The sequence below is a fragment of the Thamnophis sirtalis genome, unplaced genomic scaffold (genome assembly GCF_051295495.1).
Source record: "Thamnophis sirtalis isolate CommonGarterSnake01/CBP01778 unplaced genomic scaffold, rThaSir2_p1.2 scaffold_3, whole genome shotgun sequence".
NCBI classification, from domain to species: Eukaryota; Metazoa; Chordata; class Lepidosauria; order Squamata; family Natricidae; genus Thamnophis; species Thamnophis sirtalis.
Window position 1 is genome coordinate 45,795,289 of NW_028261383.1, and position 144,179 is coordinate 45,939,467.

At 39.1% G+C, this 144,179-nt stretch overlaps 1 protein-coding gene and 1 long non-coding RNA gene across 2 annotated transcripts; one reads left to right on the top strand and one right to left on the bottom strand.

Annotated features, from left to right (window-relative positions):
- Nucleotides 1-36,734: 36,734 nt before the first annotated feature.
- On the top strand, nucleotides 36,735-70,063 carry LOC106538872 (monocarboxylate transporter 2-like). The gene is made up of 5 exons (XM_014053502.2): nucleotides 36,735-36,793; nucleotides 43,228-43,487; nucleotides 63,030-63,173; nucleotides 65,312-66,148; nucleotides 69,047-70,063. Exons 2-5 carry the CDS (start codon nucleotides 43,271-43,273, stop codon nucleotides 69,340-69,342), a joined length of 1,494 nt encoding a protein of 497 aa, XP_013908977.2. The 5' UTR covers nucleotides 36,735-36,793; nucleotides 43,228-43,270; the 3' UTR covers nucleotides 69,343-70,063.
- Nucleotides 70,064-70,333: 270 nt separating this feature from the next.
- Nucleotides 70,334-70,885, bottom strand: LOC148047964 (uncharacterized). Its single transcript, XR_015695876.1, has 2 exons — nucleotides 70,747-70,885; nucleotides 70,334-70,513 (listed from the first exon to the last, which is right to left on the bottom strand). It is a non-coding gene; the product is annotated as an uncharacterized LOC148047964 (long non-coding RNA).
- Between the last annotated feature and the right edge of the window lie 73,294 nt (nucleotides 70,886-144,179).

Here is a 144,179-nt window from a genome sequence, read left to right on the forward strand (position 1 = left end):
ACGTGATCTTGATTCTATCCCTCTGTTTATGTAGCCTAGAACTGTGTTGGCTTTTTTGGCAGCTGCTGCACACTTTTGGCTCATATTTAAATGGCTGTCCACTAGGACTCCAAGATCTCACAGTTACTACTATCGAGGAAGGTGCCACCTATACTGTACCTGTGCATTTCGATTTTCTTGCCTAAATGTAGAACTTTACCCTTTTCACCATTGAATTTCATTTTATTAGATAGTGCCCAATGTTCAAGTTTGTCAAGATCCTTCTGTATTCTAAGCCTGTCTTCTGGAGTGTTGGCTATTCCTGCCAGATTGGTGTCTTCTGTAAATTTGATGAGTTCCCCATTAACTCCCTCATCCAAATCATTGATGAAGATGTTGAAGAGTACTGGGCCTAAAACAGAGCCTTGGGGTACTCCACTGCATACTTCCCTCAATGTAGATCAGTGGTTCTCAACCTGTGGATCACGACCCCTTTAGGGGTGGAACGACCCTTTCACAGGGGTCGCCTAAGACCATCGGAAAACACATATATTTTTTTAAAAAAAACAGAAAACATAAAATAATTTTATGGTTGGGGGTCACCACAACATGAGGAACTGTATTAAAGGGTCGTGGCATTAGGAAGGTTGAGACCCACTGATGTAGATGCAGTTCCATTGAGGACTACACGTAAAGTGCGGTTGGTCAGCCAATTACGAATCCATCTGGTGATGATGCTGTCCAACCCACATTCTTCTACTTTATCTAGTAGTAGGTTATGGTCTACCTTATCAAATGCCTTACTGAAGTCCAAGTAAACTATATCAACGGCATTCCTCTGGTCCACTAATTTTGTCACTTTGTCAAAGAATGCAATAAGATTACTCTGACATGATCTGTTTTTGACAAATCCATGTTGGCTTTTGGCTATTCCTTTGTTTACTTCTAGGTGTTCACTAATTCGTTGCTTGAATATCTTTTCCAGAATCTTTCCTGGTATTGAAGTCAGGCTGATAGGTCTATAGTTTCCTGGATCTATTTTTTTTCCTTTTTTGAAGATTGGAACCACATCAGCTCTTTTCCAGTCCTCTGGCAGTTTCCTGGTGCTCCAGGATCTCTGAAAGATATAGTTCAGTGGTTCTGAGATCTCATCTGCCAGTTCCTTCAGAACCCTGGGGTGTAATCCGTCCGGTCCTGATGATTTGAACTTGTCTAGGGTAGACAGGTGCTCATTTACCATTTTCTTCCCTCTTTCTATTTGTGTTCCTAACCTGATTTTTGTGATGCTGTTTTTGATAGGTTGGACTGTTTTATCCCTTTGTGTAAAGACAGATGCAAAAAATGAGTTAAATCATTCTGCTTTCTCCCTGTTGCTTGTCACCTTCTTGCCACTTTCTCCCAGCAATGGACCAATTGTTTCTTTAACCTTTTTCTTGTTGTTGGAAGAAGCTTTTTTGGTTATTTTTTACTTTTGTGTCAAGCCTTTCTTCATTGTGAGCCTTAGCTTTCCTTACTTCATCTTTACAGGCTCGGGCTATTTGATGATATTCTGCCTTAGTTATGTCCTCCTCTTTCCACTTCTTATACTTAACTTTTTTGTCTTTCAATTTGTCAGAGAGTTCTCTATGGTTTCTTTTGGGAGCTGTTATTTTTCTTCTTCATTGGTATTGTGCTAGACTAAGCTTTTGTAATCTCATTTTTCAAAATTTCCCAAGCTTCTTGAGTTGTTTTCCCCTTGAGGATTCTCATCCATGGAATTCTTCCCAAGCTCTCTCTAAGTTTATTGAAATTAGCTCTCTTAAAATCCAAGACTCTAGTTTGACTTTGTTCTACTACTTGTGTTTGCATAATGTTGAATTCCAATATTGCATGGTCACTTGCCCCTGGGTTCCTATGGCTTCAACACCTTCTATCATTTCCTCTCTGTTAGTGAGAATTAAGTCTAATATGGCCAATCCCCTTGTTCTCTTCTCTACTTTTTGGGAAACAAAGTTGTCTGCTAGGTTCATAGGAACCTGTTGGATCTTCCACTTGGTGCAGAGTTTGTTTCCCAGTTGATGTCAGGGTAGTTAAAATCCCCCATTATTATTGTGGTGTGCTTTCTACATACCTTAGTTAGCTAACTAGCAAAAAATTTATCTACTTCCTCTGCTTGGTTGGGTGGCTTGTAGTATAGACCTATGGCAATGTCATTTCCCCCCCAAACTTTAATATTGACCCAAATGCATTCAAGATAGTTCTCATCATTGTTGTGCTCTATTTCTGTTGAGATGTAGTTATTTCTTATATATAGTGCAACTCCACCTCCTCTTTTATTTGGTCTATTTCTTTTAAATAATTTAAATCCTTCTAGTTGTAGGTTCCATTTATGGGTTTCATCCCACCAAGTTTTTGTAATAGCAACAATATCATATCTGCCTTCATTTACTTGAATTTCTAATTCACCCTGTTATTCCTCATACTCTCTGCATTGGTGTATAAACATTTGACCCTGTGTTTACTGTCTACATAACCTGTGTTATGCCTGACTGCCCCTATTTTCTTGCTACTTTTATGATTCATGCACATGGTATGGCACTAACTATTAAATGCTTGGTTTTGCTTGACAGCAGGAGTGATAATCTTACCCGCACAAACATCTATGTTACATGCACTGATAACCCTATGAGTTTTAGATTGCTGGGGACAGAAATGTTCTGTATCAATTAATTCTCTGTCCTCGCTGTTCAGTTTAAATGTTTACCCAGAAAATCTGTGAATTTAATGCCAAGTAACTCAGTCCCTTTCTTGGATGGGTGCAAACCATCTCTTTTGTATAGTTTTTCATTGGAAATGGAGTTAAAGGGCCCCTACCATTGTCTCTCTGACTCCCCCCTTGTAGCTAGCAGCTCCAATCACCATCCTCAGGAAAGATCAAATGAAATGGAGTTAAAGGGCCCCTACCTTTGTCTCTCTGACTCCCCCCTTGTAGAAAACAGCTCCAATCACCAGTCTCAGGGAAGTTCAAATGAAATGGAGTTAACATATTCTAAATAGGTATCCATTTATATTATAATGATTCATTATATCATCTTCAATATAACCAATAATAAAGAATTTTTTATATGCTATTCTAAGTCATTCTATTATTTTAGCATTGATCATATTCTCTTAATAATTTTCAATTCCATGTTTTTTCCATTATTAGTATCATCAATCTAATATACATGTATACAAATTGTTATAATTGTTAAACATCCATTAAACATAGCTATTATTACATCTGTTTTATATGAAACATACTAAATTTGAAGTAAATTTATATTATGGCGTTTCATTACATCATCCTGAAATCATCCAATGATATTACATCTTTATATTCTATTCTAGAATTATTTATCTTTTATAGAAAAGGCTTTTCAACGTCATCTCTATCATCCTCACTTACAGTTTGTATAAAATTTCATATTATCAATCTAGTATAAATATATAAATGCTTTATTATCATTATTGATCATTTATTTGACTATAGCTATTATTACTTATCTTATACATAGTACTCAATGTTTAACTACATTTAACTACATTTTATTGTGACATTTCATTTCATCATCCTGTATCCTTCCAGAAATAGTGCAGTCCAATATCTCTTGCCATTTGTAGAATCTGTACTCTAAGTGTTTTTTTGATAAGTCTTATGTGGACTTCTCTTGATGACTTGTTGTTCATTACATATCTTATAAGGATTCGCAACCCTCTATCTGTTCCTTTCATCAGCTTCACTTTTGTTATCACTGGTGCTTCTGCCGAAATTACTGTCATTGATTCTGCCAAATTTTCTCCCCTTTCTTCATCTATGTTTTGACATCTGAGATAGAGTTCGTTCATTGATCTCTCCTTTCCGTATTTTGCACTTATTATTTCCCTCCACTTTCGATTTGCTGTCAGTGTCAACAATTTTCTTATCACTTTCATATGTCTCTGTGGTTTTTTGAACTCTGTCCTCAAATTTCATCATTGTTTTATAAGTATTCTCAACTCTTCCATCTGTACTTTCTTATTTTGATCTATAATTTCAAATCTCTTTTCAATTCTCTCTGTGATTATTAAGACTTTTTGAATTTCTAGCATAATTTTTTGCAATGTTAATTCCTTTTCTTCTTCATATTGCGCCATTTTTCCACGTTATAAACACTGCCACTACAAAGCCAATAGCTTTGTAATATCAGATGTTGCCAAGCCTCTAGCCTCCAGATGGCAGTGTTACATCTTTTCCCTCTGTTTTTGGCTCTTTTTCTAAGCTCCAAACTCCGTAAGAGAAGGAAAAAAAATGTTTAAAGATTATGATCCAGACGAGTCTTGCGAGGAAAGAAACTTTTAATCCACGAATACAAAAAATGGAAAAAGTATAGAGGAAGAAGGGGGCGGGGAGACCAGTTCAGTTTAAAAGTAAGAGGCATTTGTACAAAGTCCATCCATAGAAAACAAACAAAATTAAAGTAGAAAAGATAACACAATAGTTTTAAACCAGGGTTAATTCGCCACTTGCTTTCTTCTGTCTTCAATTTTATTTTAACTCTAAGTCTTTTGGTTTTTTTTCTTCTCTGATAATAAAGATTTTTCTCACCATTTTGACACACTGTCTCTCCTATTCTGCTTCCGTTTCAGGGGACTGTCCCAACCTTTTGCAGCTATGGCTGCTTCTCTTGTAGCCAACAAAAAGAGCTTTTTCCTAGATCGATCAGAGGCTTTCCGACGCCCCTGAGATCAGCAGGACATGCCTTTATCACCGTTCCTTCAGAACAGTTTAGATCCAAAATGGATCGTCCCGCAACGGAGATATCAACAGATACTGACAATCTCAGAAGTCATTCCGGAGCATTTTCAGTCCAATTGTTTCCTCTTTCTTCCCCAAGAGAGCTTTTTCAGCCTCAGAAGTAAAACGTTTCCCTTAAAAGAAGTACCCTTTTCACTTGATTGTGTAAAGACTTTTTCTTCTGACTTCCACTAGGCAAAGGAAATGAATATGCACTTTAGATGAAGCCCTAAGGACACCCCAGAAGAATTGGGCCAAAAGGTGTAATTATCAAACTGTTCAGTTTTATTTTCTTAGCTTCTGCTGGCTGGTTTGTTGGACAGCTTCTTCTTAATCTCTCCGTCCCTCCACAACAGGAAGGTGGAAATTTAACCCATGCTAAAATATCCAGGTCAAATAAATCCTGTGCCAATGGTTATTTCATTCACTTTATTATTCTTTGTAGGCAAATATATCATTTCCAACATTATTCATTTCTTTGCAAGCACATGCAGACAAAGCAAAAACTCTCCAAAATGAAAACAAGAACAAAATGTGCTATTTTTTGAAATATTTAATCACTTCAGTTCCAGGAATGAAAGAAAAAATGTAGATGTTTTTGTTTTGGCATGATTGGCTCAAGGCACCAACAATGCTCTGGACATTTCACAATTTATTCGAAAGTGGAATGGAAAGTAATTATGAAACACCAATCCATTTTTTTCTTCTTCTTATGAAAATGAATTTCTTGTGAGAACATGGAATACAAATTTAGCTCGTTGTTTTCAAAAACAGAGCAACAAATGTTGGATTCAAGCCTAATCCTGCATGAAACAAAACCACTAAAATCAAACTTAATAAAGATGGGTTGAGATTCCATTGATTAAGACTGGATCTTACTTGAAATAACAGGTCTTGACTTTACAGATCTAGAGTACATTGATCGCTTGTGGGTTTATGTTTCATTAATCACAAAACCTTTAGCACCACTATTCTGAATATTTTTTGCCAATTCATTTGCCAAACTCTTGAAAACAGGCACCTACTGGATTATATTAACTGGTTTATATTACTCGAAGGACTATTTCTTTCGCAAAGTTTCCATCTATCAGGTGAGGTTATGTACAGTGGGCATACTACAAGTTTCATGGTCTATGGAGATTCAGGTCATGGTTGCCCCAAAGGTTTTTTTTTTTTCAAAAGCCAACAGGACTTTCTTGTTTCTCCTTGAAGATATTTTGATTCTCATCAAGGGCGAGAAGTGAAATGTCTTCAAGGAAAAACAAAGAAAGCCCAGTTGCCTTTTGAAAAAAAAAACACCTTTGGTACAGGTTTCATTATTAAACAATGACCACACACAGGATCCAGGAAAAAACAATCCCACCACTGTGAAAAGACATGCTACCAGAGATCCATATTGCTTCTATCTTAGTGATCTTCTAAAGACTATTAAAAATCTGGTTGTTTACCCAGGCTTTGGGATAAGGTAGTTGTGAAAAGGAAAGTAATAAAAATTCTTCTGCCATAGGAAAAAGCAGAAGATTATGATGAACAGAAGATTATGATCATATATATGTCCAATAAATCCAGCGTTTTGCATTGTATCCAAATTCCTGGGTTTAACATTTGACTCTACACACCTGCACACATTTTTATAAGGAATGCCATAATTACCTATGAACTCTTACCTGTAATGATGTACCGTATCCTGACTCAGTCATGCATACACCCATATTCATCATACTATTTTCTTTTAGAATAAGCAATACTATGTAAAGTTCAGAAAGAGAATTAGACAAAATTTTGACAGGTGCTGATGAAAAAGTAATTTAAAATTACAATTTACCCCTAACGAGAATAGCAAGAATGTCAAAGAACAAGTCGGAAAAGTGTTGGAAATGTTATCAGGCACTGGGTTCATATTATCATATGTGGTGGACTTGCATAGAAGCTAAAAGATACTGGACTAAAATCCACACGTGGTTGGAGAAAATGATACGAAAACACATAGACCTTAAACCAGAGATTTTTTTTATTGCGAATTATACCAGAAACATATAACAAAGATTTGAAATATTTGATTGTAAATGTTTTAACAGCAGCTAGAATTGTATTTGCAAAAAACTGGAAAAATGAGAAAATACCAAAGCAGGAGGAAGTTATTCGAAAAATAATGGAATGTGCTGAAATGAGTAAATTGACATTTGAAATCAGAGAACAAAAAGATGTACAATTTTATAAGGTATGGGATTTGTTTTATCAATGGCTAGATAAGAAAAATGAAAAACTTTGGAGAAGTTTTACATATTGTAAGAATAAAAAAATAAAATAGGTGATACTATAAAGATATATTACTATTAAATAGACTAACAATGATGTAATGGAATATTAGCATATATATGAACTGAATATCTAGAACATTTGTTTAAAATGAATGAATATCAATTATAGTGAATATATGTATAATGATAAGAATGTATCTATGTATTCTTGATGGTTAATTTGCGAGTTTATATACAATTGAAAATGGTGATTTATAAGTATTCTTTCAAATTGTAAGAACAATAGAATGAGATAGGTGATACTATAAAGACATATTATTACTAAATAGACTAATAAAGATGCAATGGAATGTTGGTATATGCATGAATCTAATCTTTATAATATTGGTTTAAAATGAAGGCATAACAATTATAATTGAATATATGATTTACAATGACAACAATGTACCTATGTATACCTGATGGGCAATCTGTGACTTTATATAGAATTGAAAGCAGTGATGCACAAACAATTTGTAACCAAACGACATGCTATATGTATACTTAATTGATGGTGATTTTATGTTTTATGTATTGTTTGTCCTTGTCTGTTTTTAAAAAATAAATATATATATATAAAAAAGAAAGAGAATAAGCAATAGCAATAGCACTTAGGCTTATATATCACTTTGTAGTGCTTTCTCTAAGATGTTTACAGAGTCAGCATATTGCACACAACAATCTGGGTCCTCATTTTACCGACCTCAGAAGGATAGAAGGCTGAGTCAACCTTGAACTGGTCAGGATTGAACTGCTGGCAGTCGGCAGAATTAACCTGCAATACTGCATTCTAACACTGTGCCACCAATAAGAAGCAAAAAGCAAAAGAAAAGAAAGGGATAAGAGAAAAGATAAATAAATTATCCAAGTCTACTTTACACCATATCCAGGATATCTCTCCATATTTGTTCATCCTTGCAAACCATTTTTTTCCACAAAACCATTCACAACTCCATATACTGCCTTTTGTTCTTTAATGTGTTGTTATATACCCCAACCTTTCTCATATATATCTCTCAATAACCTTTGAAAGGAAAAAAATCTGGTCTGCACGCCCCTTTCTAGAATTAAATAAAAACTACACATTTCACTTTTCCTCTCATTGTCTCTTCTTCGAATAGAATAGAATACTTTATTGGATAAGTGTGACTAGAAAAACAAGGAATTTGTCTTTGGTTCATATGCTCTCAGTGTACATAAAAGTATATATATATATATATATATATATATATATATATATATATATATATATATATATATATATATATATATATATATATATATATATATATATATATATTCATCAAGAATCATAAGATACAACTCTTGGTGATAGTCATAGGTTACTAAATAAGCAATCAAATGCTAGGAAACAAATAAAACCATATAAATTGTAGAGATACAAGCAGCTTGGTTATAGTCATAAGTGGGAGGAGATAGGTAATAGGAAGGATGAGAAGAATAATAGTAATACAGTCTTAATAAATAGTTTAACAATGTTGTGGGAATTAGTTGTTTAGCAGAGTGATGGCATTTGGGGAAAAGCTGATGGCATTTGGGGGAAAACCTTGGGTTTAGTTGTTCTGGTGTGCAGTGCTCTATAGCATCGTTTTGAGGGTAGAAGTTGAAACAATTTATGTCCAGGATGTGAGGGATCTGTAGATATACTTCTTGTACCTTTTCAATCAGAATTCTTTTAAACACTCCCCAAGGCACACTTAACAAACTAATAATTGTCCTGTTGTTTTCACACTCACTCTTGCTGCCTTTTCTTTTGTTCAGCTTGGCAATCTATAAAGGGACAAATGGCATAGCCGATGTGCACACTCCTGACAATATTTTGCACTAGAAATAGAAACACTAAAGAATCTGCACATTCCCCAAAAAGGTGAAGAAGAAATGTTTTGGCCCTTATGAAATAGTAGTCCCTCTTTGCTGTTCCTCAAAGCAATACAGGTAGTCCTCGACTTACGACCACAATTGAGCCCAAAACGTGTGTCGGTAAGGGAGACATTTCTTAAATGAATTTTGCTCCATTAACACCTTTCTTGCCATAGTTGCTAAGTGAGTCACTGCAGTTGTTAAATTAGCAATACAGTTGTTAAGTGAATCTCGTTTTCCCATTGACTTTCCTTGTCAAAAGGTAATCACATGATTCCAGGAACACCACAATGATCATACATGTGAGTCAGTTCCCATGTGTTGGTCACGTGACCATGAGGATGCTGTAGAGGTCATAAGTGTGGAAAATGGTGTTAAGAGACTTTTTCAGTGCCACTGTAACTTTGAACGGTCACTAAATGAACTATAATAGTGGTTGCTATTTCAAGGCCTCAATTTGTGAAAGTTACTGAAACTCTTAAAGCAGCTGTATTTTTTCTTTCTTTTCAGGATTGCATGGTGGCCTAAATAAAGTCACAGTGCTTTAATGACTAGGGTCAGGCCTGGGAGCCATCTTTGGCATTGGGGCCTCAGGCCTGCCACATGTGGGAGAATGGGAGGGGGGATTGCATGGAGTATGGGAGATATATAGTCTAAATAACATTCCTTTCTCAGAGAGTCAAGGACGACTTGCCCTGCACCTGGAGTGGTGTGACTGGGAAGCATCTCCAGTTGGGTCAGGGGCTGATTGGAGCATGTGATGGACATGTGAGTGCTGGGAAGGGACTTGGACTTTGGTTTGGGTGGGGAAAATCTGGAACCTTTCAGATTCGGGTTTTCCAAGATGTGCCGATATGACATCTCTAATAAAATGGAATTGAGGAAACTCAAGCCTTGAAATCTTTCCTTATGGGTGTTACTTGGAACCCTGACAATTAGCACAGAGGTTGTTTGCTTACGGTTGCTATGCGTCCAAAGCACATTTTATGAGTTCTTTTCAACACCAATTCTGATTTCTACAGAGAAGGTAAAAAATACTTGCTTGGGAACAAAACATCTTACGGATGGTCCTTGACTTTCAACCATTCAGTTAGTGCTGTTCAAATTTAGAACGGCCCTGAATAAGGTGACTTATAACCAATCCTCACATTTACATTGGTTGCAGCATCTCCAGAGTCACATGATCAAAATTTTGACATTTGGTAACCAGCGTGCAAACCTCAAAAGATGTGGTTCCAAAGTTCTTATGGCCACTCACCCTTCCTGATCATGTAACCGAATTTTGGGCGCTCAGCAATCACCCTGCATGTTTGCAGCTTGTCCAGTCTTGGGACTGCAATTTGCAACATTTTTGCCAAAAATGCCCGATAGCTAACAATGGGTTTGCTTAACAACCATGGCATTTATTTAACGACCATGGTGCTCACTTAATGATCATGGCATTCACTTAACAACCACCGCAAACGAAGGCAATAAGATCAGGTTGGTCAAAGGCCACTCGGTAATTGATTTAACTCACATAGGTTGTTTTTTTTTAATATATTGACTCGAGCCCTACTTAACTCTTACAACAGAAATTGAGTTCAATTGTGGTCATAAGACGAGGACTACCTGTATTTGAGCCTTGGTGGCGTAGTGGTTAGAGTGCAGTACTGCATGCTACTTCTGCTGACTGCCGGCTGCCTGCAATTTGGCAGTTCAAATCCCACCAGGCTCAGGGCTGATTCAGCTTCCATCCTTCTGAGGTCAGTAAAAGGAGGACCTAGATTGTTGGGGGCAATATGCTGACTCTAAACCACTTAGAGAGGGCTCTAAAGCACTGTGAAGCAGTATATAAGTCTAATTGCTATTGCTATTTGCGACCTCATGCTTCTCCAGCCGATAGCAGTTAGTTTTGTTAGGGAATGTGGATTTATGTATGAAGCATTAGGGCTGGGGAATGTCTTCCTGTTTTAAGAATTGCTATGGACTTCCTTCGTTGCTTTATAGCACTGTAGATTGGAATCATTAAAAATAATGCAAGCTTTAGGATAAAGGTTGGCTGTACTTGTCTAACTCCACCAGTTGACCAAGTTGGTAATAGCTTGATCTCTTTTATGTATTCACACTTCATATGAAGTGAACCTGGCTTGTTATCTTGGCTTTGATTAAATTAACTTGCGGGGTTGCCTTGTTTTGAGAAAATTCTCTACATTGGCAGACTTTTAGCTACCAAGCAGTCAACCGAGTCCTAGCAATTTCTCCATTTTACAATAAAAGCATTGATTCACAAGGGCAGACTTTTGTTCCCATCAGTTTCAAATTATCACTTAATGGGACTGGCTTAAAGATAACAGTGAATGTTTTCCAAATTGGATGCAACTTTTTGAAAAATAAAGTGTACCATTTCCAGGCTCCATATCGTGTCTGTTTGATCTTGGAAAAACTAGCTGTTATCGTTCATCTATTTATTGCCTCTTTCTATAGACTCATTGCTGCTTATTATAGAGATAGCACACTTATTATTTTTACTGCTGCAAAATACAGGAGGAATTAGCCTGCCTGAATGAAGAGGGGAAAATACAAATAACCAGAGCACAAAGAAAAGCAATAAAGTTAAGAAGAAGCCAAAGAAGCATTTCAGGAAGAGATCAGAACAGCAGACAAATTTCAGATGCTTTTAATACCCTTCAAAATAGAAGAACTATCTCATCAAAAGCCAACAGGTGAGTTTCCTCACTTTTCTGTCATCTGATATAGGCTGAGATAGATGGGGATAATGAAAAGTTACCACGGTTAGAGGGGGCTTGTAAGTAGAGAGTAGACAATTATTTGCACAGAAACATTTATAATGAGCTCTGTCAATTAAAAGGAAGGCAATATTACTCCATTTGGATTCTGATTTGGATTTAATAGGTTAAAATTGTTTGCTAACAGCCTAAACACCAGTCTCAGTTTATGCTCAGTTAGTGACCGCTAATAATAAAATGGGTCAAATTAATATTCTTTTTGAGAAAGATACAATTTAGGTTGCAAGAAGAAAATGAATGAATATCAGAGAAAGATAGAACAAGGGTCCAAATTGGGAGGTGGGGAAGGCATTAAAGCTGATTTGGAAGAAAGAAGAAACAGAAGTTAAAGAGAATTATTTCTCTTCAGTCCAATCCTTCTTTGAAGCCAGTACTCGAAATTTGTAAACAAATATCTGTGTCTTAACAATGTATAACTATTGTTGCAAATAAAATTAATGACAGAGGCTTAAAGAGCAAGCAATAATTACTCCCTTAATGTTTCTGTTGCCCATCGTAACAAATGCAAGAAATTATAAGCTTTAAATAAGCTGCTTTGATAAGGATAATATTAGGATGAAAAAGTTCTTAGTGCCATTTTGAATCACCTTTTTTGAGTTTTTAAATATGGGTATATTTACCTGTTCCTGAATCTTGAAAAACTTTGACTGTGGGAGTGAATTGTAGAAGAGGTATTTATAACTCTATTAATCCATCAGAGATAACATGTTGTCAACAGACATTTTCAAGGCTAAAAGATACCAAAAACGAATTGTGCAGAGCAGGGAGAGGTGGAAGGAATGGGTGGGGGAGGGAGAAGATACAGAAGAAAAAATATTTTTATTTTTGTAAACTCTTCCACCAATAAAGCAAAAACAAGGCCCTACTGGTGAAATAAAAAGCAACCGCAACACAACTATTTCAAGTGATTGTACCAAACAAAAGATAAGCAAGTGACGGCAGATCTTGTAATTAATAAACATTGAACAGCTCAGTGCATTGGCAGATTAAAAAAAATAGGGAAAGGGAAAAGAGGAGATTGGATATGGAATAGCTTGATATGGATCAGGAAGCACAGCAGAATTTATGGACAACCTAGTGTTATCTAGGTGAGGAGCAATGTTTATAGGATTTATTGATTGATCAGTACAAGTAAGTGAAGGTTATAAATAACCAGAAATTAACAAAACTAATTGACTGCTAGCACAAATAGACTGAACATTTCCACCAAGGGGGGGGGGGACACCCTTATTCTGGAAATCAGCCATTTCAGATTATACTGAACAATTGGTGAAGCAGACATAAAATGATAGAACATTGGAGAAATATGGTGTGAACTTGCATAGGATTTGAAGGCTTTAACAGAAGAACATAAGCAAGAAGCTGCTGAAGTTGCCAACATTTTAGACCAGTGTTTTTTCAAACATGGAAACTTTATGATGTGCGGACTTCAACTCCCAGAAATCCCCATCCAGCATCCTCTATCCTGATTTGCAGGGAGTCTTCCTAGCTGCCTATCATAAATATAATAAATCATCTATGATGAAGCAGGTCCCTATAACTCTACTGATTCCAGAGAAACAGCAAACATAACATTATAAAATGAAAGCTCTCCCAATTTCACTCTCCCCATTTATACAATCATCTGAAATCTTTGAGGATACAAAACATCATACAGGCATGCTAATTTTATCAGTTATCCAAGCGGGATATGGTGTTTGGGCAGAAGACCAGAATATGGGAGAATATTAAGTTAGATGAGATCATTCGACCTCCTTAACAGCATCTGGGACTCACTGGGGAACCTAGTGAAGAGCTAGAAATGTGTTTAAGTTTTAAATAAATTTTAAACTTAATGTATCAAATTGTGCCCCTAGAAGAGTTTATCTTATCAGTATTAGTTAAATGTAACTTGCAACTTCCTACTAGTTAATGTCTATTATCTCCCCACTAATAGCATAACAAAATATTTGGAGGAACTGATAATAACTAAAAGCAATAGCACTTAGACTTAAATACTGCTTCACAGTGCTTTACAGGCCTCTCTAAGCGGTTTACAGAGTCAGCGTATTGCCCCCGACAATCTGGATCCTCATTTTACCGACCTCAGAAGGATGGAAAGCTGAGTCAACCTTGAGCCTGGTGAGATTCAAACTTGCAAATTGCAGGCAGCCTCCAGTACTGCATTCTAACCACCATGCCACCACGGCTCTCCAATCACATACTGTATATGATAGCAGGTAGTGAAATGGATCCAAATGACACAATCCTGTATTCTAGAGTCCATTGGGATTCTCCTAATTCCCACTCTTCACCATCTTGCTAAAAAAATGGACATCTTTTCTTGTTGGTTTGAAATGTTTCCCTGCTTATCCAAATAGCTTCTTCAGACTTAATCCACAGCGATCTTCGCTGTCAATTTTAAGGCTAGTTGTGCATCGGTTGTTATCAGTTTTAGCCTTCTTCATATTTAATCGCAGTCTTATTTTTCCTCTGTGCTTCTTGACTTGTATTATTAGAGCATGCAGATCATATATATTTGTGGCTATCAAGAGTAGAAATAAAGCTAAAAGTAGCAATTTCAAAAAATCTATAGTTGCAGTTCTAACTATAATTGGAAAGAAACAGTGTTATCTTAAAACATACACATGTCACAGCGTGGGAGTAAAGGGGGAATTACAGTAAAAGATTTCCACCACTTCCGAACCCTCTTGGTTTATATTGTCCAGATGTGTTCATAGGTGTGTCTGTGTTCATGTGTTTGCATCTGTCCATTTCCTTCCCCTGGTTATCTTTTCTCTCCAAGCCATCCAGTGCAAACATCCTGATTTTGCAGCCCAATAGATAGAAGAACTTAGATCTAGTAGATTAGGGGTGGGTTGCTCCCTGCATTACTACTGGTTCGGCACTGACTTTACTCGCACATGCATGCACATTTGCTCATAAATAGGTCTGTGCATGCGCAAAACGTTAAAAAATGGGGAAAAAACTAAATTTGTGCAATGAAAGTTGTTCTGTGCATGCGCAGAACCAAAAATCAAAATGACGCCACTGTGGAACAACCGGTTCGGGGGCATGGCAGGCCTGGGTTGCTGTCAGTTCCAGCGATCCAGGCCACTAAACCACTACCTGTTCGGCCGAACTGGTCCAAACCGGTAGGAGCCCACTACTGCACTAGATCCATCATGGTTCTCAACAGTTGATCTGCACTACTGGAAATCTCTGAAAAACATATTCTGCACCTCCACAATGGAATTCCTCCTGTATCATTATATACACAGCTAAACAGTGGGCCCAAGTCTAGGATTGCTCTCTAATCTGTTTATTGTGTTTAAATGCTACAGGTTAATTTTTGTTGCACTTAAACTGTGCATGATGAAAAAGACAGACAAATGTATTTTAAGTGTTTGTTTATTATAACCTCCAGCCTAATTAAAATTTTCCTCCCTCTTTATGACCCTGTAATCCCTTAATTTGGGGTAGAGTCAGGACAACTGGATGAAGCTGAGCATTTACTGGCCAGATGCCCTTCCTGACACCATGTGGAATTCGCAAGAGATATTTTTTCTTTGCACCCTAGGAGAGAAACATCTGCCGCTACCTAGGATTGAACTCTTCACCTTCCAAGTGGGAGGAGAGCGTCTTCACCACTAGGCCACCAGGCTGCTCGGCCTCCATTCCAATCAAAGAAAATTAATCATATACTGAGTGGAAAAATATGTGTTTGGTGAATAAAAAATAGAAGGCAATGCTTTTGACATGTCAAAGTTGGGCTCAATGCACTACATGCTTGTTTGAATGGTAGTAGTTATTAATCTGATTAATCAAATAGATTCATAAAGGAAAGAAACAAAGGGTGTTTATAAGTGCTACTTCCCAGAGTAAAGGGGCACAAAGTAACTCCCAACTTCTTACTGATGTTTGGAAAACACAGGAGCAGCAGGTTAGACTTTGCCCTTCAAGTAAGCAAACACTCAAAGTTCTCAGATATTCTTTACAACCTTCTCACTCATAAATAGCTAGTCAGATTGTTAGATTTGGGATTTTTGGTATATATTGTTGGGATTTCTCAACTGGGGATATGAAAGAATTTTCCTCCTAATTGGAAGGAGAATAGTTCTGAAAATACAGCAAAATATCTTCTGGACTAGATATTTATAAATGAAAAAGAATGAAGGGTCTGGACAATGAGCCAAATCTTCAAGGTCTTGTACCATTCAATTTTTCACAAAGTTTGTTCTCTTGTGGATCAAATGATTTGTCATCATTTCAGGCTGCATTTTACTCCACAAATACTACAGACTCATATTTTGTAAATTGAAGGTTGCTATAGTGGGCTCTTATTTGCTTTTCTATTTTATTCTTCCCTGTGCTTTTGTTGCTGTTGTTGTTATCTTGGTTATCTCGGTCTGTGTAGTCCCTATGATACTCAGATGCTGTTTCTTCTTTATGCCTTCAGTTGCTATTGTTCCTAATCTAATCATTCTTTGTATATCTCCATAAGCTGAAGCTCCTTCTTTATTTTTCTCTGCTGGGATCTTTCAAAAGCATGCTGATTTCTATGATTCTTTGTAAAGAGTATTTCTGAATGACCTTATAAAATCCATGGCTTTCAATACCATCTATAATCCAAAATCCATGCTGGGACATTATCTCTATTAAGCCAATTGTACTTTAAAAGCAGTTATCTTTTGCAGTTCCAGGAACTCCTCATGAGGCAAAATCATTAAAATCTGGGCAATGAAATGTGGAGATGAAAAATTATTACCAATGTTTAAGTCTTGTCTCAAGTACAAGGATAAGCAATATAATACCTGCCCACAGAGTTTCCTTTAATTGTGTGAGAGTTTATGTCTTTTTAAAAAATCCCTCTCTCTCTCTTCTATTTTATTTGTATTCATTCATTCATTCATTCATTCATTCATTCATTCTCTCTCTCTCTCTCTCTCTCTCACACACACACACACACACACACAAACACACACACACACAAACACACACACACACCTACCTACATTCCTTCCTTCCAGGGCTGAGTTGCTGCCAGCTGGTTTGGTGCACACAAAAATGCTCCATACATGTGCAAAATGTTAAAACATGAAAAAAACATTGTGCAATGAAAATTGTTCTGCGCATATGCAGAACCAAAACTCAAGATGGTAGCACCATGGGAGAACCGGTTTGAGGGTATGGCAGGCCTGTGTCGCTGTCGGTCTGAACTGGTAGGAGCCCACCACTGCTTCCTTTTCTCTCTCCCCTATGTTTTTACTTACCTAGTAGCTACCTACTGCTTAACCTATCTATCATCTATGTATTTATCATCTATCATATCTATATTTATCTACCTTCCTTCTTTCTCTCTCATCTAGTAACTTACCTACCTACCTCTTACTCTATCTATCTCTCTAACATCTATTTATCATCTCTCTATCATATCTATCATCTACATATCCTTCCTTCCTTCCTTCCTTCCTTTCTCTTTCTTTTTTCTACTTCTTACATACCTACCTACCTATCTCTTACCCCATCCATCCACCCATCTTGAACATGAAAGCACAAAACTGTGGCATTATATTATTAATAGAAATGTCTTTAAGCTTCACAAAAGCATCTGCAAAATTAGTTTACTTTCAAGAATATAGTGGCATTGTCATTCTTCTATGCACAACCTGAACGTCAATAGATGTCTACAGTATAACTAAAATATAATGTCAGTGGAGAAATCCTCATTCCTCTTTATTATGCATTGGTCAGGCTAATGAATATAAGGATACTGCATTTTAGGAAAGGCATTACGAAACTGGGATATGTTCAGAGGAAAGAAGTCAAGATGATAAAGAGACTTGGAAGTGAAAAAGTACAAGGGAAATTTGGAGGAAGTGAATAACATTCAGCCTTGAAAAATGATTATGGAAAAACAGCTATCATAGGAAGGGCTGTCATATAGAAAACAAGAGTTGTCAGAAATATGCCATACAAATTAAAAGGAAATATATTTTGGTTAGGCACCAGGAAAAAAAATCTGGAAAGTAATAGCTGCCCAAGAATAGAACAAACTGCCTTAGGAGGTGGTGGATATGATATGCATAAAATATCCTTTTCTGAACCAGGAAAGTTTGCTGTGAAAAATTTCCATAAACTTGTTGGAGCTCATTTTTGTAAATATAAAATGTAACATCCCTTTCTGCAAGTCAAATCAGGATAGAAACCCCCCCCCCCCAACATCTAAATGTAATTTTAGAACACTTGTCAGGAATCTCGAACAAAACTCTAGGATATTCTGCTCATTACAAATAAGTATATCTTTATATTAAATAGATTATGTCAAAATTCCAGAATATAACCGTCAAGGGTCTGTATTCTTGTTTAGACTGAATCATAGATCTTATCTGATGCAACTGTTTGGGGATGATAAACCCCCATAGGCCTGTAACTCAGAGTAATGGAAAACATCCCATTATTTTTCTGCTTTATATCAGCAGCCTGGGGGATGCAGCAAACAAGTGAAGCATTTTATTTTCTTTATTTTGAGAAAAAAAATCCACTTGTTTTCTGTTAGGGTTTTTTCTTAATATGGCACATAACAAGACACAAAGACTGTAATTGTTTTTCTCAAACTGGGTTTTGTTTTGTTTTTGTACAAAATTAAACTTTCTTGACATATCAACACACATGAGTGCTTTTGGTTCCCTTTTTATAAAAGGCTCTCCAATTTTAGAGAGGGTGGGGCTGTTTTAAGCCTTCTACCCAGGTAATATCAAAACTCTGCTCCCAGGCGAGGGGAAAAAATGCCTGTTCAATCCACTTACTTCTTTTAAGTAACAAGATCTTTTCTTGGTATTTTCGTCACACAACTTCCGTTAGCTATTTCTTTATTTGTTTGTGTTCTTTTTCTTGATGTGACACAAGATTTGCAAGGATATTCCCCCCCCCCAATTGTGTGCTGGATAATGAACTTGTAGGGTTGCAATGATAGATACCACTGTGTAATTCATGGATTATAGTCTTTCATCTGTTATATCCATATCAAGGGTTGGCAATCTGTTAGAACTGTAAATGTGGGATCCTTGGTGCCCTCTGAGCTTGGCTTCTTGCAGATGTTTCATTATCCAACTAGATAACATCAACTGTGTTTGGTGATACCATCAGGGCTAACCCTAGCCCTGATGATGTGACCTACTTGGGTAATGAAATGTCTTCAAGAAAACCACCAAGCTCAGAGAGCACCAAGGATCCCTCAGTTGAATCTTGAGCTATAAATATTAGTTTCTATGGGTACAACTGTACATTCTGGCTTGATAAATATACTCCCCACAGCAAAGAGAATCAGAGATGGTCAAATTGATTCTTTTATCCAAAGAATATATTTAACCTTGCTTCTATTTTGAAATTGCTTCCGGATTTTGTGCGTGCAATGAAAAAAAAATTTAAACTTTTTTTTTTGCTAATTAGATTTTTTGTTATAGAAATGGCTTGTACATGCTGTTGTGTAAAAGTGAAAAGTTGCAGTTTTAATGTTTTTATCTTCTACTGTGCTAAAGAGAGTCAGAAGTCAGTGCCTTTTCTTTCTGTTTCCCTCCTTAAACCATATTTTTTCTTCCCTCCCCCTTCCTAGTTTTTCTTTTACTTTTTTGAATTTCTCTTTGTATTTCATATTTTGATGAATCAATAGAGAAGTTTAAAACAAAAACTCATAGCAGGGGTATCAAACTCGATTTCATTGAGGGCCGCCTCAGGGTTGTGTTTGACCTTGGAGGGCCAGGGGGTGGTGGCCGGGGGTGAGAGGGTGGCTGAGGGTAGGTGTGGTCATGGTGGGCATTTGACACAGGCTCAAGATGCACTTTTTCCCTTCTTTCTTTTCACAGTTCCTGGAGAGGCCCTTGTATGGCCTGTTTTTGGCCTCACCAGCCTCCAGAAGCAATGATGGAAGCAGTGGAGGCAAAAAAATGGACCACGTGGGGACCGCACGTGGGGGCCCTGTGGCCCGTTTTGGCTGGCAGAAGTACCACAGCCCAGTCCTTTGATATTTCCAGGCCGGTCCCACAGGCCAGATTTAAGAACACTGTACACCAGATTCGGCCTGTGGGCCATGAGTTTGACACCCCTGCCCTATAGCGACTTTTTGAGTTCTCCTTATCTACTTCTTTAACCATCATATAGACTGCCTTTACCAACAAGGGCATGCTAATGTCCAGCTTTAAATCTAAATCTAGGAGACAAATCCCATTACTCCCATTTTCTCTTGCTGAAATGATCCTTTCCTTTCCTTTCCTTTCCTTTCCTTTCCTTTCCTTTCCTTTCCTTTCCTTTCCTTTCCTTTCCTTTCCTTTCCTTTCCTTTCCTTTCCTTTCCTTTCCTAGAGGTTCTCATAAAACAGCTAAGCTGGAACTTTTCAGAGACATCTTGGGCACTTATGTCTCACAATCCCTAGTTAAGTACCCAGGTTTACCGCATTTATAAAGTCCCTTTTTATCACCCTAACTTTGAACTTCAATATGGGTAGAGTAAGGTCACCAGATGTCCCACTTTGGCATGACAGTCCTGATTTTTAACAATTTGTCCCGCATCCCATGGCGTTTTTAAAAAGTCCAGATTTTTGGAAAGAATGCACGACAAGTAGTATCTCAGTTTCACTCCAAAGATTTTGAGAAATCCACCAGTGACTTCTCACTATGCTAACTGAGAGTTTCCATTAGAGGCTGCCTTAGCTGCTCCGTCCCATTGGCTGGTTGCTTGGGGACACGCCTCTCCTCCTTTGCATTGCTATTGGCCGGCAGGCCTGGCCGGCTCTTTTCCCCCTCACCCCCGCCCCTGCCCCCACGAAGCGTCCCCACCATTCACTTAATTGCTGCCGTATGGTCCTGGAAGGGGTAGTGAATTCTCCTATATTGAATCAGGTTCCCACGCTTCCAAATGGAATTCATTCTCACTGTTCCCTCTTCAGAGAGTTAATAGCAATAGCAATATAGCAATAGCAGTAGACTTATATACCGCTTCATAGGCCTTTCAGGCCTCTCTAAGCGGCTTACAGAGAGTCAGCATATTGCCCCCAACAATCTGGGTCCTCATTTTACCCACCTCGGAAGGATGGAAGGCTGAGTCAACCCTGAGCCAGTGAGATTTGAACCGCTGACCTGCTGATCTAGCAGTAGCCTGCAGTGCTGCATTTAACCACTGCGCCACCTTGGCTCTTAACAAAGGGCGAGAGCCCCCTGGATGGGTGGACGGGAGAATTTCTAAGCGCTTGCTGTGGGTGAATGGGCGAAAGGGCGTCGGTGGTGCTGCCAGGACCCACTGTGTGAGGGCGAGGGAAGAGTGGGGTGGGGCCTGAGGGAAGCTGGAGAGAGGGGGCTCAGAGGGAGGGAGGAGCCAAGATGGCGGTGGCTGAGGAGGAGGAGGTCTTGCGGCTGCCGCTGCCACCGACGCCACCAAGGAATTGCAGGATGAGGTGGGGCCCGGTGAGGCTCCTTCCCAGGAGGGGCACTTCTGGGTGCTCAGGGGTGGGGGAGAGAAGGAAAAAGGGGGGGTGGAAGAGGCAGGGGCAAGGCCGGCTTTTGGGGGGGCAATCTGACAGGTCAAGGGGGGCGAAGTGGAACCTCTGCTCAAACCTTGCCGAGGCGCTGGACTATACCACCCATTGTCCACCACAGCAGCCCCCCTTTGTATTAGTTTCCACTACCCCTCCCCATATCTGTATGCTTTTGACACCCAACCCTATATTCCTTGTATTTCTTTCCCCAGCCTTGTATTTTGTTCCTGGGATTACAATTCCCACCGTCCCCAACCTCACACTCCCCCCCCCTGTCAATGGTGTCCCGCTTTACCAATGTTAAAATCTGGTCACCTTAGAGTAGAGCCACAGGATTTCTCTAATTCTGATTCCATTTGTTGTTGTTGTTTGTTGTTTGTTAGTTTTGTATGCTGCCCACTCTTGAAGGACTCCGGGCAGCTGTTAGGGGTCCCCCCCCACTAATATGTACAGAATTCAGACACAAAATCTCTTTGCTTCCCTCCCACCCCCAAAACTGTTTTATTATACAAAATTAAACTTCTATCTTATTCTACTTTCCATTACAGTGTACACTCTGGTTGATGAGTTCATTCACATTTTCCATACTATAAAATTGTTTAATTGCTATTCTACAAACAATAGTGCAATAAATAGACTGGCAAAGTTGTGAGACAAAACATTGATCTTTAAACTTTTTACCCTCTAAAACATATATCGTATTTACTAAAGGTGATTCATTGTTGAATCTTTATGAAATAAAACACTTTTTTTTTCAATGTAGAACTTCCGAGAAAAATGCATGCCTTTATTCGTTTTGTTTTTTTGTACTTTATAGTTGAAGCAAAAGTGGCCATCCCTTTCAGTTTATCATCCGCACCACATGGGAGGAGAAACCTGTACTTGCTCCTAAGAATTTCCATTTTAAAACTTCAACAACATAATAAAAAATATTATTTTTGTAACAGCATCTACGGCTTCTGAATCTAACTCAAAATCTTGGGACCAGGATATGAAGAACGTCTCTCAAACTTTGCAAGAACTGCAGGATTACTTTCTCTGAAACTTTTTAGGAACTTTGTGCTGTTGTTTCTGGAGATTGTTCGATACTCTCCCCAGTGGCCTGTAATTTTAAGTGCTCCGTCCTAAAATCTGAACGTTGTAGGGCTGATCACCTGCTGCTTATGCAATGGGCTTATCCTTTTAAGCCAGGATCATACAGACCCAGAAGACATTTTTACTGCTGTCTGAAAACTCTACAGAGTTTTTCGCTCTTAAGAAGAAGTTCACATTAGAGGTGAAGACGGAAGAAGAGGGATCAGTGGAAGAGCATTTTAAGGTAGGAGACATGGTGATGGTCCCATTAGGGAAGTGAGTGAAGCAGAAGCCTCTTGCCCTAATTATCTTTGCTTCAAATCTTAATTTTTACAGTTCTAAACACGTGAAAGCATAAGTATCAGTGGGAGATTGGGAATGAGAAACTAAGTGGAAATTTCTACTTTTTGGGGTTGATGCGGGTGGTGGAATTAGGAGAAAGGTGAAGAGAATCCTTATCCAGGAGTTACATAGATAAATCTGTGTGATTCTTTCTCGTACATTTATAGTTCTGGTTTCTATGGTTTGGATACATTTGGTATCCTATAAACTAAAGCAGTCATTTTCATGAAGAAGGAACAAAATTATTTACTTCTGCAAATTAATATATTGAGGTGAGTTGAAGAGAGAGGTACGCCTTGTAGCTCAAGGATTATATATGATCTCTGAAAGTTTTGATGCAAATCCAGAATATTTTCATAAATTGCCCATTTTTTCATTCGCCATGACTGTCACGTTATGAAGTTAAGATAAATCCTCTGCATTCTAATTTAGTGCTTTTTTCAATATATGTAAATAATAATGTGTTGGCTAAAATATAACAAAAGAGAGAAAAATATTGATCTGAAATATTATTTTTTCCTGGTTGTAATTGATCAGCCGTGGAATCTCCTAGGACCTGTTAAAATAGCAAAAATAGAAATAAACTCTTGAGCATGTTGTCCACTTTGGTTTTTATTTGTAGAGAAAGTGATCCGTAAAATATCCTTTTTATGTAGTTTGTTGAAATGTTTTATAAAAAGTTTTATAAAAAGTGCTCACAACAGAATACCTTATGCCACCAGACTTGAAATTTTGGGCTTAGAAAACTGACCTAAGCGTAGTACATAAAATTATCTGCTACAATGTTCTACCTGTCAATGATTATTTCAGCTTCAACCACAATAATACACAAGCGCACAATAGATAGAAACTTAAAAGTAAACCACTCCAAACACGATTGCAGAAAATACAACTTCAGAAACAGTGTGGTCAATGCCTGGAATGCACTACCTGACTCTGTGGTTTCTTCCCCAAACCCCCAAAACTTTAACCTTAGACTGTCTACTGTTGACTTCATCCCGTTCCTAAGAGGTCTGTAAGGGGGGGCGTGCATAAGCGCACCAACCTGCCTACCATCCCTGTCCTAATATTTCTTTTTATTCATATCCATTTCATGTATTCAAATCATGTTTATACTTATATGTTGTCTAATACATGCTTGATGAAATAAATAAAATAAATTAATAAAATAAAAATAAAGTGAGATGAAGTTAGGAGAAAACCATTCATTTTGTTCACTTCTCTTCCTAGTTGCCTTCAGCTGTCAACTATAACCTGGCTATGTCTTCTCCAGTTAACAAAGACTTGAGTTATACCCCTCCTGATGGTGGATATGGATGGGTGGTCATCTTTGGAGCCTTCCTTTCAGTTGGATTTGCTTACTCTTTCCCTAAAGCTTTGACAATCTACTACAAAGAACTCCAGGCTGTTTTTAATATATCCTATAGTCAAATTGCATGGGTATCTTCCATTATGTGCTCCACAACTTACGGAGGAGGTGAGTGAGATGTAACCATTTTCTTCTTTCTCTGTTTTTCCAAAGTAAAAGAGTGAATCTCATTTTGCAAAATAAAATTTAAAAACAGCTATTTCTCAGTTCAATCCAATTAAGCAGACTGGGGGGGGTGGGGAATCTTGCCTTTCTTAGTTTTAAAATTGTACGCAAGAAATACATTAGATTCTTTGAATTCTGTGCTATTTATAAAGTGTTGACTGGAGATTATTAGTACTTTAAAGTTTAAGCAATTCAAATATTTAATGATAAAAGTAATATCAGTATTAGTTATAATTTCTAAAACATTAATTTTGTTAAACACGAAGTTGTTTAAATTTTACATCTAATGTGAAATGCAGAAATATACTTTAAATCGTTTGTTATGTAGTAAAGGTTTCTGTCTGAAGGCTAATACAGTCTCCACTGTACTGTTATTTGTTATTGCTTATGCATATTAAAAGAAGAAAAAAAGAAACAAAAATATTGTATATATGGGGGACCATTCTTGCTTGAGTGTGCTTAAATTTCACTTGGGAAATATCCTCTTAATTTTGCCATTCATGCTTTCCAAGTTTAAGTTCTCAATACCATCACAATTGAATTTTTCTTCTAGCATTGATCAAAATTTGCTCACACTGCTCTGAGCATATATCTCAGTAAATGTAGGGGAAGAACAGGCAGAGCTGGGGGATGGAGTTAGGCACATCATCAGCTTAGATTCATTACTTTACCACAACCATCTAAGTCTTGAATTCCACTGACCCTTATCTGATGCCAATTTAGTACTGAATTTTAGAGGATTAGATTCTTGTGTATCTGTGTGAGTCATAAAGCCTTTTTAAATGGCAACTGAATGTATGGACATGATCCTTTGCACCTGACAGTAAATTATGATATTTACTTTGTTATATTCTAGTATTATGCCCAGTTTTAAAAAATTGTGATTCGGTTTCAAATTTAACTTCCAAAATTTTCTGCGTTGTACTATGTATATTTTTTCAGTACTTTTGAAGATTTTTGCATGTCCAGCACATGAGGTAAAAAAAAAAAAAAACCTCTCTGTTTCATGGCATTTCTAACATTTATTACTACATGACTTAATATACTGTAGGTTATTGTTGTGTGCCCTCTGTAAAACATTTTGTACCCATTTTCTTTTAGACTGTAGTTTGGAGTAAATTTTATAGATCTGGTCCATAGTTTTTCTCCTGTTGTATTCTGACTGTTTCTTCAAAAAATTTGCATCCATTTTATCATACAGTTTTTAATTAGTTCTCTCTTTCGGTCATATCTAAATAAGAATTTAAATACTGTATTTTTGGAGTATAAGACGCACTCCCCCGTCCAAAAAAAGTGGGTGGAAATGTCTGTGCCTCTTATACAGTGAATATTGTGTTGGGGGGGGGGAGGTTGGTGCGGCACCAATCAGCTGTTCTAGAATGGACCATGGCGGTGGTGGCAAACAGGCCACTGCAGTTGCAGCAAACAGGCCTCAATGATGAATAGGCTGCGGTGAATGGGCTGTGGTAGCAGTGATGAACAGGCGGTGGTGAATGGGTGGTGGCGAACAGGCCCTAGCGGTGGTGAGCGGGCCATGGCAAACAGGCCAGATGAATACTGGATGGATGCTGGGAGGCAGAGGCAGATATTTTTTTCTTTGCTTTCCTCTCCAAAAGCTAGGTGTGTCTTATAGTCTGAAAAATATAGTAAGTGTCCTAAGAGATAGTATTCATTTTGGGTATGTGTTTTAAATTCTGTCATTTTTCTTAATATCCCTGCCTTATTCTTAAGATTAGATTTTGCCCTTCCAGCAATAAGTAAACGTATCAAACACATCCTTCCATGACTTGTTCCAGCCTTCACTGAATTATTTTTGCTTTGTTTCTAATCAATTCATTATATTTGAGTAGGCCATGTCTGCATATATAATTATATTTTTATTACTGAAATTATCTCTAACAAGGCTGATTGTGAAACTGAGCTATTTTCTTTATAGATTCCATGCTCTTATCAACTTTTGTCTGATAATATATTCTTTTAATTTTTTCCCCTCCTCTTGTATCTCTGTAACATAAATTTCTGTGACGTCCATTAGCTGGGCCAGGTCCTTTCAATACTGACGTTATACTATTTTGGAATATCATCCACTCTATTACCCATTACAAAAAAAAATGTTTTATACTAAAGTTTAAAATTTGAATGAGTAAGACCATCTCTGTCTTTTGAATCAGGTAATTTTTTTAATTTAATTTTTGTCCTTTTACCATTTCACATAAAGCTGCTGATAATTTCTTGCCATTCTTATAAAGCTCTTTTGGAGACTGTTAACTAGTATTACCTAGAATCAGAGGTGGGTTGCTGCCGGTTCAGCCCAGTTCGGCTAAACCAATAGTGGAATTCAGGCTGGGCGCAGAACCGGCAGCGACCCAGGCCTGACATGATCCTCTAACCAGTTCCTTCAACTATGCTGATGTCGCTTTCTTGTCAGATTTTAGTGACTGCCCGTGTGCAGTTCACTGTAAATTATTCTGTGCATGTGTGCAGAACAATTTCCATTGAACAGCGCATGTACGCATAGCACATGTCTGGCATGCACACTGGTTGTGAACTGCTAGTAAAACAGGCAGCAACTCACCCCTACCTAGAACAAATAATTTATCTTTGGTAATACATTCATTTTACTGACTGCAGTTAAATTAGAGGCAAAAAAAAGAGAGAATACACAATTAAAAAAAATTAAGCCAAAATAAAAGTCTGCCAAACAGAAGAATTTTGAACATGCAAATTAACCAGGAAATGCTTTAATTAAGCAATTTAGGAAAAAGGAACAAACACAGATAAAATCAACAATAAAGATCCAGATTGTTACATTCGAGTTCAGAAAGTACTTGTAGTTTTTTTTAAAGAATTATATTCTAAAATTATCATTGACGAAGCCACAATGAAAAAGTATTTTGAAAGCAAAGATGGGTTTCTGCCGGTTCTCCCCGGATCAGGCAAACCGGTAGTGGCGGCGGCTGGAGGATCTGCCCACCTGCCCGGATGCTTCTGCGCATGCACATGCACAAGGCAACTGATAGTAAAATAAATTGAAAGCCACCACTGATTGAAAGGTCAGCTATCAGATAATTCAGTGAACAACACATGCAAATATGTACTTAACTGTCCAAGAAACAAAGATTCCACTAAGACAAATCAAATTAGGAAAAGTACAAGGTTCAAATGGGTCAACAATTCAATATTATAAAGAACTTGAGGAGGATCTGCTAGAACTATTAACAAATATGATGGATGACCTTAAAGAAACAAAGACAATGCCACCAACAAGGGAAGAGGCATACACAACTCTGATTACGAAGAAGGAAATTATCCAAAGAAGCCAAGGTCATATAGAGAAGCTTTGCTGCTGAATATAGATTACAAAACTTTTTCAATCAATTGTAGAAATGTGTTTCAGATATAATACATATTGATCAAAAGGCTATATTTGAAAGAGAAATATAAAGGACAATAGCAGATTCATAATCAATATAACAGAACACATAAATAAAGAAAGGAAGAGTTTCATTAATCTTTTTAGATGTGGAAAAAGCCTTTATCAATTTGCAAAGGCAATTTCTGTTGACTCTACTGAATAAAATCAATGCCAGAGAATAGTTTCAAGGCTGGGTCAAATGCATGTGTCCAGAAAATCCTGGTCAAATGGCATCTTTTCTGTAGATTTTCAAATCAGTAAAGCTGCAAAGCAAGGATGTTCATTTCTTCCTTTGCTAGATTCATCATTGCTCTAAAAATATTGACAGAAATGATTTGAGAATAGAATAGAATAGGGTGGGATGGGATAGAATGGAATGGAATGGAATGGAGTAGAGTAGAGTAGAGTAGAGTAGAGTAGAGTAGAGTAGAGTAGAGTAGAGTAGAGTAGAGTAGAGTAGAGTAGAGTAGAGTAGAGTAGAGTAGAATTGAATAGAATTGAATTCTATTCTATAGGTATCTAGGATCCCATCTCCAAGGCAATGGTGACTCAATGGTGTGTTGCGAACAAGGATGAATGCAGCCTGGATACATTGGCAAGAACTCAGTGGTGTGTTATGTGACATAAGAATGCCAACCCATCTTAGATCTAAGATTTACAAGACAACCATCCACCCTGTTGCACTCTGTGGCACTCAATGCTGGGTGACAACAACAGGGACCGAAAACTATCTCCATGCCCTGGAAATGTGAATGCTCCATTTGATATTGGGCATCTCCCTTCTTGACCACATCACAAATGACACCATTCGACAACATTTTGGTGTGGCACCAGGGGTGAAATCTACTTACCTTGGCTACCTTCTCAAATGTGAGTGCGCTCCTCGCAGGGCCTCTGTGCAGCTCGTTTTTGGCCGGTAGACTGCTGCAGAAAATGGATTGTGTGGAGCCTCTGCTTGACCATTTTGGGCTGGCAGAGGCATCGTGGGCTGGTCCTTTCATATTTCCAGCCCAGCCCCATGGGCTAGATTTAACCATCCCGCAGGCCAGATCCAGCTCACAGGCCTTAAGTTTGACACCCCTGTCAATGAGAATATTATATTCTGTGAAGTAACCACATGTGAATAAATGAATATGTGCTTATATTGATGTTCGTACTATTGAAAAGTTTTCAAGAAGGATGTACAGATTTCTTGAAATCAGATAAATCAAAAAAGAAAACTATTTATCTTTCTGGTTACTCCAAATTGAACTCTATTGTAAGATTAATTTGCAACATTTTCAGTTTTTAGGTCAGTTTAACACTTGGAGAATATTACCTATATTTCACATGTAATATTCTTGCAACATAAATGCATACAAAGATGTGGGTATGATAATGTGAGGCTAGATAGCCTTGCAGTTTTTAACAATTCTATTGACTATTGTTTTTTTCAGATTGCCAGGCAGGATTTTTTTCCCACTCTAGAGGAAAGTAATCAAGATATTGAGATTTTTATAATCATATGCCAAATATAAGATTTAGTAAAGTGATACTAAGCTAGAAACATTAGCTTGGACACAGTATTCCAAAGCAGCAGCTGAATCAACACACACTTGTCCCAAAGGGGTTGAAAGCAATATCAAACTCCGTATTTTTCCAGAATAATTTATCAGTATGAAATAAACAGTTCCTTCTGAAAGTGCAACCAATGTGATCTCTATAGATATTGTTATTTTGGAATTACGGATGATTTGTGTCATACCTTTACTGTGCTTGGAAAACAAACATTTGGTTCCTGAAAATTTTTGGGTGTATCCTATAAATCTTTGGCTGCTAATCACAAAAATAACCTGTAATGTAACTTACCATATACCATTTTATAGAAATCTGTTTTTGCAATGTATATCCTTTAGTACCTGTTGGCTATGCTACACACATAAAACAAACATATGAAAACATGGGACTGCTGTTGAAGCACAATTAGAATATCTGTAGTGAGTCACAAGTAATGGCTTTGCTGCTTGGAATACAGCTAGGATATGCCAAGTATTGTTATTACATATGCAAATAGGACAGCTGTGCAAGAAAGTCCCTTTGCATTAAAAAGAAGTGATAAATTCCAAAAGAAGTTGATTCCAGAACAACCTCGACTGATGGAAAATTTTGTGAAAGTGTTTATCAAGGAAGGTGAAGTTTTGTTATGTGAGGCAGAATAACTGATGCCAAGATTAAGGAAGACATTTTTGTTGGTCCATAGATCAGATATGTCATCAGTGACAAAGAGTTTGAAGATTTGCTAGTGGGGCAGAGAAAATGGCCTGGAAAACATTCAAGGAGGTCATTGAGAATTTTATTGGCAATTATACAGCATCAAACTACATTCAGTTGGTTGACAAACTTCTTACAACATATAAGACTATAAGTGGAGGATGTCACTGAAGATTCATTTTCTACACTTGGACTTCTTTAATCTATGTGCAGTCAGTGATGAACACTGTGAAAGGGTTTCATCAGGACATTGCTACAACAGGAAAATGATATCAGGTCAATTGGAATCCATCAGTGCTGGCTAACTGCAATGAGGTGTACTGGACACTGAATACAAATGACAATCAGAAGCAAAGAGCTGCTGAACTCATGTAGCATGCTGGAAACATTGTATGATTAAATGCACTAGATTCATCAAAAGTTAATTTCATAGTTCTCTAACTGCCTGTTCATACGGTCATTATGAATGTATATTTGTGTTCAGTTTGAGGATCTCTTATAATAATCAAAAGTTTTTCAGGAAGCAAAACTTTTGAAAAGAAAAATGTTATCCAGTGTTCTTGTTCCACAGTAAGAACCTGGACATCCTGGTGGGTAATATAAATTGCATAAACTGATGGGTAATATAAATTGCACTCCCAAGTTAGTATTCGATACAACGAAGTCTCTATGGGTTTTGATACTGATTTGACTGTGAGCTTAAATGTACAACTATGTGCATAGCTGAAGAAATAGGTAAAGGTAAAGGAATCCCTGAGGATTTTACTCATCTCCATTTCAAGGCCATTGAGCCAGCACTGTCCGAAGACATTTCATCAGTCATGTGGCCAGTATAATGTCACAGAGCGCTGTTACCTTCCCACCATAGTGGTACCTATTTATCTACTTGCATTTGCATGCTTTCGAACTTCTAGGTTGGCAAGAGCTGGGGTGGGAGCTCACCCTGTCATGTTGCATTCAGGTCTCGAACCTGGGCTTCCGGCTTTCTAACCGATAGGCCCAGCATCTTAACCATTGAGCCATTGCAGTGCTCACATACCTGAAGATTCCAGGTTTTTTTTTTAAAAAAAATCCTCTTGCTTTTCTTTAAAAACTAGACATCCATACTGCATCATGAAGTAGTTTTGAGTTTTGCTGGAACTTTTGTTAAAATTAAGCATTTGGTCCTACTACCAGGACATCTCTTTTTATTTTTTTCTTAGCAACAATACCGAGTTATTGTCATTGTTGTTTTCTGGAGTATTTTTTCAGCTTCTCAGAATATAGGCCTGGGATTTCTTATTGATCTCCCAACCGAATACTAAGGCTAACATTGCTTACCATTTTTTCACAATCAGTCATGGATAGTTAGTTGTTTTCATCTGAACTGGGCTAGGGACAAATAGTCCTTACAAGAACTGGTAACTTGCACAGAAGTTTTGAAATTCATTGCAGACATGTGTGGAATGCTCATTATAAACTTTAGTATGTGTTTATGGAATTTATATGCCATCAAATGTTCTGAGAACACTTATAAACATAGAAAATAAGTAATAAAAATGTAAAGCTCCAATCACAGTATACCATCCCTCAACAAATATATACACACCAAATTAAATAACGAATACCACCCAAACTAACAGTCCCCAGAAACTCTCTGAAAAACTTAGTTTCCACTGGTTTTCTAAAGGCATTGCAGTGGTTTAATTGCTACTGATTACACTACAGTAAACTGATTGGAACAGTTTATTTTGAAGATATCTTTGTGCCAACCTGGTTTCATAAGCCAACAGCAGCAATCTGCATTGTGCCCAGGAACTGATTATTGGCCAGTTCAGAGACTCCAAATAATGTGCTTATACCTGAGAGAAACAGAGCGTTCTAGCCTAAGGAGATTTAAAATCTAAAACATACATAAAATGCCTGTCTGCACATATCACCAACAGAAATAATGTACTCCAAATGGAAAAGTTGTTTGATTTTCCTGAGAATATTTGTAAAAGAAGACAAATTTTTTTTGTCTTATCTCCTCGAGGAGTGAGGTGGCATTGAATTCAAAATTATTTCTGAATATAATAAATATCTGTGTTTAATGGGGAAATGATTGTAGACTCCAATCTACATGGGAAACTCTGATGCTAAAGAACCTGTAAGGGAATTGCTTTCAATGTTGCTGAAACACTTTTAAGGAGCATTTAAATTTTGGCAGTTTTGCTTGGCAAGATTGTATATGATTAAAATCAGTCCATTGCTATCTACTTGGTGGCTTTGGATGGGCAGGCTTCACCACCCTCTAGTACTTAGACAGATGTTTTTCCAAGTTCCACAATGTTGCTTACCTTCAGCTAATCCTTCAGACTGTAGCAAGGAAATGCTTTAATCCTACACAGGTAGCATCAAAACTCTGGAAGGAAAAATAGTAAGTTCACTTTTCCGCAAGTAGATAAGGTGCCAAACCATGAATTGGCCAAGCCAAGGCCAAATTTTCCCTACTGCAAAGAAGCCAATTCCCACACAAGGCAGGACATTGCAACCTGTTTACTCTGCACAGTGAGATCAGGTATACCTTCAGGACCATATCACAAATCAAGAGCCCCCAATACAGATAGTCCTCAAATTATGACCACAATTGAAACCAAAATTTCTGTTACTAAAAAAGACATTTGTTAAGGAAATTCTGCCCCATTTAGGACCTTTACGGCCACAGCTGTTAATCACTTCATTTGTTAAGTGAATCCAGCTTCCCTATTTTCTTTGCTTGTCAGAAGATCACAAAAGGTGATCTCCTGATCCAGCACATTGCAACTAAATAAATAGATGCCAGTTGCCAAGTGTCTGAATTTGCCGTGGGGATGCTGCATTGGTCATAAGTATGAAAATGGTCATTAAGCAAAAGGGTTGTAATTCAAAGGCTATCTGGATACAAATTGGCATAATTTTAATTCACTTTTGGAAAACAAAGGCACACGATCATTAGCAAGCAACAGGCAACAAGCAACAAAGTATTCTCAGCCCTGCAGAGAATGGTCCTCCCAGGTTGATACTTTACTATATTGCCCTTTCATTTCCTACTTAATAAGGCTGATAATTAAGTAGGCAAAAACGTTTTAGCTCATTTATCTGCAACAGGAAAGGGAAAGTTAACTTATGCGCCTAAAAGCAAATTAAGATATATTTTTAAACATAATGGATTTATGCTGGCTAAAACTAGATATACCAGTTCTACAAATGTCCAAAGCAAGAAGTGCTTTGAGCTATTGACTTGGCTAAGTAAATTTCATGCCAACCAATTGAATTATTCCTGGATGGACCAGAATGTTATTTTTTCTTGGCTTGTTAACAATAATTGCAAGAAATAAAAGGCAAAGGTTTCCCTGTCTACAGTAGTTGTATCTGACTATAGGGCAAGATGCTCATCTCCATTTCTTGGCCGAGGGAACCAGTGTTGTCTGAAGACAATTTCTGTGGTCATGTGGCCAGCATGGCTATATGCCAAAGATGCATGGAAAGTTATTAGCTTCCCACCAAAAGTGGTTCCTATTAATCTATTTGCATGTCAGTGTGGGTTGCAGGTGGTACTGGAGCCTGCCCAGAGCATTGGGTACTGTTCTGGTATGGTGCTCCGGAGGGCCCACCTGCCCGCCCGAGCTTCTTACCCTGTTTTAAAACTGTCGGCGCTTCCGTGCATGCACATGGCACGTACAGCGCATGGCACGTACAACACCTACGTGATGCTTCGCTGAGCAGCTGGAGCATCGTGGAGACTTGTGGGAGCATCATTTGAAGCTACAAAGCATGCGCGGGCCACGCACATGCATGTGGGTGACACTGGGGCCGTTCTAACCGTAACAGTCGGAACGGAATCCAGAACCCACCACTGTTGCATTTGTATGCTTTGGAACTGCTAGGTGGGTAGGAGCTGAGTCAAGTAACAGGCACTCACCCATCACACTGTGTTCGGGTCTCTAACTTGGGCTGTCAGCTTTCCAACCGACAAGTTCAGTGTCTTTAACCACTGAGCCAGTACACCCTCCCAACTGCAAGGAATAAAGGACAACATCATTTTGGGATGTGAAGGATTATGATTGCAGATATGTTGCGCTACCCTAGGAAGATTTCATTATAATGGAAGGCCAAAGGCTGCTACTGACGAGCTTTAGAGAACTGTGATCCATAATGGGATCTCTCCTCTATTATCCCAATTGCCGAATCTGATTCTGTCAAAAGCTTTTTGGAAAACTGAATAAATAATTTCTACCATACCAATGCTATCTACGTAATTGTTTGCATGCTTAATGAGTGAGACAGGGTTTATCTTTATGAGTGACGCTTCTTTATAAAGCCTTTTAAATGCTTAATCATTTTATATGTAAAAAAAACTTTTGCTAAAAAAACTATTGACCCTTCATCTAACTACTAAGAAAGGTAAACCTCACTCAACTCAATGATAAACCAAAGCTTCAGCTTTCTCAATAGTCTTTGTTTATTCTTACAATACACGGGTTAGAACTGGAGCAAAAGTGGGGGGAAAACGGAAACCCAGAAGCAGATAATTCAGACAGAGGCATTTTCACAAATTGAACATTTATAATAGCCATATCTGCTTCAAAGAAACACAACAATAGCATTTTGTATCAATTTTCTTGGAATAAATATTGTGCTAAGTGATGTGTAATTTACTAGATCTTCCTGCCATCCAATCATTGTTTAAAAATTATCATTATAAAGCAGGTTTTCAGTCATCTTGGATTTGAGGCTTACAATTACACGGGGGTGGGTAGGAACAATTTGCACATGATAAATCCTTTAAGAGTTTGACAGCTATCAGCTGAACACAGTGATTTCTTTTCTGTTTGCCAGTAAAATCAAAGAGTCAAAGGACTGGAAAGTAAATGGAAAAAGAAAATCTTCTAATCCAATCTCTTGCCTAATGCAGAGTGGCTTCATTTGTTGATACAACAGTATTTATCTAAGTGCATCACCATACCATTTGTACGTAGAATGAGGCAAGCAAGGTCCACCTGATGAAAGCAGTGTTGCAATGCAAGGCCCATCTCTCTTTTTTTGTGCATTGTGACATTACAGGCATTACCCCAAAGATCAAGCTTGCCTTGTGATGCAGTGAGATCCTAAAGATACCGTTAACTAAGTTCTTCAGAATTCCTTCCTGAAATAATTTTGTAATGTTTGCCTTAATGACTTAAAGTCCTGTTTGCTGTCCTGTCCTTCAGAAAATCAATTTGCCCCTGAATCCATCGCCTGGTTCAGCATTTCAATACAATAGCAGAGTTGGAAGGGACCTTGGAGGTCTTCTAGTCCAACCCCCTGCCTAGGTTCATACACCTTAAAAAAGAAAACCAGAATTGGCCATAACTCCCTGCTTAATGTGAAGAAGGTAACATGGTTACCTTTTGTTTCTCAAAAAAAACCAAACAAAAAAAACAATAACTATCCCACAATTAAGACGTTGTGAACTCTTAGCAACCACTGCAGATTACTTAGAAGTGATGGCTAACCTTTTTATCGTTGCGTGGCAAAAGCACATGCGCACGGGTGCGACAGCACACACGTGCCCACACCCATAAGGCAATGTGTGTGCCCCCTTCCGTGCCCCATTTTGGGCCTAGAAGGCCTCCTGCACCAACCTGGAAGCCGAAATGGGCATGTGGGGGCCCCATGTGAGCTCCCAAAATGCAATGCGAGCACCCCCCAATGCATATGCCCTGTCCCCACACATGCATGGCAGAGACCTGAAGACCAGGTGACTGGTGGGAGACGCACGATCATGTAAGGTGGAGCTGGCTGGGGCAACAGCTGGCGTGCCCACAGGGAGGGCTCTGCTGGCCACCTGTGGCATCCATGCCATAGGTTTGCCATCACAGACTTAGAAGATATTTAATCCTTGATTCAAAGTGTGATATAGAACCAGCTAAATGTTTGTCGTCTACATTTTATTCCAAAATTTGGATGTTTTTGTCCTTATTGGTCTTGCTCCCGGTTTTACTATTTTTCTTCTCTTGTGATAGCTCTCCATCCAAGGAACCAAGCAGGAAATGAGGACTATCACTAAGTTTGGGCCTTGTGAAAGCATTTCTCATTCTCAAAGGGAACTTGTTCTTACAGCATTTCTTAATCCGGAGGCAAGGTGTCAAATTGGTGTAGTGTTTAAATTCCAATAGCCAGAATTCCCAAGCCAGCAATCTGGCTGGGAAATTCTGGGAGTTGGAAGTCCACAAATCCTCAACTTGCATCAGTGTTTCAAATTGAAACATTGGTATAATACTACAGCAGGTAGCAAGACTTCACTGAAGCCGAAGGCAAAGCACCAGCAGGAAACTCCCAGAAATTAAAGCCAAGAGATTTCCAATCATCCAAGCCATGATCTCAAAGGTGTTTTTCCTCCCAAAAGGCAATTGGACTTTTCTGCTTTTCTTCTTTGAAAAAGTCTCGCTGCTCATCCAAGAAGTTCTGAACTGAAGAAGCTTCTTGGATAAGAAGTGAAACGCTGACAAACAAACAACCCCCACCCCAGAAAGTCCAGTTGCCTTTTGGAAAGAAGAACCTATAGGACCACCATGACCTGGATGATTGAAATTCTCCATAGAGAGACTCTTCGCCTTAATTTCTGGCGGTCCCTGCTAGTGCTTTGCCTTTGCCTTCAGTGAAATTCCCGAAAGGACAGCCAGACTTTGCCTGGGGCAGCGTGAGGCAGAGCGCACCCATTTAACGGATGCAGGGCGCGCGCGCGCGCTGACCCGGGCAAGGTTTCTCCCCAAAGAGGGCGAAAGCCTCGTCCTTCTTGCGTCAGATGTAGGGCCGAGGGGAGGGGGGGAGATTCCCTGCCCTCCCCGCCTAAACTCCGCCTATCTGAGTCTCCGCCCCCTCCCCCGAGCGCCTCGTGTCCCCAGTGCGCTCAGGCAGACTTTTTGTCTGGCCTGAAGCAAAAGGTAAGAGCTCCTGCCGCGCGCGCCCGACGGCTCCGCGAGCAGAAGCTGCGGGAGGTGGGGAGGGAAAAGCGCGCCAAAGTCACTCAACTTTCCCCGCAGTTTCAAAGTCAGCGAAAGAGGAGGAAAGCCTTTCCGCAGGCGCTTTTTGACACGCGCGTGGAGCTCGGAGGGGCCGGGTCTCGTGGGCGCGCGTCATCTGCCAGCGTGTCCTGTGGGGGTGCAAGAGTGCGTGTTTGCAAATGTGTACTCGGTGGTGTCCCCAGAAACTAGGGAAATGTTTCGTTGTCAGCGTGGTCTGTTACCATGAGTACCATGGCACTCCAGAGGCTACTATTCAGCCTCTGACGGCGCCATCTGCTACAGAGTTGCATGTGCCCATCACGCTGAGGGATGTTTGGTCTGATAGAGGTTAAGGCATCAGGCTATAAACTAGGGGACAGCGAGTTCTAATCCTGCTTTAGGCATGAAAGAAAAGAAGAAAGAACAGGGAGCCAAACTATTCTCCAAAACATCTGAGGGCAGGGAAAGAAGGATGGATGGAAATTAATCAAGGAGAGAAGCAACCTAGAACTAAGGAGAAATTTCCTGCCTGTTAGAAAAATCAGTGGAACAACTTGCCTCCAGGAGTTGTCAATACTCCCAACACTGGAAGTTTTAAAGAAGATACTGGATAACCGTTTGTCTGAAATGGTATAGGGCTTCCTGCCTAGGCAGGGGGTTGGACTAGAAGATCTCCAAAGTCCCTTCCAACTCTGTTATGCTATAATTGTAAAGATGGCTGGGTGTCTGTGAGCCAATCGTTTTTTCTCAGCCCAGCTCACTTCACAGGATTGTTGTGAGGGGAAAAATAAGAAGAGGAAGGAGTATTATATATGCTTGCTGCCCCCGGTTGCTTATAAAAATAATAAAGCCAGGATAAAAAATAAAAATAAACAATAGTTAATGCCTTTCAGCGAATGCTGGTGTGGTGTTTATTTTTCTTGCCACTTGGGCAAGGAGTGTTTCAGTCTGGGAAAAAGAGAACGGATGTGTTGCTTTTGGGCTGCATGATAGAAGCAGCATCGCTGAGAGGCATAAGTTGATGCCTTGTTTTACCTGCTTAAATCTACGTGTGTCTACTAGTTTCCAAATAAAGGCAACAGATGATACGCCTCTATACAGCAATATAGCATTTGTAAACTGAAACTGCAACCTGTTTTGGTATGAAAGCACATCATCTGTAAAGAAAGGCAGCAGGTGACTATGTGCATGTTTGTGTAGAGTGCCAGCTCTGTACAAAAAATCTTGTTATTTGAGGATTATTATATTGATTTCAATTTTAGAAAGTAAAGCTAGAATCTGGAGAATAGCCTAATATTTGTAACTGTCTATGGATGCAGTCAGCTATTGCCTTCCTCTAGGACAGTGGTTCTCAACCTGTGGGTCGGGACCCCTTTGGGGGTCGAACGACCCTTTCACAGGGGTTGCCTAAGACCATTGGAAAACACATATTTTCAATGGTCTTAGGAATCGAGACACCAATTTTATGGTTGGGGGTCACCACAACATGAGGAACTGTATTAAAGGGTCACGGCATTGGGAAGGTTGAGAACCACTGCTCTAGGATGCTTTTTTTCAACTTCCCATTCTGCTCCACAAGGCTTTTCCTGGTGGTCTCCCATCCAAGAAGTATGCAGGCCCTACTTTGATTAATTTTGTGTTGTGATCAGTCACTAGCTGTTGTGTCTTACTATCCAGTTACTTATATTTAAATAACAAATAACATGCGGTAACTGCATGAAAATCAGGTCTTTGCCAAACACTTCTTTAAACATGAATATTTACAATGATATTCAGCTCACATGTCATTTTCCTTGGTTGAAATTTGCACCAATGTTTAGATACCAGTATGAAGAAAGAAGCAATAGAAGCAGCCCTTGGGAAAAACACCAATTGATTGCATCAGGTTTCGGCTTGAATTGCATCTTTGGCCAGTTCCCTTTGTTCGGGAGCAGTTGCCTAGAGGCTCAGAACTAGTTTTAACACAGCCTTTGGGTGTTAAGTAATAACCGATTCTGAAGTTAATTAATAGCATTTTGTTGTAATCGTTGGTAGTTGACATAAGCTATTTTGATGCCAGTAGAAATGTGGAATTACTTTCTATAGACTCCCTGAAAGCATCATGACCACAGTACACTCAGTACCCTAAAACTTGACAAATGTTTTACCATTGAGATAATAGACCTTCTATTTACCTAAAATGTATGTTCTTCTAGCCACGTCCTTTGAAATGAATTGTTGCATTAAAAAAGCCCCAAACATCCAACTAAAAGTGACCTCAAAATATAGTGAGAGTTCAGCATCCAAACTGAGAGCAGGAGGACAATTTGTGGAAGTGTATCATGTTATTGTGGAGCAAAGCTTGTAATTTTTGAGTTTGTCTCTGGTGTCATCATTTTTTCATCAAGGTAATTAGAAGTGGATGCCTATGCTCTTAACCAGGTTTTAAAAAGCAGGAAAACTTAGTTTGTACAATATTTTTGTAAGGCAATCATCATTTTTAATCTAATACTTCAAGAAAATCAAACAAGTACCAAAAGGGGGTGGGGGTAGGTAAGACCTATAAAGAATCTCCTTATGTTGGGATGGGCAGCAAATAAATTTAACAGATAAATAAAAATTCTATATCCTTTCCCATAACTTTACAGCTGTCTTCTTTAACCATCAACGGTCATCGCTGAAGAAGGTGGTATGGGTTTCCAAATTACTAGAATAGCAATAGCACTTAGACTTATATACCACTTTGCAGAGCTTTAGAGCTCTTTCTAAGCAGTTTACAGAGTCCGGGTCCTCATTTTACTGATTTTGGAAGGATGGATGGCTGAGTCAACCTTGAGCCAGTGAGAATCGAATCCTGGCAGTCGATAGAATTAGCCTGCAATACTGCATTCTAACCATTGGACCATAACAGCCCTAGAAGACGTACGTGCATGCGTGCGTGCGTGTGTGTGTGTGTGTAGAAACTAAACCAGGAGAAGATGCGCTTTGGTTTTGGCTCCTGATTTATGGAACAGCATCCTTATAAATATTAGACTTGTGCCCCTGTGATTCCCTTCTAGAAAAGACTAAATTATTCTGAAGAGCTTTGAAGCTTGAATATTGCAATTGATGAGTTGTTCTCTTGTGTAATGGAGTTAAAATTGTTTAATTACTGAGTCTAATTATTTGTACAGTTCTTTGTTATATTGATTAGTTCTTTGTAGACATTATTTTAGTCTTCATGCTTACCATGATGTTTTATTGCTTTGAATAATGACATCATCAGAGCATGTTCTGATTTTTGCAAGATTTCATGAATCCCAAACAGAGTTGGCAATTCTGTATCCAATAAATAAATAAGGACAAGTAGATCGAAGTAGAGTATAAAAGAGGTACGTCCTCCAATTTCCACCCAATGAGGAATCCCAAAGGAGTTTTTCAAAAGGCAATTGGACTTTCTTTGTTTTTTTTCCTTGAAGACATTTCACTTCTCATCCAAGAAGCTTCTTCAGATTTTAGATCAGGAGCAAATCATCTTCAAAAAACAAAGAAGGTACAGTTGCCTTTTGAAAAATACATTTGGGACAGCCATGACCTGCATGATTGAGAATCTCCATAGAAATCTAGAGAGAGGGACTTTTCTTTTTCAGGACAGTCTTTAGTACTTGAGCAAAATCATGTGTGAATGAATAATTCCTTGCATCTCTTGGGTTCAAATAAGTTATAAATGAGAAAGAATCAAAGCATTAATCCTAGAGTCACTCAGCCCAATTTTCAAACCTAGACCATGCAAAATAATATCAATGATTTTTTTCACTAAACTTAACAATTCAAAGATTTTTTTTTATCGTCCCATTGTTTTGTTTATCTGCTTCTTTATATATTTGGGCTATTTTTTCCTGCACTTATTTAAGCAGTCCTTTTGTTTATTACAAATGAGATAAAAAAATAGAATAGATCCTATTTCAATAGTCAAAGAAGTGAGAAATGTTTGAAGCTGAAGCCTGGATAACCCAATTAAATAGGATGGTTAGATATAACAAGATACAGTGTATGAGCGAGAAAACATGTAGAGCAAACTGGGGTTGTTCAATAGAAAAAAAATTCTTATAATAATAAATCAATTTGTGTGGGCTGGATAGCATGATCATTAAGTGGATGCATAACTGGATTGAAAATTCTAATTAAAAAATACTTGCCAAATCCTAGAGAATTATCAAGTGGCAATTGGCCTTTCTTTGTTTTTTCCTTGAAGACATTTCGCTTCTCATCCAAGAAGCTTCTTCAGTTTTTAATACTTCAAGTGGAGTATTACAAGGTTTAGCCCCATACTCTTTACCATTTTGTTAATACTTGAGTTAAGTAGAACAAATGTTTATTAAATTTTCAGATTGCACAAACCTGTGGGAGATAGCTAATATCCTAAGAGGTAAGGTACACTGAAAGAAACTTGGGGAAGATTGGAAAGGAGAATTAGAGGTTTAGAAACTAAGGCCCATGAAGAAAAATTGAAGAAATCGAGATGACAAGAATATGTCACTCTCCAAATACCTAAAAGGTATCAGAGGTCAGATGATGTTTTCCATTATTCCAGAGGGCAAGATGTAAAATTATGGACTTATCGGAGAAACACCTAGCAAGTTTAATTACTGCAGTTAAATGGATAGAATAAATATCTTTTTATCTGCATAAATATGCAGTCCAATACAAAAAGAGGGCCAGGGATGGGTTTTTCCCCCCATCAATAAGAAAATGTCCCCATCAATAAGAAATCTACGTAGCTTTCCAGTGACAAATGAATGTTGAATGTTTTTAATTAGATACCAACACAAAGAAACAAAGTGGAAAATCATCCAGTAAACCCACGTATAAATCTATGTGACAGAGCTAAAAAAAACCCGCAAGGGATTTATCCCAAAGTATTTCATTTCCCATGCTGCCGCAAACTGAGATTTCAGGCCACGGTGACAACCATGACAATGTCTTACCTTATTATAAGCCTGTCATCAGCTGGATATATTCTTCAGGACACAGTATAGAAGTAATATTTGAGACTGTGTGAGATGGTATTGAATTGGGAGGAGAGGGATCTTATTAAATTGGTTCTTGTTTTCAGACTACTCCCTCATGAAGATTGAATTGTCAGCGACAATTCTTTTTTTTTTTTTTTGGCAGAGGTGAAAAATTTGTAGTCCACCTCTGGAAATTAAACTGAATTATCTGGAGCACCTTAGAGAGTTTAGAGTAGGACACACAGCCAAAGAGGTTTTTGCTTCTTTCTATTCTGATGGCCTCCTTCTTGATATGGATGGCGTTTTTGTTACATCAATAGATTTTCTGTGGAAGGGTTAATTGGAAAAAGTCATAATTATGCCCAGGTTTTCAGAATTGTACAGTTTAACCAAGTACATGGTTAATATCAGAGCATTAATGGTTAGAAAGTGGCACGACAATTTATTATTTACTTATTTCTTAATACAAATACTTTTCAAATGTTGCCATCCTATGGGAGTTATTATCACAGCTAATGACCTGCCTTCTTCCTTTTTGTCCAAGCATTTCAATTTATTTTAAAAGCTAATTATTAACTTGTTTGCTGATGAATAATTTCTGTGCCACTTACTTATTATTGTATTGTTGTTATACAGGCACCTGATGTTAAGAATGGTCTCACAGGTTAATTTTTCATACAGTTCTGATTATGTTTTAAATCCCTGGCACTTACTCATAGGACAAGTTTCAGTCTTTAAGCAGGATTCATGTGCTCTAAAAATCAGAGTGAGTAAGGCATCAGGCTAGAAACCAGAAGACTGGGAGTTCTAGTTCAACTTTAGGCACAAAACCATCTGCATGATCTGGGGCCAATCACACTTAGCTTTAAGGAGAAAGAAATGGCAAGTCAAGTTTTCTGAAAAACCATACCAAGAAAACTTAATGAACTTGTCGAGAGAGTCACCTGGGATCAGTGCTGACTTAAAGGCACCAAGAGAGAAAGAAAAGCAACAACAGTGATTTGTGTCAAAATAAGGGATTCTAACTAATCTGTGATAAAGTTAGTCATTTGGGATATTATATGGGATGTAAGTAGAAATACAATATTGCATTGAAAGCATGAGATAAAGTCCACAGATAAATCACTTAATGTTCTTGGAAATTATTTTTTATGATTTTGAGAATCCCCAAAGTTACATGAAGTTGGCTGAAGGGCAGAAACAATCCATCAATACTTCTAGTCAGATGCAAGCTGCAGAGTAAATGTTTTCTTGAAAATAAGATTTCTCGGCATCTCTAGCAATTGTTTTGTGTATTAGAGGAGTTCAGAAATAACAGTGCATAGAGAAAGAAGAAAACATTATGCCAAAGTAATTATGAGAATGTGTCATTAGCTTATTATGGGTATGCACTTTGTTTTTCAGGGTTTCCAGAAAAGTGCTTACGGGAACTTAATTTAGTCTTGCCATGCCACCTCCAGCAGACACGGGTTTGACCTATACCCCTCCAGATGGCCAATGGGGATGGGCAGTGGTGTTTGGAGCGTTCATTTCCATTGGATTTTCATATGCTTTCCCAAAAGGAATAGCAATCTTCTTCAAAGAAATCCAGGATTTCTTTGGTACATCATACAGTGAGATTGCATGGGTTTCTTCAATTATGTTGGCTGCTATGTATGGTGGAGGTAAGTAGAAGAGAGTATTCTGTTGATTTGGATTTGATTTGTAGAAGTTAAATGTCCCCAAATTAAACTGTGGATGCAAGGAAATTGGCAGGTACATTATGCTTAGTTATAATAGTCCATGGTTTATACCAGAATAAAATAGTTGTTCAACCAGATATTTGAATTCCTCAGATCTGATGTTAGGTAATCTGGTTAGGTGTAAGATGTTTCACGTTTGCTTTGCTGCAGTAAGTATGCTGGGAGATGTTTACATTTTTATTTTATTTCATTTAAAAAAATAATAAAAAAAGATTAAAATGAATCTCATTTCATACAAAGTAAGAAAAAAAATGAAAAAAAGCTAAATGTGCAAGAATGGGGGAAAAAAAAGAAAATCAGAAAAAGAAAAAAGACAGAATGCAATAACTTTCAATACATCTTACAGCAGTTATGAGTACAATTATAGCTTTATCAGAGGTGGGTTGCTCCCGGTTTGGCCGAAACGGTAGTGGCGGTGGCGGGAGCCTCCGCCTACCTGCCTGGATGCTTCTGCACATGCACAGAAGTGTTGCACGTGTGTATGAGCACAAGCGAAACAGTAGTAAACCAGTTAGCAACCCACCCCTGAGCTTTATCTCTGTGGTTGTCAAAACATAACTCCCTTCTTTCTATAATTTACCCTGTCTAATTATCCAAACCATAAATCATAAGTGAATTATTTATGTTAATCATCATTAACATAAATATTGCCTTTTCTCTGATCAAATAATTCAATTAGAAAGTACCATCGTCTTCAAGAAATATTCCTCCATTGTGGGTAGTGTTGAATCTTTCCATCTTTGTGCATACAATAACCTCACTGCAGTTATTATGTAAGAGAATAAAGTTCCATAACTTTTTCCAACTGTTTATGCATCGATCCCAAAAGAATAACTTCTGCTCTCAATTGTATATTAATCTTTGAATCTGTGAATGCATTTGAATCCAGAATTTTCAAGCTTTTTTGTACATCTTACAAACATGATGAAATGTTTCTTGTTCACATTACGCTATAAATTTGGAGTGCCTTTATACATTCTAAACAATTTATAACCTGAGTTATAAAGCAATATAAACCGATGATACACTGCTGTGCAGCAATATAAAATAGGCAACTCAGTGTGATTGCAAGAGAAGGATGCTGTCTCCCACATACTGCTGGAAGCATCTCCCTTTGTAAACACAGGTCAAGTCCTATCTGGTTGCAGACATATTTGAAGGGTCCTTAAAATTTTAGAGTATTGAACTCGTTTTCTAAAGGATCACTTTGTGTTTTTGCATTGATTTTTCAGTTGTGCAGGCAGAATTCTCAATTTCTAACGAATGAATCATGACATTCACTAAAGCTATTGTATCCTCATGAAAATGAATAATACTTTACATTAGACTAGCTTGTGTCCATTTTCTTTCTTCATCTGCACATGGGGTAGTGCTCAATCAGTTTACGGCACCATTATGAATAAGGGTAATAGAAATAAAAATTTGCAGAATAGTATCTCACAGAAACATATGACTTTACAGTAATGCCATCTTGCTACAGGTAACCGTTTTATAACCACTGATAAAGTAAAATATATTTCAATTAAATAATTACAAATAGGGATCATTTAATGGTCCTTTTCTAAAACTTGTATCTTTTAATGTTGCCCTAGAGGTTTAATTTTCTCATGCTTTTTACTTTTATATATTTAACATTCTGTATTTCTGCTAATCATTGAACATTGAAAAAGATTACCCGGTATCATGAAGCCGCAAGATATAGGTAGATATATATTATAATTCTGTGAACCGGAAGAATACCATTTATTTTAGACTGATTAGATACTAATTCAGATGGGATTGCACCAATTCAGACTGAATTGCAGGGTTAATGTTTGATGATACATATTGTCATGTCAGTGCTCTTCAGAAATTTATGCTGAATACAGCAAATTGGATCAATATAGTTTCATGTATAATAGGCTGTTGCGTGTATAAAGCATGTAAAAGAATAAAGGATGATATGTATTTTATTCCTCCCCCCCCCCTTTCCAGGAACTTTTACTCTGAGCCAATGACAAGTAGATGTCCTTGAAAGTAGATTTCGCTTTGCAATATTTGTGTTGTAACAAAAGGTCAAAGAACAACTAATTCAGATCTTCATACTCTTTCCAAGTATGCTCCTGTTATATACATGAGAACTCTACTCCTTCGTCTAAGCTTGCCCTTCCTTACAGAGAACAGGAAAAAGTAGAAAGTGGAAATTTACATCAATTGTATTCTTAGATATGAAGTTTGAGTATTGGCAGTGCCTGTGGGCTGGAAGGACACCATGTTTGCACAGCATAGTGAGGGCCACATTTGAAAAACAGGCAGAGCCTGGACCCAAAACAAATGCAAATTTCTGGGAGAGGCCTTTGGTTTTTAAGAGGTTAAATGTGTGCCAAATACTGATTTAGCCTCTTAAAATCCCTCTAAAACTTATGAGAAATGTCATATTTTCGACCCTTGCCTACTTTGATGGCATGAAGAGGCTTGTGTAGCTAATTGTCAGCACTTTTTGCACGCATGATTTAGAACTGATTGTGTGTCATCTTTTAACAATCAGATCAATAGACCTTCTCCAGAATGATCTGTCCCTGACCTGCCCCTCCAGTTCCTGTACCTGGGAAGAGGCAGTCTCTCACCTGGCCCCAAGATATGTAGGGCTCTAAAGGTGAAAATCAGCAGCTTGAATTGTACACAGAAACAAATTGACTTGATGTACAAATTTTGACTTGTTTAAAACTATGCAGACCACTGTGTTTTGAGCCAATTGGGTCTTCCAGATACTCTTCAAGGACAGCCCCAGGTAACGTGCATTACAATAATACAAACAGAGATGACCAGGGCATGGATCACTGTGAAAAGGGCCCATTGCAGAGGTGGTATTCTGCTGGTTCACCCCAGTTTGGGCAAACCATTAGCAATGACGGTGGGAGGCTTCGCCCATATGTCATCACGGACCCTCTGCGCATATGCAGAAGTGCCATGTGCAAGCGAAGTGACTACACACACACACACACACACACTCCTGGTTCTGAACCGGTAGCGAAAGTAAGAGAAAACCATTACTGACCCATTGGTACAGGAATGGGCATATCTGGTGCACAATATGAAGTCAGGAGTTGTGAATTTGGGAGTCATGAATCCAAGAGAATCCTCAGATTACACACCAATTCTGTCTAGGGCAATTCAACCCCATTGAAAACCAAAGATGATAATGGACTTGTCCTCCTTACTGTTTTCAACTTTGTTGTGCCACGCTGCATTCACCAGCAGCACATCATTCTGGGAATTTCATATTGCACTTGACTAGAAAATTAAGCGTTTTTACAGTGCTTGTGATGTAGACTTAGATAACTTAAGTTGTCTGCAAAGCCCCACTGATAGTGTTTGTTCATTGACTGCATTGTATCTATTATACTGTCTTTGCTGTATCTCCCCTGCCTTTGAAAGCAATGGCACACTTTCTTTGTGTGTCCTGAGTTTAATCTTTTGACAGAAACTGCCCAATTCTAGTCCGCTTAAATTCATTGATACCTAATATGTAGAAGAATGAGTTCATTTTTCACTATATTGAGTTTTCTCGTGTTCATGCTTCTTACATTCTATATTTCCATTATGTTTCTATCTTTGCAGCTTCAGATTTATTTTCCTCTATGGCAATATCAGCACCTAGAAATCCCAAAGGTTTTAATCTAGCTGCATCATACTGTTGGCATTTTGAAAGATCTCAGTCCCACCCCCCAGTATCTTATTGAATGCCGTCTGACCTGAGGGGTCCATCATCCAATACTGTATTGGCAGTCACTTTATATAGCAATAGCACTCAGATTTATATACTGGCCGAGGGTATTCTGTAGCACTCTTTGAGAAGTTTACAATGTCAGTATATTGACCCAACAATCTGGGTCCAACCTCAGAAGGATGGAAAGCTGAGTCAACCTTGAGCCCATTAGGATCGAACTCAAGGCTGGGGGCAGAGTTTAATCTGCATTCTAACCACTGCATCACCGGGGCTCCTATATAGTGTTGTCTATACCTATACTGTAGGGCAGTGATGGCAAACCTTTTAGACACCCAGTGCCCAAACTGCGTGCACTCATGCCCAAACTGAAAGATGTGCGCACATGAATGTGGGCATGTGCAGGTATGTGTGCATGTGCAGCAGAGACCCGTAGACCATGTGGCCGGCGGGAGGTTGGGCATCCCAAATACCAGCAGCATGGTAAGAGGTAAGATCTTTTTCTTTCGTGAGCTTCTGTTTCATCGTTTGCAGGGAAACAGAAACTCATGAAGGAAACACCACGGAGATCTCACCGGGGGGCGACATCAGAGTGCCAGCAGAGAGGGCTCTGTGTGCCACCTCTGGCGCACGTGCCACAGGTTCACCGTCACGGCTGTAGGGTTTCTCGATTAAAGGAGAGCCTTTTCTTATACAATATGAAATGACCTTGCTATTGTCACTAAAAGGGACTACCTAGCTCTGGTGTCTTCCTATATTGCTACCATCCAATAGGGCTGCCTGTTTCTTTAGCTAATAGCAGAACTTAGGGGGCTGGTTTATATTACTGTGATTGATTTGCTGCATTTTTAGTTGCAGTCCTAGACTTTCTGAGATATGTTAGGCATTCAGGTCCCATAGCATTCTTGACCATTGCCTGTGTGGCTGTATTGCTGCCAGGCTATATTAGCATTAAACCAGAAATGCTGGTAGGAGTGTCAACAGGAAAAAAGGAAAATCCAGAGAGACAGAATCGAGTGCAACCTTACTAATATGCCTCCTGTTATTAGCTATTTGGATCCAGCTGACGTGCTTCGAGTACTTGGACGATCAATAAAACATAGTTTATGTAAATAGCAAATATAGGTAACATGATTTCTGGTTTTCCAAATCTCATAAATGTCTAAAAATTTCCAATGACTCTAAAGCAGAGTTCCCCAACCTTTCCAGGTTGGCGGCCCGGAGGGGAGAAAGAGGCACACCTGTTATTCATGTGAGTGGAGCCACAAGTCCCCAAGTTGTTAAAGCGAGTAGGGCTGTGCATGCACTTACCAACCAGCCACTCACAGGTTGGGGATCCCTGCTCTGCATGACATCTGATGGGGGAGGTTTGTCCACTTCGTGACTGCAGGTACCCCTCGACTTAACAACAATTCATTTAGCAACTGATCAAGGTTACAACGGTATTATAAAATGTGGCCTACAACTGGTCCTCACATTTACAACCGTTACGGTATCCCCATTGTCACTTGATTAAAATTTGGGCACTTGGCAACTGACATGTATTCACAATGACTGCAGTGTCCTGGAGTCATGATCGCCCTTTACGACTTTCCCAATCTCCTCCTGACAAGCAAAGTCAACAAGAGAATCTGGATTCGCTTAATGACCACATGATTTACTTAACAACTAGTGATCTGCTTAACAACCATGACAAAAATGTCAGGTGTGAATCATTTAAGAAATGAAACCCTGATGCCAGCTCTGACCATAAATAAAGGACAACTTGCATCTTTGAATGGTTTGGGTGTGGGAACAGGGGGGATCTTGCAATGTCTTTCTTATTACAGTTAGCATCCTTCTCCATTGCTCATGTGCTTTTGTTGGCTTTATTTATTATATTTCCTATTTCTAAACTTCCCAGCTCCTTCAGAGGGGCTTATAGTTTTTGTGGTTTTAAAAGACGACTGCTTTTATAAATATTGATTTTTGTTTTCAGTTAATTGCCGTAACTGCCCAGAATTATACATTTGTAAAGTAGGCAGCTGTACAAACATACCACATAAATTTGAAAAATTAAACATACATATTAGAAATAAAAAAAAAACACAAGGACCTGTGACGACTTACAAATTTTAGATCAAACTTTTCATTATAAATAACCAGTGAGTTTCTGTTTGCTCTTTCCTGAATAGTTTTCCATCATGTGCCTTTTCTTAACATCATATATCAAACCATAAAACATCTTAATTCTACATAAAATGAAGACAGAAGGGGATGCCTCGTTATTGATGAATTTCCATCTGTATAGGAAGAACTGTGCAAAATATTAACATATTTCCATCTGCGTAAAACTGAATAGGCAAAGTTATGGTACAATTTTTCAGTAACAGACTTCTTTAAGCAATGAAAATATTTACTTTGGATAGATTATTTGGGAGAAAAATAACTTTGAGGACCAGATGCTGTATATCAGTAATATGGTTTTAATAATGTGATTTTCCACTGATTTATGTTAGCTAATGCTTGGCTGCCTTTGATATTCTGACAATAGTTGGTTTGATTAGTAAACCTCTTAAATTTGCTGTTATTCATAATTTCTTTCTGAGCCTCACTACAGAGGTGTTCTGTCATGGACATAATATCAGCGCCACTCAATTTTGTCTCTTTCTGGTGTTTGAAACAGAAGAGCTATATTCTTGAAGCTGTTTTAATCTGTAGGCATTCATCCCAAGTAGAATTTGAAAACTAATTCCTAGTTAAAGGAGATGTAGTTGTAATTAAGCATATCAAGAAATAGTAAAATCTTCTGGTTAAAACTGACCAATAAAGTGAGGATATTTTTAAAGAATTGGGAAGAAAGGAAGTAATGGCTCATGCAATTTTGAAGGTTAACCTGAGTTCAAAAATTATACGCTTCACTGTTTTGCTATTTAAAATGAGACAATTATCTTTAGTTCCTAGAACAAGGCAGGTAACCTTTTTCTTAGGGTTAGTTTATAAGTTTGGAATCTAAAAACAAAACACATTGTAAATATTATTATACAATGTCTATGGAGATTCTCAATCATTCAGGTCATGGTTGCACCAAAGGTGTTTTTCCAAAACACAACTGGGCTTTAAAAAAATATTTAAAACATTTTGCTTCTTATCCAGGAAGCTTCTTCAGTTCTAACTGTCTGGAAGGGAAGGGAAGATTTTATATTCTTTGCAGTCACCTGGTCATTAACACTCTTCCATTTTAAACAGAAGGGTGTTAATGACCAGATGACTGCAAAGGATAAGAAGCCATCTATGCCAAAATTGAACAGTCCTCCCTCAACAGAGGAGCAGAGATTAGAGCTGGAAGGGACCTTGGAGGTCTTCTAGTCCAGCCCCCCAATGATGGAGCACCCACGCAAGCTATTCCACTGGTGAAATGTTATGACACAATGGCTGCCTAGGGCAAAAATGGAGTGTGATGGAATAGGCTTGTCTGCTTTGAAAATGGCTTCCATAGTGGAGATACCCAGACACATTTATTTAGAAGCAGCTCTCCCATTGCTTTTAGTCCACCCATCCATGAATCTTTCTGCCCCTTTTCCTTTTGTAAGATTCTGAGTGTAGTTTTGAGTTTTGTTTTTAAAATAAAGGAGAAAAGAAACAAATTGGCTTGGATCAAAACCACTGTAGCTGAAGTTCTACATGTTCTGTTCCTGCTTCCCTTTCTGTGCTGTTCCTGCTGTTCCTCTGAAATTAATTATACTTTTGTTCAATCTACAGCAAGCTTAATGATGTTTGTTGACCAGGGCTACTTTCAAATAAAGCTGTAGATTTTCCCTGTAAGGTAATACTTAGATATTTTAGGAATGTTCTTTTATTAGGACTGTGCTGTGCTTTGGAGTCTGACAAAAAGGAATATAAATAGAATACATTTCTGCAACATCTTACCCCAAACCTATTTTTCCTATGGTTTGCAGCAGCAGTGGAGAGCAGCCTATAGTCTTGGGAAAAGTTGTAGGTATATAACTTGTTTCACACAATAACAATCACAATACATTAATATATTCAGTAAAATAGGCAACAGTAGTTTTGCAAGTCATACTACAGGCCAATTAGAAGGACCAGTTTTTGCTAACTTTTGGAAAACTTTTGGTTAACTTTGCTAACTTTTGGAAAACTTTTTTAAAGAGCGGGGTTGTCCTAAGTTTGGAGTGCAGACACAGAAAGGAGTTTTAGCAGACAACATTTGCCACTATATGTTCTTTTGCTTTACCTCCTGATAGGTATGAATCCTCATCTGTCTGAGTCAGGCAAGCAGAAAACCTCTATGGTAGCATATTAATTAATTAATTAATTAATTAAACTTGCCTGCCACCCATCTTCTCATGAGGTGATTCTGGATGGCTTACAAAATTAATATTTATGTCTCCAATAGGCCCCCACTTCTGTACCAAACTATTTGAAATATTGTTAATCCGAGGCACTGTACAGATCTTCTAATTACTGGCCTTTATTATTTATTCTTTGAAAGTATTGGATTAAACTCTGGACTATATAGCCCTGAAATTCTTTTTATCCCTGTGATATTAACAAACCTTTTCTTCAGCCAGCAGTTTCTCAACTGGTGAAACTCTGGCCTGTAGGTCATTGCACTACATGTAGGAAGTTCAGTAGGCAACTGACCTTGAATATTTTAGATACACTCAAACCTGTATAGTTTTATTACCCAACGGTTATTATAAATTGTAATAGCAGATACAGAAAGCCTATTCTAGGCAGATACAGAAAGCCTATTCTAACTGGGACATAAATAAAGCCTGAGATTGTAGTTGCAACTCACAGTAGAGAAGCAGATCAGTAAAGAACGCCGAAATCATAGATTTATAGAAATTAGCATCTTAAAACCAGTTTTTAGTTCCTGAGCAAGTTCCTAATGAAACATCCGCTTCTGCATTTTTGGATGAAAAAATATCCATTCACTGTTATTAGCTATTCCATGTCTGTGATGAAGAGATGACAATAGCTCATTAACTTGTCAGTGACAACACCGTGTGTGTTATTTCTGCTCTACCTATTCATATAAACATTATGCTACCTTATTAATAACGATTAAGTGACTTTAAGTTGAAGATAAATGGCATGGTGTTGGTGATATGCAAGTTCTCTGGAGCCTAAAATTTTGCACAGAATCTAAAGTGAAGAGCTATAATGCTACCTTTCTATAGGGGTGACTGATACTATTGCGAAAAGAGAAGCAGCCATCACTATACATTGTAAAATTATCTGCTATATATGTCTATTTATGTTCGTATATTTTGATGCAGGAAAAGGAACAGGTTCCAGAAGTTATAATGAAATGTAGCCAATGTAGCACAGTATCCTTATAGAAGAAGGAAAAAAGACAGATAAGAAATTTATTATTTATTTATTTATTAATAAATAATCACTTAGAAAGTGATTCTTTCATTTCCTCCCAATCAGCTGGGACTCAGGAGGCAGAGAATAGATGGGGGTGGGGCCAGTCAGAGGTGGTATTTACTGGTTCTCCAAATTACTCAAAATTTCTGCTACCAGTTCTCCAGAACTGGTCAAAAGCTGCTGAATATCACCTCTGCCTCCCCCCATTCTCAACGGTGAAAGTATTTCCTTTGGGGGAAAAACCAGTATGTGCATTTCTATTCTTTCTATTTTATTTGGTCTAGCAAAATAAATTACATTCTTAAGAAAATTATATTTTCTATGGCATGCTTGTCAAACTTGCTGCATCATGTTTCCGCCATGTGGTACAACACTTTCTCCATTTGCAGAGCTGGGTGGGCGTGGCTTGCAGTGACAAATCTGGCCCACAGGCCACCAGTTTGACACCCTTGTTTTATAAGGTTCCAGCTTTGTACTCTAACAGCCAAGACATGGATCACAAGATTACATAATATGTTTCTTGTAAGGCTCTGCAATATATTTGAAATAATTCCTTTTAAGGTTGAACTGTCCTCTGAGCTTCATTGTTTGCTTGTAGATGTTCCATTACCTAAATACGTAACGTAAGTAAGTACTGATGATGTTACCTGGTTAGGGAATGAAATGTCTGCAAGGAAACAACCAAGCTCAGAGGGCACCGTGGACTCCACAGTTCAACCCTGAGCTACATATATACTCTTCTATTGGAATTTCCAAAGGCTGGAAAGTGTACCATTCTGTTCACATAAATGATTGCAATAGTCTACTTATGTAGAGACTTTTCCACAAAGAAATTTCATATGATAATTTCATTACCAAGGAGGACGAATTGGACAGAGGGAGAATTAAAATCAAGCTTTGTATAAAATGTTTAGTAACAACTTAAACAGAATGCATCTCTGGAAAACCTTTTGATAAAAATCAAATACAAATGCTGGAAACGCGTTTAGTCTGATCAGACAAAAGACAAATTCAATTATACACAAATACAGAAATTGGGTTGTATGGACTCAGATGAGAGTGCAATATGATAAAGCTAATAATACAATAGTATTTGCTCCAATAATTTTAGTAGAATGTAAATAAATAGTTTATAAAATGTAAACACGGTGTAAATTAAATAATGCATTAGTTTAATTGGAAGATTGCAAACATGTTTAGGAACTAGAAGGAGCCATGCAAATCTTTTATCTAAGATAGAATATTTATGATGGAAATAATTAAAACTCCCACATTACAATTTAGTGTAATGTATGAATCCGGTTGAATAATTTAAGCAGAACCTTGAGTGAAGTTGAAAGCATGATTGGAAAGAGGTTGTAATGGAATGCATAGATAACTTTGAGGAATGGAGAGAGGAGATGCTGCCTAGGAAACGATCAGACAAGAGAAGCAGGAGGTTTTAATCGCAATTGGTTTAACAGTCAAAGAATGAAACTTAGGAAAGTCCCGCCCTAATAGGTCCAGTAATTAAATGTGGCAGGTGGGGCATTTGAACTTTTAAACTTGCAAGTTTCTGTTAATGAAGCCTTACAACAAAATAGATATAGCTCATCTAGTCGTCTTTCCTGCCTGGATTATCCAAGAAGGCTGACCTAGGTAGAGATAAGATAATTAATATTTGGACAAGGAAGCAAAGCCTATCCAAGTCAAACAGCCAGCGAGGCATCAAGACTCTTAGCCTGAGATTCCAGATTGGGCTCAGCAGCAATTAACCATTAGTATTCTATTAAGATTTGGTAACCATTTTATTCTCTAGACTTTTAAAGTCACATGTATGTGTTGAATTCATGGATTGAGATTCTCCCTTTGCATCTGATAGATATGGGTGGCAATACCCAGCAAGCATGACCATTGCTGAGAATTTTGGGAATTGAAGTTCACATGTTTGGTGGACACCCAGCTTGGGGAAAACCAAGATGGAATTTACACAGCCTCTTCTCCAGGTTGCTCAGAATCTCCTGATCTTTCTAGTAGTGTTGAATTTATGTTTACCGACAAAGAAATAAGGAGAGACTATCTATTTCAAGCTATTTAGCTCTCATCAGCTAGCCATACCCTTCTGGTATTCGAATCGACTGTCTGTGAAGGCTCCTGGATTGGGGCTGAAAGGCGAAAGCCGAAGCAGTATGCTCGGTCCCACAGTTGTGTAGACCAGATTGCCCTGATAAAAAACACTCTAGTAGTGGAGTCAGCTGAGGGGAACATTACAGTGAGACTTAGAAGCTGCTGACCAGAGATTCTTTTCTGAATCAGTGATTTTTGCAAACATAGAGATGCCATTCCAGCTACACTGTGGTTATTCACAGGTCAGCTATCTTTGTAGGAATTTTGTTCTCATTCACCTTTGTCTATACGTTCGGCCAGAGTGGTGTTGTTTGCATAATTGCTTAGGTAGTACTTAAAATGGATTAGCAAAGGATACCTAATTTTGTTAACAGTTTTTTTCTCAGATTCAAGAATGGATTCAAAATATATATCAATAAAAAATACATTAAATTAAGAGATTGTTACCCTTTGGTTTGCAGCCATTTACAAATGTTTTAGTCAAACTGTTTTAACAGTGGATGAATGAGTTACTGTATAACAACATTTTATTAAGCTACAATGCCAAATCAATCAAGATTAATGATGTGAAACAAGCTATATGTGCCATTTCTAAAGCAGTGTAGGTCCTTCCTGTGCCACATCAAGAATAGTTCTATTAAAACAACTTTCTTTTGAATGTACAGCTGAAATGATACAGAGAGATGAGTCCTCCAATCCCTGAAAATCAGATGGAATTGTATCCCAAGTTTCAAGCCCCTATATAAATTGGAAAAAAGTTATCCAGAGACTCAACACAGCAAAGTTAGATAAACTAGATAAGGAAGACATTTTAAACAACTAATTGCTCACTGTCAGTAGGAGTTTTCAAGGATTTCTAAAAATCTAGCTTTTCTTTTTTCTATTGTTCCTATGACCTAATAAATTCCCTTTTGTTTTGTATCTCTCAGACTTGGTACTAAGTGTCAGTTGGTGTCTAAAATAGCTATCATTCCTGTTCTGGCAATTCTAAACTCTCAAAGTCAGTATTCCTCTACTAATGGCATGGAAGAGAAGTCCTGTTTAGGGCAATATAGTAAATTGAGAAACACCAAATCATTGCTTTATGCATCAGGAAGTTGTCTCTCTTGTCATAGGAATGGATTCTTGACTCATCTTATAGTTCTGTGATCCATTGTCAGAGGGTACTGGCTTGATTAAATAATATGAAAATGAAATGTAAATGTTCAGGTGCAGCAGCATTGAGAATATATTGATTTAAAAGATTTGTAGGCAACCAGCTTCCACAAAATCTGAGAAGCTAATAATAAATATTTTCAAACAATGAATTTATAAAACGATGAATTCTTGAGATTAAAAACCTACATAGGAAATAGCTGAAGCCCCAAATGGAAAATTGTTCTTCAATTAATCACCTGTGTACTCTGGCTTAGCATGATGTGTGAATTCAGCCATTTGTGGCTTATTCATTATACTATTATTAGTTAGTTACTTTATTGTCATTACACCTCATACAATGAAATTAAATGCCATCTTTAGTGTACATCATTCATAAGAAAACTATAAAAATAAAGCACAAACACACATCCTTCATATTCTGTACAATTGAATTGAAAACCGGATATTGCATTAAAACTGCACTATACATTAGAACTCAATATAGTTACTGCTCTGGGATAGAAGCTGTTTTTCAACCTATTTGTCCTTATTTTGATTGTCCTGTACCGTTTGCCAGATGGCAATGGTTCAAAAAAAAGGGTGCCCAGGATGAGATGGATCATTAAGAATAGTTTGAACTTTTTTAAGGCAGCGGGAGCTACAAAGTTCTTCCAAGGAGGGGAGAGGGCAACCAATGATCCTCTGGGCATTGATGTTAACCCTCTGAAGCGCTGTTCTATTTGCCATTGTGCAATTGGCAAGCCATACACAGATGCAGTAAGTTTAAACAAGCGATGGCTTGTCGTGATGTATGAACCCAGCCAATATGAGCATATGATGCTGCCTTACACTCTCTTGAGCTTCATTCATTTATCCAAGGCAGGGCTTACTGTAACCTCCTTTGGTGGACATACCAAATATTATTCTAAGAACCTCTGGACATATGTGAACATCACATTTACCCATTGTTACAGATTTGAACTTCAGGAGCTTATGCAGTATGAAAATATTTAAGGGAACCCAGAACACAGAATGTTTTATTAATTACAATTAATTACAATTGCTCAAGCAATATTCTCATGTGAAACTCATGTTTCTACTTGCTTGATCTGCTGTATTCTAGCCAAGCGAAACCTGAGAATTCAAGAAGAGTAGTAACGTTCTACTATGATCTTTCACCTATAGCTTGAAGCTTAATTCTGATAATAGACACATTCATGTTTGGGAAAATTCCTACAAAGTGAGAGTTGCCATCTTTATTGACATAAACTGATAAACTGTAGAGAGCCACAGGGATAACCTTGATGGGAATATTCAGAAGTGGTTACAGAAACAAAAAGGACAGAAACATTCCTTCAGCCCTGGGAAAGGAGATAATATCAGGAAGAGACTCTGATTGGATCCTTCCTGACTCAATGCAGTATAAGAGGAAGGAAAGGTAAAATACAAGCAGACTTCTAGAATACTGTTAATATAACCTCTCGCAAAAGAAGCTTAGATTTAACGTTATGGTGGCATATGATTCCTGGTCTAGGCAATTTTCAAGCATTAACATTTCATCTGTCATGTTGAAGTAGCATACCGTAATAAAAATAAGAACTTTTCTTAATAATTTTGTTTGGTTTTAGAACTACAACTTATCATTTCAAATTGTTTTTCAAGGTAGAACATACCTGCTTTTGGGGTCTATGTTGATTACCCCCCCCCCCACCAGCATTATTCCCTTTCACTTGTTAAATTATGTCATGGGACGAAGGTATAAAAATAAAGTGGGTGAAGTTCAACTGGATTACTATCCATAGACCTCACAGATAATCCAAGAGTTCCAAATAGCAATCCAAGCGCACAAATTCAATTCCTCCATGGTTGAGGAACATTCTCTTGTAATATGTTTAGAAAGGAAGTCAATTAATAGAGACGTGTCTGTGGTATACAGGCACGCGTACATATATACATAAGTTTACACATTGCATAATTAATTTTTGGAATTCACCACCATTCAATGTGATGGCTACCAGCTTGGCTGGTTTCAAAAGAGATTGGGATCAATTCTTGGGGATCTAGGTCTATTAGCCTTGATTCAGAGTCACTGGAAAACTAGTGGACTTCCTGTGCAGTTGGTTGGCCACTATGAGAACAGGATGTTGGGCTCTCCAGCAAGGGGCTGCTTATGTTCTTGTGTAGGAACAATGGAAATGGAGATATGGACTACCTCCCATAACTCTAGTTGTTCTCCAATAAATTGAAAAGGTCTTCTAGAGTCCAGGGATATATATATTGAAGCCATTGCATCCCCCATTCCTGGTTTTCATAAAACTACAAAAGCTTACAATTGCATAAGCATTACTCACATATTTGTTTTCACTTGCTCATTATACTTTGATTAAGTAATATACAGGGCCTGGGAAAAACAAAAGTGCTCTGTATACATAGTAGTGTGCATGTATTAGGAGTTTTTGACCTGTTCCATTTTCCTTTACATTTGTTGACAACTGTGGTTCTTCATCACAAAGACTCTTTTTGTTGAACATTAGGTTACTAGGTCAAATGTGCTTTGCAAGCTACATGGCAGGTAACATTCTTATCACTGGTTCTTGTCTAATGTCAAAATTGGCATCCTTATTTCTTCATCTTCTTACAAATACTCATTATTCTCTATGGTCAGACTTTGGTTGGTCTACTCATCTGCTTCTCCCAACAATTTAGTTTTTGTAACACCATTATTAACTTTGGTTTATTCCACCCCAAATCACAGGGGCTGGGTTCATGTAAAGCAGGGGTGTCAAGCTCGCAGCCCACGGCCAGATGCATCACAAACTGGCCATGCCCACCTCCATTTTAGTGAAGGGGGAAAAGTTGTGATATGTCACGTGACAACAATGTGTGTCATCGCGAGTTTGACACCCCTGATGTAAGGTATTAGTCTAAAATATGTTTGGTGTATATGTGTTTGTATGCACAGACTTCATATGAAAATTGTGAAGTCTATCCCTGGACTGTGTCTCATCTTAGTATTTATTTATTTATTTATTAGACATATACCGCTTCATAGGGCTTTCAGCCCTCTCTAAGCGGTTTACAGATTTTTAGCAAATTGAGTCAGCAAATTGCCCCCACAGTCTGGGTCCTCATTTCACCCACCTCGGAAGGATGGAAGGCTGAGTCAACCTTGAGCCAGTGAGATTTGAACCGCTGAACTGCACATATACAAACTGCACATATACAAACACATATACACCAGTAGTTTCTGGTTCATAATTTAATTGCAGCATAAAAATCAGAAGCTTGTTCTTTTTTATTTTCTGTGGTTCCCCCCCCTCCAACTCTTTTGTCTGCAAAGAGATGATGCATAAAATATGTAGAAAATAATGGACAGCATTTGAAAGATTGCCAAAGTTGCATACATAATTGTTTTTCCCACTTGGATTGGAGACTAAAAGAAAATAATTAGTCTAATTTGATCACTGAGATAGTCGTTCTTAAAATCCTGCATTTGGTTAATCACGTCAGGCATCTAGCTGTCCTTAATAGATGGAAGGGTCAATACAGAATGTTCCAAGCTCCCTATTACAAGGAGCCAAGCATTTGTTTGTTTGACTCCAGATAGTAACTAGTAATGATTGTTCTCCGGTGGTTTCCCTTCCTCCCATTTTTTAAAAAGCTGCATGCCGTATTGATAGAACTTTCAGCAGCTGTTGACTAGACCTCTGAGGCCACTTCCTCAGCTCTCAAATGTTTCATGGGAACCTATCAACACAACCATCACTTCCTCAGCAAGGTCAAGACAAATAAAGAGCAGCTTTATGAGTAGACCAGAAGATCCTTGCCAGCTGTTTCTTCTGCGTTCATTCTCACCTTCCTTCCTTAATTAAGAAGTAGACATTTAAACACCTTTTAAAGCCTTTCATAAAAAGTAAGAGGACAGTTAACAGAGATTATACAATGAAGGACAATCCAAAATATAGTCTGAGGGTATCGGTTCTCTTACATAGAACTATAAGATTAAGGATGCTATTTCTCTTTTCCCAAAAAATCTTAAAATAGCAATTAAAATTAAAGAATTCTATGGTGCCTTCCATCCAGTTTAGCCTGAAATCATCATCAGGTATTTTAAATATATCCTTTCAGTTGAGTTATGTATTAGAAACAAAAAGTCTGCATAAAGGGATTTTCTCATGGCTTCAGGAATGTTCACTCTTCCAGTTCTTGGGTTGGATGAAAAATAGGCTGTTCTGATTTTTGTTGGTCTGATTATTATCATCTGCCATCAATTCGGTGTTAAGCAATTAGCAACCACATCATCCCTGATGAGAGAATTTATCCATAACCTGGTCCTTCAAATCTTTCTTTTATTTTTTTAAATATAAAATTTAATATTTTTCTTAAGGGTTTTGGAAAAAGAAAACTTAGCAGAACTAAAATCAAGAAAAAAAGGAAAAGAGAAAATAAGACAAGAGCAAAAAGAAAGAATAAAGAAAAAATAGAAAATAGATTCCAATATAGTTACAAAATTACCTTACTTTTGCAGTAAATGTAACTATTACTACAAAATTATTTTTTTCTATTATCTATTTTCTTTCTAATAAACATAGCCATAAATCATAATTTCATGAGAAAGAACCAAACCCTATAGAGGTGAGGATGGGTCCTCTCCTCCCCAATCATTGTTGTCAGAAAATGACCCTGAAGGAAAAAAGTGAACCAGCACAATACCTTGCCTTCCACTCCCAACCTTCTGACCTGATCCAGAAGGATATCATGGTCAATAGTATCAAAAGCTACTAAGACGCCAAGTAAGATCATCTACAGGGTAGGCTGCTACGGGTTCGCCCGGGTTTGGGAGAACCCATAGCTAATGTTATGGCTGGAGAACCTCCAAATCCCACCCCTGGATGGCCCCGCCCATCCTTCCCTGCCCCTCCCAGGAGTCTCCACGCTGGCTGCTTTGGATGTGAGATAAGTGCAGGGTCTATGCAGAGACTTGAGAAGATGGAAAATGGGCCTCCTGCAAGTTCTGGAAGGCCGGAATTGGGCCCATTTCTGGCCTCCAGAGCCCGGGAGAGGCAGTTTCCGCCCTCCCAGAGGCTCGAGAAAAGCCTGTGGAGCCTGGGGAAAGCAAAAATACCCCCCCCCCCAAAAAAAAACCATGGTGCGGGGAGGCCCACTAGGTCACCCACCATAGCCACACCCACTCCAAATGGGCAGAGAACCTGTTGCTGAAATTTTTGAAGCCCACCCATGGTTATCTACCCCCATACTACCCATGCTAGAGGTCACCCAGAAGTATGACCAACACTATTTTCATTACATACCCATGTCTGAATCCTGATTGAAAAGAAACCAGATAATCTAATGCTCTTCCAGAAATATGTTAGACTTGTGTAGTAACTAAGAAGCCCAGGACCGAATCCTGACTGAAGTCATTCATATGGCAAAACTTGTGTTGGGAAAACAGAAAAACATTAGTGGGGAAAAAAACCAGCTACAGGAACAGCTACGGAAAACCTTAATCTAACCCTAGGGTGGGCTGAGAAAACAAAATCTGCATTTTGAGGCTATATCCTCATAAACAATTAGTGGGTCATTGTTTTGGGGGTTAGAAGAGCATAAACGAGCTCAATGAAATCACAAAGCCAGAACAGTCAGATTTTGCCTATGCTATTTCTATATAAAAATACGTGCACTGAAGGTAAGTGAATATTAAATGCTCATAATATCACCTTCCTAGCATTTGTTAGGCTTCGCTGTTATAGATTATCACTGCATATTTCCAAATCACATTTGAGCTTTGAAAGAAATTCAAACAGGGTGACTTGCATTTCATGTGCTTTTTCTCCACTTTTAACATTTCTTCCTGTAACATTTATGAATATAATCTCTACCCATCTATTATGGCATCTCTATTACATATAAATGTATATTATAAAAGATTGGTTGGAGTGTAATGTCTATTGTTTTCATTTTGGTAGACTAATGCATCTAGCAATCTAGTAGCAAACATTGTATTATCTTTGTGATAAAACATGTGTGTTTCTATAGTGAATTATGATAGTTCCCATGTTATCTTATGTTTTGCGCTAACTTCTGGGGCAATACTCTGTTATGGCTATCAGATCTGACCTTTAAAAACCAGACAATGACTAGCTGTCAGCAAAGAAATGGTCTATTACCATTTATAATCATCTAGAGTTCTGCAGTTCAGGTACGGAGCTCTAATGAAAAAAATCAACACTGCATTCATGTCTTTACCAATATATCTTGTTCTGGCCTACAAATGGAAAGCCGAGCTCTGACTGCATTTGAAATAGAAAGATTGAGTGTCATGAACCTATGAAAAATACTGTGTGGTTGTGCTCTTTCTGCATTTAAGGAAAACAAGTTTTTCTCAAATTAAGTTTGACATACTCTTTCTCAAGCTCTCTCTCTCTCTCGTCCTCCCTCCCTCCCTCCCACCCTCTTTCATCCTCTCTCTTGATATTAGCCACCATCAGATGCTACAATCTTCTCTGATCTTACTGTATCATGGCATGTAGCTATGCATCATACGATAATGATACTTACTGCTTTGTTTTCCTGTTTTCCTCTGCTCTCCCTTACCTCCCAATTTCTTTCTAGATGCTCCTATGTCAAATGTTATTTTCTCTTTTCAAATGCTATGGCTACTGGTTCGATTAGCCAGCTACATCAGGGGTAGTCAACCTTTTTATACCTATCGCCCACTTTTGTATCTCTGATAGTAAATATTTTCTGTAAAATTTTCTAACCGCTCACCGGTTCCACAGTAATAGTGATTTATAAAGTAGGGAAGTAACTTTACTTTATAAAGCAGAGTTACAGCAAACCCCTACTGCCCACCATGAAAGCTGGAATGCCCACTAGTGGGCGGTAGGGATCAGGTTGACTACCATTGAGCTACATAAACAAATGTTTCCAAGAATGACAGTTTTGGCAGACTTTGTACAAGTATCTTTCTTCTCCTGTGCAGCTGGGAGACATTCCTACACCTTAATTAATCCTTACTCTGATTCATGAATTTAGGAACTTATCAGTGTAGCCTATCAATGTTTAAAGTATGTCCCATTAGACATATTTATAAAAATTATTCATTCCCTCCTCCTCTCCTTTAATATTTTTAGGTCCCCTTAGCAGTATTTTGGTGAATCGTTTTGGTAGCCGGCCGGTGGTCATATTTGGAGGGCTACTATGTGGCATAGGAATGGTTTCAGCAGCATTCTGCACCAGCATTTTTCAACTATACCTTTGTGCTGGATTCATCACAGGTATTTTTTTTTCCCATAGCAATAATACTTATATACCACTTCACAGTGCTTTCTTCGCTGTTTATAGAGTCAGCATATTTCTCCAAACAATGTGGCTCCTCATTTTCGGGAAGATGGAAGACTGAGTCAACCCTGAGCTATTGAGGAAAGAACTCCTGGCAGTGAGCTAAATTAGACTGTAATGATGCATTCTAATGACTGGTGCCACCCCGGTTGAGTCTATAGAAGTTATATGTCTCAAAAAGAAGACCCCAGAGCTACCTGATGATTTTTATTTACCTATGGCCATGGTGTATACCTAGGATTGCTGTAGTAATATGCAGTAGTGGCCAAAATTGTGGAAACCTTTGGGGAAAAGTGCACAGTATTTTTGAGGTTTGATGGCTAATAATACCACTTTTTTAAAAGTAGTGCCATTAAATTATATATCAATGGAAAGATAATTTAATCAAGAATGTAATGCAATAACTTTTATGAAGGATTTGCTATTAGAATAGCAGATATAAAGAAGAAAAGTAAAAGACAAAAAAATGAGATATACAAAAATTATTACCAGGTCAGTTAATACTTAGTTGGGTAACCTTTAGCATGAGTTACAGCCTTATAACGTCTTCCCAACCAAGTCTTTTTGTTCTGTAGCTGTTATAATGTGAAACAAAGATTGAATGATTGCTTCCATTAACTGGGTTTCATTGCTGGCTATATAACATATCATAGAATACAGATAATTGAACAAACTCTGTTGCATTACATTCATGATTACATTATCTTTCCATTGATATATAATTTTATGGTACTACTCCAAAAAAAGGTGGGGTTATTAACCATCAAACCTCAAAATACAATTTTCCCAAAAGGTTTCCACAATTTTGGCCACTACTGTAGAGCTCTTATGATCACATACTATATTATGCCACTTTGCCAAAAGCTCAAGAGAAGAATCTCCAGAGTCAAACAAGATTTACTTTGGTGAAGTGGACGCTTTGGCATATATGTTCATGAACAGGTTTAGGCGAGTTGTAGGTGGCAGATAAATTCTTTCTCCAGTAGTATATTTTGATGTTTTCCATCATTCCCTTCATCAGTTTGTTGTCTTTATTGGCATGTTATTTTGGGCTCTTCCTAAAAAAGCAGTATAAATGTAAAATAAAAAAAGTACTTAGTATTTATTCAGTGGCACCAATGTATAAAGCGCAATCAAGAATGGACTATTCTCATTTAAAAGAAGTTATAAAACTTATTTAATTTCCTGACTACCATGTCCTCAAACTCCTCTATGACAATATTTACTTTTTTTCAGATCAAGTCTAGAAATATGGTATAAAGAGCAAGAATAACTGCCAGACCTCTTTATTTCACATGCTGGTCATGATTTATAATAGACCCAGAAAATAGATACGATTTCCTTTGTTTTCAAAGCACAGTCATGAACCTTCTCCTATAAAATGTTCATCCACTTATATGTATTTCTGGCTCTTGTCATGACTTTAAAATAATGCCCTTTTCACAGCAGTTTTATTCTTCAGATAGGGCTGTCCAAAATACCGCTCCGTGTATAGAAGAGCCTGGTTACAGATTTTGTTAGCAAACCTATTGTTCACTTCTGAAAAGTTTATTAAAAATAAATCTGCGCATCAGTTTTCGCGCAGATGAGTTTTAGAAATATCTGAACTGTAAATGGGCCAACCTTCCAAGATCTGATTCTGAGTACGGATTTTTGGGATCCATACAGGCATGAAATCCTCTTGCCTCCGCTACTGGTTTGGAACCGGGAGCATGCACATGTGTACACTCGCTTCGCTCACACACGGCACTTCGGTGCATGCCAAAGCGTCCCATGATGACGTCTGGGCAGGTGGGCAGAGCCTCCCACCACCGCCACTACTGGTTCGTCCAAACCGGGGTGAACAGGCAGAATACCACCTCCGGATCAGTAGTTTCAAAACATGTAGACCACTAAGTTTCAAAACATGTTTTGAAACAATGTTTCAGCTAAACGATGTAGACTGCTAAGGAATCTTGAGTTAGGGCAAAGTAGATTTCGTAATAGGCTTCTGCCACAGAACTGTTTGGAGTGACCCGTCTCTATGATAACAGAACATGAGGTAACATTCCTCTTTCTTATTGTCTCACTACAGGACTTGGTCTTGCCCTGAACCTCCAGCCTTCAGTAATCATCGTTGGGAAGTATTTCCTGAAAAGACGTCCCATTGCCAATGGACTTGCCATGGCAGGAAGCCCTGTCATGCTTTGTACCCTTGCACCCTTGAACCAGTTCCTTTTTGACACTTTTGGATGGAGAGGGAGCTTTTTCATTCTCGGGGCAATTCTGCTGAACTGCTGCGTAGCTGGAGCCCTCTTCAGACCAATTGGACCAAGGCAAAAAAACAAAGATGCAAAAGAGGCCGTAAGAGAAAAACCTGATGGAGGCTTTGCCGAAATGGGGGACCAGGATACGGAAACAAAGGAAGACAAAGATTGTTGTGAAAACTTCAACAAGTTCCTTGACTTTTCACTTTTTAAACACAGAGGCTTCCTCATCTATCTGATAGGGAACGTGCTGATGTTTTTAGGATTTTTTGCACCGATTGTCTTTTTGGCTCCTTATGCCAAGCACCGTGGGATTGATGAATATTCAGCAGCTTTTCTCCTTTCCATTCTAGCAATAGTTGACATGATAGCCAGGCCAGCTACTGGGATCATTGCAAATACCAAATGGGTGAGGCCAAGAATTCAGTATTTTTTCAGCTTCTCCATTGTTTTTAATGGTGTTTGCCACCTGCTGTGCCCATTGGCAACAAGTTACATGGGTTTAGTCATCTATGCTATCTTTTTTGGCCTGGCCTTTGGTATGGTTTGTGCAATGCTCTTCGAAACTCTCATGGATCTTGTTGGTGCCAGCCGTTTCACAAGTGCTGTAGGACTAGTCACTATAGTGGAATGTTGCACCATATTACTTGGGCCGCCTATTGGGGGTAAGAACATTTATACTCTTTTTTCCATTAGTCTGCACAACAATAAAAACAATCATTGCTTTTAATTTCAAGGAAGAAGCATTAGATGTTAACGCTTTCCCTCCTACTCTTAAAATCTGATTTCTTGATTCTGCACTGTCCTGATCAATTCCATATTCTCTGAAGTTTTCAAATTTCATTTAAACTAGGTTCATCAGAAGTATGCCTCAAGGAATAAAACTATCACTCAACAAGAAAATTCATTCCCTTGGAATTTTCCATTCATTAAAATGGATGTTGCAGAACTAAACTGTTAAAACTACCCAAAGGCTGTCTAAAATTCAGTTTAGATGAGCCTTGCTACCGAAATGTTCTATGCCTTGCAAAACTTCAAATTTCTTTGCTGGCGAGTTAATAGTTAGATTTTAGATAAAGATTAACATAATAAATTCATGTAATTTCTTTTAGTAAATTTATATATGGGATCACAGTTCGTTCATTATATTTCTGTACTGCTCATTAGTTAATTATTCTTAATATAAAGTTAAACAGACAAAATATGCAAATAAACAGCGTTCATAAGATTAAAACTAGCAGCAGCCAAGATAAAACTAGTCTTCAGATAGCTAAGGTAATGGATTAGGACTTCACAGACATAGGTCACCATCATGGTAATATGTTTAAGGACTTCAGCCACGTAAGTCATCCTGGGTTTTTGGAGAATGAATATATATCTACGAACACACACACACACACACACACACACACACACACACACACACACACACACACATTCACATGGTACCTGGAAGCAATGCTTCCATATCTGAACTGCAAAAATCCAGATGACTACTGGATGACATTAAGATACATGGATAGTTCTAATTATTAATGACTATCTAGCAATCATTCAGATTTTTAAACTTCATTTATTTTTATTGATGTCTTTCCATCTCGCTGATAACGTGACTCAGGGTGCCTTTCAAATAAATATGTGAATATTTATAGCAATACTATTCACATGCTAGAAATATGTTTAATACACGTTTAGCAATTTCATAAAACATTTGAAATCTTTATCAGAGGATATTGCTAAGATAGAGCCGAGGTGGCGCAGTGGGTAGAGTGGAGTACTTTAGGCCACTTCAGCTGACTGCTATCTGCAGTTCAGCGGTTCAAATCTCACTGGCTCAGGGTTGACTCAGCCTTCCATCCTTCCGAGGTGGGTAAAATGAGGACCCAGATTGTGGGGGCGATATGCAGACTCTGTAAACCGCTTAGAGAGGGCTGAAAGCCCTATGAAGCGGTATATAAGTCTAACTGCTATTGCTATTGCTATAAGGTGAAATGGAAGCAGCCGGGCCAAAGGTAAATTTTAATTTTCTTAATAAATTCTTGGAGATCACTGCTGATAACTGCATCACTTTAGAATCATAGACTGTTTGAGTTACAGATCAGCTTATCTGATTCTCCGGTCATTGCATGAATCCATTAAACCATCCCTGAAAGCCATATCCCTATCTGAAAACTGCCAGCAAGAGAGTAACAGCTTTTATGTGCCCATTTCCTTTTGATTTATTTTAGGATGATTTAGCTAGATTTTAAATCCTTTAAATCCTATTAGATATACTGTAGGGTGTATCTTTGTTTCTATTCTAGAAGAACAGTAACAGTGAATCAAGGAAGCTAAGGACTATGTGTGGCAGGTTCAAAATTACTGCAATCTATATTAAGTTATTGCTGTTTGCTGTTAAGAAAATAATTGCTCCACAGGATTTAATTTAATTTAACCCTGTTGACTGTAGTGGAACTGAAATGGCTTTGGACAAAAAGCTGTACCCTTAAATGCATGTGGTGTAAATGAGAGAATTGTTGAAATGTAGATGTTCAGTGGATGATGATACTTCAACTTACGCCAGATGACCAGTAATTGTTAAAAAAAGTTAAAAGGAATCTCAGATTTCAATGGCTTTGCAAAAAATATTTATTATTCAATTATTCTTTTTTAAATGTGAGGACTTTGCTTCTTCCTGTCTTACAGAGGTCAGCATACATGTTTTCTTCAGTATGCAGTTTTAAGAAGCAGATTAGGTTTAATTGTTGAAGACTGTTAATGAGGCTAGAAAGTGCTTTATAACAGTTTGCGATGTGAGTTCAGTATGTTGCTCCCTATTTAATAAGTGGCAAATTGATTGGTTCTTTGGCATTTAACAACTTACTACTGGGTTTTGCTTTAATGGACTAAGTAATTTTTCCTGGTGTGTTTTATGACTTTCTCTTATTCTCAAAGGAGGAGGTGGAAAGACTCTTCTACTGTTGAATTTTCCAGTACTCTTCTCATTAAAACTCTCATTGAAATGTATTTTGCAGATCTTAAGGTCATCCTGATTAGCAGAAATTGAGAATAGCTGCAATTAGCCTCTGCTTGATGTTTTTGCTAATGCCATTATATTAAAGCATAAACGTGGGCTATGTTGCTCCTTGGTGCAGTATTTTTATGCACCCAAGCTGGAAACATCTCATCCTTGTTACAAAATGTGTGGTTTGTTTGATTAGACATTAGAATAATTAAGTACTATGCTTTCAATAAATGGTTGCCACGGTGGTTATTAAATGCACAGTATCTCAAGGACAAGAAAATGGTCAAAGAAAACCATGATTGCACATTAATTTGGAGGATGAAATGCATGTACCCCAAGCGAAAAAGGTGGCAAGATATTGATTCAAAATTAGCTGAGGATTTGCTGATACTTCTTATTTTAAGAAAAGCCCATCCTTAACTGTGGCATTGAGTAGATACCATTTTCTCTAACCATTTTAGCAATCTAGATTCAAAATTTGCCTGGAATCTGTGTAGCTTTGTTCTATTTTGATCTATAAGTTTCATTAATAATTAGGATGTCATTTCTCCATTCACAGGTACTCTTATTGACACCTTTGGAGACTACAAATACATGTTCATTAAATGCGGGGCAGTGATGGTCTTGGCTGGGACATTCCTCTTCATTATGAATTACTACAACTACAGAATGCTTGAAAAAGAAGAGAAAAAAAGGATGAAGGAAGATGGAGAAAAGAAAGATTATGAGGATGCAAGGACAGAAAAGGATGAAGGAAAAGCGGTGGAAAAAAAACAAGATTTTAATGAAACAGCTCCTTTGAAGACTGATGAGAATGGACTAAAGAATGGGGCAAACCTCCCAACTGAACCCTAAATCTAATTCAAAGTTTTCTGAATAGAAAACTTCCCTAAAATGACTAAAAATATGCAGGTAGTCCTTAACTTAAAACCATTTGTTTAATGACTGTTCAGAGTTACGCCACTGAAAAAAGTGACTTATGAACAGTTCTTACAGTCACATGATCAGATGTCAGTTCCCCCAGTCACATGATCAGATGTCAGTTGCTTGGCAACCAGAATGTATTTACAGTGGCTGCAGCATCTCAGGGCCTTGTGAGTGTCATTTGCAAGCATAACTAAGAAGCTTGTGACAAGCAAAGTCAACGGGGGAAGCCAGATCCAAAGATTAATAACCACATGATTCACCTAAAGCACGGGTGACAAACTTGCCATGACATGTTGCCACCGCGTGATGTTTCGCAACGTTTTTCCCATTCGCGGAGCTGGGGTGGGCGTGGCCTGTGCATGATGCATCCGGTTAGCAGGCCGCCAATTTGACACCCCTGACTTAAAGACTGTAATGATTCACGTAACACGCATAGCAAAAAGGGTTGTGAAATGGACATGACTCACTTAACAACTGCCTTGCTTAGCAAAGGAAACTTTGGGCTTAATTGTGGTTGTAAGTCGAAGACTACCTATAGTATGAAATCAGATTTTAAAATTGTCACATTTTATATGGATACATAATAATTACTTAGAGCTGGCTTTACAGTACTAAGCCTTATCTTGTTTTTACTAAAGAGTTGAGAGTATACTTGTCCTAGCTGATGGAAAAAAAATGTTTTAGGATAATTTATACTTGAATTTTTGACCTTTACTCCTGTTTCTATTGTAGCAAAACTAGAAGAGTAGAAAAATGTTGTATAATAGAAAATGCAAGATTCTTTTCTTAAAATAAAAAACGCACAGCAACCCACAGCACTTTTTATACTGTAAGATCCAAAATTTGGTCCTCAACATTCAAGTTAAAAAAAAAACATGTCTGCAAAAAGTTTCTATAAGAAGAATCTCAGAGAAGTTAAAAAAAAAATCTTTTCTTTCCAGGGTATTTTTATTTCCTTTGTATTTGAACGTGATCTTGTACATAGAATAAAATAGTGAGATATGCTTGCTGAAAGAGAACTCACAGAGAAATGTCCCATTGCCTTTTCAGAATATTCCATTACACCCATTGATTTGAACAAACACATAGGGACCAAAGCCTAGGAGCCAAGGTGGCGCAGTGGTTAAATGCAGCACTGCAGGCTACTGCTAGATCAGCAGGTCAGCGGTTCAAATCTCACCGGCTCAGGGTTGACTCAGCCTTCCATCCTTCCGAGGTGGGTAAAATGAGGACCCAGATTGTTGGGGGCAATATGCTGACTCTCTGTAAACCGCTTAGAGAGGCCTGAAAGGCCTATGAAGCGGTATATAAGTCTACTGATATTGCTATTGCCTGCAAGAACTTAATATAACGCACTTATCTTAAAAAAAGAACAAGATTCATATCTAAGCATTATGTTAACCATTCTGTTTTACTTCTGACTTTATCTGGTGGGTTTGGCGAAATTAAAACCCTTAAAGGACCCCATCAACCATAGTTGCCAAAATATCAGTGAGTTAGTTTAGGTAATAAGCATTTGGGAACTGCAGATTAAAAAAGGGAAAACCCCAATTTCTCACTTCCCAAAGGAGCAAATCTTACACCTAGCCATATAGAGCTGAGGCGGTACAGTGGTTAGAGTGCAGTACTGCAGGCTATTTCAGCAGGCTGCTAGCTGCAGTTCGGCAGTTCAAATCTCACCAGGCTCAAGTTTGACTCAGCCTTCCATCCTTCCGAGGTGGGTAAAATGAGGACTCAGATTGTTGGGGGCAATATGCTGACTCTGTAAATGGCTTAGAGAGGGCTGTAAAGCACTGTGAAGCGATATACAAGTCTAAGTGCTATTGCAATTGCTATATGTATGATATGATTCTACTTTGCGTCATCAGTCAATACCATTGAAGCTTTAAAGCATACTGTAAAATGTGATTGGTTGCTCAATCGGCCATAAGAAGGAGCAAGAATGATTGTTAGCTCTCTGTTAGATGCTGGGTTGATCTGATCTGAGTGTTTTGGAAGCTGGCTGTTAGAAAGTGCCGTGAGCTATTGTAAGTTTTGTAACTGCTAGCAAACTTTGAGTACTGAACTGATTATATGATACTGGACTATGTTATTTGGATAATCCCTTAACTGAAAAACATTGATGACTGACTGACTTATCCATGTATGACTTGATGGACTCTGATACCTCCATTTCCATGAAAGTAAAAGCCTATTTAAACTACAATGTCTCTGTATGCTGGTTTGTGTGTTCTCCAACACAACTCTCACAACGCTTCACTGAACGTACTTGTTCTCCTAACGGGGAGCTTACCTAACACTAACCATCAGTCCTTGAGCTGACTGAAAAAAATATGATGGCATAAATTGTGTGGCCCCTGCTGCTGTTTTCTGCTGCAACCAAGTCAGTGAATGGTTCTATTCTTACTGATTTGTTGAAAGGCATTTTAAAGAAAGGGATTAGTTGATTTTCCTGGCATCTTTTTTTTCCTACCAATCATCATCTGCTAGTGGAGATGAAACTACCAATCACTCTTTCTAACACCTGCGACACGGTTAGATGAATGTAGGCAGATGCTTAAAATGGTGGGTTTATGTACTTGACAAGTTGCCTAGCAAATAAGGGGAAACTACTAAGGGAGTGGAACTGGCAGAGTAAAAAGCTTCCCATTGCTCTTGATAACCTCTCCTTCATGCCTACTACTTATCAGATGATCTATTTCTGAAACTAGGCACAGAGCTCTTATAAATACTAGTATTTATAAGGTGCTCATATAGGATATGCTTTGTGTTATGGAATATACCATATGCTACGACACAGGCAGATAAGTGTTATCCCTCTTTTTTTTTTGCAAGCTAAAATGTTAGTGGAGGTCTGTGGGCAATAAAACTGGACAGATCCTGACCCCCAAACTCTTAATCAGCTGCCAAAGAATCAGTGAAGTGTGCAGACCAAATCCACTGTGAAGTCTGAGTTGGAAGAAGAGGAAAGCTCTTTAAAGCTGTGGTCTTGATTTCCCTCCACCACTACTTATTAAGCTTTTGAGGAAAAAACATACATAAAACAAACACAAAGAGAATAAAAGAGTAAAGCAAAAAGAACAAGGGACCTAAAAATATCAAAAAGGGTAGTTTCCTGGTATAAATCAATTTTGAATGAATATATTAAAATGACTAAAATCATAAGCTTCAAGCAAGGAGAATTAAGAACAATGATCAACAAGTATAATTCACCAAATAAAATAATAAATTACAATATATTTGATCAAAATTTTAAAAAAATCTGTTTTACTTTAAATATCCCTTAGGACTGAAATATTGACAAAACTCAAATTTTGGATGAGGTACAAATCCTTATATTGAGTTATAGACCAGAATTGGTATCCTATTTTAATTAATTTTTTGTAAATTTAAAATTATTTTGCATATTAAAGTATGTTGGTTAAGAGGGAATTTTTAAAATCATTTTTTGTGAGAAATATATAATAACCTTGTGTTAACATATACAATGCTAATTCAGTATAGCTAGGGGAAATTTATGTTTTAGTAAACTTTAATAAGACTACTTCAGGTTAAAATGAGAATTCAGCTGTTAAATTTTGTTTCATTCTAGTACAAATCCTTTTTGCAGAAATGTTGAAATTCACAACATTGCCACCAAATTTTGTGGTGGGGGAATGATTCAAAAGCTTTTAAAGATATTTTAGAGAATTAACAGTACTGGAATGATATAGCCATGATAAAACATCTTTACCAACCTTCTCTGTTCAATGTAGAATTTATTTTCCCCATTCTATTAAAGCTAGAATCTTTAAAGGATGACTTAAAATTGCTTCAGGCACAGTTTCTGTCATTGCCAGCCCTATACGCAGACCAGGAAAGAGCAAGATTGGGTATAGGGCTAGCAATCCATTCCTGTTGTTGTTGTTTTTTTAAAAAAAACCTTTGCTATTGGCAACAAGTGCAATTCAACCAAATTGGTAGATCAAAATTATTGAAGAACAATTGGTGCCCAATGTCCTGTATGGCACAGGTGGCCCTAAGTCTTAAGAAAGGTATGTTCTGGGACAGAGATCAAGTCAACATTATAAGGACATCGCAGAAACAAAAATGATTATCAAGATGTGGCAAGGTCCCTTGTAGACAGAGCTGACTCATGAGAACCAGCAAACAAACATTGGACTCCAAAGATTTGGAAAACCTGCTGCAGTTTGTTCTCTCTCTTCTCTTTCTCCACTCTTTGGTGTGTCAACAGTCCAAGCCAAGCATGCTAAAGAAAAATTCTCAAACAACATATTCAAACCAAGAGAGACAAATGGGACAAGAAATTCCAATAGAGCAGTGTTTGTCAACCTTGGCAGACTGGATAGCCTTGAAGAATTCCCAAGGTAGTAATAGTTGCTGGGGAATTCTGGAAGTTGAAGTCCACCTAGCTTAAAGTTGCCAAGATTAAGAAATGCTACATTAGAGCAGGGGTGCCAACCTAGTGTACCCAATGCGAAGGGGAAACATGCCAGCAGTTTGGGGAATAATGTCAAGCTGGCCATACCCACCCAGTCAGCAACCCCACCCCACCCAGGTCAACCACAGACCTTAAGTGGCTGTCCATGACACCCCTGCATTAGAGGAACCAGTTATATTTAATGCCTGACAAATGAACTGGCTTCCAACTAGGAAGTAAGGACAGATGGAAATGTCTGTTTATACAGGCTTCAATAAGAGAATTTCCAGTACTTCCTATGCAAGCTTCTTTGTTATTATTTTCTGATACCTATCATTTACTGTGTCTTCTTCTCCAGACCCACATCTGGCCTTTAAGATGAGCCAATCTGGAGCCTGCAGGACTTACTTATGAGAAGGCTGGTGTTTTCCCTTCATCATGTAAGATTAATGTCATACCACTGATAGGTACAAGTGAGGCAGGGATGGGTTCCTGTACTGGTTGGTACTGGTTCGCTTCTCGCGCCCATTGTGCATTGCTCGCACATGTGCAGGTGACTGTAATTTGTTCTGCGCATGCACAGAAACACGCGGGCAATGGCAGAAGAGACTGGGGAACCGGTTCAGGGGCATGGCCAGCCTGGGTTGCTGCCAGTTCTGCGACCCAAGCCAAATTACCACTACTAGTTTGGCTGAACCAGGCCGAACTGGGAGCAACCCACCTCTGAAGTGAGGAATAGCCCACAATTCTAGTGCAGTTGGTTAACACAATTTACTCTGTTGTTATTATAGTATGAAACAAACAAACTCCATTATGTGTTTTATAGTAAATCTTGTTTGCAAAATATACATTCCACTGAATCTTTTCCAGAGCAGTTTTATATAACTATACAAATTATAAACATTGTTATTGCAAATGAAATATATTTTTAATGCAACTATGGATTTTATTATTATGAAGGTTTTTGTTATAAAATTAATTAACATAGAAGCTGAATTTCATGAAATACTTTTGCCATAAGGAATGACAATAATAGTTAGAATCCCAGTTGGCTTAAAATTTGCAAGATCTGCCCTTAGTTTTTGAATTTCTTGTCTTATTCCAAAGTGGGAAAATGTATTCCCCTCACATTTGTTGATATTCTCATTATTTTTAACTGCTTGGTACATTTTTGTAATATTCAAAATTAATCCTGGGTATTGAGTATCCTTGTTCAAATTAAACCCTCTTATAAATACCTCCCTGAAAGTTTTCTTTTTATTGGAGAGTTCTTTCCATGCTTTGTAATGTTTAATTACTCCTAGGATACTCACTGTGCATTCATCACATCTGAAGTGACTGAAAAATAGATGCACTTGTGTAGAATGAATGATCAAAATCAGATACAATCTGTAACAGGAAAACAAAGCATTTCAAAAGAATTTCCAAGAAGTAAATACATAGTTTCCCTACAGGGGGTTTAAACCTCCTGTAGCTCTAAATCTTAGTGCTTGCTGAGGTGAAGGTGTACTGGCAAATGATGTTTATCTTCCTCATGTGATGAAATTTCACCATCTAATGTATCCATGCTGTTCAAGTAGAATATTTTTTTCCCCTAGGTGGTTGCCAGCTGCAGTTTACAAATGGCTTCCCAGGAGTTGTGCAACCTGCATAGTGGTGGTTCTGTCAGTACTAGAGTGTTACTGATGCACCTACATTGGTTGCATTAGGACATAAATGGCTTGACTTTAATAAAAATGCAATCCATATCTATACACAGACAGACAGACACAGGCTAAGAAGTAGAATATACTTGATAGAGTAATGTATACATTAATCTTCCCCCCCATCTCTTTATGCAAATGTTTCTGAGCACTAACAGAACAGAGCCTTTACAGATCTTTTATCCATTAATGTGTTGCTACCTGGGCAAATATCAGGTAAAAGACTTCAAAGAAAACAACAGCTGTTATGCAAGCATCAAAGAAATAGCATGTTGGTGTTCTTTATGAGTTTCAGTATTAGACAACACTAGAATGAAATGCTAGCTTCTTTTATTATGGCCGGTGTTCAAGGAACAGAGCAAAAAACCCATGTTCTTACTTCTGGATCACACAGATGGCACCATACCTAATTTTAAAAATAGCAAGGGAGCATTCTTACAAACATTCCATCTTGCGTGCCAATTGTGCCATTTCTGGAACGGAGGCCTCCAGATAGTCACTCATATTTTGTTGCCTTGAAATTGTTGAAACATGTTCTGCAGAGAACTCCCCTTGAACACTATTCAGAAGCTACAGCTGATACATATTACAGAATGTGGTGGCACAGGCATTTTAGGGCATACTAACAGAATAACAGAATAGGAAGGGACCTTGGAGGTCTTCTAGTCCAACTCCCTGTTCAAACAAGAAACCCTATACCATTTCAGACTAATGGTTATCCAATCTCTTCTTGAAAACGGTTCCACCATAAATCCGCGAAGCCCTTATCCGCGGAGACATAAGCGCGAAGACTAATTCGCGCCGTTCTAAGCACTAAGGAAAAACGCGACCCTACCACGATGACATAATCGCGGAGGGCAAATCCGCGCATTCCCAAGCACTCAGTACCCTAAACCTAACCCTAAACCTAACCCTAAACCTAACCCTAAACCTAACGCTAAACCTAACCCTAAACCTAAACCTAACGCTAAACCTAACGCTAAACCTAACGCTAAACCTAACGCTAAACCTAACCCTAACCCTAACCCTAAACCTAACCCTAAACCTAACCCTAAACCTAACCCTAAAACAAACCCCTAAACCTAATCCTAACCCTTACCTTAATTGAAATCAGCTTTCTGCCGCGGCACCATTTTAAAGCACCCTTCTGTTGCCGCGCTGTTGTTGCGGCGGTGATGACGTGCGGTGATGACGTCGCGGCTTTAGCGCCGCAATTTTATCACTGCGATTTTGACTAGCGTGGTTTTGTCGTGCCACGCTTGAAAACCTCCAGTGTTGGAGCATTCACGACTTCTGGAGGCAGACCACTAACTGTCAGAAAATTTCTTCTTAGTTCTAGATTAGTTCTCTCCTTGCTTAAGTTTCTATCCATTGCTTCTCGTTCTGCCCTCAGGTGCTTTGGAGAATAGCTTGACTCCCCCTTCTGTGTGGCAACTACTTCGATATTGCAACACTGCCATCACGTCATCGCCCTAACCCCTAGTGCTTTTCATTAGACATACACAAATTCCTGCAACTGTTTTTGTGTGTTTTAGCTTCCAGTCCCCTAACCATCTTTGTATTTATACTATTATAGGTATAGGTATGCCATACTGGTATGCATAGTATGTACCATTCAAGGCGATGGTTATTGTTAGGAATATAATCTAATGGTTGGGTTGGCAATATATAAATCATGGAACAATGCTATACCTGTTGCTTTAAGTCATATTGTAAAATGTGATTGGTTGCTGTTTTCCTAATAGGCCATAAGAGGGAGCCAGAATGACTGTTAGCTCTCTGTTTGTTAGATGCTGGGCTGATCTGATCTGAGTCCTGTGAGCTATGTAAGTTTTGCAACTGCTAGCAAACTTTGAGTACTGAATTGATTATATGATACTGGACTATGGTATTTGGATTATCCCTTAACTGAAAGACATTGTTTTATCTGTGTATAACTTGGACTGTTTGATGGACTCTGATACCGCTATTTCCATGAAAGTAAACTGCAGTGTCTCTGTATGTTGGTTTGTATGTTCTCCAACACAACTCTCACAACGCTTCTCTGAACGTACTCGCTCTCCCAACAGGGAGATTACCTAACAGTTATCACCTATAAATCCCTGCATGGCATTGGAGTATCTATGGATATCTGAGGGACCATCTGTCCCATAGACTCCTGTATTTGATCCAACATAGTTATCAGCTTTGAGTCTTGTTGTGGCATCTGATAGGACTCCAGAAGTGGACATTCTTTGTTGCAGCATCTGGTCTGTGGAATAACATCTCTTCCGAGATACCATTGTCCCTTACCCTGACATTCACATAAGTTCTGTAAACCTGTCTGTTCTGCTTGACCTGTGGCCTAGTATAATACACTATAGGCCTCTGGCCTAGAATTAGTGTATTTATAGCATAAGTTTGGGCAGTTCATAGGCAAATGAGACTGACTGACTGGGCTGCTAGCAGACGTAAACCTTGCCATTCAGCTCAAAATGTTTCCACTGCTTCGTTTATGTGTATCACTTGCTTTGATTACACTATTGTGGTTGCCATTTTGGATTTTTTTTAAAATCCCACTCTGCAGTGGTACCAGTAGAATCTAGCTGCAGCTCTTGGGAAAATGATATCAGTACAATAAATAACTCACAAGCTTGAAAAGCTGTAGATAAAGGCATGCCTTTATTTCATTCAAGTTGAGTCAATAAAATTGGGGATGAGAAATTAAAGAACCCTCTAGCTGTTAATCTAATATGCATGCAAGGGGGAAATACTGTTTTTTGATCACCTTGAAAGAACAAAGTAAGGCAACAGGGCCCGAATGAAACAGAGACATCTTTGATTTTGATTTCCGAATAGAGAGGATTTCTGTCTAGTGCTAGAAAACCTCTCTTTCACTACCTTTATTTTGGAAAACATATGTTACTCCTCCGCACGAGTATTTTGACTACTAGTTTGATGTCTTCCTCAAGAGCTGGAAAGCAAAATATCTGTTGTTTGGGAGACAATGCTCAAAGCTGTTTGCAGTGTTTCAAAAGAACCACTAGAGTTCAATCTTGTGCTGTCTTAGACATTCTCCTTGGTATATGAACTTTTCCTTTAATTCATTACAGGACCTTTGGCTTTTTAAACATCCAATTTACTTCATTTACCCATTTTTCCTAAGTAGTTAAATGCTAATCATTTTGATTATTACATAGGAGTGGAGTGACGGCCACAAATCTAGTTAAAGGTGTCAGATGAAGCACCTATCTTTTAAGCAGATGGTTGTGCAAGGCCCCTTGAATGTGTTTAATGCAGATGATGAAAATCAACCAGTATTTTTTTCTTTTAAAATGTACTTGCTAAGGTTTGAGATCTTACTGTGAATTAGCATGCTTAACTGCAAAGCTAGCTTTTTATAATAACAGCAGAAACTGCACTACCCAAATTGGCCCTTGCTTTAAGTATGAATTTGTAATTATATACAGATAATATACAGTTATATATACATTTCCCAGCATTTCCAGTCAGTGTTACCTTTTTCTTATAATCCAATATCTCTCTTGAACAAGTGCAAAATTGAAATGCAATTTTCTATGAACGTTTGGGATTTAATGATTTTGTAAAGATTTTGACTCAGGCATGGTTTTTTTGTGCTTTTGTAGGGGCTGGGTATTGAGAAGAGAACAAAATATGTAATATTAATTATGAATGCTAAGGATGAGCAGCTGGACAATACATAGCAGCAGTCAAGATTTGATTCTAACTTTCAATGCAAATTTAAACTTGTTTTTTTTTTCATGGAGACAGAAAATGGTGTGTAACACACAGTCATTTCTGGAAAATGATGCTATTGACATAAAATTGGATACCCTCATTCAAAACTGAATCATCCATTTCTGTGTCAGCACTTAGATCAATCTCAGCATTAAATAAATTCAATTTCAACCAAGGGATGGTAATATCGACGCAATGTTCCTCAAGCACTGAGCTCTGCCATTTAATATACTCAAATAAAATCTCCTTGAATTGAACTTCACTCTTGGTGACTACATAGATATATACCTTGGACTGGTTGATTTATTTATTTGATTCCTATAGCCACCCATGACTTAGGTTGGCATACATCATCAATAAAATAGCAATAAAATCCAATAAAATGGCAATCAAAAACAGAATCCACCAAGAATAGAATACAAAGTGTTGGGGGGGGGGAATCATCCAATACAATCATACTGAGGAAGGAAAACGCTAAATCTTTAATGCCTTTCTTAGCAACAGTAAATAAGTAGTTTGTGATTGCCTTTCTCCAATATGTCTTTCGACTTTCCTGTCTGATCTTGGTGTTTTTGGTGGTCTCACATCTAAATACTAATCAGGCTTAGCTTTTTGTTTTTAGATTAACTGCTATGACAATGCATTGTATATATCACTGAGGATAATGACATTCTCCATAGACATATTTGTATTGCTCTAATATATGAAAGGTAGCTCCAATCAAACCCCCCACAATGATTACCCTGCAGCCAAATGCAAGTAGACATCCTCTTTTCGTCATGATTATTTTCCTGCTCTGAAAATACCTCATTAAGACCAAAGAAAGGTCAGCAACATGATTCTCTGTTCTTTCCCCCCATAAAACAAAAGGTTTTTTTCTTTAAAAAAAGAAAGCATAATCCTTTCCATGAACATTTTTCATGCACAGTTCAATGAGAAATGGCAATAATTTTGTCACAGCTGTCCTTAGAAAGGTCAGTACTAAAATTCAGAGTCCGTACCATTGAGAGTGAGGGACTATACGAAGATCAGTATACAACACAAGGTTGCATCTTTCTTTTAGAATATAATGCTGAAAGAGTGAAAAGAGAAGGTTTCTATGGCAATTTAAATGAAAAGTAGGCCTGGTTGCAAATTCTATTTGCAATCAATAAATAATCCCATATTGTTTTAAAGGGCTTTTTAAATTTTAATTATAATATGTTTTATGAACTGTAAGTTGCCCAGATAAGTAGGTACCACTTCGGTGTGAAGGTAACCGTGCTACATGACATCATGCTGGACACATGGAAATGTTTTTGGACAGTGCTGGCTCAATGACCTGGAAACGGAGATGAGCATCACCATAGTAAAATCCATAGAGACTCCTTTAAGCTGCTGAGAGTCATTAACTGAGATGGCAAGTTATAGTAAATGAATGAATGAATATCAAGTTCTCCCGGTCTTTTTCTAATGGCATAATCCTGTGTGGTTTTTTTGGGAAGCAGACTGTGTTAAGATAGGACTCTTTGCAGTTCATCTCAAATCCTGAGTTTTTATTTTATTGACTTAATTTTTTTATATCCTATAAAATATTATTTTTATAGGACTCATAATGAAGAAGCGATATGAGAACAGCCTTGTTTTTGCTATCTTTTGCCTTTGATTCTGGTGACATTTGGCATTGAAAAATGACCCACCAAGAGGGTGCCAAGGTAGGAGAAGCTGGTTAGTTGATGGAGTATCTCGATCAGGCATCAAATCCTCTTATCTTTGCTAGAACCGGGAGCTCACACGTGGCACTTCTGTGCATGCGCAGAACCTTTTTGCATGCGCAGAGCATCCAGGATGACATCTGGGCAGGTGGGTGGAGCCTTTTTCCTCATTTCCTTTTTCCTCATCCTTTCTAGGACTTATATATCATTGTTTTCTGCCTGATGACTCCAAATATGTTTTCTGTACTTTGGTTTCTGGTTCATCTCATCTTTTCGTCCAAGAATTTTGGGTAGACTGCTTAATGGAAAGAAGGCATGCCAAATGGGTACATTAGGAAGAAATTGCACATATTAGAGGTCCTTTATATCAGAGTTCTCCCCGAACCAGGGCAAACCAGTAGAAGACCACCTCTGATGTGGATCATTATTTGGAATCTATTGTTATTTACATCTCTAGGTCTCTTTCAGCTTTTATAATTCTGGAATTCTACACCCTTTTTTATCTACACCCAAAGTTCTCAGCAATTGTTTCAACACAACCCAGTTATTCTCACTTTTTCCAATGTTGGATTGCAGAAGAGAGCATGCAAGGTAACTCATGCTTCTTTCATCAGGAGAAAGATGCACACCAAAGATAGCCGATCACTATCTCTTTCTCTTCCATGTTTATAATTCCTGCTGTGTTTATAATTTTGTGCTTTGGGGGAAAACATAGGTGTTTACATTGAGTGGGGGGGGGGCATCCAAACCTTAGCACACCATTCCTTTGCTGAGTCTGAAATATTTGGGGTTTTATCAGGCAGATTGGGGTTTAATCTTTGCAAGGAGGAGGGAGAACACAGGGAAATTAAGAGAAAAGCATGTGTTTCTGCCAATGGAAATAACAGTCTAAAACTGTGCATGGTGCTTCTGCTTTCCTTAATAGGGTCAAGGTGATTCGGCCAGATAGAATTTGGGCTGAATTGCCAAAGAGAACTGATCACCTAGGATCACGTGGCTGCAGAAAGTGATTCAAGAGCAGTACAACTGTTTCAAGTGATTCCAAAGTTCACATTAACTCCCACAAAGCAAATATATATCTGTTGCAAAACCTGCCTTTCCAATAACCTTGTACCAACCCCACAATACCCTGAAGTTTCATTTTATAAAAGCATTTGCTGTTGTTCTTCATTTATGTTGTTAATATTAAAACTCTAATTAAGCTGCAATGCAAGTTCAGCCTCGCTGTGATGCATATCTGCTCCCTCAGGTTGTTCTTCTTTAGAACTGGTCTGAGAAGATAATCTGATGCCTGTTTATTTTTTAAAAAAATATATACTTATAATGTATATAAAATTACACACATTAGAGCAGGATGGTAATAAAAAAACAAACAAATAAATATACTATCCCCTGTTAAAAAACCCAGAAGTTTATAATAAAATTAAAAACAATTAAACAAATTAATACTGACAACATAGTAAAACACAAAATAAACAAGATAAACAAAACTATTAAATAGATAATAAAAACAGCAGTAAGGAATTTGAAAATATCAGAGGAAATTAACATATTATAGTTATGGAAATCTCAACAATTAGATTCCTTTTAGAACCCAATTTATTTTTCAGCTTATTTGGGCTTTTCCTGATGGTTTTTCTAAATGTATTTAGAAATGCAATGTGTTTGGTCTCCTGCTAGTTGTTTTGCAAACTGTCAAATGAATTTTATCAGGCTTTGAGGAGACCCCAGAAACTCTTGGTCATCAAGATGGCACCAGATTGTACCATATTGGAAACTGTATTTAAAGGGGTGGTGGGGCTGCCAATGAAAGGACCCCCTTTGAACTGCCTGTTTACCACCCTTCAACATAAGAACACATCAGGAAAGGATCCTTTAAAGTTGATCATAGGATATCAGTAGGAACGTGAAAAGGTTTTTGATAATATGATTGTATGAAGGGTGTTAGAAGTTAATACCAACACTGGAAATTGGGACCTGAAAGAAAATGGAAGAAGAGGATAAAAAGAAGCAACATGGATGAAATCAGTTTTATTTAACAAGTTTAGATAGCTGCCCAAGCCACTTCATGGAGAACATCTATCTGTTCTCCATGAAGTGAACAGCTAAGAGCTGACACCAACTTAATAGTGCATAATCAATCAATCAATCAATAATCAATCAAGCAATAGAACCTGAAATATAGTAGGAGCCAGTGAAGGTCACAAAGAAATAGGCTGATGTTTATATCCCCCAGTTCTAGCTTTTTCTGTAGTATTTTGCTGCTAACTGACGTTTCTGAACTATCTTCAGAATCAGTTCCACATATTTTTATGGAGCAATGGTTTGACTTAATAAAGGATAACTTCCTAAAATGCAAAGTCTGAAGCTGAATCCCATTCCTCTTCCATAAGATTCTGGCAATTATAGATGTCAGTGATTAAAGATGAGCTGCATGTAGGAAGAAATATAGATCCTGAATTTCACTTCTCACCAATTAAATCAATCATTAGAGGCAGTGTGTGACCACAGTAGTTTCATCCTTATAGGGAATCATTAGATGTACATAGCCAGTTCTTATTTTATGAGGTTCAAACCCTCTAACAGGAATCAGAATTATGCCCATGGACCACTGCACACACAAATAGCACACCCAAGATTGGGATGGTAACTTACTTTTAACTAGTGCACTTATATTTTTGCCCAATTAAACATCCTATTGCATTGTGGCCAATCAAGTTAACTCAGAAAGCTAAATGAAGAGGGGTGGAATCAATAGTTCCCTCCCACTGTTGCTTCTTAATAGTTCCCATTTAAGACACTCCTCCTATAATTCAAGAGACAAATGGCAACCATCAGCCCTGCCATTGAGAGTCTGATATTCTGATCTTGTTGGCATATTAACTGTAACCCAACTGCCCATTGTATAACAGTATTTTCTTTTTTATTCATCCTGAATTTCCCCTATATTTGGATTCTGAGTTCTAATCTTGTGAGAGAGGAATAAAACATGTTCTTTATCTTCTTGCAATTTTAGATATCTGTCTCTTTGTCCCAAAGGTGCAACTGGAGACAACTTTCTTGTTTTTTCTCTTTCTCTTTTTCTCTCTCAACCAAGAAGCTTTTTCAACTCTGAACTGAAGAAGCTGAAGAAGCTTCTTGGATGAGAATTGAAATGTCTTCAAAGAGAAAAAACAAGAAAGTCCAGTTGCCTCCTGAAAAAGCACCTTTGGGGCAACCATGATCAGGATGACTGGATATCTTTGCAGACTTATATCTGTCTCTTGTTTTTCCTTATCCACCTTCACATTAACCTAAAATCCCCTTCACATTAACCTAAAATAACTATTCTGATGCATTTCAGATGTGTTTTTTATTAGAAAAAATATCTTGCCTTTATTATTTGTATAAATAACTTAAGGCAGCAAATATACCTAGTTCTCTTTCCCCCTCCTATTTTCTGCACAATAATAACCCTGTGAGGTGGGCTGGGTTCAGAGAGAAAGTCACCCAACCAGGGTTCATGCCTAAGGCAAGACTAGAACTCACAATCTCCTGGTTTCTAGGCCAGCACTTTAATCACTACATCAAGCTATTGTTGGAATTATCACACCAGCCTTCTTAGCGATTAGGACCTTTGACTGGCTGGCAGTTCTGAAAGTTTAATCCCACAACCCTTAACTATTAACCCTTAATCCTTACCCTGTCTACCAGATAAAAGAAGTTATGCTCATGTCAAATGTTTGCCTACGAAAACAAATAAAAAGCATATTTTCCTACTTTCATTGACTATTCCAAACACACACTGAGCTGCAAATTTCCTGGATTAATATGCAACTCAAAGATTGAGGTGACCAGGCCGTAAGTAAGGGCAATCATCTCCAATAAACACAATTTGAATATTCAGCTCACAGTACACAGCAGCACCAGTTACATGTTCTGACAGCACCAAATGTCATCTCTGAAATGAATTGCATTTGTTCACTGTTGACACAACGAACAGTATGCATGAGAGATGCACAGGGCTTCCTACTGGTGCGCAAAAAAGATGCTTTGGAATGCAGAGATCAAAGCATATTTTTTGCAGCTCTTTAAAGGAGCAAGGTTTTCCACTATGATTGTGCAAATACCCTCCACGGGTACCACAGATTCCTGAGACTTTTAATAGTTGCCAGGCAGCCTAAGTACCCCTACATGTTCTAATTCAGTCTGCAAGCCAATCTAAAAATGGTGTCCGCCTTCTCTCTAAAGGAGATGTTCTGAAACCTTTTCCAGGCAATGCCATTTAGTGGGGACATCATCAGAAAATGAGTTTGTGACCTTTCTTTATGTTTATGCCCTTAAAATGTAAGATAAGGAAAAATTTCAGCAGGATTGGAAATCCTACCTTTGCACATCTTGACTTACAACCTTCTTTCTGTCCTGGAAGGCTAAATTTAGTGCATCATCCAAAAATGAGGATTCTGATTTTGTACATGCTGGCTCTTCTCCTAATTAAATCATTGTCATAACATTGAAGGAGCATTTAAGTCACAGTAATAAACACATGCATCAATCAAAAGCAACTTCCTGTATATAAGGAATAGGGACACTATAAGAAGCCGCACGCAGCCATTTCAGACTTCTGAGCTACTGTCTAGCACAATGTTTCTCAACCTTGAAAACATGAAGATGTGTAGATTTCAACACCCAGAATTCCCTAGCCAGCATGTTGCCTGGGGAATTCTGGGAATTGAAATCCACACATCTTCAAGTTGCCAAGGTTGAGAAATACTGCATTGGCAAATCCAGAGTGTGATCCACTAATAAAGCACTGTGATTGTTGATAAATTGTTAGTAGCCATTAACAGCTATTGAAGCAGGAATTTATACTCTTATATTTTCACACAGAGAGACACAGTGCCTCAGTGGATAAGATGCTGAGCTTGTTGATCAGAAAGGTTGGCAGTCATAATACAAATAATACAATAGCAGAGTTAGAAGACCTTGGAGGTCTTCTAGTCCAACCCCTTGCCTAGGCAGGAAACCCTATACCGTTTCAGACAAATGGCTATCCAACATCGTCTTAAAGACTTCCAGTGTTGGGGCATTCAGTGGTTCAGTGGTTTGAACCCCTAGTTCAGTAGTTTGAATCCCTAGTGCTGCGTAACAGATTGAGCTCCCATTACTTGTCCCAGCTTCTGCCAACCTAGCAGTTCGAAAGCATGTAAAAATGCAAGTAGAAAAATAGGAACCATCTTTGTTGGGAAGGTAACAGCGTTCTGTGCACCTTCGGCATTTAGTCATGCTGGCCACATGACCACGGAGACGTTTTTGGACAGTGATGGCTCTTCGGCTTTGAAACAGAAATGAGCACCGCCCCCTAGAGTCGGGAATGACTAGCACATACATGCAAGGGAAACCTTTACCTTACCTTCCCTTTATTTTCACACAACACTCTATGCAACCTGTTGCATCCTTCATTATTTTGTACATGAAACCGCCTTTTGTGGGGTCCTTGGTGCTCTCTGAGATTGATGGTTTTCTTACAGACATTTCATTACCCAACTAGGAAACATCATCAGTGCTAAAAGAGAGTGATGTTTGCTCTTTGTTTATATACTAGTGCCCTGTCAGTATTGATGGTTCCCTTTTGTTAGTCGTTTTGTTTCCTTTTTGGCTTTTTGATTGCCTTGATTTGTAGCACAGATGGGGCATTTGTACTTTCCAGAAACTGTAACTAAACAAAAACTTTCTGCTCCTCTCTCCAAGCTATGCTGGTAGGGATTTCTGAGTTCTTAAAGTTCAGAAATACTTGGAGAACCACAAGTTTCCTATATCTGATCCAGAAATGCAAGAATTTAGATACCTACAATCTTAATCAGTAACTATTGCTTGCTTGCTTGCTTAAAACTGTGCTACACATGTGCAACCCACCCATGAATTATTCCATGCTAGCAATTGTAGAAATTGCCATGACTCTTAAAAGTTCAGTTAAAATTGCAGCTATATTTCTTAAGAAGAATTCCCTCCCCAAAATATTGAACTAAAGACCAATTAAGTCTCTTTGTGCCTCTGAAAATTTTCACTTAGCTCCAGCATGCATAAACTTCAACGATTGTAAATGGGAATGAAGTATATATTTTTATTTTGTCGTAATGAATGGCCTCTTTCATGAAAGTGGATTGATTTTTATGCCATCATTCTGTTCGCTTTATAGTTTCTATAAGAAGAATGTCTTCTTTAGTTTATGTCCCCTACCAATCTCTAAATTTGGATTTAGCCTATATAACTTGATGCGTTTAATTGAGCCATTTTGCCATCCTAGGTTTACAAGTTAAGGTTTGGGTTCGGCAAGAGAGAAATAAATGGCTGATTGATCAAAAAGAGAATATTGGGGGCGGGTGTGGAATCATGCTAAGCGAAAGGACATCTTTATTCTTTAGAGATGATTAACCTTGATTCAGATGCTTCATTTCCAAAGGTGATTTTCAGAGTATTGGAGTCACTGAGTAAACTTTAACATAACTCAGCACGTTTCAAAATTGTCACTGAAGTGGACTTTGCTTCTGATTTATTATGAGCACGGAGTTTGCAAAGTTGTATCCAATGGACCATCTGCACAAGGACATTTGCCCTTCCTTCATTTATTCCTTCCTTCTTGGTTAGAAACCTGTTATCTCAAGAAATCCCCTGTTCATCCTAAAATTCTCAAAAAAAAAATGTCTGGGATGTGGAAGAGATAGGAGAATCTTCCACGGTACAAATAGCCTTTGTGCTTGTACTGCCTTAAATACAATCCTATGTTTTATTATTGATGTATCACTTTTGCTGGAACAATTGCATCTTGGTTCTTGAAATGTCAGCTTTCTGTGGTTGAATGAAATGAGAAGGAACATCTCTCCTATCCAGTGGACAATCTTTGAAATGTTCTCAGTCCTTCTACCTGATTTACCACAGCTGTTAGCCATGGAATCACCTCACTAGTTAAACCAGACCAGGTAACTACTGGAGTTAGTTTTGCTGCTTCCCAGATTGCTGTAGCACACAAAAGTAGCTTCTTCGTGAATCATTTCTTCTTTCTCCTCTCTTTATCACCCAGGAGTGACAAACAGAATTGTGGGTTCAGTGCAGTGGTGGGTTTCAAAAATTGTTCGAACCTACTCTGTGGGTGTGGCCTCCTTTGTGGGAATGGCTTGCTGCCCATGTGACCGGATGGGAGTGGCTTGCTGCCCATGTGACCGGACATGAAGATGCCGACGACACTTGTCAGAACCACCTTAAATTACCTCACACACAGCACTGGCATGCATAAGAATATGATGTAAACTTGTTTTTTAAAAGGCATCTTTAGTTTGCGTTAAAACAACTTCAACACACGCAATGTTCTGATTGCACCACAAACGCAATAGTCATCCTTACCTTTCACAGAGGCACTGAGTTTTATAAATATGAGCATGATAGTATAGAATAATCATATCCAAGGACCAGTGGTGGGTTTCAAAAATTTTTGGAACCTCTTCTGTAGGTGTGGCCTGCTTTCCAGGTCCACTGATGGAACCTCTTCTAACCGGTTCGGTAGATTTGACGAACCGGTTCTACCAAATAGGTGCAAACTGGTAGGAACCCACCTCTGGTTCAGTGTATTACCACATGTGGTGGTTATGCCCAAAGGCTAAACAATATTGGAATAGAATAAGAAAATGGCTCGAAGAAATTACTAAACGGCAAATAGATATGAAACCGGAATTATTTCTATTGGGAATACCTACAAGGAATTATGACAAAAAACCTACAATATTTAATTATACATATATCATAACAACAGCGAGAATAACATATGCACAAAACTGGAAGAATATTAATATACCAACAGAGGGGAATGTTATAATGAAAGTGTGCAGAGATGGACAAATTTACAAAAGAAGTAAAAGAAAAGGAGGAAACAGAATATTATATGATATGGAATGAGTGGTACAAATGGCTAGAGGACAGGTGTAAAGCTTAAGGGAAGATAAATGAAGAAGACGCAGGAGCTAGAAATTAACAATGTATAGGTAGAGATGAACAAACGTGTATAAATGGAAAGAAGGATTGTAAGTTAAGGACTGCATATAATAGTACCAAATGTATAGACACAGAGAAACTGAAATAAGGGGGAAGAAATACATTTGCAATGGATGTATACTGAGGTGGAAATGTTGTACAGAGGAAATTGCAAAAAATAATAATAAATTGTGGGTTCAGGTTGGTCTCTTGCATCCACTGCCTGCTGCTTCTGAAAGGCATGGAGAATCCCACCTTTCTCTTCCAGTATCCCTCCTCTGTGATTTCCTTTGTTAAGGGGGTGGCTTCGGAGGCTGAGCTCAATGATTGAATGTAATTTTCTTTTAAGCAGCAGGTGACTTTATCGATTGCTGCCCAGATGCCTTGTAAACTGCTCCGTATTAGCCTTGTGTCCTCTTAATTCAGATGTAAAGCCATTTCCCACCCTTGCTACAAGTAGCATAATGAAAGAATAGGATTTTCTCACCTACGGGGCTCGCAGCCAATATATTAAAAAAAACAAAACCCTATGTGAGCTAAATCAATTACCGAGTGGCCTTTGACCAACCTGATCTTATTGCCTTTGTTTGTGGTGGTTGTTAAGTGAATGCCATGATCATTAAGTGAGCACCATGGTCGTTAAACAAATGCCATGGTTGTTAAGCCAAACCCATTGTTAGCTATGGGGCATTTTTGGCAAAAACGTTGCAAATTGCAGTCCCAAGACTGGACAAGCTGCAAACAGCTATAAATGCAGGGTGATTGCTGAGCGCCCAAAATTCGGTTACATGATCAGGAAGGGTGAGTGGCCATAAGAACTTTGGAACCACATCTTTTGAGGTTTGCACGCTGGTTACCAAATGTCCAAATTTTGATCATGTGACTCTGGAGATGCTGCAACCAATGTAAATGTGAGGATTGGTTATAAGTCACCTTATTCAGGGCTGTTCTAAATTTGAACAGCACTAACTGAATGGTTGAAAGTCAAGGACCATCCGTAAGATGTTTTGTTCCCAAGCAAGTATTTTTAACCTTCTCTGTAGAAATCAGAATTGGTGTTGAAAAGAACTCATAAAATGTGCTTTGGATGTGCAGCAACCGTAAGCAAACAACCTCTGTGCTAATTGTCAGGGTTCCAAGTAACACCCTTAAGGAAAGAAGATTTCAAGCTTGAGTTTCCTCAATTCCATTTTATTAGAGATGTCATATCGGCACATCTTGGAAAACCCGAATCTGAAAGTTTCCAGATTTTCCCCACCCAAACCAAAGTCCAAGTCCCTTCCCAGCACCCACATGTCCATCACATGCTCCAATCAGTCCCCGCCCCAACTGGAGATGCCTCCCAGTCACACCACTCCAGGTGCAGGGCAAGATGCCCTTGACTCTCTGAGAAAGGAATGTTATTTAGACTATATATCTCCCATACTCCATACAATCCTCCCTCCCATTTTCCCACATGTGGCAGGCCTGAGGACCCAATGCCAAAGGTGGCTCCCAGGCCTGACCCTAGTCATTAAAGCACTGTGACTTTATTTAGGCCACCATGCAATCCTGAAAAGGAAAAAAATACAGCTGCTTTAAGAGTTTCAGTAACTTTCACAAAGTGAGGCCTTGAAATAGCAACCACTATTATAGTTCATTTAGTGACCATTCAAAGTTACAGTGGCACTGAAAAAAGTCTCTTAAGACCTTTTTCCACACTTATGACCTGTACAGCATCCTCATGGTCACGTGACCAACACATGGGAACTGACTCACATGTATGATCATTGTGGTGTTCCTGGAATCATGTGATCCACCTTTTGACAAGGAAAGTCAATGGGAAAATGAGATTCACTTAACAACCGTGTTGCTAATTTTACAACTGCAATGACTCACTTAGCAACTATGGCAAGAAAGGTGTTAATGGAGCAAAATTCACTTAAGAAATGTCTCCCTTACCGACACACGTTTTGGGCTCAATTGTGATCGTAAGTCGAGGACTACCTGTATTGCTTTGAGGAACAGCAAAGTGGGACTACTATTTCATAAGGGCCAAAACATTTCTTTTTCACCTTTTTGGGGAATGTGCAGACTCTTTAGTGTTTCTATTTCTAGTGCAAAATATTGTCAGGAGTGTGCACATCAGCTATGCCATTTGTCCCTTTATAGATTGCCAGGCTGAACAAAAGAAAAGACAGCAAGAGTAAGTGTGAAAACAACAGGACAATTATTAGTTTGTTAAGTGTGCCTTGGGGAGTGTTTAAAAGAATTCTGATTGAAAAGGTACAAGAAGTATATCTACAGATCCCTCACATCCTGGACATAAATTGTTTCAACTTCTTCCCTCAAAACGATGCTATAGAGCACTGCACACCAGAACAACTAAACCCAAGGTTTTCCCCCCAATGCCATCAGTTTTCCCCAAATGCCATCACTCTACTAAACAACTAATTCCCACAACACTGTTAAACTATTTATTAAGACTGTATTACTATTATTCTTCTCATCCTTCCTATTACCTATCTCCTCCCACTTATGACTATAACCAAGCTGCTTGTATATCTACGATTTATATGGTTTTATTTGTTTCCTAGTATGATTTGATTGCTTATTTAGTAACCTATTCCTATCACCAAGAGTTGTATCTTATGATTCTTGATGAATGTATTTTTTTTCTTTTATGTACAATGAGAGCATATGAACCAGTGGTGGGTTTCAAAGATTGTTGGAACCTACTCTGTGGGTGTGGCCTCCTTTATGGGAGTGGCTTGCCACCCATGTGACCGAATGGGAGTGGCTTGCTGCCCATGTGACAGGATGAGAGTGGCTTGCCGCCCATGTGACTGGATATGAAATTATGAATTAGTACTTAGGTCAGTCCAAGTAGCTATTCAGAAGTTAGTGGTTAGAAGCAATCGTAAAGCAAGATATGGAATTAAAACCAGAAATATTTTGTTGGCTATTTGAAAGGGATTATAATATGTATTTAATTTTACACATGTTAGCAGCTGCTGGAATTGTGTTTGCACAATAGTGGAAAAACAGAGATATGTAAATGAATAAATATTACAATGTGCAGGAATAAATAAATTGACAATTAAAATCAAGAAGGCTTTGAATACTTTTTCACGTGGGATTGGTTTTAGCAATTGCCAACTAACGGAAACAGAAATTAGAAATCCAAAAGTATGAAAGAAAACACCAATTATGTAAGGAAAGGTCCCTAAAATGTATAAGGAAATATTACTAGATCATTATTAATGCGTAGATAACTGCGGAACATTACACACCCACCAGTGGTGGGTTTCAAAAAAAATTTGGAACCTCTTCTGTAGGTGTGGCCTGCTTTCCGGGTCCACTGGTGGAACCTCTTCTAACTGGTTCAGTAGATTTGACGAACCGGTTCTACCGAATAGGTGCGAACTGGTAGGAACCCACCTCTGATACGAACCAAAGACAAATTCCTTGTTTGTCTAGTCACACTTGTCCAATGAAGTATTCTATTCTATTCTATTCTATTCTAAGAGGAGACGATGAGAGGAAAAGTGAAATGTGTAGTTTGATTCAATTCTAGAAAGGGGCATGCAGACCAGATTTTTGCCATTCAAAGGTTATTGAGAGATATATATGAGAAAGCTTGGTGTATATAACAACACATTAAAGAACAAAAGTCAGTATATGGAGTTGTGAATGGTTTTGTGGAAAAAAATGGTTTGCAAGGATGAACAAATATGGAGAGATATCCTGGATATGGTGTAAAGTAGACTTGGATAATTTATTTATCTTTTCTTTTATCCCTTTCTTTTCTTTTCTTTTGCTTTTTGCTACTTATTGGTGGCAGTATTGCAGGTTAATTCTGCCGACTGCCAATAGTTCAATCCTGACCAGTTCAAGGTTGACTCAGCCTTCCATTCTTCTGAGGTCGGTAAAATGAGGACCCAGATTGTTGTGTGCAATATGCTGACTCTGTAAACATCTTAGAGAAAACAAAGTGATATATCAGCCTAAGGGCTATTGCTATTGCTATTGCTTATTCTCTTTCTGAACTTTACATAGTATTACTTACTCTAAAAGAAAATAGTATGATGAATATGGGTGTATGAATGACTGAGTTAGGATACGGTACATCATTACAGGTAAGAGTTCATAGGTAATGATGGCATTCCTTATAAAAATGTGTGCAGGTGTGTAGAGTAAAACATTAAACCCAGGAATTTGGATACAATGCAAAACGTTGAATTTATTGGACTATATATGATCATAATCTTCTGTTCATGGATGGCTTTTTCCTATGGCAGAGGAGACCATTTTTATTACTTTCCTTTTCACAACTACCTTATCCCAAAGCCTGGGTAAACAACCAGATTTTTAATAGTCTTTAGAAGATCACTAAGATAGAAGCAATATGGATCTCTGGTAGCATGTCTTTTCACAGTGGTGGGAATGGTTTTTCTTGGATCCTGTGTGTGGTCATTGTTTAATCAATGAAACCTGTACCAAAGGTGTTTTTTTTTTTCAAAAGGCAACTGGGCTTTCTTTGTTTTCCTTGAAGATATTTCACTTCTCGCCCTTGATGAGAATCAAAATATCTTCAAGGAGAAACAAGAAAGTCCAGTTGGCTTTTGAAAAAAAAAACACCTTTGGGGCAATCATGACCTGAATCTCCATAGACCATGAAACATGTAGTATGCCCACTCTACATAACCTCACCTGATAGATGGAAACTTTGTGAAAAGAAATAGTCCTTCGGGTAATATAATCCAGTTAATATAATCCAGTACGTGCCTGTTTTCAAGAGTTTGGCAAATGAATTGGCAAAAAATATTCAGAATAGTGGTGCTAAAATAAAGGTTTTGTGATTAATGAAACAAAAACCCACACGCGATCAATGTGCTCTAGATCTGTAAAGTCAAGACCTGTTATTTCAAGTAAGATCCAGTCTTAATCAATGGAATCTCAACCCATCTTTATTAAGTTTGATTTTAGTGGTTTTGTTTCATGCAGGATTAGGCTTGAATCCAACGTTTGTTGCTGTATTTTTGAAAACAATGAGCTAAATTTGTATTCCATGTTCTCACAAGAAATTCATTTTCATAAGAAGAAGAAAAAAATGGATTGGTGTTTCATAATTACTTTCCATTCCACTTTCGAATAAATTGTGAAATGTCCAGAGCATTGTTGGTGCCTTGAACCAATCATGCCAAAACAAAAACATCTACATTTTTTCTTTCATTCCTGGAACTGAAGTGATTAAATATTTCAAAAAATAGCACATTTTGTTCTTGTTTTCATTTTGGAGAGTTTTTGCTTTGTCTGCATGTGCTTGCAAACAAATGAATAATGTTGGAAATGATATATTTGCCTACAAAGAATAATAAAGTGAATGAAGTAACCATTGGCACAGGGTTTATTTGACCTGGATATTTTAGCATGGGTTAGATTTCCACCTTCCTGTTGTGGAGGGACGGAGATATTCAAGATTAAGAAGAAGCTGTCCAACAAACCAGCCAGCAGAAGCTAAGAAAATAAAACTGAACAGCTTCATAATTACACCTTTTGGCCCAATTCTTCTGGGGGTGTCCTTAGGGCTTCATCTAAAGTACATATTGATTTCCTCTGCCCAGTGGAAGTCAGAAGAAAAAGTCTTTACACAATCAAGTGAAAAGGGTACTTCTTTTAAGGGAAACGTTTTACTTCTGAGGCTGAAAAAGCTCTCTTGGAGAAGAAAGAGGAAACAATTGGACTGAAAATGCTCAAGAATGACTTCTGGAGATTGTCAGTATCTGTTGGCTCCTCTTCCATTTCTTAGGTGGAAGGCTAGTGATGGAATTTTCTCCTTGTAGAGTTGCCACCAGTAGCCCAGGTTAAGAGCCACGGTGGTGCAGTTGTTAGACAGCAGTACTGCAGGTTACTTCTGCTGACTGCTGGCTGACTGCAATTTGGCAGTTCAAATCCCACCAGGCTCAAGGTTGACTCAGCCTTCCATCCTTCCGAGATGGGTAAAATGAGGATCCAGATTGTTGGGGGCAATATGCTGACTTTGTAAACCACTTAGAGAGGGTTGTAAAGCACTGTAAAGCGGTATATAAGTCTAGGTGCTATTGCTATTGCTATTAAGGGATACCAGACTAAGTGGGTGCCAGGGCAAAGGCAAAGAGCAATATAACCTTTGGTGCCAGCATTATAACAAACAAGAAGCCTTCTTCTCTGCAGCTAAATCAATCCTAATATTGCCTTGCTGAAGACAGGATTTATCTTGCACTGTAATGCTGACACCAACATTATGGGACCTTGTTAATACGAAACGAAGTGGTGCCAAGGCATAGAGTACAAAATCCAGCCCTTTGCTTAATAACTCTGATGATTGGATAGTGGAAATAAAATGGCTGTCAAAATAACTCAGGACCTATTTGGGCCTGGGGGATCCATTGGGAGGGTTGAACCTGTGCTATAGTTTATTCAAAAAATGGCTGCGAAGGGATGGCATGGCAAATCCATAAAGTAACAGAAGAAAGGAAATGCATAGGTATAAAAGTGGAAGAGTTTAGTAAAGCTGTCTAATGTGCCTATATATATATATATATAACACCTTGAGATTATCCATTTAGTTTTGAATATGTTGGCCATTTATAGTATATATCCATTCTCTTGTGCTGGTTAATGACAGCAATACGGTAAAGAATAAGAAATATGTGGGGCACAGCACCTGAATGGTAGTAAATCCCAGCCTGCTTGTATCTCAGGTTCTGTAGTTTATTCCAAATGAAGAATTGCCTGACCTTTGCCAGAATTAGATGGTTGTGCAGGATGTGCTGTATCAGTAGGAACCTAAATGGACATAACCAAAGAAGACATCTATTCTATGAATTTGGAGGGCAGGCATAAATGACCCAAGAAAATCAATGAAATAGGGAGGCCTCGTAATGCAGAGGGACTCCAAACACAGTTATTCTTCTGGAAATCTAAATTAAATTGACAACTTGTTTTCCTTAAAAATAACACCTAATAAACCGGGTCAGCAAAACCTCATCTTTGCTTCTACCCTGAGCCCAAAATTTCAACAATATACCATTAATTAAGATGACTAGGGAATTTCAGATTTAAACTAGTGATTAATGAGCCCTTAAACCAGGTATTCCCTATGAGCAAGTATCTAGTTCTTATTATATTTAATTTATCTTCAAATTTTCCAGATACAGTAAGCCTTTGTTGGGAAAACATAGTGAAGGAAGAAATTACCTCTATACTACGTTTATTATGTTGATTGGCTATTCGCATTCATACTATTTCAGGTTAATTCAGCTGCACGTTTCAAAAATATGGAACAGCATGCCTTCAGAAGTTGTGAATGCCCCAACACTGGAAGTCTTTAAGAAGATGTTGGATAGCCATTTGTCTTAAACTGTATAGGGTTTCCTGCCTAGGCAGGGGGTTGGACTAGAAGACCTCCAAGGTCCCTTCCAACTCTGCTATTGTATTATTGTATTATTGTATATATTCTCATCCATGCCTGTAAATTGCAAGAATCTGTTTTGTCCTGAAAAAGGGTATTTCCAAGTATTACACATAACCTCTTCTTGGCAATTGCTTTTGACCTCAAACTGCAGTCCTTCTCGACATTATGAACAGATTTTCTGTCTCATTTTTGTTCTTTTTTCTTGTGAACAAGAAGATCTATCCAGTTTTCTAAGTACTAATTGCTTATGGAGGTTGAATTACATAATTCCCTATTTTTATTCAAGCATTTATCCCAGCATGAGATTTTCCTTTTAACAAAGGTTAGAATGCTAAGATGTCAGGCATGTACACTGGAAACACATTTTCAAATTCAGGTATTGTCTGAGCATTAATCCCTCTCTTAAGCTGTTTTAGTTCCCATAAGATACATAACAACCTGAAGCGGGAAACGTGATTTGTTCAGCAATGCATTCTCCTACATTTGCATTCACATTTTATCAATGAATTCTTTCTAAAGAAAGAATTGGTATTCACAAACATACTTATTAAAAAGTGACTTCCCTGCTTAAAACTCTTTTCTGAATTTCATTTTTTAAAACTGAATAACATTTAAAAATCTATAAAGATGTGAACTGTGAAAATAATTCAAAAGGAGTATGGAGCACACTTCTGCTACTCATTGTTTGCAACACTCCCCCCCCACCCCGACCCCTTGCAGACTTCTGTGTGAATCTGAAAAAAAAATCATGGCTGCTTTAAAGAATCAACTCTTTGAAGCAGCTGCAACTGTGGGGGTATTTTTTTGTGACTTACACAGAAGTCTGAAAAAAATGTAGACTATTTAAAATGAATAGTAAATAGGTTCTGGACTGACATTTGTGTATTGAATTAAGCAATCTTCTGAATAAATTCTGAAGTAGGTTCAGTTCTAGTAAAGGTATGGAATCAATTTATGTTTCTGTTATCATCATGGTTATGGAACTACATACAAATATTTCCCAGGCCAGAGAATAAACTATTAGGAGTCCAATCACTCTGATAATTCTAAGATGCTTTAGGGGTCTCTTATGTACAGCAGCAGGAAATTAGTATGTAACTCTGCATGTAATTAACGATACCGATAAAGAAATTGATTCTACAAATATTCTAGCATAGTTACTCTAGTAGACATTTTCACAAAGAATCCTTAGAAAGTTGGACTGGGATGTTTTATAGCCATTACCAGCATATTCAATAACTGAGGAGGCGACCAGTTGCAGCAGAACTATTTATTAACGTTAACACAAGTAGAACAGAACAGAGGAACAAACCCCGTCTGACAGCTATTTATATAAGAGCTGTCGAACGGAGAACCAATGGGAAGACTGTATTTGTCCCGCCAGCCGGCAGGCACGTATCAACCAATCAGGGCTCCTCCTGTGTCCCTTGGCAGTCGCCGGTCGTATCTCCAAGGACACAACAGGATGTGAGATTGACATGTATCCAAATTCATTCATGTCACAGAATTACAATAGTCAGAATTTTAAGACAAGGATACATCCTCCTGCTGCGTTGGTATTACAACAAATTGCTCAGATTATAAAATTTCCCCTCCCCGATGTGATTGATTATATGCTATCAAGTCGGGATTGACTATTAATGACCTGATAGATTTCCTCTATGACAATCTGTCTGGAACATGGTCCCTAACCTGATTTTCAAGTCTTCCAATGGTGCATTGGAAAAGCCAGTGCAGTCCTAGAATGTATCAAGGCACTGGTAGGATCACACAAGGCCAAGTGTGGTTTTACCAGTGCAATATAAAGCGGTACTAAGTTAGTACTACTTTATATTGCAGTGGTAAGACCACACTTGGAATTCAGCATCCAGTTTTGGTCACCACAATACAAAAAGGATGTTGAGATTCTAAAAGGAGTGCTGGTATGACCCCATTGGAGTTTGGGTCCAAGGCAGAGGTGGGTTCCTACCAGTTCGCACCTATTCGGTAGAACTGGTTCGTCAAATCTACCAAACCAGTTAGAAGAGGTTCCACCAGTGGACCCGGAAAGCAGGCCACACCTACAGAAGAGGTTCCAAAAAATTTTGAAACCCACCACTGGTCCTTGGATATGATTATTCTACACTATCATGCTCATATTTATAAAACTCAGTGCCTCTGTGAAAGGTAAGGATGACTGCTGCGTTTGTGGGGCAATCAGAACATTGCATGTGTTGAAGTTGTTTTAACGCAAACCAATGATACCTTTTAAAAAACAAGTTTACATCATATTCTTATGCATGCCAGTGCTGTGTGTGAGGTAATTTAAGGTGGTTCTGACAAGTGTCGTCAGCATCTTCATATCCGGTCACATGAATGACAAGCCACTCCCATCTGGTCACATGGGCGGCAAGCCACTCCCACAAAGGAGGCCACACCCACAGAGTAGGTTTGAACAATTTTTGAAACCCACCACTGGTCCAGGGAGAAGGATGAAATGGAGCAAGGGCAGACAGAGGAATGATTGGAGGAGCAGGATGAAGCAGTGTTAAGTCCCTTCGGCCTGGGGAGGATCACCAGCAAGGAAGGGGGCACGGGATGACCAAGCAAAGGGGGAAGAGAGGGCAGGCAATGGAACAGAAGAGCGACAGAGCTCCAGCGATGAGCAGTTACCTCCCCCTCGATCCCTGAGCACGGAGAATCGAGAGGAGGCAGGATCAGCACAAAGTAATCTGATGATTCGGGAGGAGGGTGCCCTGCTTACCAGGGGAATGAAATTTATAGAGATGCTGTTGAGTAGGGAATTTTTCGGGAACAAGCACTGCCTTTCTCCAGTCTCACGTGCTGTTACCAATGTCTGGATACTTTGCTTGCGTTGCCCTGTTTGCCTTGCCCTGCTTGTATTGCTTGTCTTGCTTACCTGGCCTGGCTATGTGCAAATTCGCAGTGACCCAGTTCTGCTCCTGGTTCTGCTACAGGCCCATTGAACACTTCCTGTGATGAAGACTCCTTGGAACAAAACAGCCTGAACTGTGACTGCTCTCAGAACTGTGCTGTTCCTCTGGATTAATAGTAGCCAGGGACTATTGGAGGTGCATGCTTAGAGCTTTGTTCCCAGACTTGCAGTGAATGGTGGGAGTTTGAGGGGGAAAGTTGGAGCAATAAAGGAGAGTCATTCCGGCTGTGTGCCCAGCCCCAGGTCATCACAAGTGCAGAGAAGAGCAACAAAGATGATCAGGGGCCTGGAAGCTAAACATACAATGAACGCTTGTGGGAACTGTGTCTAGTCTAACAATGAGAAGGATTACAGGTGACACGATAATAGTCTGCCAATATTTGAGGGGCTGCAACAAAGAAGAGAGGGTCAATGTTGTTGAATATTGAATATGCAAATACCAGCTGCGGCCTAATTGGCTGGTCATTTTGACAGTTGGTCTGAGTTCTAGTATAAATACCCTGGCCGTTCAGGGAAAGTTTGAATCGCTTGTCATCTTGTCATCTGGTACTAATAAACATCATTACTCTCATGATCCATGGCTCCTGCGTCTCTGTCCCTCACACACAAATACAACACTGGTGACGAGGGTGGGATCGCGATTCCGCAGAGCCTGGAATAAGAATAAAACTAAGCAATAAGCCAGTCGCAACGCAACTAAGCAAACGCGAACAGAAAATTCTTTGAAGACTGTCAGAGCTGCAGCAGCAGTTGCCACCGCCTCAGGTTTCGCCTCCGATCAAGCCAACCTGAGTAGATCCACAGGCACGAACTCCTTCAGTCAAAGGGACGGGCGACCTATGCTTAACCTTGGCTGGAGCCGTCGCCTCTGCTCAGGGACGAGCTACGAATCGCGATGGCTCAACCATGGCTGAAGCTGCCTGTCTGCCTGCCTCTCTGCCGAGAAGATCTACCAGACACAACTTAGAGTCTGTCCGGTCTGCCTGCAATAAACGGTTACTGTTGCCTAAGAAGCCTGCCTGCTGCCTTCCATATGATCTCCGCTCTCTAACAGAAGCCTCCACAGCCGTTTCAGAAGCCTACCATTCTCTGCAGAAAAAGTCAGCAGAAATCCTGTCAAAAGGAGCTGATTTCTATCCTGGTTCCCAATTTTCGCTACGAAGGACTCACCAGCAATCTAGCAACAGCGAGGCCGAGCATGCGCAGAACTGGGGGGAAGGAGAGAGTTTGAATATGCAAATAGTCTTTAGAACTGGGGGGAAGGAGTATTGAATATTGAATATGCAAATACCAGCTGCGGCCTGATTGGCTGGTCATTTTGACGGTTGGTCTGAGTTCTAGTATAAATACCCTGGCCGTTCAGGGAAAGTTTGAATCGCTTGTCATCTTGTCATCTGGTACTAATAAACATCATTACTCTCATGATCCATGGCTCCTGTGTTCCTTTCACCCAATCTTTAAAACTTACAGGTGACACGATAATAGTCTGCCAATATTTGAGGGGCTGCAACAAAGAAGAGAGGGTCAATGTATTCTTGAAAACACCTGAGGGGAGGACAAGAAGTAATGGATGGAAACTTATCAAAGAGAGATCTAACCTAGAATTAAGAAGAATTTTTCAGTCAGTGGGAACAATTAATCAGTGGAATGGCTTGCCTCCAGAAGTTGTGGGTGGATGAGAACATCAGTGGAGGTTGTTTTTTTTTTTAAAAAAAAACTTGGACAGCCATTTTCTGGAATGATATGGGGTCTCTTGCTTGAGCATGGAGTTGAACTAGAAGGTCCCTTCCAACTCTGTAATTCTTTAACTGAGACCATCCATCTTGCTTCTGGTCATCTTTTTCTCTTCTTCCCTTCCACCATTCCCAACATTAGAACCTTTTCAGAGATCTCTTTACTGAATTTGTCTAAAGTAGGATAATTTCAGCTTGGTCATTTTGCCTTGAGGAAAAATTCTCGGTTGATTTGCTCAATGATGCCTTTGTCTGTTATCTTGAGTGTCCAAGGTATTCTCAGGAACCTTTCCCAACACCAAAGTTATTGTTTTGAATGCATGTGCCAATGCACAGAATAGAATGAGATTTCAATATTGAATTGAATTGAATTTTATTATTTGTATGCCGCCCTTCTCCAGGAGGGACTCAGGGCGGTGAACAACTCAAAAGGGCAAAAGGGGAACATAGAACAAAATACAAGTAATTAAAATAACCAAGAATCGCACAACCATACAAGTCGAGAGGGGAGGGTAACTCATCAACCCCAGGCCTGCCGGCGAAGCCAGGTTTTGACGGCTTTTCGGAAAGCCTGGAGAGAGGTGAGGGTCCGAATCCCTGTGGGGAGTTCGTTCCAGAGGGCCGGAGCTGCCACAGAGAAGGCCCTCCCCCGGGTAGTAGCCAGATGGCATTGGCTGGTAGACAGAACCCGGAGGAGGCCAACCCTGTGTGATCTAATGGGTCTTTGGGAGGTAATTGGCAGCAGGCGGTCTCTCAAGTACCCAGATTCAATACCATGAAGGGCTTTATAAGTTATGACTAGCACTTTGAAGCGTATCTGGAGACTAATCGGTAACCAGTGCAGCTCGCGGAGGATAGGTGTAACATGGGTGTACCGAGGTGCACCCATATCACATGGTTGTATGATGTTGTAACATGTCGGTGCAACATTTTACTTGAGAGTACCTATGGATGTCCCCCGAGCATCCCCTGAGCATCATCTGTGACCCTCAGAAGTTGCATTGCCGACTCTCATTCGTTTGGAAGAGAAGCTATATCTTGGAAACCAAGTTTATGGCTTTTGCTTGTAATCAATGTTATTACCCTGAGGCTTTCAACTATTTTTGCTTATTGTTTAGCGCATAAAAATTCTGGCTTTTTTCCTCTCTGCATGGCCTATACCAACCAGAATGGGTTGTATTTCTTGAAGTAATCAATTTCTTCTAATCAGCTGAAGTTCCAGAAGATTCTGTTTTGACTAGAAAGCCCTTGAGTCCATTATTGCATAAACAGAGACAACACAGCAGAATACTAATTGTCACATTCCATACCTATTCTTGAATAGTTAAATGTTTTATTGTGATGTTACCATTTGTATTTATTAGCCTTTATTGAGAAACAAAATTAGACTTAATGAGGGCTGTTAGAGTCTTACTTTCAGAGACGTGACAGTGCTCCAAGAATGTATATCATTGGTACCAATGGTGATTAATAGGTTTAATTTACTTGAGTTGCATATGTCAAGATGGATTGGGAGGAAGCGAGAGGGAATGACTGCAGTTGCTAAAATCCTTTTAATTAGACTAATAATCCTAAGTGTGCCTTTGTTAACTGTGAGACACATTAATTAGGTCTGGTAGGCAGGGTTTTCTGGGAGGGAAAAAGGGACGGAATAGCATTTAGAAATTTTTTCATGATCCCTGGAGAGCTATTAAATGGGGTGTGACATTAACTGCAGATAAACAGCCTTTAATCTTTCTGGGACTGCTAGAATGTGGTGAGTGGGGGAGGCAAAGGAGTGGAAAGGGGAAATGGATAGATAAAAAGTTTTCTGATTTTGGAATGCAAAGGTTTGTGATTTTGTTACCTGGGAATCATTGGCAGGCCCTGCTATTTGTTGAGGTGGTTGCATTACAATCAGAGGTGGCATTTAGCACCCGAACTAGTAGCGCAGAACTGTGGGTGGGTCCCTGTCTACCTGCCCACCCATCCCAGCTCCAAAACGTCCTATGTAGCCTCGTTTTCGACACCGTGTGCATGCGTGCACATCGCGCACACGAGCAAAGCACATGCACGGAAGGCTGCACACATGTGTGGAAGGCATGGATGTGATACAAGCGTGTGCATGCGTTCGTGCTCACAGTTGCGAACCGATGGTAAACCTAAGTGAATCCCAGCACTGGTTACAATGTGATCTAGCACAGGAATATGTCCTTCCTTTCATATTGTTGTTAAGAATGAATAATTGGAAATCCAAAGCTTGACTCTGTGCTAACTAAGCAATATGACAAAGGACTCGTGTTTACTTTCTGTCCTTCCATTCTGATTTCAGTTCTTCTCATTTGGGCTGGAAAAACCTCTGCTAGGGGAGCTAATGTTTCCTGTATTTCTTGTTGCTTCCTTGGGTGGGGGTTGGAAGTTTTGCAGCACAGCTATTGCCACCCCCTCATTAATTCCAACATTCTATACTGAGGCTGAAGAAATCCAAAGTCCCATAACCAAAGCTGCTGCAGGAGTGTTCTGAAAATGCCACTCAGCCTGCAAATTTGAACAAAACATGACCAGAAAAAGAAACAATACTATTTTTAAAGGCTTGTAAGAAAACCAATCATTGGCATTTACCCAGGTTTGAGTTTCTTTTAGAGACAATATGGAGAGTTTAATTATTTAGGTGATGTTTAGGTTTGGTAATGATTCAAGCAGAAAAATGTAAGAATGTTCTAAGTACAACCCACATTGCAATATTCCAAGACAATGAAGTCCAAATTTTGGAAATTCAGCTTCTCTAGTTTGGAGTTTTTAAAATGGAGGTGCCATGATTTTTTTTTAAAAAAATCCTAATATTTCTTATGCTGTATCACTTGCTTGGTATTCAGATTTCCTTTTTAAAAGCTGACCTTGCTAATCTTCATTATACACTTTCAGAAAATAAGAAGTGGAGGTCAAGAGATGGCAAATGAAATACACAGGAACACTCCGGGATTCTGCAGCCAAGGCTCTGAATCTTCCGTCTCTTCACACAAGGGCAGCGGTACATCAACAGCCATTGACTGTTGTTAGGAGCAGAATTCCATATAATAGAAACTTTATACCAGACAGAAGTTTAGAATGTATTTCATTCACATCTTGCAAACTGAAACCACATAAAGTTAACAGTGAGAGTCATTACCCAGACTGTTTATTACAGATGAAATCTCTACCTCAGCTCAAAGAAATTACCTATAGATCTAGGGAGGGAGGGGAGGCATAAGTTTATTGGCCACACTAGTTTCCAAGGTACTTAATCAGCTGGCAGCGAGGGTGCTGAATTGCAAAAGATTAGTATGCGCATTAGCCATGGCAGTTCCCAAGCAATCTATCATAGATTTTGCAGAGCATAAGTGTGTCTTGAAGAATGGCCTGTAGGTCACCAATATTTGATTTAAAGAAGGCTGCTCAGAAAAGGAGGTACTTGCAACACAAAAAAAACATCTGCCCACAATTGACTTGCTAAAACATTTGGAAATGACTAAATAAAGGGGGAAGCGTCAAAAACAGATGAAATGATAGCTTCTGTTGCTTTGAGTTGAATGTTCAAGGAGGTAAGAAACTATTGTAGAGATTTACACTCAATTATTTTAGACAAGGTCATTTTCAGTTAAAACTGACCAAAATGCACATTTGGGTTTTGATTCGGTGTATCAGGAGATGGTAGAGCACATACTTTACAGGCGAGCACTTAGCACCTCCCCGTTTAAGAACAGATAATAGCAACATAACTAGAATTACATAACTCTACAGAAATACTCCAGAACTAGAGTAGAGGGGATGGGTGGATGAAGAAGACTTTGAAAATTTTTGATGAAGTGCCTGAAGTGTAGTATTGCAGGCAAACTCTGCCTACTGCCTGGAGTTTGATCCTGACTGGCTCAAGGTTGACTCAGCCTTCCACCATTTTACCAAGATTGGTAAAATGAAGATCCAGATTGTTGTGGGCAATATGCTAACATTGTAAACCACTTAGAGGACTTTAGATATGGATCCTTGGCAGCACCTCTTTTGCCCCTAGCCACCCACCTCAGCCCATTTACAGCCAGCTTTCCTCCTCTGCTGATCCTCACCTGGCCATTCTCCATGGTCAATGGCCTTCTGCCACTTGCCATTCATCCCTGCCCATTCTGCATGACCCCCTCCACTCCCCCTGCAATTGCAAAAGCAGTGCTGGTCTTGCCGCTCACCTGCATGACACACACACACACCCCAGCCTCCTGCACGTAACACCAGAAGCAGTGCCAGCCTTGCCATTCACCAGAACAATCCCAAGCCCCCCACAATGCCAGTGGTCTTGCTTCTCCTCCCATCTTTCATTGGAGCTGACTGAGTTGTGAGCCAAACTATCTTTGTGAAGCTCGCTTGAGGCACCCCTCCTTCCCTTCCTGGGCCCCCCCAACACACTCTCATCTGACTGCCCTCAGTGGCCCTGCGGCTGCTCCTCTCCTACCCTCCAGTCCTGGTGACAGATCTTCAAGGGCCCAAACTTGCAGAGCAACCACAACAGAGTTGGGTTCCTACTGGTTTGGCCCGGTTCAGCCAAACTGGTAGTGGTATGGCGGCCTGGGTCGTTGGAACCAGCAGTGACCCAGGCCTGCCACGCCCCCAAATTGGTTCCCTGGTTGCTGCCATCACCACCGCCATCTTGTTTTTGTGTTCTGCGCATGCGCACAAGCGAACCAGCAGTAAAGCCAGCCAGAACCCACCCCTGAGCCACAGTACTTAAAAAAAACAACTTTGCATCGCAAGATTGCCCCTGCAGCACCATTGCTTCTGCTTGCCATCTGATTGGCTGGGGGTATTTGTCCCAAGCAATCAAAGGCCCAGATCATATGGTGTTTGGGGAAATGAGCAGGGACAAAGGGCCAGGGTGGAGGACGAGGGCAGCATGGCTGTGGAAAATGGCCAGCAGGGGACAGCAGGAGGAACACTGGAGTGTGACTGGTGGCAAAGGAAGTATGGCCAAGGGTCAGCATCTAAATGCCCCATTCCATTTTAGAGAGGGCTGCAAAGCACTATGAAGCAGTCTACAAGTCTAAATGCTATTGCTATGAAGATGGCAGAAAGAGATCTGTCAGGCTTCTCTGGGTTTCAGTGACAGACCAGACACATCTCTGCCTCCTGGGCTACAATAATTTCAAATAAATAGCTTGATGTATATCTTTATGGCATGCCCATTGCTTCTGTGGTACACAAAAGCAAAATTATTGAACCATATTTTAAACTGGCATACTGACGTTATATAAAGTAGAAGTCATGCCTACAGACATCGTTCATCCCACTATGCTTCCTGAAATGTATTTGTTTGGTTTCAAGCAGCGTTTAAACATGAGCAAACAAACAAATCAGGACTCATTAATAAATGTTAACTCCACCAGCCCTTTTAACAGGAAAAGTCATTAATTGGGACACAGATTACTCTGTATAACTCTGTTAGCATAATTGAGTAATGCCTATTGATTCTTCATGAGACTAGAACCTTTTATTCCTCATCTCTTGTTAAAGGATTATTAATCAAGCTGTAATAGCTTTAAGATCTATGCCCTAATTAAAACTGTAACTTCTTTATTACATCTTTATTTTAATTAGATAGACAGAAAGATAATATTTTTTACAAGACAGCTCAGTGTAAAATAAAATTATAGGTCTCACCAATAGTTCAAAGGGATACTGCTGAAGATGGGCTGAGACCTGTTAACATATTGTAAATTAAAACACAAAGACCCTGGTCAGAGTCAGGATTAAACATAGTCCTCTCAACATAATTAAAACACATTACAGTAACAACTTTCTCTCTTTGTAAAAAGGGCTGAAATCTATTACATGCCCCAATTTTACCTCCCCCCCTCACCTTAAGCCATTTTTTTTTAATTCCAGGAAACCTGCAAACCAACGAAAGGTATATAAAATAAGGGTATTGCCCTGGTAGCTTTCTGTAAATATTCCTAGAAGTAATGTTTTATATCCTTCTATTTCCATTTCATAAAGAAGACACGACCTTTTTTTTTTTTTTTTGAAACGATGGATTTAACAGATTAGCAGACATTTAACAGGTTAACAGAGTTGGAAGGATCTTATAGGTCATCTAGTCCAATCCCCCACTCAAGCAGGAGAGCCTACACCATTTCTGACAAATGGCAGTCCAATCTCTACTTGAAAGTCTCAAGTGATGAAGCTCCCACAACCTCCGAAGGCAACTTCTGTTCTATTGGTTGATTGTTCTCACTGCCCGAAAGTTTCTAGGTTGAATCTCTCCTTGATCGGTTTCCATCTATTATTCTTTGTCCGGCCTTCAGGTGCTTTGGAAAAATAGCTTGCTCCCTCCTCTCCATGATTAGAGGTCATTTAACATTATGACCCTTAGGACATGTTTCAGAACCATCCCATAAGGACTGATCCTGGTTCAACAGCCAGAACATGCAGAATATCAGCTAGAAAGGTGGAAATTTGAGACTTCCCTTCGTTGTCTACAGGGATGTCTGCAGAAGATGGTCAAAAAGGTTAAGAGTCCATGATAGTACATCCAGGTTCTGCCTGAGTTTTATATGTATCACGTGTTAGATTCATAATAGATACAGCTTTAATTACATAATTAAGGCTACCATTTTGACCTTTTTTTTTTAAAAAAAAAACATACCTTATAGAAGTCTGTAGAGATTCTCAGTCATCCAGGTCATGGATGTCCCAGAGATGCTGGGAGGAGGCAACTGGACTTCCTTGTTTTTTCTTTTGAAGAGTTTTGCTTCTCATCCAAGAAGCTTCTTCAGCTCTGATTGGATGATGGGGAATGGAAGTATTTATACTCCTTGCAGACAGCTGGTCATTTGCATCCTTTTAGAGGGTCATTGAAGCACTTGTAGGTTTATCTGTGTCCTCAGAATCACCTGAGTAGTGCTGTTGGTTCCTGTAGTCTGAAATTTTTCCCGTTTGGAAATCTTTAACTTTAACTTTTAATAGATTTATATGCCGCCCAATCCCGTAGGACTCTGGGCAGCTTTTAGAAATCCATTCCTATCTAGGCTTTTAACTATACAATTTGGGATGAACATCCTTTGAATGGTGTGGTAGTAGGAATGGATTTCAAGAAGAAGAAGAAAATGCAGCCTCAAGAAGACTCTTCTTGAATGAGAAGTGAAATGTGTTCAAAAGAAAAAAACAAGAAAGTCCTGAAAAAGCACCTCTGGGACATAGCCTACAGCAGCGATGGCGAACCTTTTTTGGCTCATGTGCCATAAGTGGGGGGAGCACAGGGGGGGTCGTGTGCAAGCGTGCTGCACCCATAATGCAATGCACAACCCCCCGTGTGCATGCGCACACTACAGATGCTCCCCCCATTTTTGTATACTTTTTTCACCCTCCCCAGGCTCTAGAGCTTTATAGGAGCCGGGGGAGGGTGAAAACAGCCCCCCCCCGAGGCCCCCCGGAGGCTTCACGGACCTTCAGGAGGCTGAGCAGTCAAAACAACCCTCTGAGCAAACTGGAAGTCACTTCCGGTTTGCTCGGAGGGTTGTTTTAAGTGCTCCAGAGGCTTCAGGGACCTTCAGGAGGTGTCTCCGAAGCCTTTGGAGCGCTCAAAATGACCCTCTGAGCAAACCGGAAGTCAGTTCCCGAACTTCCGGTTTGCTCATAAGGCTGGTTTTTTTGCATTCCGGGGGCTTCAGGGAAGCTCATGAAGCCTCTGGAGGGCCTCCAGGAAGCGGGGAGGCTCTTTTCACCCTCCCCAGGCTCCTATAAAGCCTCTGGAGCCTGGGGAGGGCGAAAAATGGCTTTTAAAAAGGGTGAACTCAACTGGCCAGCGCACACATGTGTGCTGGCCAGCTGACAGGGCAGCGCCTCATGTGCCATAGGTTCACCATCCTGGCCCTATAGACTCACTGATTGTTTATTATTTTATTTTATTTTATTTTATTTTATTTTATTATTTTATTTTATTTTATTTTATTTTATTTTATTTTATTTTATTTTATTTTATTTTATTTTATTTTATTTTATTTTATTTTATTTTATTTTATTTTATTTTATTTTATTTTATTTTATTTTATTTTATTATTTTATTTTATTTTATTATTTTATTTTATTTTATTTTATTTTATTTTATTTTATTTTATTTTATTTTATTTTATTTTATTTTATTATTTTATTTTATTTTATTATTTTATTATTTTATTTTATTTTATTTTATTTTATTTTATTTATTATTTTATTTTATTTTATTTTATTTTATTTTATTATTTTATTTTATTTTATTTTATTTTATTTTATTTTATTTTATTATTTTATTTTATTTTATTTTATTTTATTTTATTTTATTTTATTTTATTATTTTATTTTATTTTATTTTATTTTATTTTATTTTATTTTATTATTTTATTTTATTTTATTTTATTTTTTATTTTATTATTTTATTTTATTTTATTTTATTTTATTATTTTTTATTTTATTTTACTTTTTTATTATTTTATTATTTTATTTTATTTATTATTTTATATTATTTTATTTTTATTTCATTTTATTATTTATTTATTTTATTTTATTTTTTCATCCATTCATCCATTCATTTATACATAATCACAAACATTATTCACTGCAGTTTCACAAACACCAATCTAGCATCTCTGTTCTTACCAGGTATCAATGCCCCACACACACTTCATTTTTTTTCTTAAGCGGAAGACATATCACCGTAAAAGGTAGTGAGAGAGATTGTAATTTAGGTGGTGGAAGACTTCCCTCCCATCCAACCCTTGGGAGACCTAGTTCAACTTCTGCCCAGATGTGTGAAAACAGTCTCTTATACTGCAGACAAAGTCAGAAATTGCAGTGATTGACTGTGCATAAAATGAGGCTCAGATGAAAAATTGCCAGTGGGTGCATTAAGGTACCTAATTTTTCCAAAATGCCAAAAGGAAGGAAGAATGGCAAAAACTAGCGGAGACAATTGTGAGCAAATTTCTCAAGGGATTGTCTTGAAAATAGTTTTATATTGCTTTCCTTTCCTCTTTTGGATATTTCTCAGAGCTACTATGAAACCAATAACTTGGAAATGTATCAAACTTTAACAGGGATACAAATAAATGTAACAGAGTCATTAGTTACTTAGAATAATAGTCTTGTTTTCCCCTTTACAAACTGATGATTAAGACCTGGAAGTGAAATTCATCTGCCACACATACAGTCCTTGACTTACATCCACAATGGCCTTGTCCATTATGGCCATAACTACTGATGGTCCCACATGACAAATCTGAATTATAGCAATAGTAATCGCACTTAGACTTATACCCCACTTCACAGTGCTTTTACAGCCCTCTCCAAGAGGTTTACAGAACCAGTCTATTGCTCCCCAACAATCTGGGTCCTCATTTTACCCACCTTGGAAGGATGGAAGGCTGAGTCAACCTTGAGCCTGGTGAGATTCGATCTGCCAAATTGCAGGCAGCCGGCAGTCGGAAGAAGTAACCTGCAGTATTACACTCTCACCACTGCACCATGGCTCATTATGACTATTTTTGTTGCAGTGTTTGTTAAGCGAACACTACTGTGAGGTCCACTGTAACTTCAAAGAGTCACTAAGCAACCAATTGTAAGTCAAGGACTACTTGTATTGTTGCTGCAAAAGCCTGGATGATCATGGAACAAGCTCTTGAAAATCTTTAACTCTTTGGTGTCCTGCAGTAGCTATTGAGACATTTGCAATAGCCTTGTCAAAAGGAAGAATAAAGAGAAATTGATCTGGTTTGGAAAACAATGACTTTAAAGCAAAGTTTAGGCACTTGTATCAGTGTGAGATAGCCCAGGTAGATAGCTACCTTTGGAGCACTCCAAAACAATGGGTTTTGAAAACAATGGATCACCTGCTCTAGCTCCTGAAGGAAAAGATTAGGGATGATGGCATCAAAACGAAGTAGAGAGATGTTAGGATTAGTGCAGACATGGAAGAATTGTTAGTAGCTAAAAAAAAAAAATCAATTGCAATATAGCGATCCTGTCTTAAAACAAATACTGCTTGCTGCTGGCAATCAGAAAGCACTCTGCACTAAATATTTGGGAGTAAATCAGCGTTTTCCTATGGCAACTCACTCTTTTTTTATTCGGGAGAAATGAAATTGCATGAGGACCCATGCTCTACAAGATCACAACTGCAGGTGATGCAAAAATTATTGCCACTAAGGAGGGGGGGGGGCTTTTGTGCTGCTTCAAGAAAATGAACAGTAGCGTTTTCATCTTTCTAGAGCAGGTCTGTCAAACTCAATTTCATTGAGGATGTATCAGAGTTGGGTTTGACCTCACGGGGTGGGCGGGATGGGTGTGGCTAGGGTAGGCATGGCTGGGTTGAATTCTTTTCGCTGGCAGAAGGCTGTCATGGCCAAAAACAGAGCTGTGCGTGGTGCCCCCAAGCTCTGTTTTTACTGGCAGAGGGCTGCAGGAGGACATCGCGACTGAAAATGGAGCTCGGTTTTAGCTGGCAGAGTCATCACAGACTGTCCTTTGCTATTCCCAGGGCAGCCCTACCTACGAGCCAGATCTAAGCACCCTGCAGGCCGGATCCGGCCCACCGGCCTTGAGTTTGATTCCCTTATTCTAGACCACTGTTACTCAGCCTTAGCACCTGCCTAGGGAATTCTGGGAGTTGAAGTCCACATAGTTGCCAAAACTGGGAAACAATGTTCTAGAAGGAAAATGTGTTTTCCTCAAAGAACACAAAGCCATCCAAATAGAATGTGCTTTTCTTTATTCAGCTATCCAATGCAATAGGAACAATACAGAAATTAAAGTACTAGGGCCTAAATGTCCACATGTCCATATGTATTTATGTGGAATGTATATTTTTGTATATCATTACAATTCTAAGTAATGATATGTAATACCTATTAAGTAAATATTTTGCCCAACTAGAGAGCAGCATTTAGTCCATCTTGAAAAGTTAAACAAGGCAGATCTGAAAAGAACTTGGCTGGGACACCCGCCAGGAAACTCAAAGGCATAGGCTAAACTTAAAAATGAATAAATAAAGGAAAAAAAACTAAATTAAAACAAAACAAAAACAAAGCAGAGACCATTCAGAAGATCCCACTGACAACCATTTTTATATTCTGTAAAATGACATTACATTCCCATGAAATCTTAAGCTTGAGTCAAAAGTGGCTTTAAGTCATTATTCATTTATTTATCCACTCATTCATTCACTTATTTATCAAATGTATAAAGTTGCTTGACTTGATGCGGGGATCGTAGACATTAGAAACAGTGCAACAAAGAAAAGACAAAGAAATGGCAGGTAGTCTTTTGAAAGGTCTGCTGAGCGCATGCCCAAATGAATGTGGCAGGGCAAAATTTTAAAATGCATTTCATTTTCTTCTAATCTAAATGATAATTGATACGATACAATATGATTATTCTCAGTCATGTGTTTAATCACTGCTGTCACGTTAACGTTTTAGTAATTCCCTTTGGGAAGCCATCTAACTGTCTGGGGGCTGAGGCAGTGTTCCTGGATAACTTTCAAGAGCTGGACTTCATAGCAGTGGTGGGATTCAATTTTTTTTACTACCGGTTCTGTGGTGGTGTGGCGTGGCTTGGTGGTCATGGCAGGGGAAGGATACTGCAAAATCCCCATTTCCTCCCAATCAGCTGGGACTCGGGAGGCAGAGAATAGATGGGGGCGGGGCCAGTCAGAGGTGGTATTTACCAGTTCTCTGAACTACTCAAAATTTCTGCTACCAGTTCTCCAGAACTGATCAGAACCTGCTGAATACCACCTCTGCTTCATAGGCCTAGCTTTCCTCTTTGGAAATGCAGGGAGCATTATTTCTCTTTGTTCAAAACATGAGCGTTTATGTTACAAGCTGAGAGAGAGAGAGAGAAAGAGACAAAGAGAGAGAGAGAGAGAGAGAGAGAAGAGAGAGAGAGAGAGAGAGAGAGAGAGAGAGAGAGAGAGAGAGAGAGAGAGAGAGAGAGAGAGAGAGAGAGAGAGAGAGAGAGACTTTTTTGCTCCTTCATTCTACTAAGACTATCAAAGGAGTGAGTGTCTGTACAAGACCTTTCTTACCTCCCGAGTCTCTCCCAGGCCAACCGCACAATACGTGTTAGTAACAAGTTAACATCACTTACTTGTGTGGTTGTCAACTCTAGATAAAGCCATGGAGTGCTTGCAGCAAAATGGTGTTTCATTTTAAAATCAAAGTAATAAATGGTCTTCCCTGATGGATGACTTCTAAGGCAGGCATGACCTTTCTCTGAAAAAAGACTGCTCCTCACAGTGGTTGTTTGGAGATGAAAGAGGGGAAAAATGATTTCGGTGAAAGCAAACATGGGTTTTTCCAGCTGGTGTGCGCAACAGCTGGCCCATGGGAGTTGCCACTGTAGAGCAAAAATGGACCAATCAAATAAAATGGAATTGCTTTCGCTCTGACTCTGAATTGTTACTTGACTGAACAGACCACATATTCAGCTGCTATCTTTCTTTGCAATAAATATGCACAGACACGCATACGCTCACACACACACACAAACACTCACACACACACACACACACCATGCTAGAATGCCAGCAATTTATTGGGTAGGGCTTCAAATACCTTACACAGTACTTAAGAGAGAACACATCTATATTTTTGCAGGGATAAAAAAGACTGTGAATGTCAAACATTCAACGTTGCTGCTGAGCTTAAAGTAAACTCCTAATGTCAGCTTAGAACATACTGTAGAGTGTGATTCACAATGAAATGAAATGAAATAAAATAGAGTAGCTGGTCCCATTAGTTTCAATTAGCTAACTGAAATTATTGACCCCTAGAGTGTGTTTAGGATTTAGGATTTTATTAGTATTTATAGGCCGCCCTTTTCCCTGAGGGGACTCAGGGCGGCTTACATAAAATAAGGAGGGGAGAGTACAGACAATTGACACAAACAATACATAGAAGTAAAATAGTAAGCAACATTCATTCATCATTCGGGTGGGGACATTCGGGTGTTGTTTGGAGACTGAAGCAAGACCAAGGACTATTAGCTCTTTCCCTCAAACTAATGTCCTCCAGTAAATGGCTCGTTGGGAGATGATGGAAGTTTTAATCTAACAGCCTGCAGAACTTCTCAGGTCATGGTTGTCCCAAAGGTGCTTTTTTTCCTGAGGTAACTGGACTTTCTTGTTTTTTCTTTGAAGACATTCGCTTCTCATCCAAGAAGCTTCTTCAGCTCTGACAGAATAGTGGGGAATGGAAGGAATTATATTTCTTGCAGACAGCTGGTCATTTGCATCCTTTTAGAAGGTCGTTTTAATCTGACACATACAGAAAATGTGAGGTTGGAGGGATCTGTTTTAGCTGCTATCTTCTATGGACTTATGACACATTTATATTATATATAATATATTTAACAACAACAACAACAACAAAAACAACAACAACAGAGTTGGAAGGGACCTTGGAGGTTCTTCTAGTCCAAGTCAGGCAGGAAACCCTTTCAGACAAATGGTTATCCAATCTCTTCTTAAAAACTTCCAGTGTTGGAGAATTCACAATTTCTAGAGATAGATTGTTCCACTGGTTAATTGCTCCAACTGTCAGGAAATTTCTTTTTAGTTCTAAGTTGCTTCTCTTCTTGATTAGTTTCCACTCATTGCTTCCTGTCCTGTCCTCAGGTGCCTTGGAGAATAGTTTGACTCCCTCTTCTTTGTGGCAACCCCTGAGATACTGGGACACTGCTATCATGTCTCCCCTAGTCCTTCTATTCATTAAACTAGACATACCCAGTTCCTGTTCTTCATATGTTTTAGCCTCCAGTCCCCTAAACATCTTTGTTGCTCTTCTCTGCACTCTTTCTAGAGTCTCAACATCTTATTGTATACCTGCTGGATTCAGTCTGGGATATTAATTGGTTGAATGCTTGGCTGTCTGCTGAAATTGAGATTCTAGATCAGCGTTTCTGAACCGTAGCAACTTTAAGATGGGTGGACTTCAACTCCCAGAATTCCCCAGTACATTTTGGGATTGTTAAGGTTGAGAAATGCTGGACTAAATGAAGCTGCTAGGAGTATGTTAATTGGCGTGCTATTATTTGAATTCCTAAGCTAATCCAGAAAGTTTCATATATTAAAACACAAAACAGCTCTCACTATATGGAAATAGGATTAGAGACAAGATTTGCTCCTGGCAACGTTCTTCCCTTTGTCAACAGATATTTGAAGATTCTAATTTGAGTAAACTGTGAAGGAAAAGAGAAATCTGATGCAAATATTTTAGCTAGGACATGTTCACTTATGAACAGTTGCCCCTCCCTCTGTTTGTATCTGTATGCGTATCAGTGTCTTGACTTTTACAATAATTATAAAGTCATTTTTTCTGGCATTCTGCAGACACACACTTAACACCCTGGCTTCATATGCCTCCTCAGAGGAAGATGTAATGAGGACTTTTTTTTTTTTTTGCTTTTTTAGTGAAGATGTCTGGAAGGATACAGCATAATGAATGGAGAGGTGCACTCAGAAAGGAAAGCAGTAACAAGATAATTCCAAAAACACCTCCAAAAGAAGTTCTAAAGTGCTCCAAGAGGGGAACACAAAAGCAGAAGCTCCTTTCTTCCCAGCTCTATTTTTGTCTTCCACTCAAATGTTTTTCTTTCAGCAAGAATCTTGTGTGTTATTGAAAACCTAGATAGAAATAAAGAGGTAAGGGACAAGGCTAAAAGGTGATGACTTATGGGAAGCTTCTTCAGGACTCATCCATTTTAGCTTCTTTTGTTCTTCAACTGGAACTCCCATTTGTGTCTCTCAATGAATGCAACTAAAAGGGATGGTCCCATGTTTAATATGCTTGATTCTCTGTTATACACATCCTGTGAACGCACCTCATTGTTTCCTTTTCATAATTCATTTTCTGTGCAAAAGAAGCCATTTGTCCTGGCTTATTTTTCACCTCCTCATTTGCATGTCTCCTGGAAGACTGAAATTTCCACATTCATTTTACTGTGAACTAATGTTAATAGGATCAATAAGCGGCAACAATGGCATCCAAAGGTCTGTTTTTCACCCTCCAGAATTGTCTAAGGTGCCTTGGCTTTTGGCAAACAAGCCTAATATATGATATCTCTTGCTTAGTCCTCTGTCTGTTCTTCTACTTGAGGGACTGTCTGCCTGCACCAAACCAGATAAATTATTCTTCAACTGAACTTACTTAATTTTTAATACCCACTACAAAAGCTATAAAATATTCTCAGTGCAATTAAAAAAGAATCAATCAGCAGCTCTGAGTATCAGAGACAGTATTCTTTCCTGAGATGGCTGAACTGTGAGTGTGTATGTGAGAGAGAGGGGGGGAGAGCAAGAGAGAGAGAGAGAGAGAGAAAGAGAGAGAGAGAGGAAGGGAGGAGAAACCCGAGAGAAATGCATTTCTTTATCTGAAAAGAAATACAGTAGATGCTACACAGAGCAATGGCCTTGTAATATAAACTTTTGCTCAAGGGACATAGCATGGTATACATTCTCGGGCTTGTCATTTTGTAGTGTTCTACTACATCATGACAATATATTTCTCTTTATTTATAATCCTATATTTTCACTGTTAAAAGACAATGCCGGAGCTAAGATACCATTTTTGAAAAGATTGTTTACCTTGAATTCTGAGGGGCACTTGCCAGACGACAGCAGGAGAAATAATGGGGGGAAATGGTAGGAAAGCAGACTGTGAGAAGCTTCCTGATAGAAAAGCAGAAGTGACTGCTTGAACAGGGTGAGCTGTCCCTTTCCTTGAGGATTTTAAGTAGAAGAAGGATGGCATCCTGTCAAAATTGTTGCCGTTATCTCTGGCATTATACAGCTCATGCACTCAGCAGAGGACTGTGCGGGTGGTTGGACAGTGTCATGAAACTCTTTGCCCATTTACAATTTCACATCACCACCAGTTCATATTGTTTTAAAAACTACTGTGCTCAATACTACTCCCTAGGAATGGAGACATCTGAGATAACTTACTTTTATACTCCACGGATAGCCAATAAAACAAAATGGTGGATCATTGAACACATTCATCCAGAGTTCTCTCTCAAGGCACAACGACCAGGCTCAAATTATTTTATGTTGGTCATCAACTTATGTATTGATAGTGAACAAGTTTCCATGATGGCAGAGGGATCCTATAAGAACCTCCAAGAGAAGTGTTCTGATTGGATGCAACTTAAAATGTTAGTTTTGAACCTGAAAATCCTAAATGATTTAAGGACCTGAACATCAAAGGAACCATTTCTCCCATTATAAATCTGACCAGTCATTATGAAGTGTAGTCAATGTTCTCTTGAAGATGCTCTTGTTGTCAGCTGTTTACCTTTTCGGCATGGGGGTGAAGGCAGGGGTAGCATTCACTTATCTTCCCTACTGGTTCGCAAATGTGAGCACATGCATGCTCAGCCTTCCGCGCATGTACTTTTGGCTAAAAACAGGCCTAAATGGGATGTCATAGAGGGGTGGGTGGGCGGAGCCACCCGCTAGTTCCGCTACCAGTTCAGACGAACTGGTCCGAACGGGCAGAATACTACCTTTGGGGGAGGTCATATTTTCCCTCTTTTGGAAGCTTGATGCCACTAATCTCACTGCCTAAGATGTCTGTAAAGATGTGTTTATTTTTATTGTTAATTTTAATAAACGTTGCTCATGGTAATTGGTATTTTTAACTTTTTATGTTGCTTTTTTTTAAATCTGCCAGCTTTGCCAAGCTAGAAGAGTGGGATGTCAATATGTCAGTGAAACAAACTAATAAACAAGACATTTAGAGTTTTGTAAACTTTCTGGAGTGGTAAATCGCCTTGTCATTCTTGATCCTCTGGATGATAAACTTCTCAGCAGGATGTCAAGGCTTCACCTCAATTTTTGACACTCTACAATATCCACAGCTGGAACTGAGAGCAGGAGCCGCTGATTTCCACTTGAGGTTCCTCCTCCTTTGATTGGCAACTTTTGTATTATTTCTTCACACTGATTTCAGCACCCTTCACAACTGGCCCTCCACCTGCAGCTTGAAGTTATGTAATTTTCTCTCCTTACTTTCCCATTTTAGTTGACTTCAAGTTCACACATCTATACATATGTTCATACCACACTGCTCTCTTCTGGAATAAACAATATTACACAGAGTACAGAAAAGCAGTACTTCCCCCCTCAAAAAAAAAGGCATGAGATAAATTAAGAAAATGAAATATAATTAGTATTTGTTTATTTACTTGTAACCCACTTTGAATTATTTTACAAATAATTCAAACTGGTGATTATACCTAATACTCCTTCCTCCTATTTCCCCACAACAAGAACCCTGTGAGGTGAGTTGGGCTTAGAGAGAGTGACTGGCAGAAAGTTACCCAGCTGGATTTCATGCCTTTGGGACATGACAGTCTCCCAGTTTCTAGCCTGGTGCCTTAACTCCTAGACTGTTGTGGCCCAAAAGCAGCCAGCAGAGCTGGCAGCAGATTCAGACAGTGAGAAGATTGGGGAGAAACATAGGTGGGTTTCAATCGGTACGGACTGATACAGACCGGTACGGACTGGTACCGGCAGACCGGTAGCAGAAATCAACTGTACCTTTCCATACCGTTGCCGATGGTGGCATGGGCCATACTGGTATTGTCCCCTGGCCTGTCTCCACTCACTCCCACCACCTGCTTGGTCGTCGCTCACTCGCTCTCCCCACCCATCCACACCATGCTTTCCCCGCCCACTCACTTCCTTTGCCTGCCCAGCGAGTGAAGCTGCAGCCGGTGGGGCAAAGGGGCATTGGTGGCAAGTGTAAGTGAAGCAAGTGCTGGCCAGGATCCCTGCCTAAAAGCAAAAGACCTTTGGAAGCTGTGGCTGCCCCTCCCTTTTGCAGAAACTCCTCTTGCTGCAGAATTGGGATCACTCTGTCTTTCCTGGCTTTCAGCTTCTCTTGTCCAATTATCTTCTTCTGCCCCCCTCCTCCCCCCTGCACAGTCTCAGTTGCTGCTTGGAAGGGGGGGATTTCTGGTTTTGCAGGGCTGAGAGGAAAAGGGGAATGATGAACTGGCCTTCCAAGGCTGCCCACCCCTTGGTGTTTTTGCAAACATATTCTCCCCCCCCCCCAAAAACAGAGGACCCCACCACCTGAATACTGCATGGCAGAGCAGGCTGGGCCCATAATTAGGGAAAGTGTAGGGGAGAGGCTACAGCAGCTCTGCTATATAGTGAAGGAGAGGAAAAAAGTTCAGATTCTCTCTACTGCTGCACTTAGTATTGAATGCTGTGGCAGAGAGAAGCAATTTTTTCCCTCTCCCTCTATTCACAAAGGAGCTGCTGCTCCTTTTATGCCCCCCTGACCCCCTCCCTCCAAGGGGTCAAAGTACCTGAAAGGGACAGGCAGGCTGCCACAGCTCCCTTCCAAGCAGACACCCAGTCCCTTCCCTTCTTTCTTTCTTTTTTTTCTTTCGACGGCAGCAGTGGGAGAAAAAAATGGTCAGGTCAGGCTGCACCCGAGCTGGTGGAATGCCCGCAACTGCCCACCCGTCACCAGGCAGACAGCCAGTGCAGGTGAGCTGCATGGATGCTCCGAGTTCTCCACCAGCTTGGCTGCAGCCGGGCAGGAGCACTTTCCACTTGGCTCAACTGGAAGTAACTGTGAGACAGATCTATAAGATGGAAACAGATCCATTGTAGAAATGAGAAATTTCTTGACAGAACAATTAGAGAAATGTTTTGCGTTCAGAAATTGTGGGCATCACTGACTTCCAGGGCTGATGTCGCTACAATACAACATGCAATCTTGGAGCTTCAGGATTGCTGTTGAAATCTCTGTTGCTGGATGGTCCTTTTTGGACCTAAACCGCCCCATAGAGATGGTGATAGAGAAGAATACCTCCTATTGATCTCAGGGGTATCGCAAAGCCCCTGATCAATCAAGGAGAAGCTTTTTTTTGGCTACAAGAGAAGCAACTGAAGCTGCATAAGGTTGGGACAGCCCCCCTGCAATGGAAGCAGAGCAGGAGAGAGAGTGTGTCGAAATTGGCGAGATAAATTTTATAATTAGAGAAGAGAACACCCAAAAAGAATTAGAGTAAAACTAAAATTGAAGATAGAAGAGAGCAAGCGGTGGATTAACTTGAATTAAAACAATTGTGTTATCTTTTTTTCCTTTAATTTCATTTCTTTTCTATGGATGGAATTTTTACAAATGCCTCTTACTTTTAAATTGGACTGTTCTTTTCTTTTTCCTTCTTCTTCTATTTTTCTCCATTATTTGTATTTGTGGACTAAGAATCTCTGTCCTCTAAATGCTTGGCCGGATCAGAACTTTTAAACACTTTTTTTCTATTCTTAACTTAGAGCTTAAAGAGGAAGCTAAAAGTAGAGAAAAAGAAGTAACACTGCCATCTAGAGGCTGGAGGCTTGGTTACATCTGTTATCTCAAGGCCATTGGCTTTGCTTACTGAAAGGGACAGAGAGAAAACACGTATTGTTTATACAGGTGTCCTTTGGAGTAAAGAGAAAGCCCTGACTTGAAAGATTACACTGAATTTATTTGAAACCTAGCAAAAAGTCTTGGATGTCCTAGTGGCAGTGTTTACAACTTGGAAAGATGGCACAACATGAAGAAGAGCAATTAACATTGCAAAGAATTATGTTAGAAATTCAAAAAATCTTAATAAGCACAGAAAGAATAGAAAAGAATCTGGAGTTTACAAAACAAAGAACAGAAGGAATGAAGGGAAGAGCTGAGAATATTGATGAAACAATGATGAAACTTGAAGATAGAGTTCAAAAAATTGCAGTAAAACATGAACAAAGTGGCAAGAAAATTGTTGATACTGACAGTAAACCAAGAGAGGGGGGAAATGATACATGTGGAACACTAAAAGGAGAGGTAGATGAACTGGCACTTTATCTCATGCTTCAAAACATAGATGAAGAAAGGGGAGAAAATTTGGCAGAAACAATGAGAGTATTTTTGGCAAAAGCATGAGTGATAACCAAAGCCCAGCTGATGAAAGGAACAGATGAGGGTCTCAAGTCTTTACAAAATATACAATGAACATCAAGTTGCCAAGAGAAGTTCACAAAAAAACTTATCAAGAAAACATTTAGAATACAGATTCTACAGATGGCAAGAGACTGCACTACTACTGGAAGGATACAAGATGATGAAATGAAATGTCACAATAAAATTAAGCTAAACTAGTTAAATATTGAGTATTATGTATAAGACAAAGTAATAATAGTTATAGTTAAACAAATGATTAATAATGATAATAATGCACTTATATATACTAGATTGACAATATGGAATTTTATATAAGCTGTAAGTAAAGACCACGGAGATGATATGGAAAAGCCTTTTTTTAAATAAAAGATAAACAATTCTATATAGAATAGAATATAAAGATGTAATATCATTTGATGAGTCCAGGATGATTTAATGAAATGCCATAATATACATTTACTTTAAATTTAGTATCTAATAATAGCTATATTCAATGACTGTTTAATAATCATAATAATTGTATACATATATATTAGATTGATGATATGAGCAATGGAATGTTCTGAAATGCGTAAGCTGACATAGAATATTAGAGAAACTATTATAATATAATAATAATGTATACAAATATACTTGATTGACAATATATGTGTGACTATATAAAATTTAAGGAATGACTATGGAAAGGATGCACAAAAAACCTTGTAACCTTGTAACACTGTATGGAATGAAAGATGTTTTTATGTTATGTGTTGTATTTGTTTATATTTGTTTAAAAAATAAAAACTTTAATTAAAAAAAGAAATTGTGGGCATCACTGGAGGCTTTTAAGAAGAAATTTGTCCATAATAGTAGAGGATCTCATCTCATGCTTCAGCAGGAGTTGGACTAGAAAACTCCAAGGTCCTTTCCAACTCTGTTATTCTTTATAAATCTCTCCACTCAGTCTTACCAAAAAAATGGTGATAAACAATATTTGGAAATGTACATCAGACGGTCTTCTGACAAGAAAATCTCATCTTATTCACTAGTATCAAGGAGAAGATGACTTTGAAAATGCTTCCTCTCCCACCATAACATGCAAGACGAGGTGAGGACTGGCTGAGAGGGGAGGGGCAAGGAGAAGCCAGGCGAGGTGCCCCTCCATGTGAGTGACATTGAGTTGGCCATGTCCGTCCAATCACATGACCATACCCACCTAGTCACGCCCACCCAGTCACATGATCACCAAGCCACTTCCACCTGGTCACATGACCACCAAGCAATGCTCATAAATAGGCCATACCTAGAAAATAGGCCACACCCACATAATAGGTAGTAAAAATTTTGAAACTCACCACTGGTGGGTCAGTCATGGAGTCTGGGGAAGGCTCTGATGAGAGCTCTGTTTCAGAGGCAGAAAAGGGGAGGAGAGCCATATGCCAATTATCAGATGCCTTCAGAATCAGACATCAGTGAGACAAATGAACAGCTGGAGCCTCTTCCCAATGTGCATATGCGCCAGACAAAGGGAACAGCTAAAGAACAGGGGACAATTCAGGAGTAAGGCCATAGGTAGACAATGAATGCCCCTCCCAGAGGAAATAAAAGAGGAGTGGAAGGGGAGTGGAGTTTGCAGGAGACAATTAGTTCGATTAATTGGTTTGTGACTCTCTGAGATACCTTGCCAAGTTTTGCAGATATCGGCCTGGCAGTTCTCCAAGCCAGACAAGGTCTGTGACTCTAAATCTTCCCTTGAAAGACTTTGCTGGTTGTCTATGAGCAGAATTCACAGTAAATTAATAAAAGGGGTTTTTTGTCGGGACAAGGAGGTTACTTCATGCTCTTGGAAAGCCTCAGTCAGAACATAGACAGAATTAGTTCTCACATACCAACCATATACCAACACTATTCACAATTCCACTTCATAACTTTCTTTACAAACCAAGATTGTTTCTATGGTAACTTTTTTCATACATCACGTTTTACTCTGTCTTTTGAGGATCACAACTCTGTCCAAGAAACATTTCTCCGTCTCAACCCATTCATTTGTCTTTTGTATATTTGCTGTGCTATAATAACCTTATTTATTCTCTCTCTTTATGACCACACCATTTCAAAAAAAATCTGCTTATATACAGGTCAGGCACTTAAGTATTCAGTCCCCATTTATTCTCAATCCCACCTGTTTTGGTTTCACCCCACTTACATTTCTTAAATACCACCGCCAATGTATTCCACATAATTTTATGGTTTTGTAACATACCACACGGTCACTTCCATGTAACAAAGAAGACAGAACTGTATTTTTACACATAGCTATTTTTATTTGAATGAACGCATATTCATTCTTTGTAGTAGACTAATATGATCTTTCCATCAGCTATCCACCATGACTTTCAATCTATTTTCCCTTCGTTCCTACCAAGGTACAAACATCTATCCAGAGCCAGTTTGCTATAGTGGTGCTGGCCTAGAAACCAGGAGACTGTGAATTCTAGTCCCACCTTGAAGCTGGTTGGGTGACTTTGGACCAGTCACCCTCTCTCAGTGGAACCCACCTCACAGGTTGTTGTTGTTGCAAAATTAGGAGGAAGTAGAATTATCATACAGGGGATGTAGTGGCTCAGTGGCTAAGATGCTGAGCTTATCTATCAGAGAAATTGGCAGTTCGGCGGTTTGAATCCCTAGTGCAGCGTAATGGAGTGAGCTCCCATTATTTGTCCCAGGTTCTATCAACCTAGTAGTTCGAAAGCACATAAAAATGCAAGTAGAAAAATAGGAACCACCTTTGATGGGAAGTAACAGCGTTCCGTGCACCTTCGTCATTTAGTCATGCTGGCCACATGACCACCGAGACATTTTCGGACACCACTGGTTCTTCAGCTTTGAAACGGAGATGAGCACCGCCCCCAAGAGTCGGGAACGATTAGCACATATTAGTATGTGCAAGGGGAACCTTTACTTTTTACCTTTAGAATTATCATATGTTTGCTGCCTTGAGTTACTTATAAAGTAATAAATGTGCAATAAAAGTCTAATAATAATAATTTGCCTTAGGTTTTTTTCCTATTTATATATAGTCTACACACATTTACTTAGTTTTCTCAGTTCAAAATCAATTCCTTGGCCTCTGATATACTGCATTAATTTTTAGATCCACAATTAAGTTGCATTATATACCTTGACTAACATTCACTGCAATTCATTCAGGTCCTCAGACAGAGGAGAAACACACCTGTGCATTCATGTTCCTAATCAGAAAACATCTTTCTATACAGGTAAAAACATTTTTACCTTTACCACAAGCATTCCCTATCTATTTATTCATGAATCCATCAAACAACAACAGGACATTACATGTGCTTTTTATAACTAAACACTAACAAGTACATTGCATTCAGCGTAATAACATTCTTCATTCAAATTCCTGTAAAATCTGTAAATTATTCTTTTCATCATTCCCTCACTTTACTTTCTTCCAAAATCATCATATTTATTTTTAATTTCATTTGCTCTGCTTAAGTCTCCTTGTTTAGTTCTTTTCACGTACTTCCAAAGTATTATTTTAAAATTTCCATCAAAATCTTTTCATATTTACTCTGTCTCTTTTAATCTTCATCATTCCTTCCTCTCTTTGACTTAGCTCTTTCCAATTCTATCTCTATGCACAATATATAGTAGGTTTCTTTTAGACTCTTTTTTTTGCAGTAATCATTCTCTTACATACATTTTTAAAAAAATCATATTTCACCTCACTCCAGCAAGCATCCTTTTTCATACTTCCCATCAGCTAACCCACATACTTCTATGGCATTCTGCCACTTATTTCTTTTCACAATAACTTACATTACTCTTTCTTTACATTTATTTATTAGGAATTTTTTTCCCTAGTATTGTGTCATATTTTTCTCCCAGCAGTTGTTCTAAAATTCATGTCTTGCTTTATCAAATACTGGTCTATTTCACATTCAGAATCTCTCAACAATTGTTCATATTTTTATATGTTTACTAATCTCCTTGCAATGTGTACAAATTAATAGAGTTATTCTTAAAACCATGTATTTGAAACTGACTTTTTAAAAAAAGCAGATACACATCTTTTACTCCATATTGGTGGTTGAATACATATTTTGAATGAAATATTATTCCATGCAAGCTAAGGCTTTTAGGGTAGAAACCAGTGGTGGGTTTCAATTTTTTTTAGAACCTATGTAGGTGCGGCCTACTTTATTGGAGTGGCTTGCCAGCCATGTGACCGGGTGGGACTGGGTGGGCGTGGCCAACTTGTAAAATGTGGTGAAACTCACTTAACAATGCTCTTGATTAGCAAACAAAATGTTGGCTCAGAAACTCTGGCATTTGAAACACGCAAGTCTTAAAGCTGTCAAGTTACAAGACCCTTGCACCCCTAACCCTTTAGAAAAAAACTGCAGGGGTGTTCAAACTTGACAGCTTTAAGACTTGTGGACTTCAACTCCCAGAATTCCTCCTTCAGACATGTTGACTGAGGAACTCTGCCATTGAAGTGTGCAAGTCTTAAAGCTGTCAAGTTACAAGACCCTTGCACCCCTAATCCTTTAGAAAAAAACCCCAAGGGTGTTCAAACTTGACAGCTTTAAGACTTGTGGACTTTAACTCCCAGAATTCCTCCTCTCGCTCTTCATCTTGATGATGTGCGGATGGGCAGAGAGAGGGAGCTGGAAGCGGTTCTAAATGGCACTGTAGATTTGTGGAATCCCTTCTATAGAAGAGGCTAGAACTGGCAGGAACCCACCCCTGGTAGAAACTATACCTTGCCAACATAAAGTTGCCTATATCCTTCCATTTAAGAAAGATATTAACATCCCCTTAGGTTGCCTAAGTTAAGTAATCAGTGATATGTTGATTACTGAAGGGATTTACTGATATTTTAACAATCTCTCTGAAAGATGATTATATGCTGGATTGCCATTTAACATTCTTTTTCCCTACCTATAGTTTAGTGATTACATATAAAATTATACATTTAAAATAATATGAAAGCGCTTCCATTGAAATATTTTACAAGTTACTGTTAAAAAGTTGTAGATTTCTTTTCTATAAGCTGTTGGCAGAATGAGATGATAGCAGGGTAAGGCCTGCACAATGTATAAATCTGAATTTTTGGAAAATAATATACAGTGTGGAGCGCTCTTCTATGAAAGAAATGGAAATTGTTTTTCAAAATAAAATGGGATATATCAAGAGCCATCATTCTGAAGAACAGAAGAAATTCTATTCATGAAATATAATTGGTCATACTCAAAAAGAGAGAAAGTGATTTTTATTCATTAGTGCTTCCATGAACGTCTGGTTGTCCTTTCATTGTTTTGGAAGTTCTTCCAACATTTGAGAACAGATCAATAGGCCACCTAGAGATTCTTTCCCTCTTCCTCCAGGGGGAGACTCAAAGGATCAGAGATCCGCTGGATCTAAGTGCTCATTGGAACATATTCTTATGACTCCCCATTGTGTTCAGAGGTACTGATTTCCAAATGAATTAGATTAATTTCACACTCAAATTCCATAACACAAAAAGTAAGTAGGTAAATAAGTTAGTAAATGGTTTTCAAAACAATAGTTTTCAAGTCAGCTTAGACTTTGAATATCCCTTCAACAAATTCTTAACAGGATCCATTCATTTAACTTTCCCCATAAGTACAGTCACTTAAGTGAGATGGGCAGTGTAGAAATTTGACAAACAAACAAATAAACAAATGGTTCTTGGTAGTCTCTCAACTTGTTTTTTCTTGTAGATGTTTCATTATCCAAACTAGGTAACATCAATAAATGTATGCATAGGATCATCCTATACCACAGATGTCAAACTCAAGGCTTGCAGGCCGTGTCCAGCCCGTGGGGTGCTTAAATCTAGCCTCCATGCCCCATTTTCAGCCTGGCAGCTTCCTGCAGCACCCTGCCAGCAAAATGTGGCCCCCAGTGCCTCATTTTGGCTGGCAAAGTGCTGCAGGAGGCTGTCCAGGCTGAAAACGGGGCATGGGGGACCCTGTTTTGGCTGGCAGGCTGCTGCAGGAGGCGTCCGTCCCAACTCGCCCCTCACTAGTCCACAGAGGAGAACTCCAATGCTTATCTGGCCCTCAAAGAAATTCAGTTTGACACCCCTGTCCTATACCATGGAGAACAGAATTCATTATAATGGGTTGCACAGAAAAAGAATGCAGACTGTATTTTTTAATTTAACCTTGGGAATAGACCTTTCCATAATGGGTTTTTCTTCTTGTCGCCGTATGAGTTAACCCAATTTATATGCCTGTGCTTTAATTATTGCTTCTTAGCAGTTGCAGCTCTGTCCCAGTAGATCTTCTGGCTTCTTTCTCTGCCATCACCCAGGTAAATCGACGTGCTTCCCCACTCAGCTAAATACATTCCATTGACAGTCAAACAATGTAACTACTTCTGCCAAAGTGCTCTTGCTACAAGAGATTTCGTGCCAATTTATTAAAGCAGTTGCTAGTGGTAACCCCACTAAGCATAAATTTAACAGGCTTTATAGGAATCATTAACTATAACATTTGTTCCGAAATATAATAAAAAAAAGCTGAGTGACTTAACTCGTGGCTTTCAAGGTCACTTCTTTAAATCTTCCCTATCAAATCACACTGTTTTCCTTGTTAAGGAAATGAGAGTTCTTGATTGCATTTGTTCGTAAGCCATCATTCTACCATGACTGAGGTCAGAAACAGGTAGCACAGTCAGCAATTAGATTGATGAAACTTCCCAAACTGTCTTTTCCTCAATTGACTCCAATTCTTATATAGCCACCCATCTCAAAAACATGCATGACACACGGTATTTAAAACTGTACAAAAGCAAGCAAACAAACAAAAACACAAGAATCCTACATAAAAACAATATAAAAAGCTTACAATGACACAATCAGTAGTGAAGCTATCATGAGAACAGCCTAGTCACTTTACAGGCTCTATATACACACCCAGATCTCCAAGCCTGTTGACAAAAGTCTTTAAGGCATTACTAAAGACACAGTGGGTCAGAGGCTAAGACACTGAGCTTGTTGATCAGAAAGGTCGGCAGTTCGGTGGTTCGAATCACTAGCACTGCGTAATGGAGTGAGCGCCTGTTACTTGTTCCAGCTTCTACCAACCTAGCGGTTCAAAAGCATGTAAAATGCAAGTAGAAAAAGAGGAACCACCTTTGGCGGGAAAGTAATAGCAATAATATAGCAATAGCAATAGCAGTAGACTTATATACCGCTTCATAGGCCTTTCAGACCTCTCTAAGCGGTTTACAGAGAGTCAGCATATTGCCCCCAACAATCTGGGTCCTTGACCATGGAGACATCTTCACTTGACCATGGAGACATCTTCAGACAGCACTGGCTCCTTGGCTTTGAAAGGGAGATAAGCACCGCTCCCTAGAGTCAAGAATGACTAGCACATATGTGTGAGGGGAACCTTTACCTTTAAAGATCAGAAGGGTCTGGGCCAATCTGACTGGAGAAAGGATGCTCCAAAGAAGGGTGCCATGACAAAAAGCCATATTCCTTGGCTCCATCAGATGGCATTCCATAATGGTAAGACCCCCTCAAACATGCCTATCCTGGCAGATCCATTCTGGCAGGAGCCATGGTGGTGCAGTGGTTAGAATGCAGTATTGCAAGCTAATTCTGCTGATTGCCAGGGAGTTGACCCTCACTGGTTCAAGGTTGACTCAGCTTTCCATCCTTCGGAAGTCGGTAAAATGAGGACCCAGATTGTTGGGGGTAATATGTTGACCAGTGGTGGGATTCATATTTTTTTACTACCAGTTCTGTGGGCATGGCTTGGTGGGCATGGCTTGGTGGGCATGGCATGGCTTGGTGGGCGTGGCAGGGGAAGGATACTGCAAAATCCCCATTTCCTCCGGATCAGCTAGGACTCGGGAGGCAGAGAATAGATGGGAGCAGGACCAGTCAGAGGTGATATTTACTGGTTCTCCGAACTACTCAAAATTTCCACTACCAGTTCTCCAGAACTGGTCAGAACCTGCTGAATACCACCTCTGATGTTGACTCTGTAGACCACTTAGAGAGGGCTGTAAAGCACTATGAAGTGATATATAAATCTAAGTGCTATAGCTATAACCAGGGAGTGGTGATCCCTCTAATAACCCAGTCTATTCCATGAAGGGCTTTATAAGTCTTCAGCTGCCAGTTTCCCAAGTAGACCAGACAGGAAGCAGTCCAGATAAGGATTTAATGTAGCCATACAACTTTATTGTAACAGAATCCTATAAGTTTGAAATTACAATTCTCTTACCATCTCTTTTTACAGTCCGATAAGTTAGGGAAATCTTTTCTGAGTTTTTCTCTTCCTGTCATGAATCTGCAGGCTATTCCGTCTCTTATCTGACCATTCCCTTGGCAGGACCTCTCCCTCCACCTCAAGATCATTCCCATGTACCCTTAAATCAGCACATTGAACTGAATGTGGCAGCAAACTTGCAACTAATGCAGCTTGCGGAACAGAGAAGTAATGTGTACTGATTGAGGCACACACATGACTGCCCATTTTCACCAGCTGAAGCTTCCAAATATTCTTCAGGGCAGCCCTATGTAAATCGCATTGCAATAGTCCATTTGGGAGGTGATCAAAGTGTGATTGACTAGGAGCAGCTCTCCCTCCTTGAAGAGACCCATAGGGCTCACAACACAAATTTATTGAAAGGCTTCCCTGGACATTTTATTATTTATTTATATTTATTTAGCTTGTCAAACATGTAAAAGATAATAGGTATAGTATAAACATAAATGTGTACACAGTAAATGGGTACGAATAAATGGAGACAGTAGGACAGGGACAGTAGGCACGCTGGTGCACTTACTCATGCCCCTTACAGACCTTTTAGGAGTGGGGTGAGATCAACAGTAGATAGTCTTAGGTTTAAATTATGGGGGTTAGGGGATGTAACAGAGTTAGGTAGAGCATTCCAGGCATTGACCACACTGTTGCTGAAGTCATATTTTCTGCAATTGAATTTGGAGCGGTTTACTTTGAGTATGTATCTATTGTTTCCTCATGTATTATTGTGGTTGAAGCTGAAGTAGTTGTTGACAGGTAGGACATTGTAGCGGATAATTTTGTGTACTACGCTTAGGTCAGACCGTAGGCGGCGTAGTTCTAGGTTCTCCAAGCCCAAAATTTCAAGCTTGGTGGCATGTTGTGAATATCTGACATCTGTTCCTTGAACAGGAGCTGTGAGTCTAGAAGAAACTCCAAATTTTCCACAGGTTCTATTTTGGATAGGGTAATTCTTCCAACACACTTTGATGAATTTACTATTCATCATCCTGATTGTTTATGTGACATCAAGTCATTCTTGACTGTTAGTGACCATGTAGATAAATTTTCTCCATGATTATCTGTCCCTAACCTGGTCCTCCCAATGGTGCACTTATCACCACTGTAATTGAGTCCATGCACCTTGCTGCTAACATTTTCTTCTTTCCTTTTCTTCCACCTTTCCCAGCATTAGAGCCTTCTCCAGGGTGTCGAGTCTTTGCATGCATCTGTGGTAGAGTTTTCACCCTGAATAAATAAAATGTTCCTCCCAAACAAGTTTTGAACTGCAATTATTGTTATGAATTGCATTAAGCGTTCACATTGATAATTGGGATTAACACTGATACGTTTGTTGTGAAAGTACATTGTGATCATTGGTAAAGGCTGAATGGAGACATACAGAAGATTTATGTCATGAAGGTGCAGAGTTTGGAAAAGAAGAATACGGAGCTTTGTTTGGTAGCATGGTGTTCATGGACCACTTTGAATGACCATAGGAAAGAAAGAAAGAATCACCAACTGAGTACTTTTCAGTATGGTCAGTTTTATGAAACGCTACATACGAGATAGCAAATGTCCATGTGATGGAGCAGTTGGATTACATCGTGCAAATATCAAGATATAATTGTTGGGGAACTCTTGTCTTTTCCAGAGCAAGTTCACATCCACCAACAGATGTGGAAGAATTGGAAGAGAGACGTGAAGAATTACTCTGCCGGTGAGTAGCTGTTTGCAAAGTAGGCTGAACATGAGAATAGCAGCTTTACTTCGTCTGAAGTAAAAATAGCTCCAAGTTTCAACCATGGTTGGGTATTTTGATCTGACTCTTTCTTGATCTCCCTTTCCATGGCTAGGACTTCTGTTTTAAACCCTTCTGAACTTTCACTGAAATTATTTGCAGCAAAGGACATCCTGTTCTAGTGTTTATTAATTAAGCAGCCCATTAGCTGAGAAGTATTGCTTGGAAGAGATGGTATGGATTAACTGTCCTTATTAAAGGCAGGGAAAGTGAAGAACTCTAAAAGGACAATCAGGAAGTTAGAGAAAGGCCAGGAGTAGAGAAGCAATCATTTAAAAGAACACAAATGCAGAGCTTTGGTGTTTGACTGATCACTACATTCTATTCCGTAAGGAGACAGCTTGCGTGCCAAAGAAGATATTTCAGCAGGCTGATAAAATACCTGGGGGATTTTTCGATCAAAGAAATTATTAAGGAGGCAGCATAAAGGGTCAGACTACACTCCTTTGTTCTGCTCTGTTCTTTAAAAAAAAAGCATTTGCCCTCAATAAAGTTAGTTTGGCTTTTGAGTACACATTGACAATTAAATATTTGTTGGGTTCTTCCTGCCTTTTGAAATTTGTATTAAAATGATTAGGCAGAATACAGCATATGTAGTGTCCAATAAAGTGGAATTCTTCCTCTGTCTCCATCCTTTTGTATCTACTGTGATTATTGCTTCTGTTCAGGTCACAGAACCCAAAGGTGTCAGACATCATTTGCTTACACAGATTGTCACTTTGTTTGAATGGGTATGAAAGATAGCAGGAACCCCCTCCCCCATATTTTTTGTGTGAAAGGCAGGTAGAATAAGCCACCCTGGAAACTCTGGAAAGAGTACAGAGAAGAGCAACAAAGATGATTAGGGGCTAGTGGCTAAAACATATGAAGAGCGGTTCCAGGAATTGGGTATGTCTAGTCTAATGAAAAGGACAGGGGTGACATGATAGCACTGTTCCAATATTTGAGGTATTCCTTCCAAAGCACCAAAAGCAAGGGAAGAGACAATGATTGGAAAGTAACCAAGGAGAGAAGCAACCTAGAACTAAGGAGAAATTTTCTAAAGGTGAGAGCAATCAACCAATGGAAGAGAAGTTGTGAATGTTCGAAATTGTGAATTGTGATATCACTGGGGCTTTTGAAAAAGAGATTGGACAACAATTTGTCTGAAATGGTATAGGATCTCTTGCTTGAGCAGAGGGTTGGACTAGATGACCTCAGAGGGCCCTTCCAACTCTGTCGTTCTGTGTTCTTTTGCAACCTTGAGCCAGAATTAGTAAGACTGCAGCCTTAATTTTGCCAAGCTCCCATTTGTTTATACATTGCAAATTGGAGCAATTATGTGTACCTAGAATATTGACAGATGATGTCATTTATGCATTCATTCATTTGCTCCATTTACATTCCACTTTCTGAGATGTATTAAATAACTGAGACCCTTAACAGGTAAAATGCAAACATCAAAATACAAAATGAAAACTATATTTGCAAAGGTTTCTCATAAATAGGCAATAGCATGTCTCTTTCTCTTTCTTTCATCGTGGACTTTAGATTTTTACAGAGCAGAATACGACCTTTTTTGTAGTTGTGTAATTGGTGATTGCTGTGCTATGCTTTGATTTTGTTTTTGCAAGGGAAGCAGCTGTCTCAGAAATAGAAAATTTTCACTCAATGTGGCTACTCATGAAATATTTGAAGACTATTTTCATATTTGCCCTGGAGTCATCATTTTTGTGGGATGAAATATACCCAGATTCTTTAAGCATTCGACAGAGGACTTCCGGATGCCACACTGACTTCTGAACCTGCTCTTTCTCTCATTGTACTTTTTGAACAGTGGCACCCAGAACTAGACATAATATTCCAAGTGGGTCTAAGGCCCAACTATTGGACATGAATTGATACTCTCTGCTTGTGTTAATCCAGCCAAAACAATACTTGCCTTTTCAGCATATTGTAATCTACTGAAAAACAGAACCAAAATGAAGGAGAGAACTTCCTGAATGCTTCCTAGAGTGGAAGGGAAAATGAAAATGAAATGAATGGTTAAATTTGGATGATGCGATTTCAAATATTATTTGGAAAGGGACATAAAATAAAAGTGTCAAGCTGCGCCCCAGGCTTTCCACAGTGAGGCGGGGAGGAGCACAGGTGATGGGAGGGGGTCGTGATCATCATTGTGGCTACTAGGGAGCCCCAGTGAGGAGGGGGGGTTGTCGGGACGGCTGCAGCAGTGATGGAAATACCCCAGCTGTGTGGTGGGGAGGCATAGCGAGGATGGCCGCTCCTAGCCACGATCAGCTTGGCGACCTCGGTAGCAGCAGGGATAGCCGTGGATCACCTGCGAGGCATGGCAATGTGGAAGTGCGAGGAACAGCTGTTCCAGCCCGACAGTCCACTGGGCCAGAGCCTCAGTGCATGCTGTCTACCAGGGGGCTGGGAGGAGGCATGCCTCACCTACCTAAGGGTGCTAGGAGGCAGAAGCTCTCAGTGCTGGCTTCACATCAAATAGACTTTGCTAACAGACTTGTTTACTGATTGTTTTGCTGCTGTATGACCTCATTGCATGCCAGGGTCTGACTGAATAAACCCAGTTTGTACCTCACTGGTGTGGCATTTTCCTCTGGTGTCAGTCCAGAGCTTCGACTTTTGAGAAAAATTTTTTAGAGTCAACTCTCTGATTTTGGTAATATACAGATTGGACCTCAAACAGACAATTGGTGGCTAATAACTTCATAAAGGGAGAAATAATTTAAACAAGCGACATAAAAGTGTTTTGTGTTCTTCCAATGGATCTAAGGGAAGAGAGAGAAAAAATCTTGACCGAGCCCAAACATTATTTCTTTGTGGAATCCTTATAAAAAAGATCCCTTAGGGTTTTTTCCCCCCTCAAACAAAATCATCATTGGAAGACAAAGCTTTAGCAGAAAGAAGGGCTGGTAGCTTCTGAAGAAACTGAAGTTAGTTTTATCCGGTGGGGCAGGGGTTAAAAGAGGAGGAAAAAGGACCTGCAGAGCAGCACGTGCTAGGAAGTAAATGAAATCAACAGTGAGACACGGCGTCAGACAGTCGAAGAGTTAGCATGCCCTGCCAGAGATCCGTAGCTGAGCTCTCCCGTGGCCAGCATCTAGCTAAAAGGCTTCCAGTCGAGTGCTTCAGATCAAGTAAGTTTGTTTAAGATGCATAATTCATGAAGGGTTCACAACACCCTCCTTGAATAGCTTTTCACTCACTACCTGCATGATAGGAGCTGACACAGCATGGAGACTCCGGCGTCTGGTGTTGGGATGCTATTGGGTTCAGCAAAGGGCAGCATAGATTAATCTTCACCTTCACAGCATTCATGGTGAGAACGGCTTCTCTTCCCATCAATTCCTAGGTCATCTGATGCCATGCTTTCTTTCTCTCCAATGAACGTTACTTACGGGTATTCTTTAGCTATGACACTTAAAATGTGGATTCTTAAAAAAAACAGCTTTCATGCAGTAGATGGGTAGCTTAAGCTAGTCTTCGTCTTACAACCATCATTTACTGACTGTTTGACGTTACAAGACAGTGGTGGGAAATAAACAAATAAAGGAAAGGAGAGTGGGCGGGCAGGTGGGCCCTCAGGAGCACGGTACCGTAACGGTACCTGATGTTCCCAGCAGGCACTGGTACGCCCGTAATGGGGTGTACCGGTCATATTCCACCACTGTTACAAGAGCACTGAAAAAAGTAACTTATGGCCATTTTTCACAATTTTGACTGTCGCAGCATCGCCATAGTCACAAGATCAAAATTGGGAAGATGGCAACTGACTCATATAAATGATGGTTGGATGTCCCAGGATCAGGTGATCCCCTTTTGCGACCTTCTGACAAGAGAAGTCAATGGGGAAGCCAGATTCACTTGATTTAACCTTGTTACTATCTTAATCGCAGTGATTCCTTCAAGAACTGGGACAAGAAAGGTCCATAAAAAGGGGTAAAACTTACTTATCAACTCTTTCACTTAGCAACAGCAATTTTGGGCTCAATTATTGTGGTCATAAGTCAAGGACTATGTGTAGGAGAGTAGATACATTTCTTTCTCATATGTGGTAAAGCCTTAAATGTTGTAGTTGCTTCTGACCCACTCTGTGACCCACTGTTTTGGGTGGGGAGAGAGCAATACAGATTCATCTTGGACTGATTGCACAGACAAATTTATATAAGCCCCATGCATGTTAATAGTGGACAAAAAAAGTGGGAAAAGGTATCTGTTCTGACCGAGGCTGCCCAAGAGCGTGAAGCAAACTCCTTGTCCCAACAAAAACCCCTTTTATTAATTTACTGTGAATTCTGCTCATTCACATCCAGCAAAGCCTTTCAAGGGAGGATTTTCAGTCACAGTTATCTGGCTTGGAGAGCTGCCAGGCCGATATCTGCAAAACTTGGCAAAGAGTCTCAGTGAGTCACGAACCAATTAAATGAACTAATTGTCTCCTGCAAACTCCCCTCCCCTTTTGCTTATCTTTTATTTCCTCTGGGAGGGGCCATTCATCGTCCACCTGGGGCCTTACTCCCAAGTCGACCCCTGTTCTTTAGCTGTTCCCTTCATCTGGCAACTCTGTGCATGCGCACACTGGGAACTGGCTCCAGCCGTTCATGTGCCTCACTGATGTCTGACTCTGAAGGCAGCTGATAACTGGCATATGGCTCTGGCCCCCTTTCTGCCTCCTACACAGAGCCCTCATCAGAGCCTTCCCCAGACTCCAGGACTGGCCCATGTTCCTCCACGACCTCCTCACTTTCTGAATCTGCTGCCAACTCTGCTGGCCACTGGTGGGCCACAACAGTATCTTTTTTGTAAAATAAGAAATTCTGCCATGTAAACAAGCCCCAAACAAGAGACAAAACTAAAATGTCAAAATGTAGTTTTGTCAGGCATTCAGTGAAAATCAATGCCCTGATCCATGGCCATTGCCATGGCTCTTAGTGATGCTTTTTACCTATTTTAGCTGTCATCTTGATTTCCTATTGCTCTATCACAATGGTGTTAAAAGCATCTGAGGAGGGAGGGGTTGTAAACAAAGACAGAGAGTGACTCATTCCAAGCAGCATCTTCACAGAGTTGAGAACCCCAGAACTACATTTAACCACAGAGGACTAATACTTTCTTACAGTTCTTCCCCATCAATTTGAGAGGCCAGGATGGAAAGAATGGGACTCTGTTGTCTCTCTCTTTTGAGATTTGATAATTCTCCATTAACACTGTCTGTATTTTTCAGAAAAGGAACACGGTGGTTCAGTGGCTAAGATGCTGAGCTTGTCAATCGAAAGGTCTACAGTTTCGCAGTTCGAATCCCTAGTGCCTTGTTACGGGGTGAGCTCCCGTTACTTGTCCCAGCTTCTGCCAACCTAGTAGTTTGAAAGCATGTAAAAAATGCAAGTAGAATAGCAATAGCAATAGCAATAGCAGTTAGACTTATATACCGCTTCATAGGGCTTTCAGCCCTCTCTAAGCGGTTTACAGAGTCAGCATATTGCCCCCAACAACAATCCGGGTCCTCATTTTACCCACCTCGGAAGGATGGAAGGCTGAGTCAACCCTGAGCCGGTGAGATTTGAACAGCCGAACTGCAGAACTGCAGTCAGCTGAAGTAGCCTGCAGTGCTGCATTTAACCATTGCACCACCTTGGCCCTTGAAAAATAAGGACCACCTTTGGTGGGAAAGTAACAGAATTCTGGGCTCCTTTGGCGTTTAGTCCACATGACCACAGAGATGTCTTCGGACAGCATTGGCTCTTCAGCTTTGAAACAGAGATGAGCACCGTCCTCTAGAGTTGGGAATGACTAGCACATATGTGCGAGGGGAACCTTTACCTTTACCTATTTTACAGAAATACTTTAGCTATTTTAAACATTTTGAGAGAGAGCAAGATAATTTGCAAAAAAGGAAGATAATTTATGCAACCAATTTTGTTTGTCCTGATATAGATGTTGTCCACACCTAGAATTTAATTTCTTCTGCTTTATGAATCAGTGCATGGAATTTGTGTTCCTAACAATTAAGAGCAACACTAGGTACACCCTTGTGTTTAGTTTTGCAGCTGTTTCCTTTTTCTCTTTCTCACTCCCTTTTTGAAACACACATGTCATTTATAGCAGAACAAAATGTGACAGTATTTGAATGTTACCTCCAGCTTGCCCACGGGAGGCACATTTAAGGAAGTGCTGAAGACATACAAAATAAATGGCATGTGCAGAGGGAAGATGTTAGTCTAGAATCTGGTGAAGAAGACAAATCACCCAGGACAGCATCCACAAGAAGATAGACATTGGCTAAGATAGTATGTCAGACTATTGATGGTTCACTGAAGACAAATTCCTTAAAGGGCTTTCAGCCACTCCAAAGCCAACCATGCAGAGGCTACTATTGACACGTTAAAAAAAGATATAATAAAGTGGCTTTCAACAAAGTCATAAAAGTTAACATTCACCCCCTAAGCCGTATGTGGGATCCTGCACATTATTCACTGGCACCACCATAGCACAAATAAATTCAAGCTAGTGATTGGCCAGCACAATATTGACATATGAAGTGGTCTAACATGGTCCAACATGTTCTTTTTTAGAAATGCCATCCCATTCCACGCTCAGTCCCTCCTTGACGGATTCCTACAAACTGTCTTTTATTTGAAAAATATATTTTATACATCTTCAAAACATTGAATTCTTCCAAATTATGTCATTCTCTCGGATTTCTGCTAGATAATAATCTGTACTTAAATAATGAGTTTATAGAACATAGAAACATAAAATAATAGAGTTGGAAGCGACTTTGGAGGTTTTGTATTCCAACCTCCTGCTCAAGCAAGGTACTCTAAAGAGTGTCAAACTCGATTGTGTCACATGACATTTTATGACATATTACAACATTTTTTGCCTTTGCAGAGCTGGGGTGGGGGTGGCCTGCATGTGACACATCTGGCCCATTGGCCGCCAGTTTGACACCCCTGCTCTAAACCATTTCAAACAAATGATTGTCCATCTCTTTTTGAAAGCCTCCAGTGATGGAGCACTCACAATTTCTGAAGGCAAGCAATTCCGTTGGTTAATTGCTCTCACTTTTAGGAAATTTCTTCTCTGTTCTAGGTTCCTTTGCTCCTTTCCAACAATCATTTCTTGTCTTCCCTTTTGGTGATTTAGAAAATAGTTTGACCCCCTCGTCCTTTAGGAGCCCTTTAAATATTGGAAAAGTGCTATCATGTCACCCATAGTCCTTCTTTTCATTAGACTAGACCAGTGGTGGGATTCAGCCGGTTTGCACCTATTCAGGAGAACCGGTTGGTAACTTTCCAGGCAGTTTGGAGAACTGGTTGTTGGAAGAAATCTCCTTTTGTTTTTCCCCACTTTACGGGGCTAATCCTGTAAGGAAGGCAAGAAGGAAACATTCTGGTGTTGTTTCTAGCCTCATCTTTGTTGACCTGCTTACAGAAACTGTCTCTCCTGAATACATTGTAAGAGCTAAGGTGAAGCACCCAGTGACGGGAGTGATGTTGAGTTGGCCACACCCACCCAGTCACGTGACCACTGAGCCCTGCCTACCCAGCTGGCCATTAGGGCAGAGAACTGGTTGTTAAATTATTTGAATCCCACCACTGGATTAGACATACCCAAGTCCTGTAACCATTAGAGTTAGCATATAGCTGGCCTACACATCACTCCTACCTTTTTCCTAAGGAAGCACCATAGAGATGACATGACTCTCTTTAGTATAGATGAGATGTGATTCCCCTTGTCAACCTCATTGTGTCCAGGAGTTACACTTACTCACTTAGCAACCATTCAAAGTTATGACAGCATTGAAAGAGTAACTGTATGAGTCCTCACACTTATCACCTCCATCAAGGTCATGGGATTGGGATTGGGGCACTTTGCAAACAGCAAACATTTACAACAGGGATAGCATCCCACAGTCACACTTCACAATTGGCTTCCAAGAAGCAACATCAATGGAGAAGCTGGCAGCAAAGTCACAAGTTGCCATCATGCCATGTCTCCCTTAAGAACCACAGGTGATTCACTTAACAACTGCAGCTACAGTGATGTGATTTCCCCCCCCCCCTTAATGACCACATTGCTTAGCGATGGAGTTGCCAGCTCCAATTATGTTCATTAACCTTAAGAAGCATTACTGGTAGTAATCTAGTCTAGTTGACTCTAGTAGTCCTTTTCAACTACTAGAATTGCAAAGTGAGGCAATGCAGAGCAAAATAAAATAGTTATTTTCCACTTTTAAAAGTATGGGACTGGAGCACTGTATTATTCTGTGAAGGACTTTTGAAGGAATGCTTCATGTGAACATGTGCTCAACTGAAGTACCCCAGCCTTTTCAAAATGTTGCACAAATCCTAGTATATAGGTTATGTTAGGACTGGTGCTTAAGTTGAACTGTACTTTTTTGGAAGTTACTTTTTACTCCCTTGCTTCATCCATCATTTCTATTGTCCTCTATACATCTTTGGTTGCCCTAAATAATATATTTAGGAAACCATACCTCTGACTCATATTATCCTGGACTGTGATATTTTAGCACCAATAGACAATATCCCCCAAATAATAATCATTGAAACTTCCCCAAAAGCTCCTGCTATTTTGAGGCTTCATGGAAGATTCAACCTTAGCAAAACCCCATAAATCATTTTTAAATTGGTGTTCAGGCCTCAATTGAGTATAGCATGTTAAAATTGGAAGCACAAGTAGGCTAGAGACTTCTGTAAAGTTTGTGAAGACTTTTTTTTTTTGAATAAAAGCAATGCCACTTACTTATAAATATTCTGAAACTTTTGCATTGTTGTGGATTTGTTCTGCCAACCTTCAAGAAAAGAAAATACAGTTCCTTAGTTAATAGCCTCAGAAAACCCATAAAAGTAGAACAGCTCACAGGCTTCTTCTGTTTGATAGTTCTAGGCCCATGATGGCGAACCTACTATGTGGCAGTGGTGGAATTCCATTTTTTTACTACTGGTTTGGTGGGCCTGGCAAGGAAAAGGATACTGTAAAATCTCCATTCCCCACTCTGTGGCTAGCCAGAGGTGCTATTTGCCGGTTCTCTGAACTACTCAAAATTCCCGCTACCGGTTCTCCAGAACCTGTCAGAACCTGCTGAATTTCACCTCTGCTATGTGGGTACACCAACCGTTGCCCCAGCCCAGCTCCACCACACATGTGCCCTGCCTCCCGCCAGCCAGCTCGTCTTTGGGTGTCTGCCATGTGGTGGGCGGGGCTTCCAGGTTGGTGCAGGAGGCCTTCCAGGCCCAAAATAAGGGGTGGTGGCAGGGTGCTCAGGGAGAGTTTGCATGTGCATTGCATTATGTGTGTTGTCGAATGCATGCATGCACGTTTTCGGCACACAATGACAAAAAGTTTAGCCAATCTGGTTGGCTAAATACCAATACCAATCTGGAAAAATCTTTTATTTGCCTCAGCACTTTGGTACAGATCCTAAGGATCTTCAGAAAGCCACAGCAGTTTTCTTTAGCTTAAGTGGCATACTTTTGCATAGAACATTCCAATGGAAGAAGAGTGATTTTGTATCAAAAGTGCATCCAAGATGAGGCTACTTGTCAGTTGGATCTCCAGCATGGGACTTTCCTTTGATGCATGCTTGCTATCGGCTGCCATAGTAATGGGGAGGCATTTGGGATGGGGAAGTGAGCTGGTGAGTTGAAGGGCCATGTGAAATAAAAGAGAGGTTTGCTCTCAAGAATTACTGTGCTGCTGAGTGGAGTTGTCAAGGCCAACCGTCCTAAAACTCCAGGTGGGCAAAACACCTGAAGATGAGCTTCACATGACATTATGAGGGATGTTGATTGGACACTCAGCCTGGGACCCTGGGGGGAAGGATTTGGGGAAACTTTCAACCTGTAACTTTCGCGCCTTTTGAATCAGATCTTGCCTTTCTTTCGCTGCTATCATTTCAAACTCAGTAAAAGTACCTTTTCTCTACTTCAATGGATGGGGGGGGGATTTCTTTCTTGGGTTTTGAACAGAGGCAGGCCTGACATTGCTGCTGTTTTTTCTTGCAAGTAAAAACAAAATATTATTTACTTCTCTGTTTTTCAGATGGTCAGGAGAATTTATTATAGACTGAAGTGTCCTGCTTTCCAGGTAAATGAGTTATGTTTTTTTTATTATTAAATGTTATTTTCTATTCGGTGCAACTTTGAAAGAGCTTTAAATCACACAAGTGTGTTATGAGCCACTGTGGCAGCAGGAATGCCTCAGGCCATCTAGTGGCATAGACCATAAGGGCGAATGCACTCTGCTTCCTTTGAGTATCTTGGGTTGGATGCCTACTGCTATTTTCTGAAATGGAATTTCTTTAATGTGTAAGGCTGTAAAGATACCTTTACCTCGTCCTTGCGGTTCTCCACCCTCTAGTAAGCACTGGGTTTGACCTTTACATGTAGTCCAGTGATGGGTTCCTACCAGTTTGGACCAGTTCGACCGAACCAGTAGTGGTTTAGTAGCCTAGGTCACTGAAACCAGCAGTAACCCAGGCTTGCCACGCCCCTGAACCAGTTCTCCGGGCGGCATCATAGGTGCTGCCATCTTGTTTTTCAGTTCTGCACATACACAGAACAATTTTAATTGCACTGCACATGGAAGCAGCATGCACACAAGCAAAATGGCACAAGTAGTGCCTGCCGGAACCCACCCCTGAGGTAGTCCTCAACTTATGACCACAACTGAGCCCAAAATTTATTTTGTTAAGTGAGAAATGTGTTACATGGATTTTTACGTTTTACGACTTTTCTCCCCCCATTTGTTAAGCGAATCACTGCAGTTGTTAAATTAGAAACACAGTTGTGAAGTGAACCTGGTTTTGCTCATTGGCTTTGCTTGTCAGAAGGTCGCAAAAGGGGATCGCATAACTCTGGGACACTACAACCATCATAAATGTGAGTCAGTTGTCAAGCATCCTAATGTAAATCACATGAGTATAGGGAAGCTGCAACGGTCATAAGTGTGAAAAATGGTCAGAAGTCACTTTTTTTTCATTGTCGTTGTAACTTTAAACGGTCACTAAATGAACTGTGTAAGTCGAGCACCACCTGTATTCAGCCATTTTCATGACATATCCAGTCCAAGAAAATGTTGCCATATCTTCCCTTTGGTTCTACCTACTGTACTCCTATTTGGGTAGCCTGTGCCAAGCTTTAGATGCCCTTACAAAATTTACTAAGCACATCTCTGACTTGCACCCCTCCCTGTGATGTGTCAGGAGATAATCTCAATACAGCAGACCATTTTTTGTGATGGAAAATGAGTTGTGAACTTTGCGTTCCACCACCTCAAGGAGTTTTAGTCCTGTTCTTGCTGTCTAAAGATGTACAACCCAGCATTTCTGTAAGCTGTTTTCCTTCCAGAGGCTTTACCTCAGCACTGTCTGATTACTGTAGGAGCTCCTGGTGGGTAGATTCATCATCTACATTCTAAGATGCCTTCCCATCTTGCTCTGAGTCTGGACTTGAATTGAATTCTTCTGCTTAAGCTGTATGACTTACAAGGGTGTCTCTTCTACTTCCTAAAAGATGGTGTCTTTCTCTTAAAATGAAAGTGTCCCTGTTGATCCTTCTCTCCTGGTGACAGGGACTTCACTATATGTTCCGCTAAAACTTCCTGAATAGAACACAGTAGATATATTTCTCCATCACTGCTCTGGCCTTGTCCCCTTTAATGGCCATATTTAACAAGTCAGTGCAGCTTTTAATTCCCACATCTCTCTCTTCTCACATCACACCCTCCATAATTTTTAGTTGCCAAACAAAAGGTAAAAGATGAAGCCTTACCACATTTGTGTAAAAAGAAAAAAGTTAGGTGAACCATATACTGCAACTGCCTGTTGACATGCTGGTGAAATCCGAGGCTTGTGTATGTATGTATATGTGTATATGTGTTGTGTGCTTTCACTTGAATGGCTTTGAAATGAATAAAAATATAAAGAAGTATGTATATAATGCCCAGAATTTAGCTTGAGGAAAGGATGGACTGTTAAAAGAACTTTTAAATTCATGTTTTTGATGCAGGGAAGAATGCTTGTGTTATCACAGACTTTCACTTCACAAATTCAGTATGCAAATTAAGAAATGTGGAATAATCAAAAGATTTTGTTCCAGGAATACGGTTCATGGTTTATGGTTTATGGTTTATTAAACTTGTATGCCGCCCTATTCCCAGAGGGACTCAGGGTGGCTAACAAACTCATAGGGAAAGGGGGTAATACAACGAAGACAAACAAGACAAAACAATTACAAAAAACAGATTAAAACTCCTCAACAGCCGCAACAATTCGAGTGGGGCTGGGAACTCATCAGCCCCAGGCCTGCCGGAACAGCCAGGTCTTAACGGCTTTGCGGAAAGCCTGAAGGGTGGTGAGGGTCCAAATCTCCACGGGGAGATCATTCCAGAGGGCCGGAGCAGCCACAGAGAAGGACCTCCCCCGGGGGGTCGACCGTCGACACTGGCTAGCTGATGGAATCCGGAGAAGGCCTAATCTGTGGGATCTAATTGGTCGTAGGGAGGTAATTGGCAGGAAGCGGTCTCTCAAATACCCCATATTTCTTCCTAGAGATCAAGTTTTTTTTAAAGGCAGACTTTCTTCTTAATTTTATCACCAGAAAGAAGTGGCATGCAGTACATTGCACTGAAAAGAGAATAGAATAGAATAGAATTCTTTATTGGCCAAGTGTGATTGGACACACAAAGAATTTGGTGCATATGCTCTCAGTGTACAAGATACATTCATCAAGAATCATAAGGTACAACACTTAATGATAGTCATAGGGTACAAATAAGCAATCAGGAAACAATCAATATCAATATAAATCGTAAAGATACAAGCAACAAAGTTATAGTCCTGCAGTCACAAGTGGGAGGAGATGGGTGATAGGAACGATGAGAAGACTAATTGTAATAGTAATGCAGCCTTAGTGAATGGATGGCAGTGACGAGTGAATTATTTGTTTAACAGAGTGATGGCGCTCAGGAAAAAATCTGTTCTTGTGTCTA

What these genes read in the sequence shown, in the direction of transcription:
- LOC106538872 (XM_014053502.2), top strand. Translation starts at nt 43,271, where the DNA reads ATGCCACCTCCAGCAGACACGGGTTTGACCTATACCCCTCCAGATGGC. An exon ending in TTGTGCTGGATTCATCACAG is followed by an intron (nt 63,174 to 65,311) that starts GTATTTTTTTTT and finishes GTCTCACTACAG; the next exon opens with GACTTGGTCTTGCCCTGAAC. An exon ending in ACTTGGGCCGCCTATTGGGG is followed by an intron (nt 66,149 to 69,046) that starts GTAAGAACATTT and finishes CTCCATTCACAG; the next exon opens with GTACTCTTATTGACACCTTT.